The following is a 141,988-nucleotide window of genomic DNA, read 5'->3' on the forward strand; positions in this document are numbered from 1 at the left end:
ATACATTTTAACATTCAGATTATTTTTTGCATAATCAATCTGAAAAAATACGAAAAACAGAGAAGTGATCGGTATGAAAACACAGCCTCCTCGGTGGAGGTGACAAAGATGGAAAACAGTGAAAAGTTTAATAAAAACAGAAAAGCCTAAAACTAAACTAACTTTACTAAAACATAAAACTATCTACGAGCCATATTATTTTCATTGCTCAAGGAGATCTTATTTTATTTTACATTTAAAGCCACGACAGTTTATTCTGCAGGTTATCTGAATATCTCCATCTTAGTCCTGTTTGACATTTGGTCAAAACTATTGAGCCGAACGAGAACTTTGATTGTCTCTTATCTTAGTCATGAATATTCAAAGTTGCAGGAGATCATGGATTTGAGATCAAGTCTTGTCCCTGTTCACAGACTGGTGACATTCAAACCGTCCGACCAGATGTTGCAGCTAATTGTGACCGAAAACAAAAAGATCAAGTGCACTGTTCTATACATGTCCAGTGTCATCTAATTGCACTAATAGGGAGGCACCGCTTCCTCTCACGCTGGTTTCTGCTCTTTTATGCAAACCTGGAAGTCAAAGCACAGGGGGGAAATGTGTCTGTTCGCCCCTTCTACAATGTGCTAAATGCCAAAGACCAATTAGCCTCCCGTGGCCGTCACCGCTGGGTCTTCCACCAACAGAGCCTTGATTCCAATCTAGCTCTGCCCTGCGCAGCCTGACATCCAGCTCAGCTTCCCGGCCTCCACACATCAGCTGCACTAAAGGGACACGGCGCCGCATTAAATCACCAGGAACTGGTCCCTGATCCCTCCTGGTCTTTAGTGTGATCACGACTGAGGTCGCACTGCAGCCTCTAATTAGCTTCTCCCAGTCTGACACGAAACTGGAAGGTTTTCATGAATAATCAAACCACTACAGTTTGAGGTGTTGTTTTTGTAGCTAAAGTTTTACTGCTTTCCATTATTTTCTGTGTCTGTGTACTTTGACTTAGCTTGATCCATGTCCCATTCACTTACATGGAGGAGACAAGGGTTATGTCCTATACAGCAGTAAGCCACCGGAGGGCGATCAAGACCCTATTGCTTATTATTTCGGGAGAATGACTTATTGTTAGGTTATATTATCATTTGCCTTTGTATTTCAGTTCAGAGCAAAACAAATGGAACTTGAAGAAATATGAGGGGGAGAGAGTTTTTGGATCCATGATGTAAAACAGATTATTATTTTTTCACCAGCTTTCTTTGTGGCTGCCATCATCATTTAACACGTTCAAGTTGTAAACCAGGTTAGTCATTAATTTCTCCGAGTCATGTACGCGTCCTGCGGCGTGTCATTCATCTCCTCTGCAAATCTCCATGTTCACACTCAGTGCGTAATGAAGCCGCGAACTACAACCCGATTGGTGGAGGGAGAGTAATAGGCCGGCCTATCATTGCCATGATTGACAGAATAAATCAGACAGTGAGCATGTGTCTGCTTCTCAGACTTTAATGAAGGTAATGAATGGACATGAGCAAATTACCCGGCCCCCTCTCACTGTCATGGCCCCCGTCTCTCGCGCTCCCCTCCCTCGCTCCCCCCTCCATCTCCGTCTACTTCAGGGAAAACGCAGCGCACCTCACCCGCCTCCACCCGGCACCTGATCCATGAGTTAGGCATCACCGCGCGCGGGGGGGGGGGGGGGGGGGGGGTGACACCATAGACAAACTGATATGTTGCTCGTATAAGTGTCAAGGTGTCACAGAGATAGAAAGACACAGGAAGGCGAGAAGGTCTGGCACATCTTAAACACTACAACACACACATGAGTCTTTGCATTATATATTTCTTCACATGACTTTTGTATTTAGTAGGAACGTGTCACAGCCTCAAGAAACGGTTCGACCCCCGTAGTTTATCTCAATTTGCCGACTTCTTCAACTTTAATGACAATAGCACAAAAGTTACCCAATTATCTTCTGCTGCTTTTCCACTGGTCAAAAGGTTACAGCTGATGAAAGACCACTACCATCCGACTTTTGTCTGCAATGGGAATGGATACAATCCTCATTCACTCTGAGTTAATAAGGAGATAATATTAATAAGATCTTAGCCCGGTTGGCTGCATCTGTAATTAAATATCTTGAAAATCAGAGGAAGTCTCCTATTAATGTAATTTAGCCCCGAGAACCACACGGCTGCATAATCGGATGTCACATTCAGACAATTAGTTAAACATCTATTTGCTAAATTCTTTGACCTCCGCTGATTCCGACGAGTTTTTGGACATTAAACAGTTATAACCAGACTAATGAGCGGAGCTGCAGTGTCGGTCCTGAATGCCAGATCTCAGACGTGTCCCCGGTGCCCGTGGGTTAGAATCGCAAAAAATAATATTTCATTTCCCAGCACTGAGTAACCAACCGGCGAAGCTGCCAATCACAGCACAGACACAAGGTTGTAAACAGTTTGTGGCCTTTGCATTTAACCTTCTGGTTTGTTCATCCGGAGCCTTAAAACTAACGGGAGAGGAGAAGTCATGAATATAGTTCCTGCAGTTCCCTTGTTATCGTCTCGGTTTTCCTCGCGCTCCTATAGCGGCGAGGTTATGTGTCACGGAAAAAATAAACACAAACAAGAAACTCCCAAATGTCACGTCTCCGAGCCTCTGCCCCCTAACGAAGCTCTGCTCGGATGCAGCAAGGGCACGAGGTGGGTGACGCTCGGTGGGGAGAGCCTGCCAAACGATGTTCACACTGAGAGAGGGCGCTCGTCATGAGGACCGGCAGCGGCTTTATCGCTAAATCATCCTGACACTTTTATTCAAATCCTACCCCCTGTGCTAAAAATTTGTGAGGCATGTATAACCAGGACATCGCTAGCAGACAGTGAAGGACTTCATTCTGAGCCGAGGCCATCAATACACCATGAGGGCCTGTTTCCTCGGCAGCCGGCTGATTTAGACGGAAACTCAGGCTTTAATACATACATAATAAAAATTCAACAAATCAGTGATATGAGGCTCGGTGTCGGGGCGCTGTGTTTGACTTTTTCCTTTTTTGTGTAAAGTTTTGTGCGAGTCGACGACAAGCTTCAGTTGTCTTCTATCTTGAGTCTTTCCCCTATAAACTCAAAAGCATCCTGTGATATTAACCACTGACATATACTAGAGCAGTGTTTTAAATTCCGTCTTGTTTTGTGATAATTCCTCTTTAAGTGCACAGTAGTAATGGGCTCTGTCTGTTTTTCCCCAGAATTAATGTCTGCAGCACAAATAACAAAAAATTATCTCGGCCTCTCGACTGGGAAACTTGTTTTTTATTAAAAGGGTTTTCAGCGCCAGAGCCTGGGGACATTTTAGAGTTATTTAGTGTAATGTCACTTCAATTTAAAATTATAACGGAATAAGAAAATTAACAATCTCCATTTCACTGACCAGACCAAAGAAAGGTCAAATAAATGAAATTACCCACAATGAAACACATGAGGAAACAATATTTTTAGGAGGTATGATGACATTTTATTTTTGGGTTTCAGATATAAATCCTGTGTGTTCTTGTCTCATCTGTTCTCTCATATCTCATCTTACCTTATCTGTTATACTCGCTCGAAAAAACTGTATTTTTTTAGGTTTCCTAGACCAGATATTTTCGCTCTGAACATGACCATCTATTAGACCAGATGAGAGGTTTCCATCCTCTCCACCGAGGACCGTCGGGCCGCTCAGCTGCAGGGGCTCCGCACTCCTGTTGCCCATAACAGTGCTGAGCCAGACAGCAGCAATTATTCACCATAAAGCTATTGTAGCGCTGGCTGAGAGTAAATTGTGGGGGAGAGCCTCGACCAATTACTTCTTGTAATGGTGAGACAAATCTCATTTGACACCACGACACCCTTGCATTGAATTGACCAATAATGAGCAAGTCCTCGTTGCTAGAAAACAGAACGAGAGTGGAGGAGAGGAGCACACTCATCCCGGTGATGCATCCTCTCAATTAAAAGCTGTATGAAGAAAGGTTTCTGACATAATTACACCCAGCTCACTACTTTTATTACAGGCTCTTAATGGTATTTTTCCATTTATTCCTTTGTGAGGCGTTATAATACTGTGTAATTTGAGCCACAGGTCGAAATGACGGCTAGCTGGTGGAGCCTTGTCTCCTCCAGGTTTGTGGGAGGGGGGGGGGGGGCATCACTGTGCACAAATACAAATATAATTGATAACAATATTTCAATATATAATATAGATCATGCATATGTTCTTCCCACCTGACGTCTTCCCAGCAAATTCAATGATAAATAAATATGATACATATGAAATGATAAAATACTACAGCATGTCCCATGTGATTTTCTCTCTTCTCTGTCGAGCTCTCCCCCGCAAATGTCCAGAGCTACTGACTCAGACCTTTTTACGTTCTCACATTCAGCTGCTCCGGAAATGTCTGAAAGTAAAGTTAATAACATATCCACCTTTTGAATTATGGGTGTTCACATCGTGGTGTGAAAACTCTGTTTCCTCAGCGACTCCAAGTAAAGTGACACTTTCTATCTGTAGCTGGAGTGACGTGAGCTGCAACTCCACCTCGTCTAATAAACATGTCTTTAATAAGGCGGAGTACATTTTCATTGATTTACATTCTTCCTGCTTCCCTGCAATCACAAACAATTCAGCTGCACTTTATTTATATCTTTTATAATATCTTGAGCCAAATGAAAAATGTCTGTGTGTTGTTATTTCAGTATTAGTGTGAAGGGTTTTAATTATGTGATGATGGAGTGCAGCTGAAGAAAGTCTGTTCAATAACCAACAAACATGCAGAGTGTGCATGAAGAGGAATGAGTTTGATTTGCAGCCTCTGCTTATGAAATGTTATTAACAAACAATCATGCTTGTGTGAATTCAAGGTGAATCCATAAAGGAGTGATTGGTTGTAAACATGTTTTCGCAGCTCTGAGGCTTGTGAGTAATATTTATTTCTGCTATGGAGAAGATACGAGAGGAAATGTAAAGGATTGAATTAAAAGTGAAGTTACTAAATTTGTACATATTGTGTATTTCTCAATAAGTAAAATATCCAGTGTGTTCGAGGAACCGTCATGTTCATAAATTGAAGGAAATGTGATTATTTTCTGTGTCCTGGGCACAGACTGTAAATACACAAGTGAAGAAACAACATGTGTCCACTTCCTCCGGTTGAACAAAAATGGATCTAAAGCATCGCAGACACAGGAGCCACCATCTTTCATTGTAACATCATGTGTGCCAGAAGCTGTGTCTCAGTTCAGAGGCCACATCCTGAAGACCGATAATGTCACACGGCTTTGACAAAGGTGTTTTCCATCCCCGAGAAACAAAGGCATCCAACACTTAACTCTGCACATATTCAAAGGGGCATCAAAACTTTCCTGCTAGGCGACAGCAGTAAGGGGCGGGACAAGCTAGGGATGATGACGGAAGTCCTCTGCACGCCACATCCTTATTTTTTGGCCTTTGATGTCCAGGCCACACACAAAGACCACCTCCTTCTTAAGGCTGAACACAATCCGACTTTTTAGTTTTTGTCTGATCCCATTGTCCCTCACTAACGTGGAGGAGACAAGGTTTTTGAACTTGCCAGCCACTAGGGGGCTATCAAGATGAGTTCACTTCCCTTTTGGGAGCTGTCTTGTCGTCCATCTTGATTTACACTCTACTGCCCAAGTAGATATTTCCAGTGCCATGAATGAATCTTTACTAAAGGGTTCCTTTGTTGTGAGGTCACATTTTCATTTCGGCTCTTTACAATTCAGCTAAAGTTTAATTACAACAATAACATTCACTTTTACTACTTCCTTAAACGGCCGCAGCCAATGGACCCATGAGCGGATGTTGTTCACCACATCCTGACATCTGAACCCCAGGACCGGTCTCATAATTACTTTCTTTGCTCTGTAAACTCAAACAAGAGAAAACAAGACGAGGCAGTAGGAACCAATTCTACCTGATTCGTTTTATTATGTTCTTAGAAGATGGAGACAAAAGCCAGAGCACGTAGAACTTTCTCTTCTCACCACATCTTTGACTTTCTGTCCTTTACGATGTGAGAACGGCTCTTTTTGTGGGTCTCTCTAAATCTCCATTGCAGGAATATCTCAGACGTACTTAGAGTGGTTCAAACAGAGCACCAGGACGTAAGTAAGGACAGAAAGTACATTGGATGACACCCGAGAGTGTTGCCCCTCCACATTAAGAAAAAGGCTCCGCTGAATGATTCAGGGCTGTCGGCCGATATGGCCTGCTCAGTCTTTTTTAATAAGCTCGGAGCTTAACAGTATGGCTCGCCGAGACAGTAATGGTGCTGATTCTGACATAAAGGCTTGTTTGTTGCTCTGCAGTGAGTTTGCGGCGCGCGCATTGGGACAAATAAACCGGCATCGTGCATTTTTTCAGGACGCCACACTTCAAGGGAAACTGTAGGTTTTATGAAAGGCGCACAACTTTCTCCTCCATCGTGAAATAACACGTCCTCAAAGCCCCCCCGCTGCCTGAGTTGTTTTGTGTCGGCCCGTTTTCAGGATGTCTTATTTCGTCATTATTTATCAGCTGCAAAATGATAATGTCAACACTTTTTTCAGTGGCTGAAAGTGGCCTGGTTTTTCAGTCATTCTGCTCCCCGCTGCTTCATCAACACTTGCAGCCCTGCAGCGTTACCTCAGGAGGAAGCTGAGAGGAGACAAGAGACCCGTTCTTTTTCTTTTTTTTTTCCAGGAGCAGTCAGTGTCTGCTAAGATGAACTGTGAGGAGCTAAAGATAGAGGCTCTATTTTGGTAACGGGAGATATTAAAGATACATATGAAAGAGAGGAGAGGATGAATGATAGGACACTCATTCAGATCGCAACCGACTACAAAGCATCCAAAGGTTATCTCCAGTCTGTTTAACAGACAAAGGTTAGTTAATTGCTGATTAGTGCTTAATCTGCAAATTAGCCCATCGTCTGAAAAACAAACCTGCATCTGAATCATAGAATAAATCCATTAAACTCAGTATTTGAGGGTCTCCAGACTGTACTCTAAAAATCTGAAATGTAAAACAAAGGCGCAGATAAAAACAAGTGTTAATAAACGATATGTAGAATCCAAAGAATAATGACTGACTCACCAAGAAGATAATTGTCCTAACAAGCTGTCTAATCATGTATGACAGGAAATTAATTTCTCCCACAAATGGTCGTGCAGCCATCGCTCGGCTAGTACATATAGAAATACGTTTCGGCTTCAGTCAAATCTAATTACCTTGCTTATTCATCACCAGTTTATTTTTATGTCATGTCTAAAGCGGTCACTAAAAGGGTTTTATAAGAAGCCATTAAATTGTATTAGGATGCCGCGAACTTTGACAAACAGCGAGACTAATGGACGAAGTCTCCGATGAAGATGAACAGCATGAGATCTGTGTTGTGAAGTGAAGAAAGAACGACGACTATCTTCTCCTTTTAGGATCAGAGCAGATTCGTTGAGTATAATATGATTTTAAACAGTTTTACTTGAGCAGTGCTCATTGTAAACATGTCTATGAGTAATTCTTAAACATAAAATAAATATCAGCCTGACTAAAGATTACTTTCAAAATTAAAGCTATACCCACAAAAAGTATAATCTTAATTTGATTTTTAAATAATCTGATTTCTTCAATAGGCTGCGATAAAACAAAAGAATAAAACAGGGAAATTGTGTGAACATGAATAACTGATACTCTCTTTTTAGGAGATGACTGAATGTTGTACTCTGTTAGTGTTTGATTTATCTCTGCTCGCACTGTTGCCTCCCACAAGAGCAGACCGGTATATCCACGTCAGCAGGAACCAGATAAATCCACTCTACATCCACCTTTTGCAGGATTTAAAAGAGGCAGGTGAAGTGATTTATTACGGCCGTCTCATCGGAGTCAGATGAATGATGGACGTCTAGACACGAAAAACCACCACAACAAGACACTTTATGGCCTTGTTTTTCTTTCTTCTTCTTTTTTTTTATGACCTCCCAACACAGTGGGCAGGAGCGCGCCGCAAATGTGCAGAGAAGTGATTTAACATATCTTCCCCGATCTCCCGGCGTGTCTGTGACCTTCCTCATCCTCGCAAAGTTACAGAGCACAGTGATGATTTCATGAGGTGGTACAGTGTGCTAATGGATGGATCGATACCGTGACGTCAGTAGATGCATATTAATGGCGCTGTTGCCTGTGTGTGTGTGTGTGTGTGTGTGTATGCCTAGTTGAGCCTCGAGACCTACACCACTTCTAATGATGTGGGGAGGATGACATCAGGGGTCAGCTGACAGCCCAATAATGAGTACAGCGTTCAGTCCACATCCAGGAACATGCTCCTCTACCTCCGGCCTCTGAACCCAGACTGCCATGACGTCGGAGCCAGGAGAATGCTAATTGGGCTCTGATGTACTGTACGGTGTCCGCAGAGAGGGAGGGAGGGAACCAAGGTGGGAAGAGGAACTTGAGAACTGGGAGACGTGCAGGTTTAAAAAGAATAATGGAAATAGAGTATTGTGAATTTGTGATCCAAGCACGAACAACATGACGTGCCTTCAGCGTTTTAAGCGTCACTGAGGGAGGCGGGATGAGAAGCAAATATTCCAGCCGCCTAACAAGGTGCTGTCAGCGTTTTGTATTCCCCAAACAACAGACCGAGAGAGACACACACACACAAACATACACAGTCACGGACAGACTCACAGAGTAGCTCAAAGTATTGCCAACATTTCACAGCTTTTTGGCCTTTATCAAAAGCCAGATATTCACTTGTAATAAAGCCCATTATCAATAATGACAAATACTAATACAAATCTGTTAAAGCTACAAACTAATTTGATAAATTTCTTTAAAGGCACAATATGCAACTTTGACTACTAAGGGTCTTTCAATCAAATCAATACCAAACGTTCGTGTCTGATGACATCGTGAAGCAGTGTGGCATCATGGGAGTTGTTGTCAATTGCCAATAAAAAATCGACCTGCCATGACTCAGGCGCACGTAACAAAATAGCCGATTTCTCTGGGTGTGAATGTTGTTTGATATATTTTGGATAACGTAATCACAGAACTCCACAATATATAAATCAATTTTTTTATGTTTTATAGTATAAATGTTACTAATTATATCTTTAATGCTTTTGTAAATGAATGAGATTAATAAGTTGTGTGAGTCTCGAGGCCTAACAGTGTATCTATCTATGTCTACGATAACTAAATAATAAAACGTGGCCCTGTAGTTTTCTACGTTTCATCCTTTGAGATGCTTCCAAGTGTGTTGCACGTCACCTCTATGGAAAAAGTGCAGTTTTATCACATTCCAGCAACGTGCTAACAACTCCCTGTGAATGCAGCTGCATTGTACATATGTTTTGAATGGGTGGGGGGGGGGGATGTGTGAAGCAGTGTGTGCTGCACTTCGCAGTGGCTCAAGTCAGCAGACTGGTTTTGTAATGTCAGTCACACAACAATATGCCTGTGAGGCTGTAGCTGCAGGACCGAATGGAGCAAGGTTTCCTTTTGTTGTTTAGGATTCAGCGTTATATCACAAATGAAATAGTCTCACCTTGAGGAGAAACTTGTGCTTTTCGGCCATGAATACGGATTCAAATTAATAGAAAATTGAAAGTAGTTATTAAGATTCATAGCATCAATACTCTATATACAATATTTCCCCCCAAGTTTAAGCATATACCTTCTTGTCACAACCATGATCTTTCCCTTGTCTGAGCAGAGAGTCTAGAAATAAATTATTTTCAAAAGGCTTTGGACATGAAAATCATTATCCAGCCGCAGAGTTTGATCTTTTTTCTTGGCGGGGATGGGATTAATAATATATAATAACAACAGCAGAAGTCCAGAGAAGTCAAAAGTTAACAAACAGCAGTGTCCACCTCAAGTTTTCCAAGATTAGCCTCAATAAGTTGCTGGTCAAACCTGCAAACCAAACCACAGGGAGCTGCAGCTACAATTCACTTGAGTGTATCAAATTAAGCATGTGTCAGTTTTATCACTGTCGATGTTCCTTTACCAAAAGTTATGTAGGTTGAGATCTCATATTGTTACAAGCAGTACATATCAATACTAAAACTATGAGCAGTATAAGTGGCCTTAACATATAGTCCAACTTTTTTTAATGTTGTAAATTAAGGCTAGCTGATGCTGCCTTTAAATACAATAAGAGATATGTCCGTTTCATACGATGAAACCATAATATGCACAACCACTAGAGGGCAGGAAGTTGTGATAATGTACCTCGTAAGAAAGATGATGTGTTTTTTATAGAGAGCCTGTAATTTCTAACCGACTAGCTAAGGCTCTGCTTAAGAAGTTCTGCCAGTGTTGAAATGGGTTACTTGTGTCCTATGACTTATTAGCCACCTTGAACTATGAGCTACACTGCCCCCTCATGGTAAGTGGTAGTATTGCTCAAGTTTTTCTGTTTTGTCCGTATCCGTATGTGTTCAGAAGTCGAGGAGGCGGTGCTAGTTTCCGTAACTGTATTTAACATGGCTAAAAAATTCAAAACCAAAGAAAACACATGTTTCCTCCCTTGAAGGTGGATGATGGACTGAGGGATGAAGTCCGCTCACATAACAAACGTCTCTCATACATGTCGGACAGTCAAAAAGTAACGCATCTCACCGTTGTGAAAACGGCAGCACAGTGTTCCGTAATGGCTGAACTTTTGCACCGCTCGGCAGTCAGTCAAGAAGGGGCCCAGGGGGCGGTCGTGATGAAAGGGCTGCATGTGGATTCCCCCTCTAGAAAGCTGTCACTCACACAGGCCCCAGAGGAGCAGGGGGGGATCCTGGGTTGACGCTCGGAGTTTGGAGCACGATTTGAACACGTGAGGAAGAAGATCGGAGGGTTTTTCGGCTGCAGTTTGACAACAGCAAAGTAAGAATAGAAACTATGTTGAGGAATGGTTGCACGTCTGAATTTTACAGTTACTAGATTGAAATATCTCGTCCTAGCTTCAGTTGGATTTGATTTAACGTGTTGATAAGTTGTGAAAGTAACGTATTTCTCTGTAGCTATATGTAAACAAGGTGGACTTCTGTATCAAGTAAAAAGGCTCTTAGGTTCAATCAAAATATTATTGGGAATCCACAGTTTCAGAATCAGAATCGGAAGTATTTTATTGCCAAGTAGGTTTACACCTACCAGGAATTTGCTCTGGTTGTTGGTGCATACAACGAACATGAACATAGAAACATACAAAAAAAGTTTTTTTGACATAAACATTTCTGAACAAAAATATATAAAAGATAAAAGATATAAAAAGTGAAGTAAAAAGTGAAAAGTGAAATTCAAAATGCATGGCATCTTCCTACCATTTACATTTTTGTCGTATTATTTTTTCGGCGACTTTTCCAAGCACGTTTTTTCTTCAAACTCAAAATAATCGGATTTGTAGATCTGTACCTCAATGACTTATTAATCTGTTTCCAAAAGCGTCTTTGTGTGATTCATTTCTAAAAGCATTAGTTATACTGTGTGTGTCCGTCTTTGTCTTTCTTTATGTCTCTTCTATGAATCACTGTGCATTACTCAACCTGTGTCTCCATCAGTGAGAGCCTATTCATCAGCCCCTCCCTGCATCCTCCGCCATCGCCGCCAGCAGAACACAACACCGCTGACACGGAAGCCATCTGAGTGAAATATATCCGGCGTGATCTTTTGGTGCCCAGGAAGGCCGCCGCCGCCGCCACGCCCACACCCACTGTGTCCTCCCGGGACCAGTTGCCGGGCAACACTGGCTGATCGGGTTAGGGAGGTTAAGGAAGGGTCTGGCACGGGCCGGAGGAATCAGATCACTCCCATTGATCATCTTCTGTGCGTGCTCCTCTGAGAGCCGGGGCCGCAGAATCAAAGCCCTGCCATCATGTCTGAGAGTGTGTGTGGGGGGGTTATTACGCACACAGGGGAGCAGACAGAGACACGGCCGGCTTTGTGTGGTTGCTCGCTCTGACATCCCATACCACACATCACAGTGTGATACTGCAGCTACTCACAAGCTGAAGTGAGAGTGGCTGAAGCCTTAAAAGAGCCTGGAGGCACTACGGGCAGGTCTGGAGAGCAGACAAGCTGTCACTGTTCAGGAGCAGCTCCAGCTGTGACTTATTTTCACATGTGTGAGATATGAGGATGTATTCAAAGCCGTCACCGGTAGTTCTGGCTAAGTTGTGTGGAAATAGAACAGGGTTGGGGGGCGATAGAGTGTGTAGTGGTGGGACTCCAAATGCCGCCTGCTGCCCCCACAGTGTGGGAGTCCCTGGGGTCTCAACAGGAGCCCAATCAAGCCTCACTCCACCACCGCTGTTTCCCTTTCATATCATTATATAACAGTGATTAGGGCATTATCTCACTTTTAATAATACAACTTAAGTAGGTAAGTTAATACAACTTTTAATGGACTCTGGAGGATAATACTTGAGAAAACAGGTATTGAGCTTTTTTGATAGGACATGTGAAATAGTCTAAAAAGTCTCAATCTGATGTTTTAATGTTTAAATCAGCAAGATGCACACAGCAAGTTTCCCTGAGTCCTTCATCTCATAAGGCTACACAGTATATTGTGTTATATAGCACCCTAGAACCACTTATATAGGCCCGCGAGGGGCATTATTGACCCAAAAGAAACAATTAAGAAAAGGTTGTTTAGTCAAGTCAATTCAAATGGAAACTATCAATACAATGTATTGAAAACCATCACATGGATCAATCCCTAAGAGCTAGCAGGCTAAATATACCAAATAGGCTAAAGTGTAGTTGCTGTTGGTCTTATAGGGTTTTGTTAAAAATGAATTAGAATTGTATCATATCACTTGTTATAATGCAGATAATGAAGTAGGAGCCAAATTAAGATATATACTTAATATAAAAATATGAACTTTATTGTGCTAAGTCACAGCATTGAACTGCACTGGGTTGTATTGTTGTCACTTTATATATATGAAGGGACATCAAAAGGTATGTTTGTGCATGGATGCTTGGAACCAGCCTGCCTCAGCTCTTTCTCTCCGTGCCTCGACATCACTTTTGGCACAAAGTGAACGCACCAGTGTTGAGACCGGCCAACTGTTCCTCCCGTGCTTCAGGCGCTTGGCGGTGGCGGTGACGGCTGAAGTCCTGGAGAGGTGTAAAGTGCAGCGAGGCAGCGTGTGGCCGTGTGGTTGCGCTGGGTGATCCCTCCCACGTCTCTCTACTCATGCTGTCCTCTAGGGGAGTTGGACACCCGGCCAACTGGTGTCACCGCTCCTCCGCCAGAACCCACTGAGTCAGTACGAAAAAGAGCCCGAGACTCGGGTCTGTCCCCTTTTCAGCAGCTCGTCCTTTGTATCACTGGTTTATCTTGCAACATCTTGTAGTTGCCCTCAACTACAACACATGAATTGATACTGCTTGTTTTAAATTCAAAGTGAATTAAATATTTCTTTCAAGCTACTATGTGTCTGTGCTTTGAAACTGATTTGCAGCCTGGTGGTTTGTCCTCTCTGGTCGTGTGTGGTCTACATGAATTCCCTCTCTGATGTCCACCGATGATGATCCACTGATTCAGCTTTTTTGCCTCTTCTCATGTTCATCCTCTTAAATGTGTCGTCATGTCAAAGACTTATTGTGATATCGGCTTCAAAAGATTAGACGAAATATTTGTTGTTTACAAAATTTATTCATACAAATCTTACAACACTTTTTTTGAACATTTATTGACTGGACCTTTGCAGATCGCCATTTGAAGTAGTTATCTAATATTCACTTTCTACACAATAAATATATATATATATATATCTTTGAAGATTATTTCATTTTAGTAAGGCTGTTGGCGCTTTCATTATCATACATGTATGTTTTATGGAGAGGGGGGAACTGATCCTTTCCTCAGTTTTCACAAAAAATCCAATCAAGTGCTCTAAAAACAAAGAGCCAAAGAAAGCAAGCAAGAACGCTTGACGTCTAAGCTGGATGACGCTGAAGGAGCCTAGCAAACGTCTGTGCAACACAAAAACCACAACAGAAAGGGTGAAATGTAAGCCGATGATGTGCAGCATTGTAGGGCCACTAAATAGCCACCTGTGATTCATGGCGATTTTTAAAGTCGATGCAAGGCACCACAGCCGCAAACTGCTTCCTGCGTCACAAAGCCTAGAGGAGAATGCAAAATCAAAGAAAGATTTATACAATAAACACAAATCAAATAACTTTTTACCCTGCTCTTTGAAAACTAAAGATCAACTCTTGTTTTGTTTTTGTTTTTTTTATGCAAAATTTTACCTGATGTATGTAGGAACTGGGACAAAGTGTGAATAATGTCATTTATGAACCTTGACTCGTGTTCTTGTTCCTTTATTTTTCTTTCTCTCAATGTCTCTCTATCTGTGTTTTATTCCTCTCTACTTGCAACTTATACTTTCAATTCCCTCAATTCAATTGTCATTGACGATGGGTGAACTACTTTAATCGCAGTTTATCTTCATATACAATTAAACAGTGGGCTACCAGATGGTTCAGTAACAGAGGATATTGACATTCAGGGTAATTCTTCAACTGACGACAAGCTTCAGTGAGGAGAACAGAACACAAAACAACACCGAGAGAGATGACAGGTAAATAATGAATGTATATATATGTTTGCAGTAGTCAGAAAGCAAAACCATCTAGTTGGAGTCGTCTGCAGAGATGCAGTGGCTAGTGCAATTACTTTAATCATGCATTCTACTGTAGTTTTTTACATTGGTTCACATGACAGAAAAGGGAAGCACAATAGACCCAGAAGGTTCAAACACAAAAGTCCAAACTGCCCCATGTGTCTCTCCCAAAGAAACAAATCAATGGTTTACTCATCATGTAACGAGTATCATTTCTTTGTGTGTGTTTTTTTTTTTTTTTTATGCCTTTTTTGAAATTTGCCTGGTCGTGCTTTAAATGCAGTGATACTTATTATATGGGCAGAGAGACATGAGGAAACCGTCAGCAGAGTAAGAAGTTTCCAAACACACGGTTGAAGGAAACACAAGATTGGCACTTTACAGGAGTCAAAGGTGAAAGTTCACTCGGTAAACACCGCGGAAGAAAAGGACAAGAAAACCTCAAAAGTACTCTGGTCCTCATCTCAGATTTTTTTGTTTTTTTTCCTATCTTGACCTATAAAACTGGAACTTTGAAAGCCAGTAGGGCTCACGTCTGGTTTAAACCAGATCTGATCAAATAGTTATCGTTAATCATCCTTCCATCCAGTGACAGGATGCGGACAGATCTCTACCATTCATATCAATCAGCGGTGATATGTATAACATATCAGTCAGAGCCTCTCCACGTTCAGCATGTACGCTGCGGTGGCTATACAGGCGGGATTCAAGGTGAAATCTGACAGACTCGAGAGAGAGAGAGAGAGAGAGAGACAGGAGCACGAATGAGGTGGAAGAAGATTTGAGTGTTTGGAGCAAGATCACAAGGTTCAGAGTTAAGGGTGAGAGGAAAAAAAAGGGAGGGACGTGAGAGACGCCCCCCTGCAAGGACACGGCCTCGGGAAAGAGCCTGACACTCACCGGAAATTCGGGGGAGAACTGTTTCAGCCAGTCCCCCAAAAAAGCCTCAAACTCATCCCCGTCTGGGAGGGCGTCAAAGTCTATGTCTTGTAGGATACGGTGAAAACCTATGTCTTCAAGGCTGTTGTGAATAAAGACAACTAAACTCTTAATGTCACTTTACAAAAAGCAGCATTCAATACATTGATTGTCTTTTAAACAATTTATTTTCCTCACAATCTCTTATCTTAGCACTGACATGTTTAAAAGACAGGGCTGTTGGAGCGAATCGTCCCGAGAACAACTGTCTCCCCTCAATCAATAGGTCTAAGAAAAATAAATCAATGAATACATAAATAGAGGCTATTTTTTTCTTTCTCATAACGAACAAAAATTTGTCCACAAAGTCGATATATGTGTCCTCAAGTGCTTTAAGTACAAAATAAAAACAATATTATTATCAAAATATTCATTTTAATGGCTTACTTCATACATAAATACATGTTTAAGAACATAAAAGCGATCCACTGATTGTTCAGATGTCAGAATGACTTCATCTGGGGCTGCACACACTTAGGTTTTTTTTCTGGTATAAGTCAGGAGGGGAGGATGCTACAAATATGCCAGCCGGCGTCCTTTGTTTCTAATTTTCTGTCTATACCTTTTCCCCAGGACGGCCGCCAGGTATTTCTTCACTGCCATTTGCTTTCGGTAGCGGCTGTAGCTGTCTGTGAAGATCCCGTCTGAGTGTCGCTTGGACAGGGGCTCTGAGCTGTCCTCCAGCGCTTTCCCCCCGCTGCCAGAGACAAGAGGGAGGTTTTTCAGCATCACACTTACACACACACACACACACAAACACACATGCGACTGCGCAATCACCAAGTGACCTCTGCTTGTGGGGCTTAGGAGTCTGGATGCTGGAATTAGGATCTTAAAGGGCGGGGGAATAATGAGATAATGAGATTTATTTTGGTCGGAACAAATTCCGCCTGCAGGACTGATGTGCCTGCAAATCCGTTTTCCTTTATTTTGGTGTCACATCCTCCGTTTGTTTAACTTCTAGCCCATCCCAGGGCAATTTGGCACATCTCTCCAATAATATCCGATAAGGCCTGCTCATAAGACTGGAGTAAGTGCATGCCTCCCCTTCCATCAGCAGCCACTGGGACTCAAGGCAATAAATTATTCATATGGAAATAAATTCAAGCCTGCATGTGCGGGTTAATTCCCCCCCCCCCCCCCCCCCCCCCCCCCCCCGCGCGCATTAATGACACAGCTCAGATAGTGACACTTCCAAATCAATCAAGTGCCCATTTGCACCCACCCTCCTTTAATATAGCTGATCCAGTGGCAGTTTTTTTAGCAGCACGCATTGGGAGAAAAATGGGATCACAGACATGTATACAACACACGTATAACAGCGTGGATTGAGGGCATTTAAAGGTCCGTCAAAGGAGACAAAGAACACACACACACACACACACACACACACAGGACAGGAACACATCACAAAGAAAAGAAGAGGTGACAACCAAGAAGATGCTCTTACCCTACACGTTTTGCCATCTGAGATTGCAGATATTTCCTTGCTGATATCTGACCCAGCGCTTTCCTGTAGGCTTTATTAAACATGCCGTCTGCGTGCCTTTCCGTTCTGGGATAATAGATATAGCCACAAAGTGAAATCACCACAAACCCAGGGCATTTATAGAGGCAACAATGTCAAGTAGCTGCACTGCAGAATAAATATGTCTATATCCCAACATGTCAAGTGTAATATCTGGTTTTAAACTGCAGTTTTTTAAATGAAAGACTGATTAAAAATGTAGTCGAAATATTTAGATTACTATATTTGCTTCTTCCTACCTTTTTTTTTTTTAAATCTGATGAATCCACTACTTAAGTCAGAATTTCCAATTGGCTATTTTCTTGCAATTTGGAAATGTCCATTAGGTTCTTCTTATACTTTTTAAAGAAATTATGTTTTTCCTCAGGTCAGTTTAAAATAAAAAGACTTCAGAATTTGACACTGACTCACACACGAACACACAACATGGACAGAAATAGGACTACAGCAATGAGATGTTCAAACATGGAAGGTTTCCAACGCAAAACAAGGTTTGGGGTTTAAAAACAACCAGAGGGATGATATATATACAATTTACCTTTTGTCTGGAGGGTAATACAAAGTGTAGACGTCGCCATCGACAGGCGGAGGGTTTCTCATATCCATTTGGTCTCTGTCATAATCCAGGGACGGTAAAGAATTTCCATCCTCATCATAAACCTCACTGTCAAGTCTAGATAAAAAAAATAACAAAGCCTTAAAATAGACACATACAACACAGCTAACTCCCTGAAATCTTTACACTTATTCTCTATACTTCATTTTAAGCTACTTGTTACCACAGTTTAAAGGCAATATCCTTTGGAAAATATATTTTCTTTCAAATAAATCGTACTTTTCCTCAACAAAACGTTTCCTATTAATTATCTAATCACATACATTGGTTCAATGGCTCCAGGACAGATTGAGCCACTGTACTTCACTGCCTAATTCCCCTAAATTACATTAGAGTCGCTCCCTGGTGGATGTTTCTTCGCAATTATTTCTGTGTGAGCAGCCCTATGGATTGTCTGTCATACACTGTTATCCAGTAATCCAATAAAGGCTATTGTGGCTGCAGACATCCCTTACTGTGAGTCAGATATTGTCTTTGCCCTGTGCCCCCTGCAGCTGCTGCAGTGTCCAATCCTCCAGTTCCCTCATGCAACAAGAAGAAAAGAGGATGAACACCTGAAGACCTTAGGGATGAAGTGATGGAGTACATACCTAACAGTGGGGAAGCTAAGCCCCATAGGTGAGCAGTTGACGCTGTAGTGCATTATGATTCCATAGATGAGTAAGGCTAGAGTCGCTTTGCTAGACATTGTCCTGCTGTAAGAGAAAGACACAGTAAGTGAGTGTATAGCAATAACCGTCCATAAGAAGAATCGTGAGGTGATATTCAATAACTTTAACATCACACCCATGAGTTTCTAAGGGGGAAAAAAACACAGCCACACCTGAGTTTCCCCTCACACGCTCCGCGCTTTTACGCAGCGTAAAAAGTGCCTCCTCTTACCAGTTGCGATCCGCTGAGCGATCCGCTGAAGACCTCAACTGGGGAGAGTGAGATAGGATCTCTATCTCAGCCTCTCTCTCTCTTTCTCTCTCTCTATCTCCTCTTCCCTCCTCTTCCTCTGTTCCCTCGATGAAGCGCTTGTCCGGTCTCTTGTTAGCGGAGAGTGCAGCAGCGCTCCGTGCGCCCGCAGCTTACTTCTCGGGGGGTTTTACGCGCAGCTTGTCTGTGATGGAGATCAGCGCCGGCGAACATTTGTCTGCGGAGAACTTCCCTGCGTCCTGTGAACTTAACTCCCCCTTGGTTTTTTATCCATGAATCTGAGCAGGCAGGCCTTTTACACTTGTCGCGTAGGTAAGGGGAGGGTGGGAGTTGGGGTGGAGAGGGGAAGGGGCGGCTGCGTCATCGCCCCCCCCCCCCCCGCCACACCCATCAACACCCCCCCCCCCCCCCTCCGCAGCCATTGGAGAGCCTCCTCTATCCGCGTCAATGAAAGACCCCGAGACAAGTCATAAAAAAAGAGTGGGTGTTGGCGATTCAAACATTATGATTAATTCTACAGTGAATTGATGAGGTCTGACGTCACGCCATAGATAGGATCACGTGGCATGATGGGATGGGAGGGAGGACCCCCCCCCCACACACACACACACACACACACACACACACGCATACCTCACACAAAGTCGTGTCTCCATGACTTCAGGGGACCTTGACTTACATTGAGTTCTTACTTTAACTTTAACCATAGTTACTACTTTGTCCAAACCTAACATTACCATAAACCCAACTGAAATCCGTAACCTATACTTAACTGAAAGTTTTAACCTACACCTCACCTAAACCTAACCCAACCATTAACTTAAACCTAGACTAACCTAAACCTGACCCTAACCTAACCCTAAAACCAACCCTCACCTAAACCCAACTTACATCCCTAACAAAACCTTAACCTTAACCTTAACCTTAACCTTAACCTTAACCTTAACCTTAACCTTAACCTTAACCTTAACCTTAACCTTAACCTTAACCCTAAACTAAACTTAACCATAACCAGTATCCAACCCTAGCCTAAATGTAACCCAACCTTAAAATGTTGTGATTAATGTTAAAGGGACTTGTCTTTCATCCCTATACTGTGACTGTGTAACAGACTTAGTAATAGTTCAGTACAGGTAATTGTGTCGTGGAGGCCCCCCCCCCCCCAAACCATTCCACTCCACTAAGGTCAGAGGTCACACTCCACTGCACAACCTGAGTCATCTCTCTGAATAATTTGGTTTCATGAACATTCAGATGAGGTTGTTTTGATCCTCTTTTCCTTGAATGGACGTCCTGCTGTCGTGTCAGTAATGAACCAGCTTCGTTCTGTGGAAAAGCTGCAAGTGTTTGTCATAACGCTGAGTAATCCATCGCTTTATTACAGCTGTGGAAGAAATGTCCTCAGCCTTACAACAGCTATTGATTTGATCTCACACGGAGACAAGGGTTTTATTGGAAAGTGCTGAAACCTGATATGTTAGTCCGGTGGAGCTGTCCAGTGCTGAAATGTGACTTCTCCCATAGAAAAGTTCTCTCTCTTTGATGCATGTGGCTTCATCGATCAGTCAACACGTCCTTCCTGTTCACACACAGCGTCCCAGAGGTCGGACTCAGTCACAGAACCAGATGCTAAGGACATTTACACAGTTGGAACCTGACTCACCTGGTGGAAGGTGGGGGCTCTTCCCTGTTGCTGAGGTTGAAGTTCTGTGTGACACATGTAATTCAACCCATCAGTAAGATCCCCGTTGGAAAAGCACTGAATATATTATCATATTATTATTATCATCATCATTACAACTACTACGACTACTATTAATTGGTGCTGCTATTGTCAAAAACATAATTGCATCCATGAAAATCACTATGATTACTTCAATCATATCAATCAGTCTGACAGACCTTATCTGTTTCTGGTCTCTCTATCTTTTTTCTCTCCCCTCTTTCCCACCCGCCTCTCCTCGCTCCCCCCATTTGTCTCTGCTCGCCCACACGGAATCTGGTTCTGTTGCAGGTTTCTCCCGTTAAAAGCCTGATTATGTTTCTGTCTCTCCACAGTCACCAAAGTGTTTGCTCGTTGTGGAAGTGTTTCACTATAATATTCATAGGTCTCAATCTGACTATGTAAGTGCTTTGAGATGATGTTGTGCCTAGGCGCTACGCAAATATAATATAATTGAATAAACCAACAATACAACAATGTAAAATTACTCCATTACAGCTATTTCTATATAAGTTGAAGTATTATTTGGTCAAATGCTCCAAAGCTCTGCCTGTTTTGAATCGCTCAGTCTCTGGAACTGCTTACAACTCAAAGACATCTGGAATGTAAGTGTCCCAGCTGTGAGAACCGTTGTGTTTGGGGTCACAAGCCAAACATCACATTCAAGTAAAGCTTCACCTTCGCAAATGAAGTTATGTTTTCATTAATTTCATTATGCAAAAACCACTGAAAAGATTTCTATGAAACTTGTTGGAAGGATGGGACGTGGTCATGAGAGAAAGTCTTGGGATGGATCAACACCTTTTTGTTTAATCACTTTCTGACTGATATATGTGAGTCTTTGTAATCTGGTGACGCTTTTTTATATTTAAAGTGATTATTTATAAAGATATATGTGCTCTACTGAGTGATACACAAATAACAATTCTTTAATCTTAAGCTCATCATACTATATGTTTCTAGTTAAAGCCTTAATTGGTGAATTATCAAGTATCTACAGCTTTCAGATAACTGTAGTAAGGTAAAATACTTCCTTCTAAAATATATGGTAAAATGCAGATAGTTGAGTACATGTTGTTCATAATTGTGTGGTTCTACCATTGTTTGGTAGAACCTTACCTGGTCAACCGACTGGTTCCCATGCCTGGACATTAACAGTCCACTGGTTCTTCTTTGCACACGTTAGGACCATGTGTTGAATCTTTAGTGGGTGATTCAGAGCAGTCGATCCTTTCCTGGCTCTGACGTCAGGCGGCGGTTTGCTTAGCGCAAAGAAACTCTTTGCTCTCAATTCTGAAGATGCTGAGGGAGGAGGGAGAACAAGACTCCGTGATGAGAGTCCTCGTCTTGTTCTGAGGAAACACTGCTTCCATGTGGTCATGAAAAGGAAGTGCACTGAAGTGTAGCAGGAAGCTTTTAAAATACCAAGGAGCCCATGAACACAGAATCAAGATCTGTAACTAAAGGAAACGTTTGGTAAATGCCCCTGGACTTACAATTGAAATGTAAAGTTCACTTAATCATCCTGTTACAGTGTGGTACTGCCAAAACCTATTTGGAAAATCAAGTTCTTCTTCTTCTTCTTCTTCTTCTTCTTCTTCTTCTTCTTCTTCTTCTTCTTCTTCTTCTTCTTCTTCTTCTTCTTCTTCTTCTTCTTATACTGGGGAAAAAGACATTGGCAAAAGTACTTTGGTAATGAAGTGTTTCTTAAATCAAAGTTAGCAATTGTGTTAATATAACGTGTTTACTTGAGCTGAAAGAACTTAATAATTTGTGTGTTAACATATATATAATTGAAGTAATATGAAACATAAAAAATCCACTCAGAGGCACAGGCACCGGACATCATAACTTAAACACCACATGTAAATAAAAGAAAACCAGGCCTGTCATCAAGATAAAGTTACATGATTTGTTATTTTTCTTTTGTGGACAGTGCAAAGTGGGAAATAATTAGGATTAACATAAGATAATCATATAATAATGATGGTCTGTAGAAAATTAAAATGACGATGAGTAATTTGGTTTTGTTCATCTCTTATTGACATTTCAAAGAAATGAGAGCTGATGTTGCTGCGGTATCAGTTTGGTCTAAAGCTAATTAATGAGAGAATATAAAGCAGATACGAATATTTATTCAGTAATCCCCTGTCGCTCGACTCATCATCAAGCTTTTATAATGATTGTGGAATATGAATAATCATGCTTCTATCTAAAAGCATTTTATCGCTTGTATAAAGTTAAATGAAGTGATTATTCGTTTTTTTTTTAAACTGATCATAATCTAATATAATCACTACAACCAGTAAATTTTAAAACTGGCTCTCCTGACCGTAACTGCTCAGTAATCTTGTCAGTATTATAAATGAGAGGTGAGAGATGTGTGAATAGAGTGAAATACAACATGCTCCTGTTTGTTCAGATGATTTCTCACTCAGCAGCTTCCGTAAATCCAAACCCTTTAATATCTTTTGACTGGAAGAGGAATCATAACGGGGATTCCAGTGTCTGGCAGAGCAGACACTGGAAGTCTTTTTACACTGTGATGCGACTGCCTGTTAGGGACAAGCTGTGTTTATGATCGTAAACTATTCACTAAAAACTGATATATCTAGATTTAATAAGCCCATCCCTCTTTATAATCATATTAATAATAATAATCATACATTTTCAGTGTATTTTTCACAGTGTTTAACAAGATACAATGATAAAAGCAGTTAAGAGACTGTTCAAATCAAAAGGAGTTTAAAATAGATATAGTAAAATAGAGAAAAGTGATAAGGAAATCAAGGAAATAATATCAAAAAGAAAGGAGGTTACATGAATGCCATTATATAAATATCTGTGTTAGAAGGTGAGGTAAAAAATATAATTAGGATCAGTGCATCAGACCCTATGTAAGATTAAAAGCACATTTATAGAAATGTGTTTTACAGAGTGATTTAAAAGAGGATGAGGATAAGTCTGATGTCCTCTGGGAGTTTGTTCCATAGAGTTTTTTCCTCTAACAGAAAAAGCCTGGTCACCCTCAGTGCTCAGGTTATTTGGTGCTCATTTATTAATAATCATTTTTAAACCTTAACCAACAAATAATGAAAACTTAATCCTGTTGTTTCTGACTAAAATATCAAAATCAGTGAAATACATATTGTTTTTACAGCAAACTGACGGATAAATAACCGGCGACAGCTTTCGTGACATATCAACAGTTTTTTAATTAAACTCAGAGGATGACAGGAACATTATGATGAGAGTAATTAAAACTAGGTTCATATTGAATAAATAAACATTGCATTAAAAGGTTCGGCTGAAAATTGTTGTTTGCCAAGTTGGGCAAAAATTTCTGATACAGGCGGAACCCTTAAAGCCAGTAAGTGATAAAACCAAGTCCGTAAAAGAGGGGACTTCTTTATAGTAATTGCAGGGAGCACACATGGGGAGGAGGTAATCACCAGAGTTATATACAGTGAGAGGCTGTCAATGTTGACCCTGGGAGTTACACTGATAACACACCAGCCACGGCTCACTGTGACCACACAGATACGTTTCATTAATGAATCACATGAGTGCATTTTATATTGCTATATCTTTACATTTTAATTTCAAACCTTATACAATTATTTATTTGATGTACATTTCATATTCTAAAGGTAAAAGCTATACAGAGAGCATGTGGAATATGACTGGAGCTGTCATTTGAATATTTTGAAGAAAAGGTAATTATACCACATACATGACAGTGTAATACCACTATAGCAATTTAAATTAAATAATTGATGTACTTTAACTATTCATATTATGTATTTTATGTATCATACTTATCTATATGAGTCACTTTACTGCTTTTACATACTGTGTTTAATTATATTGTATTGAAGAACATATTTCTTTGGCTTGTCATTATACAGTTGCTCATTTGTATATTTGTATATTACCTTGGTAAATCTTTATACCAGGCACAGTTAGATTTCTGTTATTTGTATGTATTTACACAATGACAAAAAAGTGCTTAAATCTTGAATCCATTAAATAGTTCACATCAGGTGGTTTAATTATTATAAAGCTTAACTGGTCAGTGAAGGATTGTGGTAGTACAGAAAAATATCAAAACTCTACAAATAAATAGATTTTAATGTTATTATCTTTTTATGTATACGCTGTTTTTAAAATATAACATTATTCATAAATAAAGAGATGTTTAACTGCTGTATAATGTGGATGTAAATGTTGGGGCAGATTTCAGCAGCAACATTTGAGGAAATGTTTTGAACATTCAGATCAACATCCACCACAGTGTAGCTCTGTTGCCAACAATACCCCAAGATACAAGATTAACTTTAGTAGGGCCCGAGCAGCGAACAGCGGGAGACAGTTGATTGAAACATCTATTGAAATTGTAAGGATTTTTTATGTTTTTTTTCAGGAAAATGAATTGGCTTTTCGAGGGCTTTAACATGGAGAAAATTAGAAAGTGCTGAAAGTTGACTTATTCTGGAGTAATTTTCAATTGGCGTGACAGAAGGGCTTAACCCCCCCCCACACACACACACACCCGTCCAAGCCTGAACAGCTCTATGTGTCAATATTTCCTCAGAGTCAAGGCGCCACCCACAAATCAGTGTGAAAATGAAGTTGTTGTAACATTGTCCAATTGACACAAAATTGCTCACGCTTCATCAGAACCCCTACTTGAACAGATCTATTACTGTATGTTATAATACTGATGGCGCCACCTACTGCCAACAATAGGCACCACCTACTGGAATATTACTTTACTGTCTTGGTACTTTTACCTCAGTGAATGATCCGAATTCCTCTTCCACAATTGGTTGAGTTTATCAATTGGCTTATACTTTAGTACTTGTTTGACAAGTACTTGTAACAGAGTATTTCTACTGTGCAGTATTAGTTAGTAGAAATATGATTTGATTTTCGTCCTCCAGTCCAACAGGGGTCGGTGCTGTCTCGGAGCTCGGAGTCTCTGTTTCCGGTAGCTGGCTGTCTTTTTCATAGATATAGTCTTTGTCCCCTCAGAGACTCAGAGTGGCAGAGAGGAGGAACATGTCCGCCGTGCAGCTGCTGCGGGTGTCGGTACATGAGCGGATCAGCGCTGCCGCTGAAGACTTCTTGCTGCAGGTGGAGGACGGAGGAGGAAAGGCTCGAGTCCCGGAGCTGAGAGCGATGCTCACTGAGCGGCTAATGGCGGCGGTGGAGCAGATCCTCGCGGGGCTTGAGGAAACCTTGTTTGAGTACGATGACCGAGTGGAGCGGTCCGAGCGGGAGATCTGCCGCCAGAGGAGGCTGCTCGAGGCCGTGATGCAGCCCAAAGTCTGGCTGCACAGAGCAGGTCAGTCCCTAGAGGAACCGCTAACATGCTAACGGTAGCTAGCATAAGCCCGGGCAGCGGAGTTAACACGTCACTTCCGGTCTCTGTCTGCTGCACAACCTCTCACCTGAATAATGAGGAGGATTTGATGCTGTTGTGAACGAGTCTGTGCGGAAAACCTCCTGCTGTGTTGCTCACGGTGTTGTGCAGGTTCACACCTCATGAACTAGTTCAAAGTTCAGTTCATACAAGTTAACATGAATAGTTCACGTTCATAGTTCACCATTTAAATTCTGAACTAGGACATAGTTCAGTTAATTTCATAGTTTAAAGGTGAAGTGTGAAAATGAAAGACTGTTTTTTAAAGAAAAATGTATCCATCACAGCCCCTTAACTTAAACTGTGATTGATATATTTAAATTCCTAAAAGAAATGTTGTTTTTAATTGTTTATATTATTGCTAATTTTGCCTGCTAATTTATTCATACCCTGCAAACAAAAGGCACAACAAATCATATTGCTATGCCTTGCTATGAAACCAATTATTAGGCTAAACCTTCATTTCTATAATTTAAATGTATAAAATATATGTGTGTATGCGTTGTGTGGGAGCGCGCACACACACAGTCGCCCGCTCCTGGTATTTCATGCTGGGCTGATGCAATCAGGATTTAACAAATCAACGTGATGTTCCCTCACGTCCACTTTCAACATATGAAAACTGATACGTAAAGTTCACTGTTCGAGAAAAATATACGCGACATGCACAACACTGCACAGGCGGGCCGAAGAGCTGCATGCGTTTCCAGAGCCGCGGGTTTTACCCACAGGTCTTCTCTGAAAGTAGCTTAACCAACTAACTAACTTCCCCTCGCCCTGTTCTCCTCTGTAAGTGACCTAATTGGTTTATTTGGCGGCAAAATTATTTTTTATATATACCAGAAACCCTTTTTTTTATGCTGCTTCCTTTACAAGCTGCGTCGTAACACCAACTGTAAAATACCTCAACATCTCTGCATTCTGAATGTGATCCTTCAAAAATCTCAACAGTCGACATTAAATGACACAACACAAGTTTTTCAAATCATTTCAGGAAACTCTTAAATGATAAACGTGTGTATTTTGGTTTCAGTGTGTCCTGCAGACATCAAGCAACTGATGGTGATTATAGAAGAGGTTCCCCCTGAGGAGCAGAAAGATAACAGAGCGGACTGTGGAGGACCAGACCCAGCCAGGAACTCAGGTCCTGATGGACGTTTACAACCAGGTTGTGAGGACGAGACTGAAGACTCTTCTGAGACTGAAGACAGTGAGGATGATTGGATGGAGACCAGGGAACCTCAGACTGGTTTGAATACAAGTAATAACAAACAGCCTTGAAGTGATATGTTGACATTAAATTACACATCACAAGTTTTTCAAAACACTTCAGGAAACTCTGACATGATAAACGTGTGTATTTGTGTTTCAGTGTGTCCTGCAGACTTCCAGCAACTGATGGTGAATAAAGAAGAGGTTCCCCCTGAGGAGCAGCTGTGGAGCCGCCTTGTGGTCCTGGAGGACCCTGAGCCCCACCACATTAAAGAGGAACAGAAGGAACCGTGGACCAATCAGGATGGACAGCAGCTTCAAGGACTGGAGGAGGCTGATATCAAGTTCACATTGACTCCTGTCGCTGTGAAGAGTGAAGAAGATGAAGAGAAACTTAAATCGTCAAAGCTTCATCAGAGTGAGACAAAGAAGAACAGAGTGGACTGTGGAGGACCAGAACCAGCTAGGAACTCAGGTCCTGATGGACGTTTACAACCAGGTCCTGAGGACAAGACTGAAGACTCTTCTGAGACTGAAGAGAGTGAGGATCCTTGGATGGAGACCAGGGAACCTCAGACTGGTTTGAATACGAGAAATAACAAACAGCCTCTAAGTGATATTGGATGTAAGACAGAAAAAAAATCATTAAGTTGCTCTGAGTGTGGTAGAAGATTTAACCAAAGGGGCCATCTAAATATCCATATGAGGATTCATACAGGAGAGAAACCGTTTAGTTGCTCCGAGTGTGGTAAACGATTTAACCAAGTGGGTGTTCTAAATATACATAAGAGGATTCATACAGGAGAGAAACCGTTTAGTTGCTCTGAGTGTGGTAAAAGATTTAGCCGTAGGGACAGTCTAAATATACATATGAGGAGTCATACAGGAGAGAAACCGTTTAGGTGCTCTGAGTGTGATAAAGGATTTAGTCATAGGGGCAATCTAAATACACATAAGAGGATTCATACGGGAGAGGAACCGTTTTGTTGATCTGAGTGTGGTAAAAGATTAAAGATTCAGTCCTATTGTACAAGACATTTGAGGATTCATAAAGGAGAGGCGACACAGTTGCAACTTTTGCAAAAAAAAATACTTATTAGGATTTATCAACAGATATTCATATTATACATAATCATAGTTCACTGTTTTAAATAGACTTAAAAGTGGTTATGTCCCTATAAAATATAAGTCATTGAAAAACACGAAAGATCTGTGTTGATATATCTTGTTTTTACTGATTTCTACATAATTTCTCTATTTTTCATAATGTCCTTCATGTTGTTTTATGGTTAAAGTGTATTCATTGCACAGTATGAATGTGTGTTTTAAACTAGTTCATATGATTAAATAAGTTTGTTTAACACAATGGTTTCTTGGTTCGTGACATTCAATGACATTGTATGTTCTCCTTCATGTATTGAATGTGTTTCCAAGAATAAAAGTCTAATAAAGGATGATGGCGTCGTTGCCCTCCTCCTCTTTGTTTCTGTACGAACGGAGGCTGCACTGGCTCCAGTAGAATTGTCTCATGAGACAAATTAATCAGCTTCTCACAATCAGACAGGTTTGTTCACATTTGACGTGAAGTTGGAACTGGGAATTTTCAGATCAGAATATCTGACATACGCACTCTCGCACACATGGACAGTTGAGCAGCGATGACGGAGGAGCCCTCGTTGACATGACTGACAGTAAATGTCAAATATAAGGATTGTTAACTTCAGAGACAGCTGTGATGTCTCCGATCTATCACATTTAAGAATTATTTTCATATGCTTGTGTTTGTACTGGGATGGTTTGGCTCCGTCAGTCATCTGTGTGATACTGGACTCAGTAGATCACAGATCTATATAAAACAAAATAGATCATAGAATAGAGATCAAAACAAACTAATCTAATGAGCAACATCTGAGGTCAGGAAGTTCGGTTTGGCATTGCTCCGTTTGGAAGAAACTATGCCCGAACAGAAGCTGTTCGGACCAATCAAATTGTCAGGGCGGGCTTTATACGATGATGGACAGATGATCAACCATAGATATCTGATCAGCAGTTACGTAATCAACTACGTCATCAAAGAGCGCTTGGGTAGACTTTGTTTTCCACAAACATGCCTGCCGCTGGAGAGCTGAGATATGTACATGCTGCCATTGAGTCTGTTTTAGAAGACATCGGCAGCGCATTCATTTTGAAAGAGAATCAGAGAAACGCGATCAAGGCATTTGTAGATCGAAAAGATGTTTGTGCTGTCCTTCCTACGGGATTTGGAAAAAGTTTAATTGATCAGCTAGCCCCGATGGTCACGAAGAAGATGGGACACGGGAATGTCGCGTTCCAGCCGTGATATTAAGTTTTTACAGGACCGACAAATGCGATACGATTTGTTATATGTGTTGTGGAGTTGTAATCCTGAACGGAGAACTTGTTCATAGGTGGATTCACCTTTACTGTTTGTCTCAAAATGCTGATCGTGTTGGTAAGTTCTCCGTGTAGCCTTAAATTATTTTTACAACACCGGCAAAAATCGTTTTTACTCATCTTCTTCTTCTACTTCTGCCAGCGTGCGTGCAGTTGAGTTCTGTTGACAACAACTATGCGTCGCTTTACATACGTCAAATCATTTGTTGCTCTGATTGGTTGTAGGTCTATCCAATTGAGCGAAGAGGCATTTTTTTCCCTGGTTCGGTTAAAACACGCCCCCTAATCACAGCTCAATGGAGCAGTATTAGACTCATATTCTGCCTTGAATTATGAATATGACAACGTCAAGCTAACGGGTTGCCGACCCCTGTGTAGAACTGAATTTGTTTGATGTATTAGACGCTTTTGTGTCTTCTGTGACAGCAGTGTCCATCTCTTATAGCCGTCCTCTGGGAACACTTCCATTGTCATTTTGCTTCTATTTGCTGCGCGTTTCTGTAATGTGTTGTGTTGTGAAATTGATGAAGATGCTTTCTGACTTTGCTTGTGTTTTGTCAACTTGCATGTGTTTTCCTAAGTTGCTGTTCGTTTAGCTTTCAGGGCCACCTTAAAGTTGCCACTAAATGCAAAATAGCGGGCTTCCTGTTTTGTTTTTCATAATGCCCATTGAGATTTTTTAGTTTTTCTGGTTTTCCATTTTATTCCATTATAGTTGAAAATTGGTCTCTGGCTCGTACACGTCCACAAGTCCAAAAACGCACAACATATCAATTACCTTAAATATGTGTTAATACAAAACGTGGTACCATATTGTAATATATTGCATTTGTATAACACATATGGATCAAACTGAGAAACTTGAAGAAACAATAATGTGACATTTAGTACATTAATATTATTTATTGCGAATTATTATATTTTGATATCATCTTTTCCCAAACCCTCTAAGTGGAATCCGATTTTGTTTATGGATGTGCTCCCACAGCTGCAGTAGCCCAATTGCAACCACCAGGGGGATGTAGAGCTCTGCATTTGTGACTGTGCAGTAGTGACGTGTCCTCCCGTGTCGAGGCTTCGAAGTGTGTGTCGAGTAATCGAGGAGGATTTTTATGAAGCGCGTATCGAGGCTTGTGTTGATGACGTATGTGATGACGATTTTGTACGTGTATTGCCATCACGAACATCATTAATTAGTTTATTCAATTCAAAGCTTCACACACCAAAGCCATGGTTTCATTATAATTACATTACATTTAATGTCCACTTGATGGCGCAGTAGAGCAAATGAAGCACCATGAAGCTTCGGCCCATAAGCGAACCAATTGGATGGAAAGCTTCAAAGCTTAATGAAGCTTCATCTCGCCATTTCCTCCTATTTTTCTGCATGAAACTATCCTCCTCCTCTTCTTCCTCATCCTTCTCCTCTAACCCCATCCCTCCTTTTCTTATTATCTTCTGCGGTCTTAACATCCAGCCGTGTGTATCCAGCTGTACCCGGATCAGCTGTGACCGGACGGATCCCCAGCTGTGCGGCAGGCAGGGTCGGCCATGTTGTTGTGTGGGGGGTGGATGAAAGTTTAGTAGTAGGAAGTGGAGGCTGCACAGAGGAGGAATACTGCAGGATCTGTTCTCCTTCTTCTTTTTATTAATGTCCCGTGTGGTGGCTGTGATGCATCTGCAGGCCTCCTCTTCCTCCTCTACCTCCTCCCGCTCCTCTTCATCCGTCACCTCTCTGGAACAATGAGTGACTCCTGCATCAGCTCCGACCTCCTCGCACACTGCTTTGATTTAACTTCAGCCCGAAACCCCAGCACGCACACAGCAACCTCTTCCTCCTCCGCCGCCGGATGCACGAAATGGGGATGAAGGCGGCTCCGTCACGGCTGGAATAACTCCGATCTCCGTTATTTCATCGGGATCTGACTCGAGGAGAGAAGGAGGAGAGAAGGACGCGGATCCTGTGAAGGTAAAATATCTCAGATTATTAGGCAGGTCTTTGTCAGATATGGATGGGCCCGTCTGACCTGTCAGCAACAAAGAGAAGAATCTGTCTCACTCTGACATAAACCTCACTCACATTCAAAATCCAGTATGACTAAGGGTTAAAAAGAAATGTGAGAGAGAAGACAACATGTGCTCAGGGTCCCTGTGGAATATGAGTGTAGCCATGATATCATTTAAATACTTAGAAAGAGGACAAGGTCATTGTACCATGAGTACATCACAGTATGGTACTATTACATTAATTAATAAACATTTCTACTGTGCTGTATAAGTTAGTAGAAATATTATTTCCTCTTCGTCCTCCAGTCCAACAGGGTTCGCTGCTGGCTCGAAGCTCGGAGTGTCTGTTTCCTGTCGCTCGCTGTCTTTGTCCCCTCAGAGACTCAGAGTGCAGAGAGGAGGAACATGTCCGCCGTGGAGCTGCTGCGGGTGTCGGTACATGAGCGGATCAGCGCTGCCGCTGAAGACTTTCTTCTACAAGTGGAGGAAGGAGGAGGAAAGGCTCGAGTCCCAGAGCTGAGAGCGAAGCTCAACGAGCGGCTAATGGCGGCGGTGGAGCATATCCTCGCGGGGCTTGAGAAAACCTTGTTAGAGTACGAGGGCCGAGTGGAGCGGGCAGAGCAGTCCGAGCGGGAGATCTGCCGCCAGAGGAGGCTGCTCGATGCCGTGATGCAGCCCAAAGTCTGGCTGCACAGAGCAGGTCAGTCCCTAGAGGAACCGCTAACATGCTAACGGTAGCTAGCATAAGCCCGGGCAGCGGAGTTAATACGTCATTTCCGGTCTCTGTCTGCTGCACCCATAGATATATATAAAGGCTAGATGTCTCGGCCTACGGAGTCGAACGACCGCACATGGCGGCCATCTTGCCACAGCCAGGTCGCTCACCCATAACATTGTGTTGGTAGGGGTACGTACTTTTTAAATAACTATAATTTGCTCAATTTTCAACCGATTTTTAAACGCTTTGGTTTGTTATAAACGTCAGGGACATAGTTATGACACTGCACACTTATGAATACTATTTTCAGACATGGGAGTAAGTCACTCATGTGCAAGTCACAAGCAAGTCTCAAGTCATAACCTTCAAGTCTCAAGCAAGTCCAAGTCACTGTGGTTAGAATCAAGCAAGTCACAAGTCAAGTCATTGCTCAGGTCAAGCAAGTCACAAGTCAAGTCATACAAAAATCATATTGTCTAACCCAGTTTCTACATATAAAAATCAGTCAAGAGAGTGGTTCACAATCACAAGTTGTTTTATTTCAACATTAACAATCATAATGTCTACACATTAACAATAACTCAAACTATTGAGCAGCCTGCTTACAATTGCCCAACTTACTGAACTGCTTGCGTCCACCTTCAGGAGGGTCACGCAATTTCTCAATGGCCTGTTAAGGAATCTGTCTAAGGTGCTTCTCATTAACATTTCTGTGAACAAAAAAGTATTGTATCATCAACTAAATGGAACATAAAATTAAAATAAATATATCAAAATAAATAAATAAATATTGCCTGAAATGTAAACATTACTGAAATGAAAAAACATTACATCAAACCATGAAAACGTATTCACCATTCCTCCCAGGTGTCAGGCTCCAAATAACAGGGACAGCAGTGGTTGTGTAAGTGGCGTTGCATAAATAAGGTTATTTCATTTTGCACACTTAATAATCAATATTTTAATAATAAATCTTAGGTTAAAATGTAGATAGTGTAAATATGAACAGGACGAAATAACAAGAATAGCATGTGGCATACCAAAGCCATTATGTGAATAGTTTGAAAATGTTTTTTTTGATCATTACCTCCAACCTATGAACAGAATCAATTACAACCTCTAGGTGGCTCGCTGTATACGAGAACAGATCAAGTCATCAGTCAATCTCCCTACATGTTGTAGAATATTATTTGCAATACATCGACTTACAAAGCATTGCATTTGCAAAAAATTAAATTTGAGAGTACTTTGTCACTCAGTTGTGAACGATGGGGTCACATTATCACCCCACCATGGCTGAACACACGTTCAACAGGTGCACTTGATGCAGGGACTGCCATGACCCTTACCGCCACCTTGAACAAAGAGGGGAGGGTGTTCCCTGTTCATGGCCCAAAACTGAAGGCAGCTCTGTCCATCACAAATGTCGAGGTAGTGGTTCAACTGAATTTGGGGAGTGGAATTTGAACTCATCTTCATATTTTTGCGGTATGCTGAGAACAGCCCAGTCTGACGCTCTGGCTCTGACGGTGTAATTGGCTCATCGGTGATTGGACTGGTCGTGGTCATGGTCATGCCAGCATCTCTGAGAATCAAGCCTGATAAACAAGCAAAAACAATAGTCACAAAATATTTCTATAACAATTTCAATTTTGTCCACTTCCTTAACATAAATGTGGGAGGGAAAATATTAGGAACACTTTTCAATATATTATTCTCTCCAGTATACCACTATCACCCACTACAACCTCAATAATAACTATAAAGTAGAATTATCACCTTTCTGACAATGTAAACAAAAACTGAAGTGCTCAGTGTGTATATATCAACATACTAAACATTCCTTTTACAGACTATTTCTTCTTAGGTCTGACATTTAAATCGGATTAATACGGAAAAAATAACATACTTTTTATCATCACAGACACATCCTCCTTGACGTTTTCAGGGGCCAAAACATCATGGGCCAACCACATGGTGCCGAATGAACGATCCAGCAAAGCAGCTTTTAGGTATAGAGGGTCAGAGAACGGCAAGGTTGCTCCATCACTCTGGTCATCTGCCATCCTCACATGTACAAAGATCCCTCTGAATCTTCTTTGGAGTGATTCTTGCAGGCTACGGATCAAACCACCCATGTAGTGCACTCTCTCTTTTTGATTTTCCAAGTGATGATTAAGAGAAAGGATGCAGGGTACCACAGCACTTATAGTGACAACTTTTTTCTCCTTGTGTGAGATCCGTGGCTTCTCCAAAGGGTTGAAGAACATCCACCAGTTCCCTTATCTGACTCCACTCTCTAGCTGTGAATACTGTCTCTTTGTGTCCCGCATCTTCAAGAACTGCAGACAGTTTCAGTTGGTCACAGTTAAGCACTGATTTCAGTTGCCTAAGTGTGGAATTCCAGCGTGTGGTTACAGAGGCAGGGATTCCACGCTGTCCAAACTCCATCTCAAATTTGTCTTTGAAAGTGGTGCTCGTGTGGAGCAAAGAGCTCAACCTTGAAGCTTTGGAGAGAGCTGCACTGATTATTTTAGTGTCTTTAAGGCCATCACCTATAGTCAATTGAAGGGTATGTGCAAAACATTGAAGTCTTGTCTGGGACTTTGCACTCAATACATTCTCAAACCTCTCCTGCTCTTCCACTGTCAGGTTGTTCCAAATGTTGAAATCATCATGGTCGTCATCTTCATCTTCCTGTCCAGGAAAACATGTACTGAACGCCTTTTTCATGTTTGCAGCGTTGTCACAGATGATGTGGTCGACCTTTTTCTTCATTTGATATTCTTCACATATTTGCTCAAATTCTTCACAAATTCTTTCCCCTGTATGGGAACCTCTGAAGCGGTTGCATGCGAGCAACTGAGATTTTAACTGAAGACTGTCATCTTCGATGTTGATCCAATGTCCTGTGACTCCAAGAAAGCCTCTCATCCTGCGGTCTGACCATATGTCTACAGTCACTGACACATTATCTGCCTTTGCTAGTTCATTTTTTAGCTTACTTTGTCTATCTCCCACCAGACTGTCAATCTTTGAAGTAATTGTTCTTCGACTGACTGGAGAGTACTTGTTGTCCACTATTGACAAAAACTGATGAAAGCTTTGATGTTCAACGATGGACAATGGCATGTTGCAATTTATTATGAGGTCCGACAGTATTGAGTGTGTAATGGCTTTCTGCTGGGGATGGTTGCAGTTGTATAGTGGCACACTCCTTGATTCGATGAATTGGTTGATTGAAGGCTGTTTAAGATCCAAAGTATCTTTGGTATGGATGTACTCTTCATATCTGTAGACAGTAAAAAGAAAAGAGGAATATATTTACACATTATGATTCATATATTATTCATTGCATAGTAAATCATTAGTTTAGTTCTATGAATGCAAGAATCAAATAAGATTACTGTTTATCCTGGAACTGCTGACCATATAGCTAGGACTCAATCAGTCTGTTCAATTTCTGTGAATTGGCTCTTTTAAAATGCACTGAAATGTTCATACATTTAAACAAAATCTGTTAATATGCAATGTGGGATGCAGTTTTTATAGGGCTTATGACAAGTCAAATTAAAATGTGAGTTAAATTTCCCGAGAGAAATATTGACTTTAGGATAAATGTATAATATTCATATATATATATATATATATATTCTCCACTCCTCTTTCTTTCTTTACACTGTAAGGTAATAATGTGTTAATAACTTCATCTGCTTGTATTACATATTAAAAAATAAATAAATGTAAGAGTGAAAAGGCTTTAAATAAGACAGAAAATAAAATAGAGCCTCAAATCTATCAAACCAAATTCCCTTAAATTCCCTGGCATACAGGATTTTCAATATCAGTGTTACACAACCATCAATCAAACACATAGAAATACACTCTCTTCACTCATAGTTTTTCTCAAACTCTCGCTCTCACTCACTCACTCACTCACTCACTCACTCACTCACTCACTCACTCACTCACTCACTCACTCACTCACACACTCACACACTCACACACTCGCTCTCTCTCTCTCTCTCTCAAAAACTTGAAGTGACACGTTAATCTGCAGTGGCAATCCGCGAGTCGCGGCCGTTAATCAGCGTGCATAAATATGCACTGACTTGCTCGTAATGTTAGCTTAATAAACTACTGTGTTGGAATTCATGTTAGCAACCGTTACCTTTCTAGTTAACGTCTGACCCATTTGACCAGCCAATAAGTTAGCTAAAGACACTTTTACTGCGCATTTTATTGAGAAGACATTAGGTTATAGATAGCCTTCTAGCCACGGTCAATTTAAGATATGTAGGCCTAAGTGTTAGCAAACGTTAGCTTTGTAACAGCCGTACAGCTAGCTAAAAGACACAGTCACGTAGCTTACCTTTTTTTGTGGGTTTTGTAGTGACGGATGAAGTTGGATGTGGTGGCGATCGTGTCACTGATTTTTGAGCTGCAGACCTTGCATACCGCTGTCCTCTTTTTCTTATTCTCATCGACAATGTAATCGTTGAACCCAAATTTAATTATTTTTGGTCTTGCCGCCTCCATGACTGCTGCTCCTGTGTTGACCTGCTCACGCAGCAGCAGTTTGTCCGTGCAGCGCGCGATCACCCGAGATGCGTACATTCATTGCACTGTAAAATCACCCGATCATTTTTCAAAATAAAATAATAAATATATAGTCTAAATATATAAATAAAACATAATTTCTAACTTAATCTAACTTTTAAAAAGTCGAGTCATTTCGAGTCATCTGTCTCAAGTCTAAGTCAAGTCTCAAGTCATGAAGACCAAGTCTAAGTCAAGTCGAGTCTTTTATCAGTGTAATTCAAGCAAGTCTCAAGTCCTCAAATTTGCGACTCGAGTCTGACTCGAGTCAAGTCATGTGACTCGAGTCCCCCATGTTTGACTATTGTTATGTTCTTAAAAATAAAATCGTGTTCTAAAATAGGTACAAAATTTCCTTTTACGAATATACATCAATAATTATTTTATTTTATTTAAAAAGTACATTTTTGGATTAGATTAGATTCAACTTTATTTTCATCGCACAGTACAAGTACTTATACAACGAAATGCAGTTTAGCGGCTAACCAGAAGTGCAAAAAAGGACGTAAAGTGCAGAGTATTGTGCGTATTTAAAATGGAATGTAAATAAACAAGATATGTCAGTAGCAAATATATATGGAATAGTACAGTATTAACAGGTATTGTATTGCGGGGGGAGACGGTGTTCTAGTGGCAGAAACTTGGACTATGGGCAGAGAAGGTCTCTGGTTCGACTCCACGGAGAGACAACAAAAGACGAACCTGGATTGATCTGTCCAAAAATCCAAGAGTCTCCCTACCCTGTCTACTGCCCCTGAGCAAGGCACCTTACTCCCCCAACATCTTCTCCCCGAGCGCCGTACATGGTCGCTCACTGCTCTGTGTGTCCTGCACCAGATGGGTCAAAGGCAGAGATTAAATTTCCCTACTTGCATGAATGTGCATGTGTTTGGGACTAATAAATACATCTTAATCTTAATCTTAATCATATAAGAACTATGAGGAGTAATAAAGGAAATAGTACAGTATTAACAGGTATTGTATGATATAAGAAATATGAGCAGTAAGTAATATATCTGAAGTAGTACAGTATTAACAGGTATTGTATGATATAATAACTTTAAGCAAGATAAATATATATAAATATGAATATACTATAGGCAGGACAATACAGTAGTAAAAAAAGTTGCAGTGTAGTGCAAGTGTTCAAATGTTCAGTGGTAGGAGGAGGGTGTGTGGCCGGGGGGGCTGCTGCTATCACTGCGGTTTAGAGTTCAGCAGGGTGACAGCCCAAGGGATGAAGCTGTTCCTGAACCTGCTAGTCCGGGAACGGAGGACCCTGTAGCGCCTCCCAGAAGGGAGATAGATGGATACTTTATTAATCCGAGGGAAAAAATGGGATGCCCAACGAATGGTGATGAGTTTTAACCACCCTCTGCAGTGACTTCCGTCCGCAACAGAGCAGCTGCCATACCACACTGAGATGCAGTTGGTGAGGATGCTCTCGATGGTGCAGCTGTAGAAATTCACCAGAATCTGAGGAGACAGATGAGCCGTCCTCAGTCTCATCAGGAAGAAGAGACGCTGGTGAGATTTCTTGACCAGGGTTGAGGTGTTGAGGGTCCAAGAGAAGTCCTCAGAGATGTGGACACCCAGGAACTTGAAGCAGGTGACACACTCGACCTCCATCCCGTTGATATGGATGGGGGGGGTGTCCCGCCTTTCTTCCTGAAGTTCGCGATGAGCTCTTTGGTCTTCTTGGTGTTGAGAGCCAGGTTGTTGTCGGCGCACCACGCCGCCAGGTGCTGGACCTCTTCTCTGTAGGCCGACTCATCGTTGTTGCTGATGAGGCCAATCACCGTAGTATCGTCTGCAAACTTGACAAAAGTATTAGTTACATGTACAGGTATGCCGTCATACGTGAATAGTGAGTATAGGAGAGGACTTAGCACACAGCCCTGTGGCACGCCGGTGTTTGGGATGAGGGTTGAGGAGGTGTGGTTCTCTAACATAACAGACTGGGGTCTGTTGGATAGGAAGTCCAGTATCCAGCTGCAGAGGGAAGGGTTGATGCCTAAATCGCTGAGTTTCGTGATCAGTTTTGAGGGGATGATTGTGTTGAAAGCTGAACTGAAGTCTATGAACAGCATTCTTACATAGGAGTTGTTATTGTCCAGGTGAGAAAGTGCGGAGTGAAGTGCCGTGGAGATGGAATCCTCCGTGCTCCTGTTCTGGTGGTAGGCGAATTGGGTGAGGTCCAGTGTTGGTGGAAACAGGTTTTGAGGTGAGCCAGGACCATCCTCTCGAAGCACTTCATAATGGTGGGAGTGAGTGCAACAGGGCGGAAGTCGTTGAGGCTCGCTGCAGTGGAGTGTTTAGGCACTGGCACGATGGAGGTGGTTTTAAAGCACGTGGGGACAGCTGCTTGGGCCAGTGACAGATTGAATATGTCAGTCAAGACCTCAGCTAGCTGCCCAGCACAGGCCCTGAGCACGCGTCCGGGGATGCCATCAGGGCCAGCAGCCTTACGTGCGTTGATCCTGCTCAGTGCAGTACACACGTTGATGGAGGAGAGTGTGAGGGGCTGGTGGTCTGAAGTGGGCACAGCCTTGATGGTCGCCTCCTGGTTTCCCTGTCAAAGCGAGCATAAAAGCTTTTGAGCTCGTCAGGGAAGGAGGCATCACTGTTTTGGGGGGAGGTGTTGGTGGGTTTGTAGTCAGTTAAAGCCTGGATGCCTTGCCGCATACGTCTGGGGTCAGAGTTGTTTTTGAAGTGCTCCTCAATCCTTAGCGTGAGGCAGGGCTGGGCCTTCTTGATGCCCCTCTTCAGGACAGCCCTGGATGAAGTGTAGGCCTGAGCATCACCTGATCTGAAAGCGATGTCTCGTGCCTTCAGCAGTAGACTGACCTCTTTGTTCATCCATGGCTTCTGGTTAGGGAATATAGTGATACGTTTGAGGGTGGTGACACTGTTGATGTTGGTGTTGATGAAGTCCACATGTACCACTACCACCACAATGTTATGGGTGAGCGAGATGACTGTGGCAAGTTGGCAGCCATGTGCGGTCGTTCGACTCTGTTGGCCGGCAACGAGTACGAGACATCTAGCCTTTATATATATATCTATGGCTCCAACTCTCACCTGAATAATGAGGATGAGGAGTTTTATCCACAGGTCTTGTCTGAAAGCAGCTTAACCAACTATCTAACTTCCCCTTGCCCTGTTCTCCTCTGTTAGTGACCTACTTGGTTTATTTGGCCTCAAAATGAAAAACGTTTTTTACCAGAAACCCTTTGTTTTATGCTGCTTCCTTTACGAGCTGAGTCGTAACACCAACTGTTAACAACCTCAACATCTCTGCTTTCTGAATGTTATCCTTCAAAACATCGACATTAAACGACACAACACAAGTTTTTCAAAACACCTAAGACAGTGAGAATGATTGGATGGAGACCAGGGAACCTCAGACAGGTTTGAATACAAGAAATAACAAACAGCCTTGAAGGGATATGTTGACATTGAATGAAACTACACAAGTTTTTCAAAACACTTCAGGAAACTCTGACATGATAAACGTGTGTATTTGTGTTTCAGTGTGTCCTGCAGACTTCCAGCAACTGATGGTGAATAAAGAAGAGGTACCCCCTGAGGAGCAGCAGTGGAGCCGCCTTGTGGACCAGGAGGACCCTGAGCCCCCACACATTAAAGAGGAACAGGAGGAGCCGTGGACCATTCAGGATGGACAGAAGCTTCAAGGACTGGAGGAGGCTGATATCAAGTTCACATTGACTCCTGTCGCTGTGAAGAGTGAAGAAGATGAAGAGAAACTTAAATCGTCAGAGCTTCATCCGAGTGAGACGAAGAAGAACAGAGCGGACTGTGGAGGACCAGAACCAGCCAGGAACTCAGGTCCTGATGGACGTTTACAACCAGGTCCTGAGGACAAGACTGAAGACTCTTCTGAGACTGAAGAGAGTGAGGATCCTTGGATGGAGACCAGGGAACCTCAGACTGGTTTAAATACGAGAAATAACAAACAGCCTCTAAGTGATATTGGATGTAAGACAGAAAAAAAATCGTTCAGTTGCTCTGAGTGTGGTAAAAGATTTCGCCATAGGGGCCATCTAAATAGTCATATGAGGATTCATACAGGAGAGAAACCGTTTAGTTGCTCTGAGTGTGGTAAAAGATTTAGCCATAGGGGAGCTCTAAATAAACATATGAGGAGTCATACAGGAGAGAAACCGTTTAGTTGCTCTGAATGTGGTAAAAGATTTACAGAAAGTGGCAGTCTAAATGCACATATGAGGATTCATACAGGAAAGAAACTGTTTGGGTGCTCAGAGTGTGGTAAAAGATATAGCTATAAGGGAGATCTAAATAAACATGTGAGGAGTCATACTGGAGAGAAACAGTTTAGTTGCTCTGAGTGTGGTAAAAGATTTACAGAAAGTGGCAGTCTAAATACACATATGCGGATTCATACAGGAGAGAAACAGATAAGTTGCTCTGAGTGTGGTAAAAGATTTAACCAACGGGGCCATCTAAATAACCATATGAGGAATCATACAGGAGAGAAACCATTTAGTTGCTCTGACTGTTGTAAAAGATTTAGTCAAAGGTGCGATCTAAATACACATATGAGGAGTCATACAGGAGAGAAACCGTTTAGGTGCTCTGAGTGTGGTAAAGGATTTAGTCAAAGGTGCAATCTAAATTCACACATGAGGACTCATACAGGAGAGAAACCGTTTAGGTGCTCTGAGTGTGGTAAAGGATTTAGTTATAGGTGCAGTCTAAAAACACATATGAGGACTCATACAGGAGAGAAACCATTTAAATGCTCTGAGTGTGGTAAAAGATTTACAGAAAGTGGCAATCTAATTAGACATAAGAGGATTCATACAGGAGAGAAACCGTTTAGTTGATTGAGTGTGGTGAATGATTAAAGATTCAGTCCTATTGTACGAGACATTTGAGGATTCATGAAGGAGAGAATTGACTCAGTTGCAACCTTTGCAACAAAAGACTTATTAGGATTATTCAGCAGATATTCATTTTATACATATTCATAGCTCAGTGTTTTAAATAGACTTAACAGGTTTTATGTCCCCAGAAAATAGAACTAATTGAATAACACGGAAGATTTTTGTTGATATATCTTGTTTCTACTGATTTCTACATAATTTATCTACTTTTCATAAAGTCCTTCATGTCGTTTTGACTGCTTGAGCTATCATGGCCCGAATACGGGCATGTTTTTTCTATCGATCAGCGTCAAACATTTGTATTTAAAGAACTGCGGTTCTAATACAACATATCGTTAGAAAGCTAAGATTCTTCTGATTCCACTGATGTAAACCATTTCAAGATCCGATCTCCACAGCCGGTACAATAAACTTCTCAGTTCAGCGTCAGTCAGACCGGAAATTAGAAAAAAGTTGTCGCCACTTACCGGAGAATCATCATATTAATCCACAGATCGATAAAATTCCAACAAACGCTGTTGGTACATCGCCAACGATTCACCTCGTTGACGGACAGAGCCTGCCCATCTTCTGACATTAAAAGACTGAGCCAATTGCCACCGATTGTTATGATGACTGGCGTATCGTTTAGCCAATGAAATTTCCATCGTAAAAAAGTGATGATCCAGGGGAAAAAAATACTGAGGCGCCATGCAAATCACTGTGCAACAGTGTCCAGCTGGTGCCAGAGCGCTGTGCGCCCGTGTTTCGTCCCCGTCGTGACTGCTACATGTTGCTAAAATATATGAAAGATGTTTATTTGTATAAATTTTACCGGTTTTGTCTCCTTTATATAAAAGTATGTTTTTAAGTGTAAAATTAGACCTTTTAGCCTGGTTGGTTACCATGGTTACAAAGGGTCTGCTAGAGTCTCCAAATGGCCTTTGTGGAAAACGCCTAGACATGGCCTTAGGAAAGAATCTGTCAAATATTAATTTTCTGTGGTATTGTTATCAAATTTTAACTTGGGCTAGTCAAGGCTTCATGCTAGGGCCCCATTGTGTTTTCCAGCTAGAGTCATCAGCAGGCATCTGTTTACCAAGATATTCAGGCGAAAATGAATACCTTCTACTTCACTGTGTGCCAACTGCTATTACTCAATGCCAGTATTACTTATAGTGATTATGACTGTTAAGGGGGAAAGGTCAGAATGTTACCTCTCAAAAGAGACCAAGACCATGCATGTTCTCTAAATGGTGCAAGAACAGCGTTCAATTTAATTTGGGTGTCCTCAAACAGGCGTTTAGGCGAATATCACCCGTTTCTTAAGAGGTTAAGGTTAAAGTGTGATCCTTAATGTGTGTTTTTAACTAGTTCATATGATTTAATACGTTTGTTTAAAACAATGGTTTCGTGGTTCGTGAGATTCAATGACAGTGTGTGTTGTCCTTTATGTATTGAATGTGTTTCCAAGAAGAAAGGTCCAATAAAAAGATGATGGCGTCGTCGCCCTCCTCCTCTTTGTTTCTGTACGAACTGGGGCTGCAGTGGATACAGTTGAATCGTCTCATCACGAGAACTGGGCAATTTCAGGTCAGAATATCTGACATACAGTGCCTTGCATAAGTATTCACCCCCCTTGGACTTTTCCCCCTTTTGACTGTTACTAACTGGAATTCAAATAGACTTAAATAAACTTTTTCCCATTTGATCAACACAACATGCATAGTACTTTGGAGGTGCAAAATATATTTTATTGTGACACAAACAATAATGAGAACAAAAAGTTGTCGTCTGTTAGGTGCGTAAGTATTCACCCCCCTGTGTAGAATCCCCTTTCGCTGCAATTACAGCTGCAAGTCTTTTGGGGTATGTCTCTCCCAGCTTTGCACATCTAGAGATGGAAAGGTTTGTCCATTCTTCTTGGCAAAAAAGATGAAGCTCAGTCAGATTGGATGGAGACAGTCTGTGAACCGCAATCTTCAAGTCTTGCCATAGATTCTCTATTGGATTGAGGTCTGGGCTTTGACTGGGCCATTATTAGACATTAACATTCTTTAATCCAAACCATTCCTTTGTAGCTCTGGCTGTATGTTTAGGGTCATTGTCCTGCTGGAAGATGAACCTCCGCCCCAGTCTCAAGTCTTTTGCAGACTGCATCAGATTTTCTTCAAGGATTTCCCTGTATTTGGCTCCATCCATCTTACCCTCAGTTCTGACCAGTTTGCCTGTAGCTGTTGAAGAGAAGCATCCCCACAGCATGATGCTACCACCACCATGTTTCACTGTTTGGATGGTGTGCTCAGGGCGATGGGCAGTGTTGGGATTCCGCCACACATAGTGTTTTGCATTGACGCCAAAAAGTCCAATTTTGGTCTCATCCGACCAGAGCACCTTCTTCCACAAGCTGGCTGTGAATCCCATGTGGCAAACTCCAAGTGGGATTTATTATGGTTCCCTTTCAACAACGGCTTTCTTCTTGCCACCCTCCTTCCATAAAGGCCAGATTTGTGGAGTATACTACTAATAGTTGTCCTGTAGACAGATTCTCCCACCTCAGCTGTGGATCTCTGCTGCTCCTCGAGAGTAACAATGAGCCTCTTGGTTGCTCCTCTGATATATTTTCTCCTTGTCCGACTCTTCAGTTTGGGTGGACGGCCTCCTCTTGCTAGGTTTGCGGTTGTGCCATATTCTTTCCATTTTCTTATGATGGATTTTATGGTGCTCAGAGAGATGTTCAAAGCTCTGGATATTTTTTTATAACCTAACCCTGCTTCATACTTCTCCACAACTTTATCCCTGACCTGTTTGGTGAGCTACTTGGTCTTCATGATGCTGTTTGTTCAGTAATGATCTCCAACAAACTCTGAGTCCGTCACAGAACAGGTGTATTTATACTGAGATTAAATTGCAGACATGTGGACCCTATTTACTAAGTATGTGACTTGCAAATGTGACTTGTTAAGGCAATTGGTCACACCAGATTGTTTTTAGGGGTTTCACAGTAAAGGGGGTGAATACATATGCACTCAACACTTTTATTTTTATTTGTAAATAAATTTGAAATCCATTTAATATTTTCCCCCACTTCCAAATGATGGACTATTTTGTTTTGGTCCATTACATAAAATCACGATGAAATAAATGTTAATCTGTGGTTATACCATGACAAAATGTAGAAAAGTACACGGGGGTGAATACTTATGCAAGGAACTGTATGAGTCGTCTGGAATGCAGCATTAAACTCACACACAAGGACAGTGAAGCAGCGATGAAACAGCAGGATTGTTCCATTCAGAGACAGCTGTGATGTCCTCAATCTATAAAATTAAGATAAATATTTTGATATGCTTGTGATTTTACTGGGATGATTTGGATCCGTCTGTCAACCTGTGCGATACTGGACTCAGTAGATTACAGATCTATATAAAAAAACAGATCATATGGTAGTGATTCAAAACAAACATTTAATCTAATGAGCCTTTAGCAGGCAAGATCCACATCACTTGACAGATGCAGAGTGCATCTCGCATGCAACGCTTCAAAATGCATGTGCTTGGGCACTTTCAGTGCTGCTTTGCAGTCCTAGCAATAGTAGAAATTGTTTTTGTTTTCATTTTAATATGAAGTTGATCTGAAGTAAGCCCTGGTACAAGTACCTCAAAGTAAAAATGTGGATTATTGCCAAAATGGCCATTAAATGCAAAATGGCGGGCTTCCTGTTGTGTTTTCATAATGCCCTATGAGAAGCTTTTGTTTTTCTGTTTTTCCATTTTATTCCATTATAGATGAAAATTTGTCTCTGGCTCGTACACGTCCACAAATCCCAAAACGCACAACATAACAATTACCTTAAATATGTGTTAATACAAAACGTGGTACCATATTGTGATATATTGCATTTGTATAACACATATGTATCAAACTGAGAAACTTGAAGAAACAATAATGTGACATTTAGTATATTAATATTATTTATTACGAATTACTATATTTTTATATCATCTTTTCCCAAACCCTCTAAGTGGAATCCAATTTTGTTTATGGATGTGCTTCCTCAGCTGCAGTGGCCCGATCGCAACCACCAGGGGGATGTAGAGCTCTGCATTTGTGACGGATGCATTGTGGGTCCTCCTATTTTTCTGAATGAAACTATCCTCCTCCTCCTCCTCCTTCTCCTCTGACCCCATCCCTCCTTTTCAGTGGCGAAACTACCGGGGTGGCAAGGGGTGGCAGCTGCCACCCCCCAAAAAATGCTTGCCACCCCACTTGCCACCCAGGTTGTTAGAAGTGTCTCCAATATACATTTATTGAATGGTATTATATTTTTGCTACTGAAGCTGTTGATCTCATTGGTAACTTGTTTAAGTTTAAGAACTAAAATCTGTATGTCCCCCCTCCCCTGTAAAATGGTTGAGTCCATGAATCCTATTTGCTCTCTTCTCACCGTGCGCATCTGCTGCTTCATTCAAATGAAGACAGAAACGGTTTGAAAGCCAAAGAACTGGAGACAAGCCAACTGTATGCTTGCAGTGATGAAAAAAGGTACAGTACAGCTGAAACTTGAATCAAGAAAATGTGATGGGTGGTCATATGTGATAGACAATTCCGTTGTAATTTCAATCGTTTATTTAATTGCTAGCTTGCAAAAGTCGATAGGACTAGTAGCTAGCTCGCTATACAGCTGCAGTAAAATGTGAGAGGATGACTATATATGCTATAGACCCTATTGTGTATGTGGTATAAAGGCTGGGACGAATTTCGAATTATAAATATGTTAACTGTTTTCATTAGCGATTGGTATAAATAAATACATATAGACACCAGGCATGTGTGTTTCCAACAATAAAAATACTTGACTTGACTTTGTGTGTGTGATTTGCCACCCTTGAATTTAACTTGCCAACCTTCTGCCACCCCATGTAAAATTTTCTAGAATCGCCACTGCTCCTTTTCTTATTATCTTCTGCCGTCTTAACATCCAGCCTTGTGTATCCAGCTGTTCCCGGATCAGCTGTGACCGGACGGATCCCCAGCTGTGCGGCTCCAGTCCCGCAGGCAGAGAGCAGGCAGAGGCAGGCAGGGTCGGCCATGTTGTTGTGTGGGGGGTGGATGCAAGTTTAGTAGTAGGAAGTGGAGGCTGCACAGAGGAGGAATACTGCAGGATCTCTTCTCCTTCTTCTTTTCATTAATGTCCCGTGTGGTGGCTGTGATGCAGCTGCAGGCCTCCTCTTCCTCCTCTACCTCCTCCCGCTCCTGCTCCTCTTCATCCGTCACCTCTCTGTAACAATGAGTGACTCCTGCATCAGCTCCGACCTCCTCGCACATTGCTTTGAATTAACTTCAGCCCGAAACCCCAGCGCGCATACAGCAACCTCCTCCTCCTCCTCATCCTCCTCCACCGCCGGATGGCCGAAGTGGGGATGAAGGTGGCTCCGTCAGGGCTGGAATAACTCAGATCTCCGTGATTTCACCGGGATCTGACTCGAGGAGAGAAGGACGTGGATCCTGTGAAGGTAAAATATCTCAGATTATTAGGCAGGTCTTTGTCAGATATGGATGGGCCCGTCTGACCTGTCAGCAACAAAGAGAAGAATCTGTCTCACTGTGACATAAACCTCACTCACATTCAAAATCCAGTATGACTAAGGGTTAAAAAGAAATGTGAGAGAGAAGACAACATGTGCTCAGGGTCCCTGTGGAATATGAGTGTAGCCATGATATCATTTAAATACTTAGAAAGAGGACAAGGTCATTGTACCATGAGTACATCACAGTATAGTTCTATTACATTAATTAATTAAACATTTCTACTGTGCAGTATAAGTTAGTAGAAATATTATTCCCTCTTCGTCCTCCAGTCCAACAGGGTTCGCTGCTGGCTCGAAGCTCGGAGTCTCTGTTTCCTGTCTCTGGTTGTCTTTGTCCCCTCAGAGACTCAGAGTGCAGAGAGGAGGAACATGTCCGCCGTGGAGCTGCTGCGGGTGTCGGTACATGAGCGGATCAGCGCTGCCGCTGAAGACTTCCTGCTGCAGGTGGAGGAAGGAAGAGGAAAGGCTCGAGTCCCGGAGCTGAGAGCGAAGCTCAACGAGCGGCTAATGGCGGCGGTGGAGCAGATCCTCGCGGGGCTTGAGAAAACCTTGTTAGAGTACGAGGGCCGAGTGGAGCGGGCAGAGCAGTCCGAGCGGGAGATCTGCCGTCAGAGGAGGCTGCTCGAGGCCGTGATGCAGCCCAAAGTCTGGCTGCACAGAGCAGGTCAGTCCCTAGAGGAACCGCTAACATGCTAACGGTAGCTAGCATAAGCCCGGGCAGCGGAGTTAACACGTCACTTCCGGTCTCTGTCTGCTGCGCCAGGCTGCTCAACCTCTCACCTGAATAATGAGGAGGATTTGATGCTGTTGTGAACGAGTCTGTGCGGAAAACCTCCTGCTGTGTTGCTCACGGTGTTGTGCAGGTTCACACCGCATGAACTAGTTCAAAGTTCAGTTCATACAAGTTAACATGAATAGTTCACGTTCATAGTTCACCATTTAAATTCTGAACTAGGACATAGTTCAGTTAATTTCATAGTTTAAAGGTGAAGTGTGAAAATGAAAGACTGTTTTTTAAAGAAAAATGTATCCATCACAGCCCCTTGCCTTAAACTGTGATTGATATATTTAAATTCCTAAAAGAAATGTTGTTTTTAATTGTTTATATTATTGTTAATTTTGTCTGCTAATTTATTCATATCCTGCAAACAAAAGGCACAACAAATCATATTGCTATGCCTTGCTATGAAACCAATTATTAGGCTAGACCTTCATTTCTATAATTTAAATGTATAAAATATATGTGTGTATGCGTTGTGTGGGAGCGCGCACACACACAGTCGCCCGCTCCTGGTATTTCATGCTGGGCTGATGCAATGAGGATTTAACAAATTAACGTGATGTTCCCTCACGTCCACGTTCAACATATGAACTGATACGTAAAGTTCACTGTTCGAGGAAAATATACGCGACATGCTCAACACTGCACAGGCGGGCCGAAGAGCTCAGGCGTTTCCAGAGCCGCGGGTTTTACCCACAGGTCTTCTCTGAAAGTAGCTTAACCAACTAACTAACTTCCCCTCGCCCTGTTCTCCTCTGTAAGTGACCTTATTAGTTTATTTGGCGGCAAAATTATTTTTTATATATACCAGAAACCCTTTTTTTTATGCTGCTTCCTTTACAAGCTGCGTCGTAACACCAACTGTAAAATCCCTCAACATCTCTGCATTCTGAATGTGATCCTTCAAAAATCTCAACAGTCGACATTAAATGACACAACACGTCAACAAGTTTTTCAAATCATTTCAGGAAACTCTTAAATGATAAACGTGTGTATTTTGGTTTCAGTGTGTCCTGCAGACATCAAGCAACTGATGGTGATTATAGAAGAGGTTCCCCCTGAGGAGCAGAAAGATAACAGAGCGGACTGTGGAGGACCAGACCCAGCCAGGAACTCAGATCCTGGTGGACGTTTACAACCAGGTCCTGAGGACGAGACTGAAGACTCTTCTGAGACTGAAGACAGTGAGGATGATTGGATGGAGACCAGGGAACCTCAGACTGGTTTGAATACAAGTAATAACAAACAGCCTCAAAGTGATATGTTGACATTAAAACGACACAACACAAGTTTTTCAAAAGACTTCAGGAAACTCTGAAATGATAAACGAGTGTATTTTTTTTTCATTGTCCTACAGACATTCAGCAACTGATGGTGAATAAAGAAGAGGTTCCCCCTGAGGAGCAGCATTGGAGCCCCCTTGTGGACCAGGAGGACCCTGAGCCCCACCACATTCAAGAGGAACAGGAGGAGCCGTGGACCAATCAGGATGGACAGCAGCTTCAAGGACTGGAGGAGGCTGATATCAAGTTCACATTGACTCCTGTCGCTGTGAAGAGTGAAGAAGATGAAGAGAAACTTAAATCGTCAAAGCTTCATCGGAGTGAGACGAAGAAGAATAGAGCGGACTGTGGAGGACCAGAACCAGCCAGGAACTCAGGTCCTGATGGACGTTTACAACCAGGTCCTGAGGACAAGACTGAAGACTCTTCTGAGACTGAAGAGAGTGAGGATCATTGGATGGAGACCAGGGAACCTCAGACTGGTTTGAATACAAGAAATAACAAACAGCCTCTAAGTGATATTGGATGTAAGACAGAAAAAAAATCGTTATGTTGCTCTGAGTGTGGTAGAAGATTTAACCAAAGGGGCCATCTAAATATCCATATGAGGATTCATACAGGAGAGAAACCGTTTAGTTGCTCCGAGTGTGGTAAACGATTTAACCATAGGGGCCATCTAAATATCCATATGAGGAGTCATACAGGAGAGAAAACGTTTAGTTGTCATGAGTGTGGTAAACGATTTAACCAAAAGGGTGTTCTAAATATACATAAGAGGATTCATACAGGGGAGAAACCGTTTAGTTGCTCTGAGTGTGGTAAAAGATTTAGCCGTAGGGACAGTCTAAATATCCATATGAGGAATCATACAGGAGAGAAACCATTTAGTTGCTCTGACTGTTGTAAAAGATTTAGTCAAAGGTGCGATCTAAATACACATATGAGGAGTCATACAGGAGAGAAACCGTTTAGGTGCTCTGAGTGTGATAAAGGATTTAGTCATAGGGGCAATCTAAATACACATAAGAGGATTCATACGAGAGAGGAACCGTTTTGTTGATCTGAGTGTGGTAAAAGATTAAAGATTCAGTCCTATTGTACAAGACATTTGAGGATTCATAAAGGAGAGAGGCGACACAGTTGCAACCTTTGCAACAAAAGACTTATTAGGATTTATCAACAGATATTCATATTATACATAATCATAGTTCACTGTTTTAAATAGACTTAAAAGTTGTTATGTCCCTATAAAATATAAATCATTGAAAAAAACAAAAGATCTGTGTTGATATATCTTGTTTTTAATGATTTCTACATAATTTCTCTATTTTTCAAAATGTCCTTCATGTTGTTTTATGGTTAAAGTGTGTTCATTGCACAGTATGAATGTGTGTTTTGAACTAGTTCATATCATTAAATAAGTTTGTTTAACACAATGGTTTCTTGGTTCGTGAGATTCAATGACAGTGTATGTTCTCCTTCATGTATTGAATGTGTTTCCAAGAATAAAAGTCTAATAAAAGGATGATGGCGTCGTTGCCCTCCTCCTCTTTGTTTCTGTACGAATGGAGGCTGCACTGGCTCCAGTAGAATTGTCTCATCATGAGACAAATTAATCAGCTTCTCACAATCAGTGAGGTTTGTTCACGTTTGACCTGAAGTCGGAACTGGGAATTTTCAGATCAGAATATCTGACATATGCACTCTCATACACATGGACAGTTGAGCAGCGATGACGGAGGAGCCCTCGTTGACATGAATGACAGTAAATGTCAAATATAAGGATTGTTAACTTCAGAGACAGCTGTGATGTCTCCGATCTATCACATTTAAGAATTATTTTCATATGCTTGTGTTTGTACTGGGATGGTTTGGCTCCGCCGGTCATCTGTGTGATACTGGACTCAGTAGATCACAGATCTATATAAAACAAAATAGATCATAGAATAGAGATCAAAACAAACAAATTTAATCTAATGAGCAACATCTGAGGTCAGGAAGTTCGGTTTGGCATTGCTCCGTTTGGAAGAAACTATGCCCAAACAGAAGCTGTTCGGACCAATCAAATTGTCAGGGCGGGCTTTATACGATGATGGACAGATGATCAACCATAGATATCTGATCAGCAGTTACGTAATCAACTACGTCATCAAAGAGCGCTTGGGTAGACTTTGTTTTCCACAAACATGCCTGCCGCTGGAGAGCTGAGATATGTACATGCTGCCATTGAGTCTGTTTTAGAAGACATCGGCAGCGCATTCATTTTGAAAGAGAATCAGAGAAACGCGATCAAGGCATTTGTAGATCGAAAAGATGTTTGTGCTGTCCTTCCTACGGGATTTGGAAAAAGTTTAATTGATCAGCTAGCCCCGATGGTCACGAAGAAGATGGGACACGGGAATGTCGCGTTCCAGCCGTGATATTAAGTTTTTACAGGACCGACAAATGCGATACGAATTGTTATATGTGTTGTGGAGTTGTAATCCTGAACGGAGAACTTGTTCATAGGTGGATTCACCTTTACTGTTTGTCTCAAAATGCTGATCGTGTTGGTAAGTTCTCCGTGTAGCCTTAAATTATTTTTACAACACCGGCAAAAATCGTTTTTACTCATCTTCTTCTTCTACTTCTGCCAGCGTGCGTGCAGTTGAGTTCTGTTGACAACAACTATGCGCCGCTTTACATACGTCAAATCATTTGTTGCTCTGATTGGTTGTAGGTCTATCCAATTGAGCGAAGAGGCATTTTTTTCCCTGGTTCGGTTAAAACACGCCCCCTAATCACAGCTCAATGGAGCAGTATTAGACTCATATTCTGCCTTGAATTATGAATATGACAACGTCAAGCTAACGGGTTGCCGACCCCTGTGTAGAACTGAATTTGTTTGATGTATTAGACGCTTTTGTGTCTTCTGTGACAGCAGTGTCCATCTCTTATAGCCGTCCTCTGGGAACACTTCCATTGTCATTTTGCTTCTATTTGCTGCGCGTTTCTGTAATGTGTTGTGTTGTGAAATTGATGAAGATGCTTTCTGACTTTGCTTGTGTTTTGTCAACTTGCATGTGTTTTCCTAAGTTGCTGTTCGTTTAGCTTTCAGGGCCACCTTAAAGTTGCCACTAAATGCAAAATAGCGGGCTTCCTGTTTTGTTTTTCATAATGCCCATTGAGATTTTTTAGTTTTTCTGGTTTTCCATTTTATTCCATTATAGTTGAAAATTGGTCTCTGGCTCGTACACGTCCACAAGTCCAAAAACGCACAACATATCAATTACCTTAAATATGTGTTAATACAAAACGTGGTACCATATTGTAATATATTGCATTTGTATAACACATATGGATCAAACTGAGAAACTTGAAGAAACAATAATGTGACATTTAGTACATTAATATTATTTATTGCGAATTATTATATTTTGATATCATCTTTTCCCAAACCCTCTAAGTGGAATCCGATTTTGTTTATGGATGTGCTCCCACAGCTGCAGTAGCCCAATTGCAACCACCAGGGGGATGTAGAGCTCTGCATTTGTGACTGTGCAGTAGTGATGTGTCCTCCCGTGTCGAGGCTTCGAAGTGTGTGTCGAGTAATCGAGGAGGATTTTTATGAAGCGCGTATCGAGGCTTGTGTTGATGACGTATGTGATGACGATTTTGTACGTGTATTGCCATCACGAACATCATTAATTAGTTTATTCAATTCAAAGCTTCACACACCAAAGCCATGGTTTCATTATAATTACATTACATTTAATGTCCACTTGATGGCGCAGTAGAGCAAATGAAGCACCATGAAGCTTCGGCCCATAAGCGAACCAATTGGATGGAAAGCTTCAAAGCTTAATGAAGCTTCATCTCGCCATTTCCTCCTATTTTTCTGCATGAAACTATCCTCCTCCTCTTCTTCCTCATCCTTCTCCTCTAACCCCATCCCTCCTTTTCTTATTATCTTCTGCGGTCTTAACATCCAGCCGTGTGTATCCAGCTGTACCCGGATCAGCTGTGACCGGACGGATCCCCAGCTGTGCGGCAGGCAGGGTCGGCCATGTTGTTGTGTGGGGGGTGGATGAAAGTTTAGTAGTAGGAAGTGGAGGCTGCACAGAGGAGGAATACTGCAGGATCTGTTCTCCTTCTTCTTTTTATTAATGTCCCGTGTGGTGGCTGTGATGCATCTGCAGGCCTCCTCTTCCTCCTCTACCTCCTCCCGCTCCTCTTCATCCGTCACCTCTCTGGAACAATGAGTGACTCCTGCATCAGCTCCGACCTCCTCGCACACTGCTTTGATTTAACTTCAGCCCGAAACCCCAGCACGCACACAGCAACCTCTTCCTCCTCCTCATCCTCCTCCGCCGCCGGATGCACGAAGTGGGGATGAAGGCGGCTCCGTCACGGCTGGAATAACTCCGATCTCCGTTATTTCATCGGGATCTGACTCGAGGAGAGAAGGAGGAGAGAAGGACGCGGATCCTGTGAAGGTAAAATATCTCAGATTATTAGGCAGGTCTTTGTCAGATATGGATGGGCCCGTCTGACCTGTCAGCAACAAAGAGAAGAATCTGTCTCACTCTGACATAAACCTCACTCACATTCAAAATCCAGTATGACTAAGGGTTAAAAAGAAATGTGAGAGAGAAGACAACATGTGCTCAGGGTCCCTGTGGAATATGAGTGTAGCCATGATATCATTTAAATACTTAGAAATAGGACAAGGTCATTGTACCATGAGTACATCACAGTATGGTACTATTACATTAATTAATAAACATTTCTACTGTGCTGTATAAGTTAGTAGAAATATTATTTCCTCTTCGTCCTCCAGTCCAACAGGGTTCGCTGCTGGCTCGAAGCTCGGAGTGTCTGTTTCCTGTCGCTCGCTGTCTTTGTCCCCTCAGAGACTCAGAGTGCAGAGAGGAGGAACATGTCCGCCGTGGAGCTGCTGCGGGTGTCGGTACATGAGCGGATCAGCGCTGCCGCTGAAGACTTTCTTCTACAAGTGGAGGAAGGAGGAGGAAAGGCTCGAGTCCCAGAGCTGAGAGCGAAGCTCAACGAGCGGCTAATGGCGGCGGTGGAGCATATCCTCGCGGGGCTTGAGAAAACCTTGTTAGAGTACGAGGGCCGAGTGGAGCGGGCAGAGCAGTCCGAGCGGGAGATCTGCCGCCAGAGGAGGCTGCTCGATGCCGTGATGCAGCCCAAAGTCTGGCTGCACAGAGCAGGTCAGTCCCTAGAGGAACCGCTAACATGCTAACGGTAGCTAGCATAAGCCCGGGCAGCGGAGTTAATACGTCATTTCCGGTCTCTGTCTGCTGCACCCATAGATATATATAAAGGCTAGATGTCTCGGCCTACGGAGTCGAACGACCGCACATGGCGGCCATCTTGCCACAGCCAGGTCGCTCACCCATAACATTGTGTTGGTAGGGGTACGTACTTTTTAAATAACTATAATTTGCTCAATTTTCAACCGATTTTTAAACGCTTTGGTTTGTTATAAACGTCAGGGACATAGTTATGACACTGCACACTTATGAATACTATTTTCAGACATGGGAGTAAGTCACTCATGTGCAAGTCACAAGCAAGTCTCAAGTCATAACCTTCAAGTCTCAAGCAAGTCCAAGTCACTGTGGTTAGAATCAAGCAAGTCACAAGTCAAGTCATTGCTCAGGTCAAGCAAGTCACAAGTCAAGTCATACAAAAATCATATTGTCTAACCCAGTTTCTACATATAAAAATCAGTCAAGAGAGTGGTTCACAATCACAAGTTGTTTTATTTCAACATTAACAATCATAATGTCTACACATTAACAATAACTCAAACTATTGAGCAGCCTGCTTACAATTGCCCAACTTACTGAACTGCTTGCGTCCACCTTCAGGAGGGTCACGCAATTTCTCAATGTCCTGTTAAGGAATCTGTCTAAGGTGCTTCTCATTAACATTTCTGTGAACAAAAAAGTATTGTATCATCAACTAAATGGAACATAAAATTAAAATAAATATATCAAAATAAATAAATAAATATTGCCTGAAATGTAAACATTACTGAAATGAAAAAACATTACATCAAACCATGAAAACGTATTCACCATTCCTCCCAGGTGTCAGGCTCCAAATAACAGGGACAGCAGTGGTTGTGTAAGTGGCGTTGCATAAATAAGGTTATTTCATTTTGCACACTTAATAATCAATATTTTAATAATAAATCTTAGGTTAAAATGTAGATAGTGTAAATATGAACAGGACGAAATAACAAGAATAGCATGTGGCATACCAAAGCCATTATGTGAATAGTTTGAAAATGTTTTTTTTGATCATTACCTCCAACCTATGAACAGAATCAATTACAACCTCTAGGTGGCTCGCTGTATACGAGAACAGATCAAGTCATCAGTCAATCTCCCTACATGTTGTAGAATATTATTTGCAATACATCGACTTACAAAGCATTGCATTTGCAAAAAATTAAATTTGAGAGTACTTTGTCACTCAGTTGTGAACGATGGGGTCACATTATCACCCCACCATGGCTGAACACACGTTCAACAGGTGCACTTGATGCAGGGACTGCCATGACCCTTACCGCCACCTTGAACAAAGAGGGGAGGGTGTTCCCTGTTCATGGCCCAAAACTGAAGGCAGCTCTGTCCATCACAAATGTCGAGGTAGTGGTTCAACTGAATTTGGGGAGTGGAATTTGAACTCATCTTCATATTTTTGCGGTATGCTGAGAACAGCCCAGTCTGACGCTCTGGCTCTGACGGTGTAATTGGCTCATCGGTGATTGGACTGGTCGTGGTCATGGTCATGCCAGCATCTCTGAGAATCAAGCCTGATAAACAAGCAAAAACAATAGTCACAAAATATTTCTATAACAATTTCAATTTTGTCCACTTCCTTAACATAAATGTGGGAGGGAAAATATTAGGAACACTTTTCAATATATTATTCTCTCCAGTATACCACTATCACCCACTACAACCTCAATAATAACTATAAAGTAGAATTATCACCTTTCTGACAATGTAAACAAAAACTGAAGTGCTCAGTGTGTATATATCAACATACTAAACATTCCTTTTACAGACTATTTCTTCTTAGGTCTGACATTTAAATCGGATTAATACGGAAAAAATAACATACTTTTTATCATCACAGACACATCCTCCTTGACGTTTTCAGGGGCCAAAACATCATGGGCCAACCACATGGTGCCGAATGAACGATCCAGCAAAGCAGCTTTTAGGTATAGAGGGTCAGAGAACGGCAAGGTTGCTCCATCACTCTGGTCATCTGCCATCCTCACATGTACAAAGATCCCTCTGAATCTTCTTTGGAGTGATTCTTGCAGGCTACGGATCAAACCACCCATGTAGTGCACTCTCTCTTTTTGATTTTCCAAGTGATGATTAAGAGAAAGGATGCAGGGTACCACAGCACTTATAGTGACAACTTTTTTCTCCTTGTGTGAGATCCGTGGCTTCTCCAAAGGGTTGAAGAACATCCACCAGTTCCCTTATCTGACTCCACTCTCTAGCTGTGAATACTGTCTCTTTGTGTCCCGCATCTTCAAGAACTGCAGACAGTTTCAGTTGGTCACAGTTAAGCACTGATTTCAGTTGCCTAAGTGTGGAATTCCAGCGTGTGGTTACAGAGGCAGGGATTCCACGCTGTCCAAACTCCATCTCAAATTTGTCTTTGAAAGTGGTGCTCGTGTGGAGCAAAGAGCTCAACCTTGAAGCTTTGGAGAGAGCTGCACTGATTATTTTAGTGTCTTTAAGGCCATCACCTATAGTCAATTGAAGGGTATGTGCAAAACATTGAAGTCTTGTCTGGGACTTTGCACTCAATACATTCTCAAACCTCTCCTGCTCTTCCACTGTCAGGTTGTTCCAAATGTTGAAATCATCATGGTCGTCATCTTCATCTTCCTGTCCAGGAAAACATGTACTGAACGCCTTTTTCATGTTTGCAGCGTTGTCACAGATGATGTGGTCGACCTTTTTCTTCATTTGATATTCTTCACATATTTGCTCAAATTCTTCACAAATTCTTTCCCCTGTATGGGAACCTCTGAAGCGGTTGCATGCGAGCAACTGAGATTTTAACTGAAGACTGTCATCTTCGATGTTGATCCAATGTCCTGTGACTCCAAGAAAGCCTCTCATCCTGCGGTCTGACCATATGTCTACAGTCACTGACACATTATCTGCCTTTGCTAGTTCATTTTTTAGCTTACTTTGTCTATCTCCCACCAGACTGTCAATCTTTGAAGTAATTGTTCTTCGACTGACTGGAGAGTACTTGTTGTCCACTATTGACAAAAACTGATGAAAGCTTTGATGTTCAACGATGGACAATGGCATGTTGCAATTTATTATGAGGTCCGACAGTATTGAGTGTGTAATGGCTTTCTGCTGGGGATGGTTGCAGTTGTATAGTGGCACACTCCTTGATTCGATGAATTGGTTGATTGAAGGCTGTTTAAGATCCAAAGTATCTTTGGTATGGATGTACTCTTCATATCTGTAGACAGTAAAAAGAAAAGAGGAATATATTTACACATTATGATTCATATTTTATTCATTGCATAGTAAATCATTAGTTTAGTTCTATGAATGCAAGAATCAAATAAGATTACTTGTTATCCTGGAACTGCTGACCATATAGCTAGGACTCAATCAGTCTGTTCAATTTCTGTGAATTGGCTCTTTTAAAATGCACTGAAATGTTCATACATTTAAACAAAATCTGTTAATATGCAATGTGGGATGCAGTTTTTATAGGGCTTATGACAAGTCAAATTAAAATGTGAGTTAAATTTCCCGAGAGAAATATTGACTTTAGGATAAATGTATAATATTCATATATATATATATATATATATTCTCCACTCCTCCTTCTTTCTTTACACTGTAAGGTAATAATGTGTTAATAACTTCATCTGCTTGTATTACATATTAAAAAATAAATAAATGTAAGAGTGAAAAGGCTTTAAATAAGACAGAAAATAAAATAGAGCCTCAAATCTATCAAACCAAATTCCCTTAAATTCCCTGGCATACAGGATTTTCAATATCAGTGTTACACAACCATCAATCAAACACATAGAAATACACTCTCTTCACTCATAGTTTTTCTCAAACTCTCGCTCTCACACACACACGCGCACAAACACACACTCACACACTCACTCACTCACTCACTCACACACTCACTCACTCACTCACTCACTCACTCACTCACTCACTCGCTCTCTCTCTCTCTCTCTCAAAAACTTGAAGTGACACGTTAATCTGCAGTGGCAATCCGCGAGTCGCGGCCGTTAATCAGCGTGCATAAATATGCACTGACTTGCTCGTAATGTTAGCTTAATAAACTACTGTGTTGGAATTCATGTTAGCAACCGTTACCTTTCTAGTTAACGTCTGACCCATTTGACCAGCCAATAAGTTAGCTAAAGACACTTTTACTGCGCATTTTATTGAGAAGACATTAGGTTATAGATAGCCTTCTAGCCACGGTCAATTTAAGATATGTAGGCCTAAGTGTTAGCAAACGTTAGCTTTGTAACAGCCGTACAGCTAGCTAAAAGACACAGTCACGTAGCTTACCTTTTTTTGTGGGTTTTGTAGTGACGGATGAAGTTGGATGTGGTGGCGATCGTGTCACTGATTTTTGAGCTGCAGACCTTGCATACCGCTGTCCTCTTTTTCTTATTCTCATCGACAATGTAATCGTTGAACCCAAATTTAATTATTTTTGGTCTTGCCGCCTCCATGACTGCTGCTCCTGTGTTGACCTGCTCACGCAGCAGCAGTTTGTCCGTGCAGCGCGCGATCACCCGAGATGCGTACATTCATTGCACTGTAAAATCACCCGATCATTTTTCAAAATAAAATAATAAATATATAGTCTAAATATATAAATAAAACATAATTTCTAACTTAATCTAACTTTTAAAAAGTCGAGTCATTTCGAGTCATCTGTCTCAAGTCTAAGTCAAGTCTCAAGTCATGAAGACCAAGTCTAAGTCAAGTCGAGTCTTTTATCAGTGTAATTCAAGCAAGTCTCAAGTCCTCAAATTTGCGACTCGAGTCTGACTCGAGTCAAGTCATGTGACTCGAGTCTGACTCGAGTCAAGTCATGTGACTCGAGTCCCCCATGTTTGACTATTGTTATGTTCTTAAAAATAAAATCGTGTTCTAAAATAGGTACAAGATTTCCTTTTACGAATATACATCAATAATTATTTTATTTTATTTAAAAAGTACATTTTTGGATTAGATTAGATTCAACTTTATTTTCATCGCACAGTACAAGTACTTATACAACGAAATGCAGTTTAGCGGCTAACCAGAAGTGCAAAAAAGGACGTAAAGTGCAGAGTATTGTGCGTATTTAAAATGGAATGTAAATAAACAAGATATGTCAGTAGCAAATATATATGGAATAGTACAGTATTAACAGGTATTGTATTGCGGGGGGAGACGGTGTTCTAGTGGCAGAAACTTGGACTATGGGCAGAGAAGGTCTCTGGTTCGACTCCACGGAGAGACAACAAAAGACGAACCTGGATTGATCTGTCCAAAAATCCAAGAGTCTCCCTACCCTGTCTACTGCCCCTGAGCAAGGCACCTTACTCCCCCAACATCTTCTCCCCGAGCGCCGTACATGGTCGCTCACTGCTCTGTGTGTCCTGCACCAGATGGGTCAAAGGCAGAGATTAAATTTCCCTACTTGCATGAATGTGCATGTGTTTGGGACTAATAAATGCATCTTAATCTTAATCTTAATCATATAAGAACTATGAGGAGTAATAAAGGAAATAGTACAGTATTAACAGGTATTGTATGATATAAGAACTATGAGCACTAAGTAATATATCTGAAGTAGTACAGTATTAACAGGTATTGTATGATATAATAACTTTAAGCAAGATAAATATATATAAATATGAATATACTATAGGCAGGACAATACAGTATTAAAAAAAGTTGCAGTGTAGTGCAAGTGTTCAAATGTTCAGTGGTAGGAGGAGGGTGTGTGGCCGGGGGGGCTGCTGCTATCACTGCGGTTTAGAGTTCAGCAGGGTGACAGCCCAAGGGATGAAGCTGTTCCTGAACCTGCTAGTCCGGGAACGGAGGACCCTGTAGCGCCTCCCAGAAGGGAGATAGATGGATACTTTATTAATCCGAGGGAAAAAATGGGATGCCCAACGAATGGTGATGAGTTTTAACCACCCTCTGCAGTGACTTCCGTCCGCAACAGAGCAGCTGCCATACCACACTGAGATGCAGTTGGTGAGGATGCTCTCGATGGTGCAGCTGTAGAAATTCACCAGAATCTGAGGAGACAGATGAGCCGTCCTCAGTCTCCTCAGGAAGAAGAGACGCTGGTGAGATTTCTTGACCAGGGTTGAGGTGTTGAGGGTCCAAGAGAAGTCCTCAGAGATGTGGACACCCAGGAACTTGAAGCAGGTGACACACTCGACCTCCATCCCGTTGATATGGATGGGGGGGGTGTCCCGCCTTTCTTCCTGAAGTTCGCGATGAGCTCTTTGGTCTTCTTGGTGTTGAGAGCCAGGTTGTTGTCGGCGCACCACGCCGCCAGGTGCTGGACCTCTTCTCTGTAGGCCGACTCATCGTTGTTGCTGATGAGGCCAATCACCGTAGTATCGTCTGCAAACTCGACAAAAGTATTAGTTACATGTACAGGTATGCCGTCATACGTGAATAGTGAGTATAGGAGAGGACTTAGCACACAGCCCTGTGGCACGCCGGTGTTTGGGATGAGGGTTGAGGAGGTGTGGTTCTCTAACATAACAGACTGGGGTCTGTTGGATAGGAAGTCCAGTATCCAGTTGCAGAGGGAAGGGTTGATGCCTAAATCGCTGAGTTTCGTGATCAGTTTTGAGGGGATGATTGTGTTGAAAGCTGAACTGAAGTCTATGAACAGCATTCTTACATAGGAGTTGTTATTGTCCAGGTGAGAAAGTGCGGAGTGAAGTGCCGTGGAGATGGAATCCTCCGTGCTCCTGTTCTGGTGGTAGGCGAATTGGGTGAGGTCCAGTGTTGGTGGAAACAGGTTTTGAGGTGAGCCAGGACCATCCTCTCGAAGCACTTCATAATGGTGGGAGTGAGTGCAACAGGGCGGAAGTCGTTGAGGCTCGCTGCAGTGGAGTGTTTAGGCACTGGCACGATGGAGGTGGTTTTAAAGCACGTGGGGACAGCTGCTTGGGCCAGTGACAGATTGAATATGTCAGTCAAGACCTCAGCTAGCTGCCCAGCACAGGCCCTGAGCACGCGTCCGGGGATGCCATCAGGGCCAGCAGCCTTACGTGCGTTGATCCTGCTCAGTGCAGTACACACGTTGATGGAGGAGAGTGTGAGGGGCTGGTGGTCTGAAGTGGGCACAGCCTTGATGGTCGCCTCCTGGTTTCCCTGTCAAAGCGAGCATAAAAGCTTTTGAGCTCGTCAGGGAAGGAGGCATCACTGTTTTGGGGGGAGGTGTTGGTGGGTTTGTAGTCAGTTAAAGCCTGGATGCCTTGCCGCATACGTCTGGGGTCGGAGTTGTTTTTGAAGTGCTCCTCAATCCTTAGCGTGAGGCAGGGCTGGGCCTTCTTGATGCCCCTCTTCAGGACAGCCCTGGATGAAGTGTAGGCCTGAGCATCACCTGATCTGAAAGCGATGTCTCGTGCCTTCAGCAGTAGACGGACCTCTTTGTTCATCCATGGCTTCTGGTTAGGGAATATAGTGATACGTTTGAGGGTGGTGACACTGTTGATGTTGGTGTTGATGAAGTCCACATGTACCACTACCACCACAATGTTATGGGTGAGCGAGATGACTGTGGCAAGTTGGCAGCCATGTGCGGTCGTTCGACTCTGTTGGCCGGCAACGAGGACGAGACATCTAGCCTTTATATATATATCTATGGCTCCAACTCTCACCTGAATAATGAGGATGAGGAGTTTTATCCACAGGTCTTGTCTGAAAGCAGCTTAACCAACTATCTAACTTCCCCTTGCCCTGTTCTCCTCTGTTAGTGACCTACTTGGTTTATTTGGCCTCAAAATGAAAAACGTTTTTTACCAGAAACCCTTTGTTTTATGCTGCTTCCTTTACGAGCTGAGTCGTAACACCAACTGTTAACAACCTCAACATCTCTGCTTTCTGAATGTTATCCTTCAAAACATCGGCATTAAACGACACAATACAAGTTTTTCAAGACACCAAAGACAGTGAGAATGATTGGATGGAGACCAGGGAACCTCAGACAGGTTTGAAAACAAGAAATAACAAACATCCTTGAAGGGATATGTTGACATTGAATGAAACTACACAAGTTTTTCAAAACACTTCAGGAAACTCTGACATGATAAACGTGTGTATTTGTGTTTCAGTGTGTCCTGCAGACTTCCAGCAACTGATGGTGAATAAAGAAGAGGTACCCCCTGAGGAGCAGCAGTGGAGCCGCCTTGTGGACCAGGAGGACCCTGAGCCCCCACACATTAAAGAGGAACAGGAGGAGCCGTGGACCATTCAGGATGGACAGAAGCTTCAAGGACTGGAGGAGGCTGATATCAAGTTCACATTGACTCCTGTCGCTGTGAAGAGTGAAGAAGATGAAGAGAAACTTAAATCGTCAGAGCTTCATCCGAGTGAGACGAAGAAGAACAGAGCGGACTGTGGAGGACCAGAACCAGCCAGGAACTCAGGTCCTGATGGACGTTTACAACCAGGTCCTGAGGACAAGACTGAAGACTCTTCTGAGACTGAAGAGAGTGAGGATCATTGGATGGAGACCAGGGAACCTCAGACTGGTTTAAATACGAGAAATAACAAACAGCCTCTAAGTTATATGGGATGTAAGACAGAAAAAAAATCGTTAAGTTGCTCTGAGTGTGGTAAAAGATTTCGCCATAGGGGCCATCTAAATAGTCATATGAGGATTCATACAGGAGAGAAACCGTTTAGTTGCTCTGAGTGTGGTAAAAGATTTAGCCATAGGGGAGATCTAAATAAACATATGAGGAGTCATACAGGAGAGAAACCGTTTAGTTGCTCTGAATGTGGTAAAAGATTTACAGAAAGTGGCAGTCTAAATGCACATATGAGGATTCATACAGGAAAGAAACCGTTTGGGTGCTCAGAGTGTGGTAAAAGATATAGCTATAAGGGAGATCTAAATAAACATGTGAGGAGTCATACTGGAGAGAAACAGTTTAGTTGCTCTGAGTGTGGTAATAGATTTAGCCAAAAGTGCGATCTAAATAGACATATGAGGAGTCATACAGGAGAGAAACAGTTTAGTTGCTCTGAGTGTGGTAAAAGATTTACAGAAAGTGGCAGTCTAAATACACACATGCGGATTCATACAGGAGAGAAACAGATAAGTTGCTCTGAGTGTGGTAAAAGATTTAACCAACGGGGCCATCTAAATATCCATATGAGGAATCATACAGGAGAGAAACCATTTAGTTGCTCTGACTGTTGTAAAAGATTTAGTCAAAGGTGCGATCTAAATACACATATGAGGAGTCATACAGGAGAGAAACCGTTTAGGTGCTCTGAGTGTGGTAAAGGATTTAGTCAAAGGTGCAATCTCAATACACATATGAGGAGTCATACAGGAGAGAAACCGTTTAGGTGCTCTGAGTGTGGTAAAGGATTTAGTTATAGGTGCAGTCTAAAAACACATATGAGGACTCATACAGGAGAGAAACCATTTAAATGCTCTGAGTGTGGTAAAATATTTACAGAAAGTGGCAATCTAATTAGACATAAGAGGATTCATACAGGAGAGAAACCGTTTAGTTGATTGAGTGTGGTGAATGATTAAAGATTCAGTCCTATTGTACGAGACATTTGAGGATTCATGAAGGAGAGAATTGACTCAGTTGCAACCTTTGCAACAAAAGACTTATTAGGATTATTCAGCAGATATTCATTTTATACATATTCATAGCTCAGTGTTTTAAATAGACTTAACAGGTTTTATGTCCCCAGAAAATAGAACTAATTGAATAACACGGAAGATTTTTGTTGATATATCTTGTTTCTACTGATTTCTACATAATTTATCTACTTTTCATAAAGTCCTTCATGTCGTTTTGACTGCTTGAGCTATCATGGCCCGAATACGGGCATGTTTTTTCTATCGATCAGCGTCAAACATTTGTATTTAAAGAACTGCGGTTCTAATACAACATATCGTTAGAAAGCTAAGATTCTTCTGATTCCACTGATGTAAACCATTTCAAGATCCGATCTCCACAGCCGGTACAATAAACTTCTCAGTTCAGCGTCAGTCAGACCGGAAATTAGAAAAAAGTTGTCGCCACTTACCGGAGAATCATCATATTAATCCACAGATCGATAAAATTCCAACAAACGCTGTTGGTACATCGCCAACGATTCACCTCGTTGACGGACAGAGCCTGCCCATCTTCTGACATTAAAAGACTGAGCCAATTGCCACCGATTGTTATGATGACTGGCGTATCGTTTAGCCAATGAAATTTCCATCGTAAAAAAGTGATGATCCAGGGGAAAAAAATACTGAGGCGCCATACAAATCACTGTGCAACAGTGTCCAGCTGGTGCCAGAGCGCTGTGCGCCCGTGTTTCGTCCCCGTCGTGACTGCTACATGTTGCTAAAATATATGAAAGATGTTTATTTGTATAAATTTTACCGGTTTTGTCTTCTTTATATAAAAGTATGTTTTTAAGTGTAAAATTAGACCTTTTAGCCTGGTTGGTTACCATGGTTACAAAGGGTCTGCTAGAGTCTCCAAATGGCCTTTGTGGAAAACGCCTAGACATGGCCTTAGGAAAGAATCTGTCAAATATTAATTTTCTGTGGTATTGTTATCAAATTTTAACTTGGGCTAGTCAAGGCTTCATGCTAGGGCCCCATTGTGTTTTCCAGCTAGAGTCATCAGCAGGCATCTGTTTACCAAGATATTCAGGCGAAAATGAATACCTTCTACTTCACTGTGTGCCAACTGCTATTACTCAATGCCAGTATTACTTATAGTGATTATGACTGTTAAGGGGGAAAGGTCAGAATGTTACCTCTCAAAAGAGACCAAGACCATGCATGTTCTCTAAATGGTTCAAGAACAGCGTTCAATTTAATTTGGGTGTCCTCAAACAGGCGTTTAGGCGAATATCACCCGTTTCTTAAGAGGTTAAGGTTAAAGTGTGATCCTTAATGTGTGTTTTTAACTAGTTCATATGATTTAATACGTTTGTTTAAAACAATGGTTTCGTGGTTCGTGAGATTCAATGACAGTGTGTGTTGTCCTTTATGTATTGAATGTGTTTCCAAGAAGAAAGGTCCAATAAAAAGATGATGGCGTCGTCGCCCTCCTCCTCTTTGTTTCTGTACGAACGGGGGCTGCAGTGGATACAGTTGAATCGTCTCATCACGAGAACTGGGCAATTTCAGGTCAGAATATCTGACATACAGTGCCTTGCATAAGTATTCACCCCCCTTGGACTTTTCCCCCTTTTGACTGTTACTAACTGGAATTCAAATAGACTTAAATAAACTTTTTCCCATTTGATCAACACAACATGCATAGTACTTTGGAGGTGCAAAATATATTTTATTGTGACACAAACAATAATGAGAACAAAAAGTTGTCGTCTGTTAGGTGCGTAAGTATTCACCCCCCCCTGTGTCAATACTTGGTAGAATCCCCTTTCGCTGCAATTACAGCTGCAAGTCTTTTGGGGTATGTCTCTACCAGCTTTGCACATCTAGAGATGGAAAGGTTTGTCCATTCTTCTTGGCAAAAAAGATGAAGCTCAGTCAGATTGGATGGAGACCGTCTGTGAACCGCAATCTTCAAGTCTTGCCATAGATTCTCTATTGGATTGAGGTCTGGGCTTTAACTGGGCCATTTTTAGACATTAACATGCTTTAATCCAAACCATTCCTTTGTAGCTCTTGCTGTATGTTTAGGGTCATTGTCCTGCTGGAAGATGAACCTCCGCCCCAGTCTCAAGTCTTTTGCAGACTGCATCAGATTTTCTTCAAGGATTTCCCTGTATTTGGCTCCATCCATCTTACCCTCAGTTCTGACCAGTTTGCCTGTAGCTGTTGAAGAGAAGCATCCCCACAGCATGATGCTACCACCACCATGTTTCACTGTTTGGATGGTGTGCTCAGGGCGATGGGCAGTGTTGGGATTCCGCCACACATAGTGTTTTGCATTGACGCCAAAAAGTCCAATTTTGGTCTCATCCGACCAGAGCACCTTCTTCCACAAGCTGGCTGTGAATCCCATGTGGCAAACTCCAAGTGGGATTTATTATGGTTCCCTTTCAACAACGGCTTTCTTCTTGCCACCCTCCTTCCATAAAGGCCAGATTTGTGGAGTATACTACTAATAGTTGTCCTGTTGACAGATTCTCCCACCTCAGCTGTGGATCTCTGCTGCTCCTCGAGAGTAACAATGAGCCTCTTGGTTGCTCCTCTGATATATTTTCTCCTTGTCCGACTCTTCAGTTTGGGTGGACGGCCTCCTCTTGCTAGGTTTGCGGTTGTGCCATATTCTTTCCATTTTCTTATGATGGATTTTATGGTGCTCAGAGAGATGTTCAAAGCTCTGGATATTTTTTTTATAACCTAACCCTGCTTCATACTTCTCCACAACTTTATCCCTGACCTGTTTGGTGAGCTACTTGGTCTTCATGATGCTGTTTGTTCAGTAATGATCTCCAACAAACTCTGAGTCCGTCACAGAACAGGTGTATTTATACTGAGATTAAATTGCAGACATGTGGACCCTATTTACTAAGTATGTGACTTGCAAATGTGACTTGTTAAGGCAATTGGTCACACCAGATTGTTTTTAGGGGTTTCACAGTAAAGGGGGTGAATACATATGCACTCAACACTTTTATTTTTATTTGTAAATAATTTTGAAATCCATTTAATATTTTCCCCCACTTCCAAATGATGGACTATTTTGTTTTGGTCCATTACATAAAATCACGATGAAATAAATGTTAATCTGTGGTTATACCATGACAAAATGTAGAAAAGTACACGGGGGTGAATACTTATGCAAGGAACTGTATGAGTCGTCTGGAATGCAGCATTAAACTCACACACAAGGACAGTGAAGCAGCGATGAAACAGCAGGATTGTTCCATTCAGAGACAGCTGTGATGTCCTCAATCTATAAAATTAAGATAAATATTTTGATATGCTTGTGATTTTACTGGGATGATTTGGATCCGTCTGTCAACCTGTGCGATACTGGACTCAGTAGATTACAGATCTATATAAAAAAACAGATCATATGGTAGTGATTCAAAACAAACATTTAATCTAATGAGCCTTTAGCAGGCAAGATCCACATCACTTGACAGATGCAGAGTGCATCTCGCATGCAACGCTTCAAAATGCATGTGCTTGGGCACTTTCAGTGCTGCTTTGCAGTCCTAGCAATAGTAGAAATTGTTTTTGTTTTCATTTTAATATGAAGTTGATCTGAAGTAAGCCCTGGTACAAGTACCTCAAAGTAAAAATGTGGAATATTGCCAAAATGGCCATTAAATGCAAAATGGCGGGCTTCCTGTTGTGTTTTCATAATGCCCTATGAGAAGCTTTTGTTTTTCTGTTTTTCCATTTTATTCCATTATAGATGAAAATTTGTCTCTGGCTCGTACACGTCCACAAATCCCAAAACGCACAACATAACAATTACCTTAAATATGTGTTAATACAAAACGTGGTACCATATTGTGATATATTGCATTTGTATAACACATATGTATCAAACTGAGAAACTTGAAGAAACAATAATGTGACATTTAGTATATTAATATTATTTATTACGAATTACTATATTTTTATATCATCTTTTCCCAAACCCTCTAAGTGGAATCCAATTTTGTTTATGGATGTGCTTCCTCAGCTGCAGTGGCCCGATCGCAACCACCAGGGGGATGTAGAGCTCTGCATTTGTGACGGATGCATTGTGGGTCCTCCTATTTTTCTGAATGAAACTATCCTCCTCCTCCTCCTCCTTCTCCTCTGACCCCATCCCTCCTTTTCAGTGGCGAAACTACCGGGGACGCAAGGGGTGGCAGCTGCCACCCCCCAAAAAATGCTTGCCACCCCACTTGCCACCCAGGTTGTTAGAAGTGTCTCCAATATACATTTATTGAATGGTATTATATTTTTGCTACTGAAGCTGTTGATCTCATTGGTAACTTGTTTAAGTTTAAGAACTAAAATCTGTATGTCCCCCCTCCCCTGTAAAATGGTTGAGTCCATGAATCCTATTTGCTCTCTTCTCACCGTGCGCATCTGCCGCTTCATTCAAATGAAGACAGAAACGGTTTGAAAGCCAAAGAACTGGAGACAAGCCAACTGTATGCTTGCAGTGATGAAAAAAGGTACAGTACAGCTGAAACTTGAATCAAGAAAATGTGATGGGTGGTCATATGTGATAGACAATTCCGTTGTAATTTCAATCGTTTATTTAATTGCTAGCTTGCAAAAGTCGATAGGACTAGTAGCTAGCTCGCTATACAGCTGCAGTAAAATGTGAGAGGATGACTATATATGCTATAGACCCTATTGTGTATGTGGTATAAAGGCTGGGACGAATTTCGAATTATAAATATGTTAACTGTTTTCATTAGCGATTGGTATAAATAAATACATATAGACACCAGGCATGTGTGTTTCCAACAATAAAAATACTTGACTTGACTTTGTGTGTGTGATTTGCCACCCTTGAATTTAACTTGCCAACCTTCTGCCACCCCATGTAAAATTTTCTAGAATCGCCACTGCTCCTTTTCTTATTATCTTCTGCCGTCTTAACATCCAGCCTTGTGTATCCAGCTGTTCCCGGATCAGCTGTGACCGGACGGATCCCCAGCTGTGCGGCTCCAGTCCCGCAGGCAGAGAGCAGGCAGAGGCAGGCAGGGTCGGCCATGTTGTTGTGTGGGGGGTGGATGCAAGTTTAGTAGTAGGAAGTGGAGGCTGCACAGAGGAGGAATACTGCAGGATCTCTTCTCCTTCTTCTTTTCATTAATGTCCCGTGTGGTGGCTGTGATGCAGCTGCAGGCCTCCTCTTCCTCCTCTACCTCCTCCCGCTCCTGCTCCTCTTCATCCGTCACCTCTCTGTAACAATGAGTGACTCCTGCATCAGCTCCGACCTCCTCGCACATTGCTTTGAATTAACTTCAGCCCGAAACCCCAGCGCGCATACAGCAACCTCCTCCTCCTCCTCATCCTCCTCCACCGCCGGATGGCCGAAGTGGGGATGAAGGTGGCTCCGTCAGGGCTGGAATAACTCAGATCTCCGTGATTTCACCGGGATCTGACTCGAGGAGAGAAGGACGTGGATCCTGTGAAGGTAAAATATCTCAGATTATTAGGCAGGTCTTTGTCAGATATGGATGGGCCCGTCTGACCTGTCAGCAACAAAGAGAAGAATCTGTCTCACTGTGACATAAACCTCACTCACATTCAAAATCCAGTATGACTAAGGGTTAAAAAGAAATGTGAGAGAGAAGACAACATGTGCTCAGGGTCCCTGTGGAATATGAGTGTAGCCATGATATCATTTAAATACTTAGAAAGAGGACAAGGTCATTGTACCATGAGTACATCACAGTATAGTTCTATTACATTAATTAATTAAACATTTCTACTGTGCAGTATAAGTTAGTAGAAATATTATTCCCTCTTCGTCCTCCAGTCCAACAGGGTTCGCTGCTGGCTCGAAGCTCGGAGTCTCTGTTTCCTGTCTCTGGTTGTCTTTGTCCCCTCAGAGACTCAGAGTGCAGAGAGGAGGAACATGTCCGCCGTGGAGCTGCTGCGGGTGTCGGTACATGAGCGGATCAGCGCTGCCGCTGAAGACTTCCTGCTGCAGGTGGAGGAAGGAAGAGGAAAGGCTCGAGTCCCGGAGCTGAGAGCGAAGCTCAACGAGCGGCTAATGGCGGCGGTGGAGCAGATCCTCGCGGGGCTTGAGAAAACCTTGTTAGAGTACGAGGGCCGAGTGGAGCGGGCAGAGCAGTCCGAGCGGGAGATCTGCCGTCAGAGGAGGCTGCTCGATGCCGTGATGCAGCCCAAAGTCTGGCTGCACAGAGCAGGTCAGTCCCTAGAGGAACCGCTAACATGCTAACGGTAGCTAGCATAAGCCCGGGCAGCGGAGTTAACACGTCACTTCCGGTCTCTGTCTGCTGCGCCAGGCTGCTCAACCTCTCACCTGAATAATGAGGAGGATTTGATGCTGTTGTGAACGAGTCTGTGCGGAAAACCTCCTGCTGTGTTGCTCACGGTGTTGTGCAGGTTCACACCGCATGAACTAGTTCAAAGTTCAGTTCATACAAGTTAACATGAATAGTTCACGTTCATAGTTCACCATTTAAATTCTGAACTAGGACATAGTTCAGTTAATTTCATAGTTTAAAGGTGAAGTGTGAAAATGAAAGACTGTTTTTTAAAGAAAAATGTATCCATCACAGCCCCTTGCCTTAAACTGTGATTGATATATTTAAATTCCTAAAAGAAATGTTGTTTTTAATTGTTTATATTATTGTTAATTTTGTCTGCTAATTTATTCATATCCTGCAAACAAAAGGCACAACAAATCATATTGCTATGCCTTGCTATGAAACCAATTATTAGGCTAGACCTTCATTTCTATAATTTAAATGTATAAAATATATGTGTGTATGCGTTGTGTGGGAGCGCGCACACACACAGTCGCCCGCTCCTGGTATTTCATGCTGGGCTGATGCAATGAGGATTTAACAAATTAACGTGATGTTCCCTCACGTCCACGTTCAACATATGAACTGATACGTAAAGTTCACTGTTCGAGGAAAATATACGCGACATGCTCAACACTGCACAGGCGGGCCGAAGAGCTCAGGCGTTTCCAGAGCCGCGGGTTTTACCCACAGGTCTTCTCTGAAAGTAGCTTAACCAACTAACTAACTTCCCCTCGCCCTGTTCTCCTCTGTAAGTGACCTTATTAGTTTATTTGGCGGCAAAATTATTTTTTATATATACCAGAAACCCTTTTTTTTATGCTGCTTCCTTTACAAGCTGCGTCGTAACACCAACTGTAAAATCCCTCAACATCTCTGCATTCTGAATGTGATCCTTCAAAAATCTCAACAGTCGACATTAAATGACACAACACGTCAACAAGTTTTTCAAATCATTTCAGGAAACTCTTAAATGATAAACGTGTGTATTTTGGTTTCAGTGTGTCCTGCAGACATCAAGCAACTGATGGTGATTATAGAAGAGGTTCCCCCTGAGGAGCAGAAAGATAACAGAGCGGACTGTGGAGGACCAGACCCAGCCAGGAACTCAGATCCTGGTGGACGTTTACAACCAGGTCCTGAGGACGAGACTGAAGACTCTTCTGAGACTGAAGACAGTGAGGATGATTGGATGGAGACCAGGGAACCTCAGACTGGTTTGAATACAAGTAATAACAAACAGCCTCAAAGTGATATGTTGACATTAAAACGACACAACACAAGTTTTTCAAAAGACTTCAGGAAACTCTGAAATGATAAACGAGTGTATTTTTTTTTCATTGTCCTACAGACATTCAGCAACTGATGGTGAATAAAGAAGAGGTTCCCCCTGAGGAGCAGCATTGGAGCCCCCTTGTGGACCAGGAGGACCCTGAGCCCCACCACATTCAAGAGGAACAGGAGGAGCCGTGGACCAATCAGGATGGACAGCAGCTTCAAGGACTGGAGGAGGCTGATATCAAGTTCACATTGACTCCTGTCGCTGTGAAGAGTGAAGAAGATGAAGAGAAACTTAAATCGTCAAAGCTTCATCGGAGTGAGACGAAGAAGAATAGAGCGGACTGTGGAGGACCAGAACCAGCCAGGAACTCAGGTCCTGATGGACGTTTACAACCAGGTCCTGAGGACAAGACTGAAGACTCTTCTGAGACTGAAGAGAGTGAGGATCATTGGATGGAGACCAGGGAACCTCAGACTGGTTTGAATACAAGAAATAACAAACAGCCTCTAAGTGATATTGGATGTAAGACAGAAAAAAAATCGTTATGTTGCTCTGAGTGTGGTAGAAGATTTAACCAAAGGGGCCATCTAAATATCCATATGAGGATTCATACAGGAGAGAAACCGTTTAGTTGCTCCGAGTGTGGTAAACGATTTAACCATAGGGGCCATCTAAATATCCATATGAGGAGTCATACAGGAGAGAAAACGTTTAGTTGTCATGAGTGTGGTAAACGATTTAACCAAAAGGGTGTTCTAAATATACATAAGAGGATTCATACAGGGGAGAAACCGTTTAGTTGCTCTGAGTGTGGTAAAAGATTTAGCCGTAGGGACAGTCTAAATATCCATATGAGGAATCATACAGGAGAGAAACCATTTAGTTGCTCTGACTGTTGTAAAAGATTTAGTCAAAGGTGCGATCTAAATACACATATGAGGAGTCATACAGGAGAGAAACCGTTTAGGTGCTCTGAGTGTGATAAAGGATTTAGTCATAGGGGCAATCTAAATACACATAAGAGGATTCATACGAGAGAGGAACCGTTTTGTTGATCTGAGTGTGGTAAAAGATTAAAGATTCAGTCCTATTGTACAAGACATTTGAGGATTCATAAAGGAGAGAGGCGACACAGTTGCAACCTTTGCAACAAAAGACTTATTAGGATTTATCAACAGATATTCATATTATACATAATCATAGTTCACTGTTTTAAATAGACTTAAAAGTTGTTATGTCCCTATAAAATATAAATCATTGAAAAAAACAAAAGATCTGTGTTGATATATCTTGTTTTTAATGATTTCTACATAATTTCTCTATTTTTCAAAATGTCCTTCATGTTGTTTTATGGTTAAAGTGTGTTCATTGCACAGTATGAATGTGTGTTTTGAACTAGTTCATATCATTAAATAAGTTTGTTTAACACAATGGTTTCTTGGTTCGTGACATTCAATGACATTGTATGTTCTCCTTCATGTATTGAATGTGTTTCCAAGAATAAAAGTCTAATAAAGGATGATGGCGTCGTTGCCCTCCTCCTCTTTGTTTCTGTACGAACGGAGGCTGCACTGGCTCCAGTAGAATTGTCTCATGAGACAAATTAATCAGCTTCTCACAATCAGACAGGTTTGTTCACATTTGACGTGAAGTTGGAACTGGGAATTTTCAGATCAGAATATCTGACATACGCACTCTCGCACACATGGACAGTTGAGCAGCGATGACGGAGGAGCCCTCGTTGACATGACTGACAGTAAATGTCAAATATAAGGATTGTTAACTTCAGAGACAGCTGTGATGTCTCCGATCTATCACATTTAAGAATTATTTTCATATGCTTGTGTTTGTACTGGGATGGTTTGGCTCCGTCAGTCATCTGTGTGATACTGGACTCAGTAGATCACAGATCTATATAAAACAAAATAGATCATAGAATAGAGATCAAAACAAACTAATCTAATGAGCAACATCTGAGGTCAGGAAGTTCGGTTTGGCATTGCTCCGTTTGGAAGAAACTATGCCCGAACAGAAGCTGTTCGGACCAATCAAATTGTCAGGGCGGGCTTTATACGATGATGGACAGATGATCAACCATAGATATCTGATCAGCAGTTACGTAATCAACTACGTCATCAAAGAGCGCTTGGGTAGACTTTGTTTTCCACAAACATGCCTGCCGCTGGAGAGCTGAGATATGTACATGCTGCCATTGAGTCTGTTTTAGAAGACATCGGCAGCGCATTCATTTTGAAAGAGAATCAGAGAAACGCGATCAAGGCATTTGTAGATCGAAAAGATGTTTGTGCTGTCCTTCCTACGGGATTTGGAAAAAGTTTAATTGATCAGCTAGCCCCGATGGTCACGAAGAAGATGGGACACGGGAATGTCGCGTTCCAGCCGTGATATTAAGTTTTTACAGGACCGACAAATGCGATACGATTTGTTATATGTGTTGTGGAGTTGTAATCCTGAACGGAGAACTTGTTCATAGGTGGATTCACCTTTACTGTTTGTCTCAAAATGCTGATCGTGTTGGTAAGTTCTCCGTGTAGCCTTAAATTATTTTTACAACACCGGCAAAAATCGTTTTTACTCATCTTCTTCTTCTACTTCTGCCAGCGTGCGTGCAGTTGAGTTCTGTTGACAACAACTATGCGTCGCTTTACATACGTCAAATCATTTGTTGCTCTGATTGGTTGTAGGTCTATCCAATTGAGCGAAGAGGCATTTTTTTCCCTGGTTTGGTTAAAACACGCCCCCTAATCACAGCTCAATGGAGCAGTATTAGACTCATATTCTGCCTTGAATTATGAATATGACAACGTCAAGCTAACGGGTTGCCGACCCCTGTGTAGAACTGAATTTGTTTGATGTATTAGACGCTTTTGTGTCTTCTGTGACAGCAGTGTCCATCTCTTATAGCCGTCCTCTGGGAACACTTCCATTGTCATTTTGCTTCTATTTGCTGCGCGTTTCTGTAATGTGTTGTGTTGTGAAATTGATGAAGATGCTTTCTGACTTTGCTTGTGTTTTGTCAACTTGCATGTGTTTTCCTAAGTTGCTGTTCGTTTAGCTTTCAGGGCCACCTTAAAGTTGCCACTAAATGCAAAATAGCGGGCTTCCTGTTTTGTTTTTCATAATGCCCATTGAGATTTTTTAGTTTTTCTGGTTTTCCATTTTATTCCATTATAGTTGAAAATTGGTCTCTGGCTCGTACACGTCCACAAGTCCAAAAACGCACAACATATCAATTACCTTAAATATGTGTTAATACAAAACGTGGTACCATATTGTAATATATTGCATTTGTATAACACATATGGATCAAACTGAGAAACTTGAAGAAACAATAATGTGACATTTAGTACATTAATATTATTTATTGCGAATTATTATATTTTGATATCATCTTTTCCCAAACCCTCTAAGTGGAATCCGATTTTGTTTATGGATGTGCTCCCACAGCTGCAGTAGCCCAATTGCAACCACCAGGGGGATGTAGAGCTCTGCATTTGTGACTGTGCAGTAGTGACGTGTCCTCCCGTGTCGAGGCTTCGAAGTGTGTGTCGAGTAATCGAGGAGGATTTTTATGAAGCGCGTATCGAGGCTTGTGTTGATGACGTATGTGATGACGATTTTGTACGTGTATTGCCATCACGAACATCATTAATTAGTTTATTCAATTCAAAGCTTCACACACCAAAGCCATGGTTTCATTATAATTACATTACATTTAATGTCCACTTGATGGCGCAGTAGAGCAAATGAAGCACCATGAAGCTTCGGCCCATAAGCGAACCAATTGGATGGAAAGCTTCAAAGCTTAATGAAGCTTCATCTCGCCATTTCCTCCTATTTTTCTGCATGAAACTATCCTCCTCCTCTTCTTCCTCATCCTTCTCCTCTAACCCCATCCCTCCTTTTCTTATTATCTTCTGCGGTCTTAACATCCAGCCGTGTGTATCCAGCTGTACCCGGATCAGCTGTGACCGGACGGATCCCCAGCTGTGCGGCAGGCAGGGTCGGCCATGTTGTTGTGTGGGGGGTGGATGAAAGTTTAGTAGTAGGAAGTGGAGGCTGCACAGAGGAGGAATACTGCAGGATCTGTTCTCCTTCTTCTTTTTATTAATGTCCCGTGTGGTGGCTGTGATGCATCTGCAGGCCTCCTCTTCCTCCTCTACCTCCTCCCGCTCCTCTTCATCCGTCACCTCTCTGGAACAATGAGTGACTCCTGCATCAGCTCCGACCTCCTCGCACACTGCTTTGATTTAACTTCAGCCCGAAACCCCAGCACGCACACAGCAACCTCTTCCTCCTCCTCATCCTCCTCCGCCGCCGGATGCACGAAGTGGGGATGAAGGCGGCTCCGTCACGGCTGGAATAACTCCGATCTCCGTTATTTCATCGGGATCTGACTCGAGGAGAGAAGGAGGAGAGAAGGACGCGGATCCTGTGAAGGTAAAATATCTCAGATTATTAGGCAGGTCTTTGTCAGATATGGATGGGCCCGTCTGACCTGTCAGCAACAAAGAGAAGAATCTGTCTCACTCTGACATAAACCTCACTCACATTCAAAATCCAGTATGACTAAGGGTTAAAAAGAAATGTGAGAGAGAAGACAACATGTGCTCAGGGTCCCTGTGGAATATGAGTGTAGCCATGATATCATTTAAATACTTAGAAAGAGGACAAGGTCATTGTACCATGAGTACATCACAGTATGGTACTATTACATTAATTAATAAACATTTCTACTGTGCTGTATAAGTTAGTAGAAATATTATTTCCTCTTCGTCCTCCAGTCCAACAGGGTTCGCTGCTGGCTCGAAGCTCGGAGTGTCTGTTTCCTGTCGCTCGCTGTCTTTGTCCCCTCAGAGACTCAGAGTGCAGAGAGGAGGAACATGTCCGCCGTGGAGCTGCTGCGGGTGTCGGTACATGAGCGGATCAGCGCTGCCGCTGAAGACTTTCTTCTACAAGTGGAGGAAGGAGGAGGAAAGGCTCGAGTCCCAGAGCTGAGAGCGAAGCTCAACGAGCGGCTAATGGCGGCGGTGGAGCATATCCTCGCGGGGCTTGAGAAAACCTTGTTAGAGTACGAGGGCCGAGTGGAGCGGGCAGAGCAGTCCGAGCGGGAGATCTGCCGCCAGAGGAGGCTGCTCGATGCCGTGATGCAGCCCAAAGTCTGGCTGCACAGAGCAGGTCAGTCCCTAGAGGAACCGCTAACATGCTAACGGTAGCTAGCATAAGCCCGGGCAGCGGAGTTAATACGTCATTTCCGGTCTCTGTCTGCTGCACCCATAGATATATATAAAGGCTAGATGTCTCGGCCTACGGAGTCGAACGACCGCACATGGCGGCCATCTTGCCACAGCCAGGTCGCTCACCCATAACATTGTGTTGGTAGGGGTACGTACTTTTTAAATAACTATAATTTGCTCAATTTTCAACCGATTTTTAAACGCTTTGGTTTGTTATAAACGTCAGGGACATAGTTATGACACTGCACACTTATGAATACTATTTTCAGACATGGGAGTAAGTCACTCATGTGCAAGTCACAAGCAAGTCTCAAGTCATAACCTTCAAGTCTCAAGCAAGTCCAAGTCACTGTGGTTAGAATCAAGCAAGTCACAAGTCAAGTCATACAAAAATCATATTGTCTAACCCAGTTTCTACATTTAAAAATCAGTCAAGAGAGTGGTTCACAATCACAAGTTGTTTTATTTCAACATTAACAATCATAATGTCTACACATTAACAATAACTCAAACTATTGAGCAGCCTGCTTACAATTGCCCAACTTACTGAACTGCTTGCGTCCACCTTCAGGAGGGTCACGCAATTTCTCAATGGCCTGTTAAGGAATCTGTCTAAGGTGCTTCTCATTAACATTTCTGTGAACAAAAAAGTATTGTATCATCAACTAAATGGAACATAAAATTAAAATAAATATATCAAAATAAATAAATAAATATTGCCTGAAATGTAAACATTACTGAAATGAAAAAACATTACATCAAACCATGAAAACGTATTCACCATTCCTCCCAGGTGTCAGGCTCCAAATAACAGGGACAGCAGTGGTTGTGTAAGTGGCGTTGCATAAATAAGGTTATTTCATTTTGCACACTTAATAATCAATATTTTAATAATAAATCTTAGGTTAAAATGTAGATAGTGTAAATATGAACAGGACGAAATAACAAGAATAGCATGTGGCATACCAAAGCCATTATGTGAATAGTTTGAAAATGTTTTTTTTGATCATTACCTCCAACCTATGAACAGAATCAATTACAACCTCTAGGTGGCTCGCTGTATACGAGAACAGATCAAGTCATCAGTCAATCTCCCTACATGTTGTAGAATATTATTTGCAATACATCGACTTACAAAGCATTGCATTTGCAAAAAATTAAATTTGAGAGTACTTTGTCACTCAGTTGTGAACGATGGGGTCACATTATCACCCCACCATGGCTGAACACACGTTCAACAGGTGCACTTGATGCAGGGACTGCCATGACCCTTACCGCCACCTTGAACAAAGAGGGGAGGGTGTTCCCTGTTCATGGCCCAAAACTGAAGGCAGCTCTGTCCATCACAAATGTCGAGGTAGTGGTTCAACTGAATTTGGGGAGTGGAATTTGAACTCATCTTCATATTTTTGCGGTATGCTGAGAACAGCCCAGTCTGACGCTCTGGCTCTGACGGTGTAATTGGCTCATCGGTGATTGGACTGGTCGTGGTCATGGTCATGCCAGCATCTCTGAGAATCAAGCCTGATAAACAAGCAAAAACAATAGTCACAAAATATTTCTATAACAATTTCAATTTTGTCCACTTCCTTAACATAAATGTGGGAGGGAAAATATTAGGAACACTTTTCAATATATTATTCTCTCCAGTATACCACTATCACCCACTACAACCTCAATAATAACTATAAAGTAGAATTATCACCTTTCTGACAATGTAAACAAAAACTGAAGTGCTCAGTGTGTATATATCAACATACTAAACATTCCTTTTACAGACTATTTCTTCTTAGGTCTGACATTTAAATCGGATTAATACGGAAAAAATAACATACTTTTTATCATCACAGACACATCCTCCTTGACGTTTTCAGGGGCCAAAACATCATGGGCCAACCACATGGTGCCGAATGAACGATCCAGCAAAGCAGCTTTTAGGTATAGAGGGTCAGAGAACGGCAAGGTTGCTCCATCACTCTGGTCATCTGCCATCCTCACATGTACAAAGATCCCTCTGAATCTTCTTTGGAGTGATTCTTGCAGGCTACGGATCAAACCACCCATGTAGTGCACTCTCTCTTTTTGATTTTCCAAGTGATGATTAAGAGAAAGGATGCAGGGTACCACAGCACTTATAGTGACAACTTTTTTCTCCTTGTGTGAGATCCGTGGCTTCTCCAAAGGGTTGAAGAACATCCACCAGTTCCCTTATCTGACTCCACTCTCTAGCTGTGAATACTGTCTCTTTGTGTCCCGCATCTTCAAGAACTGCAGACAGTTTCAGTTGGTCACAGTTAAGCACTGATTTCAGTTGCCTAAGTGTGGAATTCCAGCGTGTGGTTACAGAGGCAGGGATTCCACGCTGTCCAAACTCCATCTCAAATTTGTCTTTGAAAGTGGTGCTCGTGTGGAGCAAAGAGCTCAACCTTGAAGCTTTGGAGAGAGCTGCACTGATTATTTTAGTGTCTTTAAGGCCATCACCTATAGTCAATTGAAGGGTATGTGCAAAACATTGAAGTCTTGTCTGGGACTTTGCACTCAATACATTCTCAAACCTCTCCTGCTCTTCCACTGTCAGGTTGTTCCAAATGTTGAAATCATCATGGTCGTCATCTTCATCTTCCTGTCCAGGAAAACATGTACTGAACGCCTTTTTCATGTTTGCAGCGTTGTCACAGATGATGTGGTCGACCTTTTTCTTCATTTGATATTCTTCACATATTTGCTCAAATTCTTCACAAATTCTTTCCCCTGTATGGGAACCTCTGAAGCGGTTGCATGCGAGCAACTGAGATTTTAACTGAAGACTGTCATCTTCGATGTTGATCCAATGTCCTGTGACTCCAAGAAAACCTCTCATCCTGCGGTCTGACCATATGTCTACAGTCACTGACACATTATCTGCCTTTGCTAGTTCATTTTTTAGCTTACTTTGTCTATCTCCCACCAGACTGTCAATCTTTGAAGTAATTGTTCTTCGACTGACTGGAGAGTACTTGTTGTCCACTATTGACAAAAACTGATGAAAGCTTTGATGTTCAACGATGGACAATGGCATGTTGCAATTTATTATGAGGTCCGACAGTATTGAGTGTGTAATGGCTTTCTGCTGGGGATGGTTGCAGTTGTATAGTGGCACACTCCTTGATTCGATGAATTGGTTGATTGAAGGCTGTTTAAGATCCAAAGTATCTTTGGTATGGATGTACTCTTCATATCTGTAGACAGTAAAAAGAAAAGAGGAATATATTTACACATTATGATTCATATATTATTCATTGCATAGTAAATCATTAGTTTAGTTCTATGAATGCAAGAATCAAATAAGATTACTTGTTATCCTGGAACTGCTGACCATATAGCTAGGACTCAATCAGTCTGTTCAATTTCTGTGAATTGGCTCTTTTAAAATGCACTGAAATGTTCATACATTTAAACAAAATCTGTTAATATGCAATGTGGGATGCAGTTTTTATAGGGCTTATGACAAGTCAAATTAAAATGTGAGTTAAATTTCCCGAGAGAAATATTGACTTTAGGATAAATGTATAATATTCATATATATATATATATATATATATTCTCCACTCCTCTTTCTTTCTTTACACTGTAAGGTAATAATGTGTTAATAACTTCATCTGCTTGTATTACATATTAAAAAATAAATAAATGTAAGAGTGAAAAGGCTTTAAATAAGACAGAAAATAAAATAGAGCCTCAAATCTATCAAACCAAATTCCCTTAAATTCCCTGGCATACAGGATTTTCAATATCAGTGTTACACAACCATCAATCAAACACATAGAAATACACTCTCTTCACTCATAGTTTTTCTCAAACTCTCGCTCTCACACACTCACGCGCACAAACACACACTCACTCACTCACTCACTCACTCACTCACACACTCACACACTCACACACTCGCTCTCTCTCTCTCTCTCTCAAAAACTTGAAGTGACACGTTAATCTGCAGTGGCAATCCGCGAGTCGCGGCCGTTAATCAGCGTGCATAAATATGCACTGACTTGCTCGTAATGTTAGCTTAATAAACTACTGTGTTGGAATTCATGTTAGCAACCGTTACCTTTCTAGTTAACGTCTGACCCATTTGACCAGCCAATAAGTTAGCTAAAGACACTTTTACTGCGCATTTTATTGAGAAGACATTAGGTTATAGATAGCCTTCTAGCCACGGTCAATTTAAGATATGTAGGCCTAAGTGTTAGCAAACGTTAGCTTTGTAACAGCCGTACAGCTAGCTAAAAGACACAGTCACGTAGCTTACCTTTTTTTGTGGGTTTTGTAGTGACGGATGAAGTTGGATGTGGTGGCGATCGTGTCACTGATTTTTGAGCTGCAGACCTTGCATACCGCTGTCCTCTTTTTCTTATTCTCATCGACAATGTAATCGTTGAACCCAAATTTAATTATTTTTGGTCTTGCCGCCTCCATGACTGCTGCTCCTGTGTTGACCTGCTCACGCAGCAGCAGTTTGTCCGTGCAGCGCGCGATCACCCGAGATGCGTACATTCATTGCACTGTAAAATCACCCGATCATTTTTCAAAATAAAATAATAAATATATAGTCTAAATATATAAATAAAACATAATTTCTAACTTAATCTAACTTTTAAAAAGTCGAGTCATTTCGAGTCATCTGTCTCAAGTCTAAGTCAAGTCTCAAGTCATGAAGACCAAGTCTAAGTCAAGTCGAGTCTTTTATCAGTGTAATTCAAGCAAGTCTCAAGTCCTCAAATTTGCGACTCGAGTCAAGTCATGTGACTCGAGTCCCCCATGTTTGACTATTGTTATGTTCTTAAAAATAAAATCGTGTTCTAAAATAGGTACAAGATTTCCTTTTACGAATATACATCAATAATTATTTTATTTTATTTAAAAAGTACATTTTTGGATTAGATTAGATTTAACTTTATTTTCATCGCACAGTACAAGTACTTATACAACGAAATGCAGTTTAGCGGCTAACCAGAAGTGCAAAAAAGGACGTAAAGTGCAGAGTATTGTGCGTATTTAAAATGGAATGTAAATAAACAAGATATGTCAGTAGCAAATATATATGGAATAGTACAGTATTAACAGGTATTGTATTGCGGGGGGAGACGGTGTTCTAGTGGCAGAAACTTGGACTATGGGCAGAGAAGGTCTCTGGTTCGACTCCACGGAGAGACAACAAAAGACGAACCTGGATTGATCTGTCCAAAAATCCAAGAGTCTCCCTACCCTGTCTACTGCCCCTGAGCAAGGCACCTTACTCCCCCAACATCTTCTCCCCGAGCGCCGTACATGGTCGCTCACTGCTCTGTGTGTCCTGCACCAGATGGGTCAAAGGCAGAGATTAAATTTCCCTACTTGCATGAATGTGCATGTGTTTGGGACTAATAAATACATCTTAATCTTAATCTTAATCATATAAGAACTATGAGGAGTAATAAAGGAAATAGTACAGTATTAACAGGTATTGTATGATATAAGAACTATGAGCAGTAAGTAATATATCTGAAGTAGTACAGTATTAACAGGTATTGTATGATATAATAACTTTAAGCAAGATAAATATATATAAATATGAATATACTATAGGCAGGACAATACAGTAGTAAAAAAAGTTGCAGTGTAGTGCAAGTGTTCAAATGTTCAGTGGTAGGAGGAGGGTGTGTGGCCGGGGGGGCTGCTGCTATCACTGCGGTTTAGAGTTCAGCAGGGTGACAGCCCAAGGGATGAAGCTGTTCCTGAACCTGCTAGTCCGGGAACGGAGGACCCTGTAGCGCCTCCCAGAAGGGAGATAGATGGATACTTTATTAATCCGAGGGAAAAAATGGGATGCCCAACGAATGGTGATGAGTTTTAACCACCCTCTGCAGTGACTTCCGTCCGCAACAGAGCAGCTGCCATACCACACTGAGATGCAGTTGGTGAGGATGCTCTCGATGGTGCAGCTGTAGAAATTCACCAGAATCTGAGGAGACAGATGAGCCGTCCTCAGTCTCATCAGGAAGAAGAGACGCTGGTGAGATTTCTTGACCAGGGTTGAGGTGTTGAGGGTCCAAGAGAAGTCCTCAGAGATGTGGACACCCAGGAACTTGAAGCAGGTGACACACTCGACCTCCATCCCGTTGATATGGATGGGGGGGGTGTCCCGCCTTTCTTCCTGAAGTTCGCGATGAGCTCTTTGGTCTTCTTGGTGTTGAGAGCCAGGTTGTTGTCGGCGCACCACGCCGCCAGGTGCTGGACCTCTTCTCTGTAGGCCGACTCATCGTTGTTGCTGATGAGGCCATCACCGTAGTATCGTCTGCAAACTTGACAAAAGTATTAGTTACATGTACAGGTATGCCGTCATACGTGAATAGTGAGTATAGGAGAGGACTTAGCACACAGCCCTGTGGCACGCCGGTGTTTGGGATGAGGGTTGAGGAGGTGTGGTTCTCTAACATAACAGACTGGGGTCTGTTGGATAGGAAGTCCAGTATCCAGCTGCAGAGGGAAGGGTTGATGCCTAAATCGCTGAGTTTCGTGATCAGTTTTGAGGGGATGATTGTGTTGAAAGCTGAACTGAAGTCTATGAACAGCATTCTTACATAGGAGTTGTTATTGTCCAGGTGAGAAAGTGCGGAGTGAAGTGCCGTGGAGATGGAATCCTCCGTGCTCCTGTTCTGGTGGTAGGCGAATTGGGTTAGGTCCAGTGTTGGTGGAAACAGGTTTTGAGGTGAGCCAGGACCATCCTCTCGAAGCACTTCATAATGGTGGGAGTGAGTGCAACAGGGCGGAAGTCGTTGAGGCTCGCTGCAGTGGAGTGTTTAGGCACTGGCACGATGGAGGTGGTTTTAAAGCACGTGGGGACAGCTGCTTGGGCCAGTGACAGATTGAATATGTCAGTCAAGACCTCAGCTAGCTGCCCAGCACAGGCCCTGAGCACGCGTCCGGGGATGCCATCAGGGCCAGAAGCCTTACGTGCGTTGATCCTGCTCAGTGCAGTACACACGTTGATGGAGGAGAGTGTGAGGGGCTGGTGGTCTGAAGTGGGCACAGCCTTGATGGTCGCCTCCTGGTTTCCCTGTCAAAGCGAGCATAAAAGCTTTTGAGCTCGTCAGGGAAGGAGGCATCACTGTTTTGGGGGGAGGTGTTGGTGGGTTTGTAGTCAGTTAAAGCCTGGATGCCTTGCCGCATACGTCTGGGGTCAGAGTTGTTTTTGAAGTGCTCCTCAATCCTTAGCGTGAGGCAGGGCTGGGCCTTCTTGATGCCCCTCTTCAGGACAGCCCTGGATGAAGTGTAGGCCTGAGCATCACCTGATCTGAAAGCGATGTCTCGTGCCTTCAGCAGTAGACGGACCTCTTTGTTCATCCATGGCTTCTGGTTAGGGAATATAGTGATACGTTTGAGGGTGGTGACACTGTTGATGTTGGTGTTGATGAAGTCCACATGTACCACTACCACCACAATGTTATGGGTGAGCGAGATGACTGTGGCAAGTTGGCAGCCATGTGCGGTCGTTCGACTCTGTTGGCCGGCAACGAGTACGAGACATCTAGCCTTTATATATATATCTATGGCTCCAACTCTCACCTGAATAATGAGGATGAGGAGTTTTATCCACAGGTCTTGTCTGAAAGCAGCTTAACCAACTATCTAACTTCCCCTTGCCCTGTTCTCCTCTGTTAGTGACCTACTTGGTTTATTTGGCCTCAAAATGAAAAACGTTTTTTACCAGAAACCCTTTGTTTTATGCTGCTTCCTTTACGAGCTGAGTCGTAACACCAACTGTTAACAACCTCAACATCTCTGCTTTCTGAATGTTATCCTTCAAAACATCGACATTAAACGACACAACACAAGTTTTTCAAAACACCTAAGACAGTGAGAATGATTGGATGGAGACCAGGGAACCTCAGACAGGTTTGAATACAAGAAATAACAAACAGCCTTGAAGGGATATGTTGACATTGAATGAAACTACACAAGTTTTTCAAAACACTTCAGGAAACTCTGACATGATAAACGTGTGTATTTGTGTTTCAGTGTGTCCTGCAGACTTCCAGCAACTGATGGTGAATAAAGAAGAGGTACCCCCTGAGGAGCAGCAGTGGAGCCGCCTTGTGGACCAGGAGGACCCTGAGCCCCCACACATTAAAGAGGAACAGGAGGAGCCGTGGACCATTCAGGATGGACAGAAGCTTCAAGGACTGGAGGAGGCTGATATCAAGTTCACATTGACTCCTGTCGCTGTGAAGAGTGAAGAAGATGAAGAGAAACTTAAATCGTCAGAGCTTCATCCGAGTGAGACGAAGAAGAACAGAGCGGACTGTGGAGGACCAGAACCAGCCAGGAACTCAGGTCCTGATGGACGTTTACAACCAGGTCCTGAGGACAAGACTGAAGACTCTTCTGAGACTGAAGAGAGTGAGGATCCTTGGATGGAGACCAGGGAACCTCAGACTGGTTTAAATACGAGAAATAACAAACAGCCTCTAAGTGATATTGGATGTAAGACAGAAAAAAAATCGTTCAGTTGCTCTGAGTGTGGTAAAAGATTTCGCCATAGGGGCCATCTAAATAGTCATATGAGGATTCATACAGGAGAGAAACCGTTTAGTTGCTCTGAGTGTGGTAAAAGATTTAGCCATAGGGGAGCTCTAAATAAACATATGAGGAGTCATACAGGAGAGAAACCGTTTAGTTGCTCTGAATGTGGTAAAAGATTTACAGAAAGTGGCAGTCTAAATGCACATATGAGGATTCATACAGGAAAGAAACTGTTTGGGTGCTCAGAGTGTGGTAAAAGATATAGCTATAAGGGAGATCTAAATAAACATGTGAGGAGTCATACTGGAGAGAAACAGTTTAGTTGCTCTGAGTGTGGTAAAAGATTTACAGAAAGTGGCAGTCTAAATACACATATGCGGATTCATACAGGAGAGAAACAGATAAGTTGCTCTGAGTGTGGTAAAAGATTTAACCAACGGGGCCATCTAAATAACCATATGAGGAATCATACAGGAGAGAAACCATTTAGTTGCTCTGACTGTTGTAAAAGATTTAGTCAAAGGTGCGATCTAAATACACATATGAGGAGTCATACAGGAGAGAAACCGTTTAGGTGCTCTGAGTGTGGTAAAGGATTTAGTCAAAGGTGCAATCTAAATTCACACATGAGGACTCATACAGGAGAGAAACCATTTAAATGCTCTGAGTGTGGTAAAGGATTTAGTTATAGGTGCAGTCTAAAAACACATATGAGGACTCATACAGGAGAGAAACCATTTAAATGCTCTGAGTGTGGTAAAAGATTTACAGAAAGTGGCAATCTAATTAGACATAAGAGGATTCATACAGGAGAGAAACCGTTTAGTTGATTGAGTGTGGTGAATGATTAAAGATTCAGTCCTATTGTACGAGACATTTGAGGATTCATGAAGGAGAGAATTGACTCAGTTGCAACCTTTGCAACAAAAGACTTATTAGGATTATTCAGCAGATATTCATTTTATACATATTCATAGCTCAGTGTTTTAAATAGACTTAACAGGTTTTATGTCCCCAGAAAATAGAACTAATTGAATAACACGGAAGATTTTTGTTGATATATCTTGTTTCTACTGATTTCTACATAATTTATCTACTTTTCATAAAGTCCTTCATGTCGTTTTGACTGCTTGAGCTATCATGGCCCGAATACGGGCATGTTTTTTCTATCGATCAGCGTCAAACATTTGTATTTAAAGAACTGCGGTTCTAATACAACATATCGTTAGAAAGCTAAGATTCTTCTGATTCCACTGATGTAAACCATTTCAAGATCCGATCTCCACAGCCGGTACAATAAACTTCTCAGTTCAGCGTCAGTCAGACCGGAAATTAGAAAAAAGTTGTCGCCACTTACCGGAGAATCATCATATTAATCCACAGATCGATAAAATTCCAACAAACGCTGTTGGTACATCGCCAACGATTCACCTCGTTGACGGACAGAGCCTGCCCATCTTCTGACATTAAAAGACTGAGCCAATTGCCACCGATTGTTATGATGACTGGCGTATCGTTTAGCCAATGAAATTTCCATCGTAAAAAAGTGATGATCCAGGGGAAAAAAATACTGAGGCGCCATGCAAATCACTGTGCAACAGTGTCCAGCTGGTGCCAGAGCGCTGTGCGCCCGTGTTTCGTCCCCGTCGTGACTGCTACATGTTGCTAAAATATATGAAAGATGTTTATTTGTATAAATTTTACCGGTTTTGTCTCCTTTATATAAAAGTATGTTTTTAAGTGTAAAATTAGACCTTTTAGCCTGGTTGGTTACCATGGTTACAAAGGGTCTGCTAGAGTCTCCAAATGGCCTTTGTGGAAAACGCCTAGACATGGCCTTAGGAAAGAATCTGTCAAATATTAATTTTCTGTGGTATTGTTATCAAATTTTAACTTGGGCTAGTCAAGGCTTCATGCTAGGGCCCCATTGTGTTTTCCAGCTAGAGTCATCAGCAGGCATCTGTTTACCAAGATATTCAGGCGAAAATGAATACCTTCTACTTCACTGTGTGCCAACTGCTATTACTCAATGCCAGTATTACTTATAGTGATTATGACTGTTAAGGGGGAAAGGTCAGAATGTTACCTCTCAAAAGAGACCAAGACCATGCATGTTCTCTAAATGGTGCAAGAACAGCGTTCAATTTAATTTGGGTGTCCTCAAACAGGCGTTTAGGCGAATATCACCCGTTTCTTAAGAGGTTAAGGTTAAAGTGTGATCCTTAATGTGTGTTTTTAACTAGTTCATATGATTTAATACGTTTGTTTAAAACAATGGTTTCGTGGTTCGTGAGATTCAATGACAGTGTGTGTTGTCCTTTATGTATTGAATGTGTTTCCAAGAAGAAAGGTCCAATAAAAAGATGATGGCGTCGTCGCCCTCCTCCTCTTTGTTTCTGTACGAACTGGGGCTGCAGTGGATACAGTTGAATCGTCTCATCACGAGAACTGGGCAATTTCAGGTCAGAATATCTGACATACAGTGCCTTGCATAAGTATTCACCCCCCTTGGACTTTTCCCCCTTTTGACTGTTACTAACTGGAATTCAAATAGACTTAAATAAACTTTTTCCCATTTGATCAACACAACATGCATAGTACTTTGGAGGTGCAAAATATATTTTATTGTGACACAAACAATAATGAGAACAAAAAGTTGTCGTCTGTTAGGTGCGTAAGTATTCACCCCCCTGTGTAGAATCCCCTTTCGCTGCAATTACAGCTGCAAGTCTTTTGGGGTATGTCTCTCCCAGCTTTGCACATCTAGAGATGGAAAGGTTTGTCCATTCTTCTTGGCAAAAAAGATGAAGCTCAGTCAGATTGGATGGAGACAGTCTGTGAACCGCAATCTTCAAGTCTTGCCATAGATTCTCTATTGGATTGAGGTCTGGGCTTTGACTGGGCCATTTTTAGACATTAACATTCTTTAATCCAAACCATTCCTTTGTAGCTCTGGCTGTATGTTTAGGGTCATTGTCCTGCTGGAAGATGAACCTCCGCCCCAGTCTCAAGTCTTTTGCAGACTGCATCAGATTTTCTTCAAGGATTTCCCTGTATTTGGCTCCATCCATCTTACCCTCAGTTCTGACCAGTTTGCCTGTAGCTGTTGAAGAGAAGCATCCCCACAGCATGATGCTACCACCACCATGTTTCACTGTTTGGATGGTGTGCTCAGGGCGATGGGCAGTGTTGGGATTCCGCCACACATAGTGTTTTGCATTGACGCCAAAAAGTCCAATTTTGGTCTCATCCGACCAGAGCACCTTCTTCCACAAGCTGGCTGTGAATCCCATGTGGCAAACTCCAAGTGGGATTTATTATGGTTCCCTTTCAACAACGGCTTTCTTCTTGCCACCCTCCTTCCATAAAGGCCAGATTTGTGGAGTATACTACTAATAGTTGTCCTGTAGACAGATTCTCCCACCTCAGCTGTGGATCTCTGCTGCTCCTCGAGAGTAACAATGAGCCTCTTGGTTGCTCCTCTGATATATTTTCTCCTTGTCCGACTCTTCAGTTTGGGTGGACGGCCTCCTCTTGCTAGGTTTGCGGTTGTGCCATATTCTTTCCATTTTCTTATGATGGATTTTATGGTGCTCAGAGAGATGTTCAAAGCTCTGGATATTTTTTTATAACCTAACCCTGCTTCATACTTCTCCACAACTTTATCCCTGACCTGTTTGGTGAGCTACTTGGTCTTCATGATGCTGTTTGTTCAGTAATGATCTCCAACAAACTCTGAGTCCGTCACAGAACAGGTGTATTTATACTGAGATTAAATTGCAGACATGTGGACCCTATTTACTAAGTATGTGACTTGCAAATGTGACTTGTTAAGGCAATTGGTCACACCAGATTGTTTTTAGGGGTTTCACAGTAAAGGGGGTGAATACATATGCACTCAACACTTTTATTTTTATTTGTAAATAAATTTGAAATCCATTTAATATTTTCCCCCACTTCCAAATGATGGACTATTTTGTTTTGGTCCATTACATAAAATCACGATGAAATAAATGTTAATCTGTGGTTATACCATGACAAAATGTAGAAAAGTACACGGGGGTGAATACTTATGCAAGGAACTGTATGAGTCGTCTGGAATGCAGCATTAAACTCACACACAAGGACAGTGAAGCAGCGATGAAACAGCAGGATTGTTCCATTCAGAGACAGCTGTGATGTCCTCAATCTATAAAATTAAGATAAATATTTTGATATGCTTGTGATTTTACTGGGATGATTTGGATCCGTCTGTCAACCTGTGCGATACTGGACTCAGTAGATTACAGATCTATATAAAAAAACAGATCATATGGTAGTGATTCAAAACAAACATTTAATCTAATGAGCCTTTAGCAGGCAAGATCCACATCACTTGACAGATGCAGAGTGCATCTCGCATGCAACGCTTCAAAATGCATGTGCTTGGGCACTTTCAGTGCTGCTTTGCAGTCCTAGCAATAGTAGAAATTGTTTTTGTTTTCATTTTAATATGAAGTTGATCTGAAGTAAGCCCTGGTACAAGTACCTCAAAGTAAAAATGTGGAATATTGCCAAAATGGCCATTAAATGCAAAATGGCGGGCTTCCTGTTGTGTTTTCATAATGCCCTATGAGAAGCTTTTGTTTTTCTGTTTTTCCATTTTATTCCATTATAGATGAAAATTTGTCTCTGGCTCGTACACGTCCACAAATCCCAAAACGCACAACATAACAATTACCTTAAATATGTGTTAATACAAAACGTGGTACCATATTGTGATATATTGCATTTGTATAACACATATGTATCAAACTGAGAAACTTGAAGAAACAATAATGTGACATTTAGTATATTAATATTATTTATTACGAATTACTATATTTTTATATCATCTTTTCCCAAACCCTCTAAGTGGAATCCAATTTTGTTTATGGATGTGCTTCCTCAGCTGCAGTGGCCCGATCGCAACCACCAGGGGGATGTAGAGCTCTGCATTTGTGACGGATGCATTGTGGGTCCTCCTATTTTTCTGAATGAAACTATCCTCCTCCTCCTCCTCCTTCTCCTCTGACCCCATCCCTCCTTTTCAGTGGCGAAACTACCGGGGTGGCAAGGGGTGGCAGCTGCCACCCCCCAAAAAATGCTTGCCACCCCACTTGCCACCCAGGTTGTTAGAAGTGTCTCCAATATACATTTATTGAATGGTATTATATTTTTGCTACTGAAGCTGTTGATCTCATTGGTAACTTGTTTAAGTTTAAGAACTAAAATCTGTATGTCCCCCCTCCCCTGTAAAATGGTTGAGTCCATGAATCCTATTTGCTCTCTTCTCACCGTGCGCATCTGCCGCTTCATTCAAATGAAGACAGAAACGGTTTGAAAGCCAAAGAACTGGAGACAAGCCAACTGTATGCTTGCAGTGATGAAAAAAGGTACAGTACAGCTGAAACTTGAATCAAGAAAATGTGATGGGTGGTCATATGTGATAGACAATTCCGTTGTAATTTCAATCGTTTATTTAATTGCTAGCTTGCAAAAGTCGATAGGACTAGTAGCTAGCTCGCTATACAGCTGCAGTAAAATGTGAGAGGATGACTCGGTTATATGCTATAGACCCTATTGTGTATGTGGTATAAAGGCTGGGACGAATTTCGAATTATAAATATGTTAACTGTTTTCATTAGCGATTGGTATAAATAAATACATATAGACACCAGGCATGTGTGTTTCCAACAATAAAAATACTTGACTTGACTTTGTGTGTGTGATTTGCCACCCTTGAATTTAACTTGCCAACCTTCTGCCACCCCATGTAAAATTTTCTAGAATCGCCACTGCTCCTTTTCTTATTATCTTCTGCCGTCTTAACATCCAGCCTTGTGTATCCAGCTGTTCCCGGATCAGCTGTGACCGGACGGATCCCCAGCTGTGCGGCTCCAGTCCCGCAGGCAGAGAGCAGGCAGAGGCAGGCAGGGTCGGCCATGTTGTTGTGTGGGGGGTGGATGCAAGTTTAGTAGTAGGAAGTGGAGGCTGCACAGAGGAGGAATACTGCAGGATCTCTTCTCCTTCTTCTTTTCATTAATGTCCCGTGTGGTGGCTGTGATGCAGCTGCAGGCCTCCTCTTCCTCCTCTACCTCCTCCCGCTCCTGCTCCTCTTCATCCGTCACCTCTCTGTAACAATGAGTGACTCCTGCATCAGCTCCGACCTCCTCGCACATTGCTTTGATTTAACTTCAGCCCGAAACCCCAGCGCGCATACAGCAACCTCCTCCTCCTCCTCATCCTCCTCCACCGCCGGATGGCCGAAGTGGGGATGAAGGTGGCTCCGTCAGGGCTGGAATAACTCAGATCTCCGTGATTTCACCGGGATCTGACTCGAGGAGAGAAGGAGGAGAGAAGGACGCGGATCCTGTGAAGGTAAAATATCTCAGATTATTAGGCAGGTCTTTGTCAGATATGGATGGGCCCGTCTGACCTGTCAGCAACAAAGAGAAGAATCTGTCTCACTGTGACATAAACCTCACTCACATTCAAAATCCAGTGTGTCTAAAGGTTAAAAAGAAATGTGAGAGAGAAGACAGCATGTGCTCAGGGTCCCGGTGGAATATGAGTGTAGCCATGATATCATTTAAATACTTAGAATTGGACAAGGTCATTATACCACGAGTACAACACAGTATAGTTCTATTACATTAATTAATTAAACATTTCTACTGTGCAGTATAAGTTAGTAGAAATATTATTCCCTCTTCGTCCTCCAGTCCAACAGGGTTCGCTGCTGGCTCGAAGCTCGGAGTCTCTGTTTCCTGTCTCTGGTTGTCTTTGTCCCCTCAGAGACTCAGAGTGCAGAGAGGAGGAACATGTCCGCCGTGGAGCTGCTGCGGGTGTCGGTACATGAGCGGATCAGCGCTGCCGCTGAAGACTTCCTGCTGCAGGTGGAGGAAGGAAGAGGAAAGGCTCGAGTCCCGGAGCTGAGAGCGAAGCTCAACGAGCGGCTAATGGCGGCGGTGGAGCAGATCCTCGCGGGGCTTGAGAAAACCTTGTTAGAGTACGAGGGCCGAGTGGAGCGGGCAGAGCAGTCCGAGCGGGAGATCTGCCGTCAGAGGAGGCTGCTCGATGCCGTGATGCAGCCCAAAGTCTGGCTGCACAGAGCAGGTCAGTCCCTAGAGGAACCGCTAACATGCTAACGGTAGCTAGCATAAGCCCGGGCAGCGGAGTTAACACGTCACTTCCGGTCTCTGTCTGCTGCGCCAGGCTGCTCAACCTCTCACCTGAATAATGAGGAGGATTTGATGCTGTTGTGAACGAGTCTGTGCGGAAAACCTCCTGCTGTGTTGCTCACGGTGTTGTGCAGGTTCACACCGCATGAACTAGTTCAAAGTTCAGTTCATACAAGTTAACATGAATAGTTCACGTTCATAGTTCACCATTTAAATTCTGAACTAGGACATAGTTCAGTTAATTTCATAGTTTAAAGGTGAAGTGTGAAAATGAAAGACTGTTTTTTAAAGAAAAATGTATCCATCACAGCCCCTTGCCTTAAACTGTGATTGATATATTTAAATTCCTAAAAGAAATGTTGTTTTTAATTGTTTATATTATTGTTAATTTTGTCTGCTAATTTATTCATATCCTGCAAACAAAAGGCACAACAAATCATATTGCTATGCCTTGCTATGAAACCAATTATTAGGCTAGACCTTCATTTCTATAATTTAAATGTATAAAATATATGTGTGTATGCGTTGTGTGGGAGCGCGCACACACACAGTCGCCCGCTCCTGGTATTTCATGCTGGGCTGATGCAATGAGGATTTAACAAATTAACGTGATGTTCCCTCACGTCCACGTTCAACATATGAACTGATACGTAAAGTTCACTGTTCGAGGAAAATATACGCGACATGCTCAACACTGCACAGGCGGGCCGAAGAGCTCAGGCGTTTCCAGAGCCGCGGGTTTTACCCACAGGTCTTCTCTGAAAGTAGCTTAACCAACTAACTAACTTCCCCTCGCCCTGTTCTCCTCTGTAAGTGACCTTATTAGTTTATTTGGCGGCAAAATTATTTTTTATATATACCAGAAACCCTTTTTTTTATGCTGCTTCCTTTACAAGCTGCGTCGTAACACCAACTGTAAAATCCCTCAACATCTCTGCATTCTGAATGTGATCCTTCAAAAATCTCAACAGTCGACATTAAATGACACAACACGTCAACAAGTTTTTCAAATCATTTCAGGAAACTCTTAAATGATAAACGTGTGTATTTTGGTTTCAGTGTGTCCTGCAGACATCAAGCAACTGATGGTGATTATAGAAGAGGTTCCCCCTGAGGAGCAGAAAGATAACAGAGCGGACTGTGGAGGACCAGACCCAGCCAGGAACTCAGATCCTGGTGGACGTTTACAACCAGGTCCTGAGGACGAGACTGAAGACTCTTCTGAGACTGAAGACAGTGAGGATGATTGGATGGAGACCAGGGAACCTCAGACTGGTTTGAATACAAGTAATAACAAACAGCCTCAAAGTGATATGTTGACATTAAAACGACACAACACAAGTTTTTCAAAAGACTTCAGGAAACTCTGAAATGATAAACGAGTGTATTTTTTTTTCATTGTCCTACAGACATTCAGCAACTGATGGTGAATAAAGAAGAGGTTCCCCCTGAGGAGCAGCATTGGAGCCCCCTTGTGGACCAGGAGGACCCTGAGCCCCACCACATTCAAGAGGAACAGGAGGAGCCGTGGACCAATCAGGATGGACAGCAGCTTCAAGGACTGGAGGAGGCTGATATCAAGTTCACATTGACTCCTGTCGCTGTGAAGAGTGAAGAAGATGAAGAGAAACTTAAATCGTCAAAGCTTCATCGGAGTGAGACGAAGAAGAATAGAGCGGACTGTGGAGGACCAGACCCAGCCAGGAACTCAGATCCTGGTGGACGTTTACAACCAGGTCCTGAGGACGAGACTGAAGACTCTTCTGAGACTGAAGACAGTGAGGATGATTGGATGGAGACCAGGGAACCTCAGACTGGTTTGAATACAAGTAATAACAAACAGCCTCAAAGTGATATGTTGACATTAAAACGACACAACACAAGTTTTTCAAAAGACTTCAGGAAACTCTGAAATGATAAACGAGTGTATTTTTTTTTCATTGTCCTACAGACATTCAGCAACTGATGGTGAATAAAGAAGAGGTTCCCCCTGAGGAGCAGCATTGGAGCCCCCTTGTGGACCAGGAGGACCCTGAGCCCCACCACATTCAAGAGGAACAGGAGGAGCCGTGGACCAATCAGGATGGACAGCAGCTTCAAGGACTGGAGGAGGCTGATATCAAGTTCACATTGACTCCTGTCGCTGTGAAGAGTGAAGAAGATGAAGAGAAACTTAAATCGTCAAAGCTTCATCGGAGTGAGACGAAGAAGAATAGAGCGGACTGTGGAGGACCAGAACCAGCCAGGAACTCAGGTCCTGATGGACGTTTACAACCAGGTCCTGAGGACAAGACTGAAGACTCTTCTGAGACTGAAGAGAGTGAGGATCATTGGATGGAGACCAGGGAACCTCAGACTGGTTTGAATACAAGAAATAACAAACAGCCTCTAAGTGATATTGGATGTAAGACAGAAAAAAAATCGTTATGTTGCTCTGAGTGTGGTAGAAGATTTAACCAAAGGGGCCATCTAAATATCCATATGAGGATTCATACAGGAGAGAAACCGTTTAGTTGCTCCGAGTGTGGTAAACGATTTAACCATAGGGGCCATCTAAATATCCATATGAGGAGTCATACAGGAGAGAAAACGTTTAGTTGTCATGAGTGTGGTAAACGATTTAACCAAAAGGGTGTTCTAAATATACATAAGAGGATTCATACAGGGGAGAAACCGTTTAGTTGCTCTGAGTGTGGTAAACGATTTAACCAAAAGGGTGTTCTAAATATCCATATGAGGAATCATACAGGAGAGAAACCATTTAGTTGCTCTGACTGTTGTAAAAGATTTAGTCAAAGGTGCGATCTAAATACACATATGAGGAGTCATACAGGAGAGAAACCGTTTAGGTGCTCTGAGTGTGATAAAGGATTTAGTCATAGGGGCAATCTAAATACACATAAGAGGATTCATACGAGAGAGGAACCGTTTTGTTGATCTGAGTGTGGTAAAAGATTAAAGATTCAGTCCTATTGTACAAGACATTTGAGGATTCATAAAGGAGAGAGGCGACACAGTTGCAACCTTTGCAACAAAAGACTTATTAGGATTTATCAACAGATATTCATATTATACATAATCATAGTTCACTGTTTTAAATAGACTTAAAAGTTGTTATGTCCCTATAAAATATAAATCATTGAAAAAAACAAAAGATCTGTGTTGATATATCTTGTTTTTAATGATTTCTACATAATTTCTCTATTTTTCAAAATGTCCTTCATGTTGTTTTATGGTTAAAGTGTGTTCATTGCACAGTATGAATGTGTGTTTTGAACTAGTTTATATCATTAAATAAGTTTGTTTAACACAATGGTTTCTTGGTTCGTGAGATTCAATGACAGTGTATGTTCTCCTTCATGTATTGAATGTGTTTCCAAGAATAAAAGTCTAATAAAAGGATGATGGCGTCGTTGCCCTCCTCCTCTTTGTTTCTGTACGAATGGAGGCTGCACTGGCTCCAGTAGAATTGTCTCATCATGAGACAAATTAATCAGCTTCTCACAATCAGTGAGGTTTGTTCACATTTGACCTGAAGTCGGAACTGGGAATTTTCAGATCAGAATATCTGACATATGCACTCTCATACACATGGACAGTTGAGCAGCGATGACGGAGGAGCCCTCGTTGACATGAATGACAGTAAATGTCAAATATAAGGATTGTTAACTTCAGAGACATCTGTGATGTCTCCGATCTATCACATTTAAGAATTATTTTCATATGCTTGTGTTTGTACTGGGATGGTTTGGCTCCGCCGGTCATCTGTGTGATACTGGACTCAGTAGATCACAGATCTATATAAAACAAAATAGATCATAGAATAGAGATCAAAACAAACAAATTTAATCTAATGAGCAACATCTGAGGTCAGGAAGTTCGGTTTGGCATTGCTCCGCTTGGAAGAAACTATGCCCGAACAGAAGCTGTTCGGACCAATCAGATTGTCAGGGCGGGCTTTATACGATGATGGACAGATGATCAACCATAGATATCTGATCAGCAGTTACGTAATCAACTACGTCATCAAAGAGCGCTTGGGTAGACTTTGTTTTCCACAAACATGCCTGCCGCTGGAGAGCTGAGATATGTACATGCTGCCATTGAGTCTGTTTTAGAAGACATCGGCAGCGCATTCATTTTGAAAGAGAATCAGAGAAACGCGATCAAGGCATTTGTAGATCGAAAAGATGTTTGTGCTGTCCTTCCTACGGGATTTGGAAAAAGTTTAATTGATCAGCTAGCCCCGATGGTCACGAAGAAGATGGGACACGGGAATGTCGCGTTCCAGCCGTGATATTAAGTTCTTACAGGACCAACAAATGCGATACGATTTGTTTGATGTGTTGTGGAGTTGTAATCCTGAACGGAGAACTTGTTCATAGGTGTATTCACCTTAACTGTTTCTCTCAAAATGCTGATCGTGTTGGTAAGTTCTCCGTGTAGCCTTAAATTATTTTTACAACACCGGCAAAAATCGTTTTTACTCATCTTCTTCTTCTAGTTCTGCCAGCGTGCGTGCAGTTGAGTTCTGTTGACAACAACTATGCGTCGCTTTACATACGTCAAATAATTTGTTGCTCTGATTGGTTGTAGGTCTATCCAATTGAGCGAAGAGGCATTTTTTTCCCTGGTTCGATTGAAACACGCCCCCTAATCACAGCCCAATGGAGCAGTATCAGACTCATATTCAGCCTAGAATTATGAATATGACAACGTCAAGCTAACGGGTTGCCGACCCCTGTGTAGAACTGAATTTGTTTGATGTATTGGACACTTTTATGTCTTCTGTGACAGCAGTGTCCATCTCTTATAGCCGTCCTCTGGAAACACTTCCATTGTCATTTTGCCTCCATTTGTCGCACCTTTCTGTAATGTGTTGTGTTGTGAAATTGATGAAGATGTTTTCTAACTTTGTTTGAGTTTTGTCAACTTGCATGTGTTTTCTTAAGTTGCTGTTCTTTGAGCTTTCAGGGCCACCTTAAAGTTGCCACTAAATACAAAATAGCGGGCTTCCTGTTTTGTTTTTCATAATGCCCATTGAGATTTTTTGTTTTTCTGGTTTTCCATTTTATTTCATTATAGTTGAATATTTGTCTCTGGCTCGTACACGTCCACAAGTCCAAAAACGCACAAAATAATAACAGTTACCTTAAATATGTGTTAATACAAAACGTGGTACCATATTGTGATATATTTCATTTGTATGACACTCAATCTTAGAATCTTGAAGAAACAATAATGTGACATTTAGTACATTAATATTATTTAATTCGAATTATTATATTTTGATATCATCTTTTCTGAAACCCTCTAAGTGGAATCCGATTTCCCCCAGCTGCAGTAGCCCGATTGCAACCACCAGGGGGATGTAGAGCTCTGCATTTGTGACTGTGCAGTATGCATTGTGGTTCCTCCTATTTTTCTGCATGAGACCATCCTCCTCCTCCTCTTCCTCTTACTCCTCCTCCTCATCCTTCTCCTCTGACCCCATCCCTCCTTTTCTTCTTATCTTCTGCGGTCTTAACATCAAGCCGTGTGTATCCAGCTGTTCCCGGACCAGCTGTGACCGGACGGATCCCCAGCTGTGCGGCTTCAGTCCCGAAGGCAGAGAGCAGGCAGAGGCAGGCAGGGTCGGCCATGTTGTTGTGTTGGGGGTGGATGCAAGTTTAGTAGTAGGAAGTGGAGGCTGCACAGAGGAGGAATACTGCAGGATCTCTTCTCCTTCTTCTTTTTATTAATGTCCCGTGTGGTGGCTGTGATGCAGCTGCAGGCCTCCTCTTCCTCCTCTACCTCCTCCCGCTCCTGCTCCTCTTCATCCGTCACCTCTCTGGAACAATGAGTGACTCCTGCATCAGCTCCGACCTCCTCGCACACTGCTTTGATTTAACTTCAGCCCGAAACCCCAGCGCGCACACAGCAACCTCCTCCTCCTCTGCCGCCGGATGCACGAAGTGGGGATGAAGGCGGCTCCGTCACGGCTGGAATAACTCCGATCTCCGTTATTTCACCGGGATCTGACTCGAGGAGAGAAGGAGGAGAAAAGGACGCGGATCCTGTGAAGGTAAAAGATTTCAGATTATTAGGCAGGTCTTTGTCAGATAAGGATGGGCCCGTCTGACCTGTCAGCAACAAAGAGAAGAATCTGTCTCACTCTGACATAAACCTCACTCACATTCAAAATCCAGTATGACTAAAGGTTAAAAAGAAATGTGAGAGAGAAGACAGCATGTGCTCAGGGTCCCTGTGGAATATGAGTGTAGCCATGATATCATTTAAATACTTAGAAATAGGACAAGGTCATTATACCATGAGTACATCACAGTACGGTACTATTGCATTGATTAAACATTTTTAATTGCTGATATTAGGTGGTTTGTTGGAAAAGAAATGTTAAAAGTTAAAATTCCTGCAAATAAATAGATATAAATGTTAATATCTGCGTCTTTTTTATATTATAAAATTCTCTGTGTTGTATTTGAAAGTGCAGTTGACTGAAATGAGGCCCAGACAGCAGAGGAGGAATCATGTCAAATATCTAAGTCTGTGTTTGACTCATGCTGATTCAGAGTATATGTGTCAGGAGGAAGAGGATGATGAGGAGGATGATTGTGAGGATGAGGAGGAGGAAACGGAGGAGGAGGTTCAGATCCTTATCTGTGATGCTGTCAGTTTGTCTGAACTCAAACTCATGATGAAACTGATGATTCACAGTTTGTGTGTGTGTGTGTGTGTGTGTGTGTGTGTGTGAGTGTGTGTGATGATTTATTATTATTTTACTGTCGTTTCACTTTGAAGGCAGGACCAGGGACTCGTCTGCCTCACCCACAGGTTTTTTAAGCAGCTCTGCAGTCAGCTCACTGACACTCACAGGAAAACTTATCTATCTATCTATCTATTTATATCTATCTATCTATCTATCTATCTATCTATCTATCTGTCTATCTATCTATCTATCTATCTATCTATCTATCTAACCATATATCTATCTATCTATCTATCTATCTATCTATCTAACCATATATTCATCTATCTATCTATCTATCTATCTATCTATCTATCTGTCTGTCTGTCTGTCTGTCTGTCTGTCTGTCTGTCTGTCTGTCTGTCTGTCTATCCATCAACCTACCTATCCACCTATCCAACTATCCACCTATCCAACTATCCACCTATCCACTTATCTATCTATTCATCCATCTATTCATCCATATAGGTTCTGTTTCATTGACTTGACTCCAGCTCCCACAAACTGCTGCAGAGTCTCCAAATAATCTCACATTTTAGTTGAATTAGATTTCTTGCCACAGAAAACCTCCCAGTCTTTTTACACAGTCACTCTGTTACATGTCGACACTTCAAACACTCGGCCCACTTGACAAATGGCTGATCGCAGACACACTCCGATTCCCAAAATAGCTCACGTTCGGCCATCGCTCAGGTGCCAGTGTTCAGGCTCTCAAAAGAGTCGCTTGCAGCAGAAAACCCTGTGAAGTCTGGCAGCACAATAACTCACAACCAAACGCTGTTCACTGAGGTTCAGTGAAGAGATTTTACTACACACCATCTTGTCAAGTTTAGTAAAAAATGAGTGGAGTCATATTAAGTTGAAAATCCGACAGAGCTTTTCCCTCTGGGCTGGCGCTGGTAAATAGAGCTGAGGGACAAGGCTCCTTTCCTTCCAATAAAAACAGTCAAGAGCTCTCAAGTCTCTGCGTTCATTTCCCAAAGAACACCTCCAGGCTGTGTTTACTATTTCTCAAATCAAACTTTACAAGTCTTGTCTTGCCCTCGTCTACATGGGAGTGCTCTTGCAGCAGGACGCTACACCCGGAGCTGTGTAAATCTCATTTATGGAGGTTTTCTCCTGACACGTTGAGGCTTCACATCCATCTCGTGGAATGACGTTACTCCACACCCCACTTTTTAACTCTTTGGCATCAGAGGAATGCGGTGGATGGTGGAAGGCAGCGTCTGTTGCAGATCTGAAGCCCAGTAAAGCTCCGGAGGCCCTCCCCCGTCCAGCAGCTGTCCAACGAGACGCTGGCCAGGGTTTTCACTTCGACCGCTGGCTGACGGATGGAGCTACTCCTCTGCCGTCGTATCCCTCAGCTCGGCTGTCTGACTCTTAGCCAAATGTCAACTTCATTAGAGTCTAGATCATCTCAACCTCAAGGGAGCGGAGGCTGTTTGATCCAGCAAGATGCTAAAAAGACCGAATATATATTTTAGAATAATTGGCTCAGTTCATTTAAAATGCAGGCTATGCTTTTTTTTTTAAATATGCTTTAAAGCCTCACATCTAAAATAAGGATGATATGAAATACATCAGTCAGATTGCAAATTATGAACGAGATACCAGAGAGTGTATAGTTCTCTAGTTTGCATCTTGCACAGGAACTTTACCTGTTTGATTCCATCATGTTAATAATTCATAAATAATTTGTGTCCAGACGTGCACTCCTGAGGATGTCCATTGAATGGGGTCCGGACTTTCTCTGGTGTTTTCATTTCAAACACCCTTTTTGTCATTTTTGCGTCTGTCGCTTTTAAGAAACGACATCACCCCCGCTCCACTCTGTGAATCCTGCGGAGGATCTCCTGCTGTGTTCTCACATGGGCTCCTCCGGACTCCCTGCGGAGTATTAACCAAGGGACCGGCTGGAGAAAGTCGGTCGACGGTCTGGAGGCCTTCTCACACGCAGCCCCTCCAGAGAAAGTCTTGAGGTTCTATGGAATTCAGTGCACGTCTGAATGCAGCTTTAATGTTTGAGTGTGAGGAGCATATCCCAAGTTGAGGGTTCATGCCAGGTTAGGCTAGACGTGTTTTCTAGAATACTCGTCAGAAAAACCGAAACTCAGTCTCCATGTTTGTTTTCAGCTACCAGGTGGCCTGGCTTTCGTGTTTCAAGCAGGTGACAGGACGTAACTGCCCTGCTGAAGTGTCCTTGAGCAAGGACCTGAACCCCCACCACCTATCAGTTCTACAGTAGCATACAGAGCAGTCTGACCTCACTGGAAGAGGAATACTAAACGAAGATAAAGTCTGTGGCACGGAAAACCAAAGAGAGAGAAATGATTTTCAAGGTCTTTATTTCGGTTTCAATGAATAAATAAGTCCCACACACAGAGAGAATCATTGCAGCTCTTTGTTTTATAGATTTCACAGTCGAGTCAGATGAAAAATGGGAGACGTTTGCCTTCAGCGGATCATTTCAGTCTGCACCAATGTACAAAGCTGTGATTGACAAGTCGCCTTGTCCTCATTTCACCTGTATATCTGCAGACAGCAGCACCGCGTCGACCCAAATTAGATTCAGGACGGAGCTTCTGTATACTGTACGTGTGTGTGTTTGTGATTTGTGTGTCTGTAAACTTCTTCCTCTCATTGTGTCTCCATAGCTCTCGCTCGTGTAGCTGGGAGCTCTCTGGTGTTTCCGTGCCGTTGTAGGTCACGTCGTCTTCCTCGGGGCAGGGGATGGGATGTTGTCAGCCATTACAATAAGTTGCTATAAATAGCAAGCGACGGACGAGTTTTCCTTCTGGTGCCGTGTGTTGTTCAGGAATGATCTTGTGGAGAGACTCTTAAACATCGACACTTCTGCGTCTCATCTGCTCTGTAGACGATGCCCATGGTGTCATTTTGTGATGTCCGACTGAATAAACCAACATGGTGTTGATAGACGGCTAGCCGAGCTGATTCAGAGGCTCAGGACAAAGCCAGTCATCAGTGTCTCATCACTGCCGAGGGTCCTTGACAGCTGATCTAGTGTTTGTGCTTTTCACATGAAGGTCACTTCACGCTGTGTGGCTGGAGTCCGGGGTCGACGACGTTACAGCTCCAGGTCCCGATGGTCGCTCCTTTTTATTTGCTCTCTGTTATTATCCTCTTAAATTCTGTAAATCCTCCCAGTAGTTTAAGCTGGCACGTCTGCCTCATCATCACCGCCACCACCCACCCCCCACCCCCCATTCAACCAACCTGCTGTCTCTTTTTGTTTCTTACTCTCTGTGAAGTCGATCTAAATCTTGTCTTTATGCCTCTGGTGGAGATTTTATCTGATTTATTATTTTTGCTCTGCAGTGAGTCATTTATCACTTTGGATTTATTGGTATAAAAAGTATAGTTTTAATTTAATCAGAGAAAATGTATTTAATTTCCTCGGTGAGTATGGTGAACCAAGTATCATATGTATTTGTACTTTGGGTAGACAGGGAACACCAGCATGTGTCTGCTACAGTAAATGACAAAATAATAATGAAATGTCACTTTTTAACATCTTACACACAGAACAAAATATAACCATCCGTTAGGCCCTTTAATCCTGTGGCAGCGTGGTGGTTCGGGCTAATTGCTAACATCAGTATACTGTAGTGCTCACCCTTGTAGATTTGCGTGTTAGCTCCATAATTTCAAGTCAGTTTTTCTGCATTTATGATCATTTTAGAAGAGTGATGTCACTTTCAAGAGATGCCTGATGTCTCAGTTTTGGACGGGAAAATCGTCTTCAGTCGAAAGTGCAAGTATTCCTGGGACAGCGGCCAGCGTTTTTATGGTGTGGTAAGTTCACTGCTGACCCGACGAGCCAGACTCTCATCTGTCTGATGATGAAACGCGAGCCAGCCATCGCTGACCAGGCTGCCGAGCGAGGCCGTCTTTTTCTCCTCCTTCTTTCCAACATTCTCCAAAAACATTGGCTCCACATCTAACGTCTGACATTGGATTTACTGGCGAGTTCCTTTGGAGCACTTTTTAAAGAAATCGGTTTTATTTTGACACATCTCCAGTGACGGATCACCTCATAAAATGGCTTTGAGTAAACGACCAGTGCCCGGCACGAGCTGCAACCTGCAGTGCGACCGCTTGCACCGCTTTATTTGAGCAAAGTGTTCTGAATCTTTGGAAAGCCTCTGTGGTTTGCCCTCATTCCCTTGATTTCCTTGGCAGTTCCGCGGGAGAACTCGATGAACTCTCGATTACGCCCCCCCCCCCCCCCCCCCTCTCTCCCCTCCCACCTCCAACATCAAGGCCGCTGTTCCAAAATCTGTGAAAGATGTATAACAGCTCCAGCAGCTCGTATATTCTTCGACCGATGTGTGATTGTGACCCTGTAGCGGCTGCCTTTGTCACGCCTGTCACCAGCTGTGCTGCGATGCTGCTCGGTAGCACCGAGTTTGGGCCCGTTTCAACATCTTCTCTCCTCTGAATGAAAAACACACAAGTCTTGTCGTTTTTGTCAGCGGCAATTAACCGAGTCCAACTTCCTGGAGTCGCGGCGGATTTTAATGAATGAGACCATTTGGATCTAGTTGGGCTCAGACGTCTTCAGGAGCGCGTCTGATTGTCTCCACATTTTCCAGACTTTCACCTCGCAGCGGAATGCCTCAGCGACTAACTCGTGTTAGAGGAGAGAAATGAGGACCACGCAGACGGAGCCAAGACTGTGTTTTAAAATTAAGATCTGGATGTGTTATGAGACACTGGGCCCCTGGGTGCAGACACATAAAAGGCCCCTAAGCCGCCTGAAGTACAAACTACAGCAAACAATGGAGCCGTAGTGTTTGTAGTCTTTTTGCGTCTGTTCGTAGTTGTTTTGAGTCTCTTTTTTGGGATCTTTTGGTCAATCTGCATCTGTTTGGCTTTATAGTTGTATTATTTATTACTGCAGTTATGTTAAGTATTTTAACAGTTTTGAGGTAGTTTATGGTTGTTTTTAGTCTTTGCATGATCATTTTAGAACGCCTGTGGCCCAGGGGCCCCCTGACCCCTTTAACCACTGGACCTAAGCCTAGTAGGCCCATGTAGTTGGGCCCAAAAAAGGGATGTTTGATTTACAATGAGGCAAAAGATGTGGTACACATCACTTATACTGGAGCGACTTCCTTTTCTTCTCCATGTCACGGAAGAATAGCCTCGGATTGGCTTTAACCTGTCACTTGTATGTAACAATTAAGAAATCTCTTCATAGAACTATGGTTCAATAGATCGTGACAATTTAAACGCATAATCAGCTTTTTCAGCATACCTCAAAACATGCACACAATTTAATCTACATGGCCACGTTTGACTGGTGAGAGACTGAAAGCGGCTTTAGCCTTTACCCATATGTCCCAGTTAGCACATGGCTTACAGTCTTACCGCTCGCAACAACAACAACAAAGTGATTCACATGATAATATCATTAAATTTTCATTTCATGACTCATGCTCCCGAGCCTTATGTTGCAGTCATTAATCCTGCTCCCTTGGCCTGTCACTTCACTTTGCATCATAAAGGCGAGGGATGAGTGGGATGCTGTTTTTATCTCCTTCAATCTGCTTGCATTAAAATCCAGGGCTTTGTGTTCCCTCTGTCCAGGAAGGGCGAGACGATGGGCTGCGTTAAAAGCAAAGAGGACAAAGGAGCCGCGATGAAGTACCAGCCGGACAATTCTCTGGTGTCGGACCCCAACCTCGCCGCCACCACGCCTCACATAGGTCACTACGGGCCGGATCCCACCCAGCTGCAGCAGAATCAGCCTCCCACAGCCACGTCTGGCTCCGGGGCTGCGAATTTTAACCACACCCTCACGCCGTTTGGTGGATCCTCAGCTGCCATCACTCCCTTCGGGGGGATGTCGTCTTCCTTCACTGGTCCCGTGTCCAATTCCTTCTCTGGTGGTGTTCCCAGTGAGTAGGGTTTTATTTGAATGGAACTGCTTCAGTGAATTTCTTCCAATTTGGCACAGACATGAAATGATTTGGCTGTGGAGGTCAAAGGTCAAGGTCATTGTGACCTCACGTCCAGGCCATTATTCTGAAAGTGATGCATTAGACACACCTTGAGAGAATTTCATTACATCCGGTACAAATGTCCACTTGGACTTAAGGATGAACTGATAACAATGTGGACGTGGATGTAAACTGCAGCTTTACTTAATTCTACCATATTCTTCCCAGTGGAACTAATGGGAATCAATGGCCTCCTGAAGGGCAGGAAATTCACATTAAAAAACGTAAATCACCACAATATGATCAAACAATATTCAGCATTAAGTTAAATGATTTGTGTTTTCTTATCTGACATGTGGACGTCGCGGCTAATGCCACAGTGGTTGTTATTTCCACCGGCGTTGCTTTTGTCGGCTCCAACACAGGAGCTGCTATCAGCGGTGATCAACGTGTCTGAGCAGGTTACAGCGATCCTGATCAGACCCAGATTGAACCCTCCTGTTTAGGTGGGATTTAGGCTGTAATCCTCCTCCACGATGGATTATCTGCTCTCAGGGGGGGGGGGGGGAGGAGTGAAGGTGGCACTGCCATGGTATTTGCTTTCTGCAGGAGATAATTGGATTAGTGTTGACAGCATTGTTGTCAGTGGTGGGTACATGACCGTCATCTGTCCGGGCATGTGGCCGCACAGTCGGCAGAACGGGCCCGGCACAGAAAGATTAGTCGATTTACACTGTGATTTTTATATGTACTGTTTAATTTGAGCTTTTGTGCAAATAAGTCACTTTATACTTAAATTCACCTGAAAGGATTTAGATGAGGAAAGTGAGGGAGACGATGCTGACTTCTCTTTGTCATTGCTCGTCTTTGCAGAGTCTGAGTCAGAGTCGTATTTCCTCGCCGGAGACGCACTCACGTAATAAAACAAGAGCTGGAGAAAATCGATGCACTATCAGCTCTCAGACCTCGGCGAGACAGATTAATGTCCTCAAATTGGTCTTTAAACAGGCACACGGGCAAACAAGCCGGCTGCTCTACCTGCATCATCGTCTGCTAATGCGTGTGTGCGCTTGTTTTTTTCATCATCCGTGTCCTTGTGGTTTTTCAGGTGGCGTCACGTTCTTTGTGGCCCTGTACGACTATGAAGCCAGAACCTCCGATGATCTCACGTTCAAAAAGGGAGATCGCTTCCAGATCATCAACAACACGTAAGAATCTCTCCCGTGGACATTTTTGCAGAATATGAAAGATAAAATAAAAAAGCTGAAAAGACGGTTGGGGTTTGAACATATATATATAACACAGTGACAGCTCGAACCGCTTCCCTGATCCACAAAGGTGTATAAAGTCCGTATCATTTAACACCTGGCTCAACATTGACTGTTAACCACCATTTACCAATGTTCATCCGCTGTATCACCCGTGAAAGTTGTTATGTAAGTACCAGACATCGTTCATCCCTCCTCTGTCGTTGTCCTGCAGGGAGGGAGACTGGTGGGAGGCTCGCTCCATCAACACGGGGAAGAACGGCTACATCCCGAGCAATTACGTGGCCCCCGCCGACTCCATCCAGGCCGAAGAGTAAGGCCTTGATGCTGCTTCTTATAACCTTGTTACTCCATTTACGGCCAGCGCACCGGCAGCCTAATGGCACTAGCATGATCTCATCTCACATGGCTTGCATCAGAGAACACAGGCCCGACGTTAACAGCTTCACAGCCTGGGAGAAGCCTCGTAATGTGATTTCGATGCTCTCCGCCAGGAGAGTTAGTTCATGTGTCACTGATTCTCAACAGAAAGCTCCTCAGTCCACAGCTGCCTTTCTCTGGTGTATTTCTACAGGTGGTATTTTGGCAAAATGGGACGCAAAGATGCAGAGAGGCTGCTGCTGAACACGGGGAACCACAGAGGAACTTTCCTGGTACGAGAAAGTGAAACTACTAAAGGTGACGACTCCTCCTTTTGTTAAGTTGTTTTCTCTCCTCCTGAAGCTTAAGTCCTGACGTTAGCCTGTTAAGAGTCCGAGCTCTGTGAGGCTGAGATGAACACGTCTGTTTCTGCGATTAAAAATCAAAGGTTGCACATTGTGTACTAAACCTAAATGAGGAAGGAGACTACAGTGCCAACCAATCAGTCAAACCAATCAACCATTCAAACAAACTAATTAACCAAATATTGTGTAACAGACGAGGTACACTCATACTTTTCTGTTAAATATACAATATCTTGTAAAAACAAAATGGGAATTGTGTTGCTAGAACAACTACAGCTTCTCTATATTGTACAACTTATATATGCTGACATTGCTATGTTTAAACCAACCAGTCCAAACAACCACACTCACACAGATGAGATACTCCCATGTACCTTAATCAAACACATGATATAAATAAAAGAAACTTGGGAATTTGCTGTTTACTCTAAACGTCCAGGCTTAATGCAGCACAGTTGAATCACTGACACTCGTGTTTAGAGGATAAAGAACATTTCTCTTCCCTCCCTCAGGCGCTTATTCTCTCTCTATACGAGACTGGGACGAAGCCAAAGGAGACAACGTAAAACACTACAAGATCCGCAAGCTCGACAACGGGGGATACTACATCACCACACGGGCACAGTTTGACACGCTGCAGAAGCTTGTCAAACACTACACAGGTACGTGCTCGCCCTCACGCTCGGTTTCCTCTCTTCTCTCATTCATTATTTATCATAGTCTTTCATCGCACCTCCAGGAATTGTCCTGGAAATTACCCACAGTCACACCATGCAGTTTGCTGCGCTTCCAACAATGGCGCCCCAGAGTGTCACCAAGGGAGATGAATTGCTTTTCATTTTAATAACAATTGATGATGCGTTTTACGATTTGCAGCCTCCCACCTCCCGCCTTTGGCCTGGGGAGCTGTGAGGTTAAATCGCTGTGATCCCACTTCATTTCAAAGTGGCTCTGGAGAGGGTTTGGGTGTGTTTAAAACTTAATCTCATTTATTTTTCATCACAGTTAGTGTAAGGGCGTCGAAATGCATCAACATCAAACGGAATGAATCTAACGTGAAAAAGGGACCGGCTTTGAAACGCTGGTTCAGAGGCTCGTGGGTGGGTGTATATGTGTGTGTGTGTGTGTGTGTGTGTGTGTGTGTCGCCGCTGGGTGTAATGTAACGTTCTTCATCTCCGTGTCTCACTTCGTCACAGAGCACGCCGACGGGCTCTGCCACAAGCTGACCACGGTCTGCCCCACGGTCAAGCCTCAGACGCAGGGGCTGGCGAAGGACGCCTGGGAGATTCCCCGGGAGTCCCTGCGGCTGGAGCTCAAGCTGGGCCAGGGCTGCTTCGGAGAGGTCTGGATGGGTAAGAACGACACACATGTTCCCAAAGTGCTTTCCTAACATCATAGATATTTTATTATCCACTGGTGATAAGATGTAGGGCAAACACAGGATCAGACGCCGTGTGCATGAATCAAACAAAACATTTATAGTTTATATTTATCCTGTCTATTTTTGTCCAAACTGGAGAATTGTCCACTTCCTGCAGCGGCTTCCTCTGTTTATCTCCGGCCATCGTCTCAGCTGCAGCCAAATGTATCTGTCCCTCGTTGAACTGACTCATCCCAGGGATGTTTTTTTTTACGAGACGTTCACACATGGCAGCACACGTCTGTGCAATTACAAGAGCTAATTGATGATATTGTCTCGCTCCCAGACCATTACCAGCGCTGATACCCCTGTGATCTGTGGGCTCTGTCCTCTCCCTGCTGCAGGCACGTGGAACGGCACCACCAAGGTGGCCATTAAGACGCTGAAGACGGGAACCATGTCGCCCGAGGCCTTCCTCCAGGAGGCTCAGATCATGAAGAAGCTCCGGCACGACAAGCTGGTGCCTCTCTACGCGGTGGTGTCGGAGGAGCCCATCTACATCGTCACGGAGTACATGGCCAAAGGTGAACACACATGCCTGAAAGAAATCCAATTTAAAAACAGAAGCTGCAGGCTGGTTTATTTGATTAGTTCGTTTCTAAGAATCTCTTTTCCTGGAGAAAATCTAAACTCAGCTGTTTCCTGTTGAGCTGTTTTTAAACGTGAACCAATGAGAGTTTGGTTCTGCACAATTTCCGGAGTTTGTCTTTCGCATTTGAAAAACACGGCAGCATGAAGATTTCTTATTCGGGGGGGGGCACCTTGATGATCTTATCTCGTCTTTCTTTCCACCTCTTTTTCATCCTGGGCTATTTGGATTGTTTTAGTTTCGTGTCTCTCGTATGTTAGAAACGTCATCGACATGGCCCCCTGCACGCTGTGAAACACTCTCTCGCTCTATTCCCACGTGGGGTCACTCTGACATTTCACCAGGGGGCCGACAGGACAAGTTCCCCGGAGAACGTTCGAAGCAACTGACTCGGACATTTGCGTTGTCACATGACAGCCCCTCCGGAAAAAGCAGCTTTACATGAAACTGATGAGGTCTATTTTTAAACAAAAGGCATAACAACATCAAGCAACTGAACCCATGGAACTCTCAGCAGTGATGTCTTATACGTGCGTGCTCATCTCCTTAAGGCAACAAATTTAAATTTGATGGACGTTTTTAATTAATTTGCAGCATGGATTGAAAGTCCCTGAAAGTCCCCTGTGGTTCCTCGAGGCCTGAATCCACGATGGTTAATTGAAAACTGCAGCAGTAGTTTTCATGTGGGAGGAATGTCTTCAGCTGCAATGCGTGCTTTTCTCTTCTTCAGGGTTTTATGGGGAATTAGATTTATGTGTTTGTAAATGTTAACTCTATGACATATGACTCTGCCTGTGTGTGTGTGAGAGAGAAGGCATGTCTAAGTGCGTTCAGTTTGTTGATCCATTCTATGTTTTAAGCTCACAGAGCAACTCCTGCTCTGTTTTCTATGAGAAATATTGATTGAAATATTGATTATGAATCAGAGTCAAGCTCAGTTTAATATTCAGTTCAACTCCCTAAGCAGGTGTGATAAGGATCCAGGGAAATATTGAAATATTTAACATTTCATATCGCAGTAAATTGTTATGCAGCTCACTCACAGTTCACTCCTGATCATGGCTCAATCGCATTTATGACTTCTCTCTTTTCCTGTTTTCACAGGAAGCTTGCTCGACTTCCTCAAAGAGGGTGATGGAAAATTCCTGAAGCTCGTCCTGCTGGTGGACATGGCTGCAAAGGTGAGACGAACAAAACACACCTGCATTCTTATGCTTCCACGCCGGCAACACACGTTGTCCATTAATCCGTCCACTGGATATTGATACGACTCAATATCTCAAGAACACCTTGACCTCAGAAAGCAAATGTTTTGTCTTGTGAACACAAAATCTCAGGAACGCCTTGAGGGAATTTCTTCCAATTTGGTCCAAATGTTCACTTGCACTCAAAGATGAACTGATTCGTATTTGTTGGTTGAAAGTCACGGTCACAGTTGCCCCACTAAATATATTTTTGGCCTTTCGAACATTTACAGTATATCTCAAGTCTGCCTTCAGGGAATTTCTTCACATTTTGTTGTCACTTGATCTCAAAGAGGAAGTAATTAGATTTGAGTGGTCGTGGTTACCTCATATAAGGTCGACTGAAACTGCACTGATTGAGTCATACAACCACAGTTTGGTTTCACAAGTGCACAAATTGCGTGGAGTTCATTCACTCTGTTAAGTTTAGAGTTCTATTTTAAGCCTCAGGTTTTAAAAAAAGAACAATAGCCTGAGGCGAGCATGTGTTCCTCTCCCGGATTTGGCCCAGTTTGTGTTCGTTCTCTGACTTTTACGCTTCTTTTTATGTCTGGAGGGGGAAAAAGGAGGGCTTGATGTATGAGTGTGAGAAGCTAAAAATGATTTGGTGGTGAAACGCTGTCTAACTGTTTGTTCTTAGATCGCTGACGGCATGGCTTTCATCGAGAGAATGAACTACATCCACAGGGACCTGCGCGCCGCCAACATCCTCGTGGGCGACAACCTGGCGTGCAAAATCGCCGACTTCGGCCTGGCCAGGTTGATAGAGGACAACGAGTACACAGCACGGCAAGGTTGGTACTCACACACTCCCACAGAGTCACGGGTGAACGAGGGGTCAAGGTAGAGATGGACCGAGCGGCGACCTCACAGCAAGGACGACTCCCTGTTGTCTCCTATCATGGTGTATTAAGGTTAATGGAGGAAACCAGATGCTCCTGGTTCCTGTCATTAGTTGCACTTTTTACACGCTGGGCGAAGTGTCCGCTTCTTAAAGGGCTGCTTCACCAAACTCTCACTCTGTGTTATCTGCACACAATTTGAGTTTTCTGTGCTCATGCTTTGAAATTTTATATTTTTCTTTTTGATTTTGATTCACATTTAAAAGCACAAAATCACAATCTAGTTTGTCTCAAAGTCAAACATGCCTCCAAAAACTCTTTAAAACACCAATTGAGACGTATTTTTCTGAATCGACTGTAAACACGGCCAAAAACATTCAAAATAAGTCCAGATTTTTAAATATCCAAAGTCTAAATATTGTCATATTCTGAATATGATTATTAATATAAAGTTGAACATGTTTTCCATCTTAGCTTGGCGTGTTCACCTCAGTCACCCAGCAGCTGCTCAGTAATGATTATTTATGATATGATATGATGTTCGGCTGAAACTGACTTCCTGGTGGCAGGAAAACAAATTCTGGTGTTTGAAAAGTTGAATTTGAAAATGTGACCTTAAACGTTTTCCTTTTTTAGAAAAAATTGTCCCTGCGACATAAGTCGGAATCATGAAGAGGTGAACAAAAATCTACTGCTTATATCAGAATAAGAAAGGCTGTGGCAGAAAAGCCTCTTGAAGTTGAGCAGGCTTTTTTGCTCATTAATTAAATCCAAAAGATGTTAGATCCATTAAGACTTTTCTGTGAAGTGTGTATAAACCAGAGTGATGGACTCATCAGGGAAACTCTTCATCATGTAGCTGAGGCTCATGCGGCCTTTGTGGTTTCCTCTAAATTAAACCAGAAGTGAGCACATGCGCCCTCTAGTGGGGGATCACCTGACCTCTTTCCTCTCCACCCCCACACACACAGGAGCCAAATTCCCTATTAAATGGACGGCGCCTGAGGCTGCGCTCTACGGACGCTTCACCATCAAGTCAGATGTCTGGTCCTTCGGCATCTTACTCACCGAGCTTGTCACCAAAGGCAGAGTTCCCTACCCAGGTAAAAACACACACTTACACACACACACACACAAAATGATACTCCTGCCGGGAAATCATGGCATCGGAGGGCGGTGAATCACAGCCGTTGTTATCTGGTTTCACGACGTCAAGCTTGCGTGTTTGTTAATGTCAGAGGATGAAGTAAAGCTCACTGACATTGTCTGTGCTGGTTGTTTATGCCTCTGCAGGGGTAAAACTGACATCCACACACACACACACACACACTAATACCCTCCCTCACACACACACACACACACTTTGAGATTAGATGAGACCATCTGTCGGGGGAACGATCAGGAGATTGAACACCACTCTTTTTTTTTATAACCATCTGCCAGACTGACTCGGCCCCGGGCAGCCGGGCCTGCAGTGTTCTGCACTCCTTCCACTCGACTCCGTATCTGAGACCATTAGTAGATTAGTCCACTGGCAGCAAGTAATGACAACAATTTGTATAATTGATTAAAAGAATATGGTATAAGGAATTGGCATAAGTACATGATGTAAGGAGGGAAACAGATAGACATGGCCCCATTAGCATCTCTAAAGCTCACTCATTTGTACATTATATTTGTTATATTATGTAATATGTTTAGTTTGTTTAATCAAATTAAAACATAACTGTAAAAACTACAATTAACTTAAGGGGACATGTCGTCCATATTAAGTGTGTGGTTTTGTACATTTGGGCTGCACCACTGGAAAGAGCCAGGCTAGCTGTTTCCCTCTGTTTCCATTAATTATGCTGAGCTAGGCTAACATCCCCCTGGTCTATTGCTTCATATTTAGTCTTTGTGGATTGGTGTTAATCTTCTCATCTAACTCTCAGCAGGATAGCAAATAACAATTTAGCCAAACAAAAAACAGCCCTTTACTGGTTTGAGCCTCTTAAATGTGGGAAATCTCCACTTTAATCTTTCTGCACATCATTGAAAACTCAAGTCTTTAGGTTGAGACGACAGAAAGGATTGTGTTTAGGCCTTTGTGTTTGCGATTGTGAGAATTTAAATTGTGCACTCTGGAAAACATATTCTGTCAATTTAAAATACTCCAACGTCCCCCCCCCCTCCCCTCAGGTATGGTGAACCGGGAGGTGCTGGAGCAGGTGGAGCGGGGCTACCGCATGCCCTGCCCCCAGGGGTGCCCCGAGTCGCTGCACGAGCTGATGAAGGTCTGCTGGAAGAAGGACCCGGACGAGAGGCCCACGTTCGAGTACCTGCAGTCGTTCCTGGAGGATTACTTCACCGCCACGGAGCCACAGTATCAGCCGGGGGAGAACCTATAGCCTGGGAGGAGCCGGGAGCACACACTGCTGACTCTGATGGGAAGTCGACTGGAATGATCAGTCACATCAACCACTGCTCCACTGCTCCACCCTCCCCTTCTTTTTAAAATCCTGCACCCAAACAATTTTTCATATTGTTTTGTTTTCAGCCATGGTACTGGAGTCTTGGGGAATTTGTGGATTTTCCATGCAGATTTATTCATTGTGTATAAATTGGACAAACATCTCTATCAGCTTGGTTTTACATATACACGCAGCTCATGAATAGTTTTGTGTCGCTGTGAAATAAGCTGTGATAATGCCTCATAAAAAAACATATTATTGAAAGTAATGCGCTCCAATTTCCTCCAGATTACAGCCCCTGTGGTGGATTAGTTCACGAGGCATTAAGTCGATTAATTATTGACGGGGATCATATGAATGAGAAGCTCTCCGGGGAGTCGATGGTCATTATCACAGACCATTTGACAGCGATTATCTAAGAAGCCAATTCCACACAGCTGAACTTTATCTATATTTCATTCATTACAGTGCAATTTCCTTTTTTTTATTCTTTTTTATTTTAATGCCGAGAGGAAGACGGACTCCTATCCTCTCTGGGCTTCTACTATTTTTATTTTTTAATGTCATGTTCCCTTAAGAGTTGATCCTATCATGTGGACATGTTTTTATAGCTTCATTTGAAGTTTTCCCCTTAAATGTCCATCATCATCATCATCATCATCATCATGATCATCCTCATCATCATCAGCGTGCAGAAACACACTTTGTTGTTGTATAATCTTGCTGTGACGACCACAGGGACCCGCTTACATAAGAACAGTCTGTGAAATGTGTCGCCGGGTTCGGGATTTACCGCAGAAGAACCAGTTGAACAGTAATGAAACTCGTGGACTTTCGCTCACATGTGAAAGCAGCCGAGCACGTTGGAGGATTTCATCGACTACAGACCTGTTTGTCTTTTTCCTGTCGGTGACGAACATGAAAACAAAAGAACAAAACTCCAAATAAGCTGGAAACAGACGTTTGATTTTCTACAATGTGATGCTGAAGAACTTTTCACGTATCCTGCAGAAACGATTTGTACGGCAGTGATGTTTTTTCTTTTCGTATATAGTGATTTCCTCTTTGCATTTTGATCCTGTATTTACTCATCAGGACAGTATTATGATATAACAATGACAACTGAGCTTGTACAAAAGGGCTTTGTATATTACAAAAAGAAAATCCTCATTTTATATTATCTTTATGGTTATTAATATTCATGTTAATACAAAATAAATAAGATTGTGTATTATATCAGGGAGGGAGGGAGGGAGGGAGAGTGATGTGGGGAATTTGTACAATAAAAACGTTGATTTCTCATTTGGCTTGTTAGAAATTAGACTTTGTTTGAACCGATGATGCACCATGTGACAGGGGGAGGTGGGCGGGACAGACCTGCATAAGGAAGTGAACAGTGGTCAGGGCCTGAATCACAAGACAACATGAAACACAGGATCGTGAATGTGACGGTCCGGGATGTTCGATTCCCGACGTCTCTGGAGCAGCATGGCTCCGATGCAATGGTGAGCAGGGTTGTGCACCAACACGTGCGCGCACATACACACAAACACACACAGTGACATGTTGACAGTGTGTGTTCACTGTCCACACCGCAGCACACTGATCCGGACTATTCAACCGCTTATGTGGTCATCGACACGGACTGTGGCCTCCAGGGCTTCGGCATCACGTTCACTTTGGGAAAAGGCACCGACATTGGTGAGACACAAACACACGGAACACACACAAGGTTGCTGCTGCGTTCAGGTCCACCTGATAAACTCGAAATTCCCATATCTAGACTCGCCTTGAATGCAACTTCTTTCAAAACTTCTTAGAAAAAGCCCTGAACATCTCCATTATGATAATATTCAATAATAATCATAGCGCCCCCTAGCTGTTGTGCTCGGGCCTACTGTTTTTGCTAGATTTTTTGTTTGTCATCTTCTGCTAACTAAAATATTTTATATTGGTAAATATTGGACTTCTGTTACTTCTGTGTTACTTCTGATCAATGTTATATTTCAACAATTATTGATAAAGTTGTATAACCCTGCAATGCCAAATTACTACCTCATCATGGAATGTCTTTAATTTGCTTGCCTGTGCACAAAACTGAGCCCTACCCCGCTGCCTGGTGGTCAGGTTCGGTAATGTCCTCCTGCTTGTTGTCCCTGCAGTGGTGTGTGCTGTGCAGGCCCTGTCAGGACTGGTTGTTGGGAAAAGCTTGCAGGAGATTGTGAGCGACTTCCGAGGGTTCTACCGCCTGCTGACCAGTGACGGACAGATGAGATGGGTAAGAGCCTCTTTACATACAGTCTGTGTAGGGTCTGTTCCCAGTCTGGTCCCCATTTCAACCCAGTTTCCTTCAGTGCTGTTTATCCAATGTTGATCGTTTTTAAGGGGAACATCAAATACATCTTTTAAACCTCTTGTGTTGTTGTTGACAGTTGGGACCAGAGAAAGGAGTGATCCACCTCGCCACGGCTGCACTTCTGAACGCCGTGTGGGACCTGTGGGCGAGGGTGGAGGGCAAGGTGGGGCCACGAGATTTACCCATTATTAGTATTTCCTTCACAAATATGACACATGGTGACTCACAGCCTGTCGTTTGTCCCGCAGCCGCTGTGGAAACTCCTCGTTGACATGGTGAGTCCCAGTGAATTGAAATGGAAGATTCATGTTCAGGTTGTGTAGAAGGGAAGTATGATGCATCGTGTGTGTCACTTCAGGCTCCCGAGCAGATCGTGTCCTGCATCGACTTCAGATACATCACTGACGCTCTGACGGAGAAGGAGGCTCTGGGTGAGACTGTAGATGATGAAGATGTGAGTCCAGTAACAGACCTGTGCCTTGTAAACCATTAAATCACAGCAGCACACTCTCTCTCTGCTTCTCTTTCCTGACTCAGAGATACTGGTGAAGGCACAAGAGGGGAAGCAGCAGCGAGGTGAGCACACTAGAGTCTTTAATTACATGGCTGAATGGGATTTTGTGGAACTAAATTGCCTCTTTAGAAACTAACAGGAGTGCTATTAGTCTGCATAATAAGCCCCTGCAGCCCATGATTGCTCCATTAAAACCCACTTCTCCTCGGGTAATTATTAATGTGTGGACTGTTTCTTTCACCTGCCAGAGGATCAGATGCTGAGGGAGGGTTATCCTGCGTACACCACCTCCTGCGCCTGGCTCGGATACTCAGACCAGCAGCTCAAACAGGTCTCTGGGCTATAAAATGCATGATGCACTCATACAGGCCGTAGTTTCTATATTTGTCACTGACAGCTGTTTTTCTCTGAAGCTCTGCACTGACGCACTTAAAAGCGGTTGGACCAAGTTTAAGGTGAAAGTCGGTGCCGATCTCGAGGACGACATCCGCAGGTGTCGACTCATCCGGGAAATGATCGGACCAAACAACACGCTGGTGAGATTTGTTTCACCCGGACCACTCAGGCTACATACACACGACTAGGTTAGAGTTTGAAAAAGGGCATTTTCAAAATGATGTCATGACCGAAAAGACCCAATCAGCAAGTGGTTGTGTCTACGTCATCTTGTTTCTGCACGTCTCAAACTATAACTCTTCTTAACAGGACCAGAAGCATTTCCAGATTTAGAGTTGAGTGTAGCCATTGTTAATTTCACAGAATGAGAAGTGTACTGAGATGTTTTTTGTGTTTGTAGATGATCGATGCCAACCAGAGATGGGACGTGGGTGAGGCCATCATTTGGGTGACCAGCCTCTCCGAGTTCAAACCTCTGTGGATCGAAGAGCCCACGTCTCCGGATGACATCCTGGGTCACGCTACCATCTCTAAGGCAAGAAAGACAAGTTGTATTAAGCTGTTTGGCATTTCATCCAGTGCCATCCAAACCCTTCCTACGCATGAACAAGATGTCTCACTAAGTCTCTCTGGTCATTCTGCATTTCTTTATTGTCCTTTTGTGTCTCTATGGTTGTTTTGTGTCTCTTTATTGTGTTCTAATTTGAGTAACAGTTGAATATTAGGTAATTTTAAAGTTTAACCTGCTCAAGCCCAGAACCCTTCATCCCTCGGGCCTGAGTCCTGTTATGACTCATCAGTTTCATTCTTCCAGGTTCAACTCTGATAGAAGATGTTTGACTTTGTCGTTGCAGGCTTTGGCTCCACTCGGGATCGGAGTGGCAACAGGGGAGCAGGTCAGAGCTCCAGTTTGTTTCTATAGAACACACACACTGACTGAAGAAATGATAATGTTTAATGTGTGTTTCCTCTCCAGTGTCATAACAGGGTGATGTTTAAGCAGTTCCTCCAGGCGTCGGCTCTGCAGTTTGTCCAGATCGACAGCTGTCGGCTCGGCAGCGTCAACGAAAACCTGGCTGTGCTGCTGATGGCCCACAAGTTCCAGGGTAAGAATTCAAGACACAGAGTCCTGAGAAGCAACAGAGTTAAAGTTTTGTCACTTTCTTTTTCTGAAAAAGCAAAAACCGTCGGAAAAAAAGAGGATCAAAGAGGTTTTCAAATATGTATGAATCTTATTTATGCCTTATTTCATGGTTCCAGTATAATCCTATTCAAAGTATACTATGTATTTCAGTATCGTAACAATTAGATATCTTTCCCCCAGTGCCTGTGTGTCCTCACGCCGGAGGAGTCGGCCTGTGTGAGCTCGTCCAGCATCTGATTCTCTTCGACTACGTCAGTGTGTCTGCGAGTCTCGACAACCGGTGAGAGCGGGCTGCCTTTTCACTTCCTGGTCTCGAGCTGTTGATTGTGTCTCATTGGTTCTTGATAAAACCTAATCACGACTTCACCTACAGGATGTGTGAATTCGTGGATCACCTCCACGAACACTTCACCAGCCCTGTGGTGATTCAGGACGCCCACTACATGCCCCCAAAGGTACGGCCGTGGGCAGGGACAGAATATAATTATACATACTTTACATTATTCATACATAACGCATGTATTCTCTGCTCTTCTCAGGATCCAGGCTACTCCTGTGAGATGTTGGACTCGTCCGTGCGGAAACACCAGTTCCCTGAAGGAGACGTGTGGAAGCTGCTCGCGAACAAATGAGGGGTTTTATCTCCAACGCGCCACCAGAGGCTCTTTTAGACGAATAATTAAACTCGCCTTGAGTTGTATTATAGATATTCCGACAGCTGTAATTTTGTCAATCTGCACAATTTCAATTTTACACTCGGTGAGCTGCTTAATTGCTACAAGTTTCCTACAAGATACACGAGGCTGACTCCAAATGTAACGTCTTTATTTACAGAAATACATTAAACACCATATTTAAAATAAGCAAATTGAAACAGTTTAGAAGAATTCAGGAAATTAGAAGTTTAGCAGCAGAAAAAACCCATGTGTAGATTAGTTTTTCACACAACTATTGTAAGAACTTAATAGAGTTTAAAGGTCTAGTTCACACAAACATACAAAAATATCTCTTTTAGCCGCTTAGTGATGTTGATAAACTCCTTAAAATGATCTTGGTAATAAAAATAACTCATGAATACAGCGGAGTGTGATAATTGTTTTCCAATTCATCCCAAATTGTCTTTCCTTTGGGATATCACACAGCCATCTGCATCTTGATGGGAGGATGAGGGTTGTAGTCACAGATCTCAAAGTCCTCCGCCCGGAAATCATCGATTCTCTCCACCTTTCTCAGGATCTTGAGTTTGGGGAACGGGCGAATCTCCCTCTGGAGCTGTGAGATAAAGACAGAAGAGCTCATGTGAGTTTAAAATCCAGAAGAGACCAATAAAGAAAACAGTTTTAACGAACCCACCTGTATTTTGAGAGGTTCGATGTGGTTGACGTAGACGTGAGCGTCTCCCAGCGTGTGAACAAAGTCACCAGGCTGCAGGGAAAGAATTAAAAAAACACACGACAGCTGAAGTAACTGAACAGGATGATCTCAATAACCGTTAGAGGAGGTCAGGTCACTGCTCTTACCTTCAGTCCTGTGATGTGAGCGATCATGTAGGTGAGAAGTGCGTAGCTGGCGATATTGAAAGGCACGCCCAGACCCATATCCCCCGAGCGCTGGTACAGCTGACACGACAGCTCGCCATCGCACACGTAGAACTGGCAGAGGGCGTGGCAGGGGGGCAGAGCCATGAGGGGCAGGTCTGAGAAAACACAAGGAGGCAAAGATTAAATATTTAATCGTCCTCCTTTGACAAAATGAGATTTAACAGGTTTCTAAACCCGGTCTGTACAAAATCAAGTTTAATTTGGGTGTCTGCTGCACCTTTGGGGTTCCATGCACACATGATGATGCGTCTGTCTTCTGGATTCTTCTGGATGGTGTCGATGACGTTCTGCAGCTGGTCGACACCTTGTCCTGTGTAATCTGTTGAGGGGAGGATCAACAATAAGGATTGAGGAATATCTGAAGACCACTAATCTGTCAGGTAGGTTTAGGTTTAATCACAGGCCTACGGTCAGTTTGACTGTAGGTAAAAAACACTTACTGTTATACCACTTGTTTTCCTTATTCTATTGTTTAATGGGTGACAAACCTGCCTCATCTTCCTGCAAATGGTTAAAATGTCTGAACCATCCAAAAAAAGTGTTTTCACATAGCAACCCAACGATTTTCATTTGCATGTACCAACCAAAACACTAAAATATGTCACTGGGCGTGGCTTTGACAAACATTACCTGCGTTCATGGTCGAGTATTCTGCACCAAAGTGCCTCCACTGGAAGCCGTACACAGGTCCCAGGTCGCCCTCTTCTCTGTCCGTGAACCCGAGGTTATCCAGGAACTGTCGAGACCCGTTGGCTTCCCAGATCTTCACCCCTTTCTCCGAGAGCTCCTTGGCATTTGTTGACCCCTGTGACACAAACACAAGAAAAAGATATCAGTGACTAATTCAGTTTAAGGCATTAAGGGTCAGTTCTTTTAAAAGTTTCCAGGTAGAGTTTGATACTCTAGAGGGACATTATTTCTTCGAGTGTGAAAACTGTCAACGTCGTGTGGATGGTACAGGAGAGAGTTTATTTACTAAATATGTCCAAGGACTGTATTGCTACTTACCACTAGAGGAAAGAGAGAAAAGATAATTAGTGTGAATTGACATTTTTAAAAAGTACAAACTCATCATCCTCACCTTAATAAACCACAGCAGCTCTTCAAGGATCCCTTTCCAGAAAACCTTCTTGGTCGTCAGCAAAGGAAACTGATCTACAGCAAAGACTCAACCGGTTATTTTACATTACTTACATAACTATAATTTAACAGATTGAAAATATTATAATCAGCCTTAATTTATTTTATGTGGTTCATAAAAAATGCTGGAAATGTTAGCTGAATAATAAGCCTGACAGTGTCCCCTGGTGGGCAAACTTGTGAATAAAAGTACGGAAAGGAATCCAGGTTATTTTTGTACTGCATTTTCTTCTCAGTTAAAAAAACATAAGGAAACAATAGATGTACTTATGTAAGATTTTAAACGTTACACTCCTACACAACTAAACACTTCTGGTTATCCTATATTCAAGCATCTAGTTGTATTGGCTATTTTACAGACAAACAAAACATGATCATAAATATTGTGCACTCGGTTAAAGTGTCAACCTTGGAAATAGCTTCTTGGTGTTGCTTTAACTTTATGGATGAAATAAAGACCAGTAATCTAACGAATAAAAAAACTCTTGCTTTTCAAAATATTAGTTTTTTTTAACGTTTTTAAATTATGGATCAAGTGTGTACAATAAGTTGATTATCTTGAATCATGTTTGTCTGTAAATGGCTTTTCTGCATAATCGACTGTTTGTAAATACTTTAGTATTTTTCCCTCCGACAATATAAAAGGCAGATATTGTTATTTTGGAGTATTTCCTCTTCAGAAAAGAACCAGAACTTTTCTGTCTGCCCTTCACGCGTATATGAAACCGTTTTGAATCCACACACCCACCTCTCAGACTGTATCTGCCCTGAGCACCGAACACGGACACCACTCCGGTCCCGGTCCGGTCCCCCCTCCTGCGGCCGTGCTGCAGGATGTACTGGGTCTGGTCCAGGTACCCGCGCTCATCGCAGAAACCCCCCGGCGTCCTCTCCTCCGCAGCGGGTCGCTCCTCCGGCCGCTCGCCGGTGTGGATGTCTGAGGTGGCCGGCATGGTGTGGAGGAACGCGGAGGAAAACTTCGCGCTAAAATGCGGCTGCAGGTACGAGATGGTGTAAAGTGTAGTTATGAAACCTTCCCGGGTGTTTTAGATGCGCTCCCGAATACTACTGACAGTGACAACATCCGGTTTGACCTAAATCTCGCGGGAACACAGAAAAAGCCGCGCTCTGCATTTTCTACGGTGGCCGAGAGAACTCAACTCGCTGCAAAAAGTCACTGATTGATATACACATCAGGTAAATCCACATAGTCAACCAATATGTTCAATCTGACACTGGCGTTGATAGATTACTGCATCAGAGCAGATCATTCTTTGGGTTTGTCCCAAAGAGGAGAGGGATCTTTACAGATATGCATACAATCAGAAGATGTTACAAAAGGTTTTTGTCATTCTGTATGGGAGTAAATAATACAATTACATCATATACTTCTGCTGTACTGCTGAAAATACTCGTCAGCTTCTTGTACCTCCCTGAAGACAGCCACCACTGTGGAGCTGAACTCTTGGACCACGTTCCTCCCAAAGTCGTACAATGAGTCCAGGATGTGATCCAGACCCACAGTTCTGAGGAAGCCTGCGGTCAAGCCGCCCTGGAGGCCTGACAGCGGGCTGGGCTGGAGCTCCGTGTCCAAGGCTGCAAGAAAGGAATGACCGAAGACGTGTGGCATCTTCTTCACCAGCCTGATGCCGTGGTTGTAGAAGAGGCTGATGTTGGACAGCAGCCGGCTGAGCGATTCCTCCGCCTGCAGCAGCTCCAGGTCGGATTTATCATCATCATCATCATCATTCTGAGGCGACTTGGTCCGAGCTCCGTTCTCCTATTTTGATAGTCAACATGCTCTGCTGGTTCTAAACTGGGCGGCCATTTTCTTGAAAAACTCCTCCACCTGCAGAAAGATTCACAGCAGGAATGTGTTTGGAACTGGATTCAAACGATTTCGGGACATTTACACTTTCAGAGACATTAGAACTGGAAAAAGGCCTCTGGGTTCTAACCTTGAACGAGAAAGCTGCGAAGCCCCTTCGACATGGTGAGGTGAAGAAGGCCTTGCGCGAGTCTTCGATACACGGTCGGCACTCGTCAAAGGAGGACTTGGTTAAGTCTTCACACTGCCGCTCGGCCTCCTTGAGTTTCTGCTCGGTTTCTCGGGCCAGCTGCTTCGCCCCTTGAAGGAAACCCCAAACATAAAAGATCACTCACTGTTACATCCCCTCCGAATAAGCCACAGTTTATAAGATGTGGTTTTTACTCTAAAATGACAGAAAAAGCAGATTAATCTACAAACAGTTAATTTATCCGGTAAAACTAGACCCCCTCCCCCCCCTCTCTCTTTGTAACCAGCCGTACTCCCACGTTCGTTATTCACTGTCTGCTTTGAGGTTTTCCATGAGGCCCTGTGCGGCTTTGCCTTCGTCTATGAGGCAGAAAATATGCGGTGGCTCTCGGATTAGGTCACACAGACTGGCATGTAACTGTTCGACAGCAACAGTCTTGTTCTGTGAAAAGTTATGATACTTAAATACAGAGTAATCTTGTGGTATTTGGTCGTGGGTTTCTACCATCAGGAACGATTACTGCAAATATAATGCATTTTCAGAGGATCTATATTTGATGGCCCCCGTGGGAACTTGGTTCATCTTCTTCTTGTAGTTAATGTGTCTCAGGGCGTCCATCAGGTGCAAGTGCCTCTCCTCTTTTTTCTCCATCATTTCCTTCACCTGCTTCACTCCGAGTAGAGCTGGCTTTATCTCCTCATTGACATGCCGCTCCCCTGCTGCAGACAGTTCTGCACACAACAGAGATAACATGATGCAGTTCAGTTTAATGGTGGTAAAAAAGTATGTAAAGTGTTTTTTTACTCCAAATCAAAAACATGCTATAGTGATGAATTATCCTTCACTTGTTAAATTGTACTTTAGTTTAGGTTTTAAAAATATTATATGTATAGAATTGACCTCACTTTCCAGCCTGTCTGGGCTCAGTGGAGACAAGTCGGCGGCGCTCCTCAGAGACAGTGATGCAGAGAATGTAAACGAGCAGCGTCCTCATTGTGTCTTCAGCCCTGTGGACGTTATACAGAACACACTCAGTGATCTGCTGTGGAGCCTCACACAGCAGATCCTGCCACGAATTAAAAACTTGCTTGGATTTTACTCATCATCATGTGTTTTTAAAAATGCTTCTCCTAAACTCCTCACTAGGTGGCGCCGTTTCCCAAGCTTATCAAGTTAGATGCTTAAAAAAAAATACATGAATAAAGTAATCAGGGCAAAAAATAAACAGTCGTTCCTTTGAGTGGAACATGACGTCAGTGTGAAGCCAGATAAACATGATTACCTCATTGAGTAAAACCTCAAACGTGAGGATTTCTGCTTTGTCTGTCTCATTAAAATGTTATTCTTTGGGAGTGTTTTTTTTTACTAAAAACAAATGGAGTGAAGATGTTAAATTCATGATTCTCTGGGGATTCATGAAGGACAGTTTCTACTCTTTAAATATTCAAATAATAATCAACCAAATCCTGAACATCATCAGACTATCCCAGTGCTGGAGATTTTGATGGAGTGAAGTTCACAGTGAAGGAGGCGACGTTGTGTCAGCTGACGTTTGTGTGGATGAAGGATCACGTTACATAAAGAGGATAATAACTATAATACATCACAACTGAACTGCTCATTATGAGTAAACAGAATGACAGGAGCTGAAATTACGACTTTAATCTTTTCCTCAGTGAAGTTGTGGCATCTGCACTGACGACACTAAGAGCCTGTACATTAAACAACTGTAGGAACTGTTATTACTGTTCTGTGTACTTTTATATGTAGTCTACTGTGTGTACTGTTGTATGTACTGTTATATGTAGCCTACTGTGGGTACTGTACGTAGTGTTGTATGTACTGTTACATATGTACTGTGCATACTGTTGTATCTACTGTAGGTAGTGTTCCATATGTATTGTGTGTACTGTTGTATGTACAACTATAGGTATTGTATGTACTGTAGACATGACATTTTAATAGTATAATAGAAAGTATTTAACTGTGAGTGAAACTTTTAAACCATCAGCCACTGGAGTACAAGAACAGCAGTTGGAGGGAAGAGTGAGAGAGAAAGAGAGAGAGAGAGAGAGAGAGAGAAGCAGATGTCGGCCTCCTTCAAGGTTTGTTCTATTTTTATGGATCCACTCAGCAGCTCAGATCCTGTTAGAGTGTTTGTATTATTGGTTATTACATCTTACTCGTACAGCTGAACAGCTTGAGACAGGCTTTAATGCCCGGCATACAAAACACGCTCATTTGTTCTCGGGTCCGTCTCACTGAGTCGTCTCCCACATGGCGCAGAGCCCTCCTCGGGTAAAACATTCTGCTCTAATCTCCGTCAGACTGGCAGAGAGCTGGGGCCTCCTGCAGAGACCTGGCAGGGTCTCAGTCCCGGGCTGAAGCTCTGCATCGTCCTCAGGTCACCACGGGAGCAGCATTGATGAATGTGCATCTGCAAAGTTTTGTCTTTAACTGGAAGCAAAGTGTATTTTCAACAACAAAGTTTTAAAATGTTGTGGTGCATCTTGTTGTTTTTCTTGTGCAAACCATTACAGTGTGGAGAACAAAAGATGATATAACTACAAATAAATAAATAAATGCAGATATAATCAAATACATGAATTTTAAAAGTTTAGAAATTTAGAATTGGCCTTTTTCATAATTTATTCTTCTTTTTAATTAATGCATTTAATTATTTTTGCATTCATTTAATAATTTGAACTTGTGTAATTTCTTTATCCCTCCTATTACAAACAATTTCAAGTCTGAATACATTCATCGATTAACATGATAACACTACAACAAAGAGCGAAGCCAAATCGTCTTGATTGCCCCCTGGTGGCTGGCTGCAGTATTAGCCAGATTCTCCAAGATATTTTAGCTTAGTTTTTGTGCAACAGGAGGAACTGGAGATGCGTTATCTATCTTTAATCATCTTTATACAGTTTATATAAAGTTGCTGCTAAAATATTCCAAAATATACTCATAAGTACTATGGGGGACAGAAAGGTTGCTCACTTCTACCCCCCTTTAAATGTTTAATTTAGTTAACAGAAGAGTAAGTCCTGATAAATATCAGACGTTCTTAGCCAACATAATCAAAAACATCCCTCACATTATATTAGCATTATATGAAAAATGTCCTCCGCTGCTTCCCATGTTTCTGGCCTCCACCTTTGGACGATCTGAGTTTCCATTGTTCTTATCTCGTGATATCCAAACATGGCAGCAGAAGCAGCAGCAGCAGCAGCAGCAGAGGCAGCAGCAGCAGCAGCGTAGTAAATGTGGAATTCCTGTGTGCTTTCTCAATCCATGGTTAATCTGAGCCCACTGCTGAAAAGCCTTGACCCAGCAAATGAGGTCCCAACCTCTGAATGAGGACCAGCAGGAGCCTGTTAGATACCTGACCCTCAGCTGCTTTCTATCAGCCCGCCACCATCCCCGGCCGAGCCCTTACACCAGCCCGCTGCCCCAATTATAGCCGACAGTAAAATAACAGTTTTGAAGCCTTTAGGAAAACAAGTAATTAGTCGCTCTATCATCTCTGGCTGCTCTGGAATCTAATATGCGGTGGACTGGGTCAATCTCGAGCTATTAGAGTCTGAGGGACTGTGTTATCCAAAGAGAGAAGAAAAACAGATCTGAGCTTCATGTCTTTGTTGAAGGTTTTTTTTAAAGCTCAGAGGAATTTAGAGCTGAGACGGTTATCTGTGTCTTTTCCTGTAAATCAATTGGTTTGAAGCGAGCGAGTGTGAAGAGATTAACATCGGGGCCAGATCATGTAGCCCGGTGACACTAACCTGTGCCATGGAGACATGACGGTGGGTGCATGGTCCTCATTAGTCTGAAGGATGCAGATGTTTTCTCAGCTTTGATCAGTGATCTGCATCTGCAGGCCGCAGAGATTATGGAGACAGGAAGCGCTGGAATCATCACAGCACCTGGAAGAGCTGCAGGGGAAGTGGTCGCTGCTGAACCTCAAAGTCTGATGTCAAAGAGTCCTGGCCGCCATTTTTAACAACAGGAAAAATTCTAATGGCAAATGTAAACAAAGGAAAATATATATATATATTAGATCACGTTACAAATATTGAGGTGTTTCTCAAGGCAAACAACCAGTTTTAAACATAGATTAAAAACATTTGAAACCTTTACACATGACAATATATAGAAATATAGGGAAAAGACTATGTATAGCATTCAAAGATATCCATTAGATCAATTTAATTCCGTACATAATGAATCGTAAAACTTTATTTTCCTAAAAACGATTGAGAAATGTGAACCAATGTGGTCTACATATATCAGAGTATCACAGCAAAGTTCAGAATTGACAAAACATCGTAAAAATTACTTTAAAAGATGAACATTTTCAAACTGTATCAGAGTAATGTTATTGTGATGAATCTACGTCTTAATCTTGATGCCCTTTAGAAATGTCACATAAGTAGAAATGTCCCTGTAGCTCTCCTCCACCTCCACAAAGCTTTGAAATGATCTGTAATGAGAACCAGGTTTTCACCCGGGGACACGATTTCCATCAACCCCCAGTAACTTAATCTCATCTCCTGCTGGATCAGTGCAGCACCGCACGACGTCCCGGGCTTGTCCTGCTCCCGATCCCTGAAGTGACTCCAGGAGAGTCAGGGGGAGCAGAGGAGACATGAAGAGACCTCAGGAGACTCAGAGGGATCAGAGGGGACATGAAGGGACTTCAGGAGACTCAGGGGGAGCAGAGGAGACATGAAGTGACTCCAGGAGACTCAGAGGGAGCAAAGGGGACATGAAGGGACTCAGGAGACTCAGAGGGATCAGAGGGGACATGAAGGGACTTCAGGAGACTCAGGGGGAGCAGAGGAGACATGAAGTGACTCCAGGAGACTCAGAGGGAGCAAAGGGGACATGAAGGGACTCAGGAGACTCAGGGGGAGCAAAGGGGACAAGAAGTGACTTCAGGAGACTCAGGGGGGGCAGAGGGGACATTAAGGGACTTCAGGAGACTGAATCCAGTAACGAGGATGAACTGTCTCTGCTGACTGAGTCAAGATGCTCAGAATAGCACAGGGAGAAAGATGGGAGGGTACCAGAAGGCAAGGGTCTGAGCCTTCAAAATAAAAGTGTGGGCCTTCTACTCCACAGGGCAGAAATTACCTGAGTGGACATCAGCCCAGAGAGATACAACAGTAGGGATTATGTAACAAATGGGACAGTTAGTAAACAATAATAAAGTCACCAGGTTAAAATTGTAAAAGTTGGTAGCAGAATAACAAAGGAGGCTTTACCTTTAAGTACTGCGATGAAATACAATGAATGTAATTTAAAATGATTTATGATAATCATTTAACAATGTTCTATCTTTCATTCTAGTTTTTTATACTTACTATATTGGAGATTTGGACTATTGTTTGGAAAAAAAGCTTTAGTGAAGTGTCTGTGAGAAACTCAATCACAATTTTTACTGCAAAAATGTATTTAAACTTTAAAAGCTACTGGTTTCCCCTTGTCTTACATTATTTAAAGTGAACCATAGTCTACATTACATTATGCATAATATGCATAATATAATACATTTGCATTATATTATGCATCAAATGGGTGTTTAATTGTGAAAGGGCCACCAGAAGCTGACCGTGCCTCCCCGTGTAACTTCACAGTGGTGGAGTCAGCTCAGTTTCTCCTCCTCTCTGCAGGACGAGCCTCTCCTCATCACTCCTTTCTCCTCTGAGCCTCGGACACGGAGAACATGGGATTCTAACCTGACCACGCGACATGAAGACACATTACTAGCTTTTTTTTGTTTTATATCTCTTCTCTCATCGGCGCCTGGAACCAGTTCACACCTTCGCACTGGATGCTGAGATGCGCAGAAAGTGAAAGCTCCTCATCTCTTCTCCAGACCTCACCCAGTTATAAAACGCCATGAAAGGTTCGTGTCCTGCAGCTCACACCAACATGCGTGTTTTTATTTTTCTTAATCCACATGTTCTGACTCGATCTCGCTCTGTGCGTAATTCCCGGTGCGCGCTGCACATCTGGATGACATTACGGTGCCGCGGTGCAGATGTTGTGAAATACTTCGGAGTTTTTTTTGTTTTCCCATCTGAAGGAATTTAAAAAAGCGAGATGTTGTTTTTACAATTTAGGCTGCGTAACCGGAAATGTCCCGGTGCACGAGATGAAAAAGATAAAACACGTTAAAGTGTCAAGAAAAAAGATGCGTTCAGGGGCAAAGGGATGACTTTAATGTGGCAGGGAACATATGATGGGCAGTGAACGTCACCTGTAGAGTACGGTGGCCATGAAGTGTAAAAACACAGCAACAGATCACTAATACACTTTAGTGTCTTCTTGTCTGTTGTTGTTTTTGTTGTTGTTTTCGCTGTTGTGTTCTGTCATTTGTTGTTGTGTTTGCTGTTGTGTCTTGCTCTTATGTTCTTTGTCTTGTTGTTGTGTTATGGTGATTTGTTGTTGTTTTGTGCTTTCTAATCAGCTGTTTAGTTTCCCTGCTTTGCTTAAGTCTTTTTTTTTTCTTTTTTTTCTGTTGTGTTTTCTTATTTGTCGTTGTGCGTTGCACTTCAGGGCCCAACGTAGTAGGGCATGTGGTTTGCACACTGGTATATTTGTGTTACACTCAGCACCTGTATCATAAATAACTGAAATGTGTTTAGTTTCCAAAGAGAAATCTAAATGAAACAACAGCTCTGATTCACTTTACATCACTGACTCTACTCCATCGAACCGCCTCTGACCGCCCCCCCAACAAACACACACTCAACCCTCCCTCTCTCCCCCCTGTGTGTGTGTGTGTGTCTGTGTGTGTCCCACAGCCTCCCCCACCCCCCCACCCCCTCAGTCCAGTCCCCATCTGTTTAACATTAGCAGTGATGTTCTCTGAGCTCTGCAGCAGAGTGTAGCGGAGTGTAATTAGGGTTTACTGTCAACAACCCAGAGAAACCGCAGCCTGTGGCTTTTACAGCTCTGTGCACACACACACATGCACAAACACACACACCCAAACACACACACACACACACACAAAGAGGGGGGGGGCAGAGATGATACTCCACCATCTCCCACCTTAACCCTTGTTCCCTCATCAGAAATCATTGTGTTCAAGGTGAACCTTATAAATCTGTGTTCAGCCGCCCTGTAGAGTTTGTTTGCAGACCTGTATCCACTGCTTTAAACACAATGCACCCCCCCCCCCTCCTCCTCCAGTTGCGTGCGTTTGACCTATTTCTGTCATATGTTTCTGATTATGTCACACAGACGACTTTGCAGACGAGGAGGAAGTACAGTCTTTTGGATACAAGCGGTTCGGTGAGTGAAACCCTTTTTTTTTCCTAGCAGGAGAGAGAGAGAGAGAGAGAGAGAGAGAGAGAGAGAGAGAAAGGCCAGCACACTTGGAGCTCAAATAATAAAAACTTTTACTGCTTTGGTAAATTAAAGGTGCTAAGTGTGTGGGCTCAACTCTTTTTTCTCTCGTTACCTGGAGTCACCTCTGTGTTCAAGTCGATGAGAAACCTCAGGTCAGACCTCACCTGTCCTCGAGTTGTGCTGCGTTGAGCGTAAACGCGGCCGACAGCCTGTGAGGTCCAGCTCACCACAGGCCCGGCCACCGCTGACAGAGCTCAGCAGATCAAGAAGATTCAAAGCCCCTCGTCTCCCTCTCATCCACTTACACTGAGCCACTTAAAACGTGCTGACTCACACAGGGACCCCCCACCCCCCAAAAACATGGAATTCCTCCAACTCCAAATTGCGCTCGACTCGCCGCGTATCTGATTGTTGTGGAGCGACACATGCAAACAAGAGTTCACATGCATATTGCTGTGTGTACTCATGCGTGAAGCTGGAGGGAACTCGGGCCATCTGGAGTTTTTCGGTGAGTTTTCCCAGCAGACTTGTACGTTGAACTTGTTAGTGAACCAAACGAGAGCGGAATGATAGGGATTAAAAAGCTTAAAGGGTCAGTTCGAAGACAAACATACAGTATTCATCACTTACAGTATGCAGTGTCTATTCATGGGGATGGTTTGGACTCTATTTTCCCATTCCCACGTTTTAGCTTGGTTTTCCCTGAAAGCTGCTTTCAGACACGCACTCAACTGATATGTTCCTGTGAGAACGCACGAGTCAGTTGCAGCGGAGATTCTCTGGAGGTTTATCTTCCAGCCTCCCGAGTGAGCCACTGTAAGAATGTGAATGATGCAGAAGAAGCCAAATTGGAATGACAACGAGATTCGAGAGCTTTTGGTGATAAAAGGGCCGACGCTGGTTTTAATCTGCTGCTGATTTAAACATCAGAATTCATATGTCATGCTTCCTTTATGCTCAACTCATGTTCCTGACACTTCCTGTAGGTGTAAACATGTCGAACCTGGACAATCTCCTGCTGCGATCTTCAAATGCGAGAAACAGACATTTATAGTGATGTGTCACAATTCTGCCTCAGTTAAAATGTTATCAGCTTTTGTTTTTGTTGACTTTTGCTTCGTCGTGTATCTAAGACTCCTTAGTTAGCTTTTGTTATCCTTTACCGCTCACTTCCTGTTTTATTTTGACTCTCACTTCCTGTCTCGCCTGCTTCTAATCGTTATCTTCCTCTTGTTTCCCACTTCCTCCTGTTTCCCACTTCCTCAATCACCTGCTTCCTATTGTATCACACCTGTGTTTCCTTCACTGATAACGGTTTGTCTTTTAGTTCCAGCTGTTTCCTTTGTTTTTATTCCCACAGAGTTTATTTTTTCAAGTTTAGTTTTCTTACCTCTTCTTTGGGTTTCTTTCTTGGACGCCTTCATCTGTTTCTCCTGGAAACTTCTTTACCTTCTCTGTAAATCTGATCTGCCCTTGTGTGCATCTGCGTTCAGCTTCTCTCCTGGTTTCTGGATGCAACAATAAAACTTGTATCTCCACTTTGCTCCTTCACTGGTCATTCAATTACGTTTCCTATGCATGTATTTTGAGAGCTCGATCTTTGAGTAATCAGCCTCAAAAGTTAATAATCTGGAGATTTCCCTCCAAAGTAATATTATCAGCACATTTGGTGAAAATCCGTTCATGCAACTTGAGTTATCTTATACACACATACGAAACCAATACACTGCATCCCTGGTCAGTAGTGCAAAATGTGTTTTTATAATTAGCTTGAACTGAGCCCTTCAAATTTAGCATTTTCTACCATTGGCCCCTCTTTTCTTCTCCTCATCTTCTGCAGTGTTTTCACGTGTTTATTATTAAATCTTCCTTTTTAATGATGCACGATCCCTCCATTGCCAGTAGCTTTTTGCAGAGAAGGTGAAGTCAGTTTGTTCCACAGTTGCTGCTCTTTCAGTCCTGTTCAGCCGTGTGTGTTCTTAGTCATCTTAGTGCTTCGTGCTTTTTTGGAGGAAAATGGAGAAAAGTCCAAGAGAAAAGTGACCACAAAAGTCCAACGCTGTCCCACACAAACACATCATTATTATTCTCCTTGGAGATGGAGCTCTTGCTCCATCGCTGCTCTGTTGATCCAACGTTGATCAGGAACCCGTGTGTCTCTTTATCCAGGGTGTTGCTGCAGTATGACTCACACACACACACACACACACACACACAGGCAGTTGACAACGCTGTTTGACCCGACAACGGCGGAGCCGAATTCAAACTGTGTAAAAACAACATCTCTTTCATCCCAGTGGCCTAAGTCGAGGCATCCTGTTTGTGTTTCTCTGCGAGCGTGTGCGAGTCCCGCTCATGGATTAGATTAGAGAGCTGTTTGGGGGGGGGGGGGCGAAATCCAGTTTCACTTTTAACTTTATTCAAATGAACTCTTGACATTAGGAGAAGTTGGAAGGGAGAGCGGCTGAACTCTGAGTGTTGTTGCTGCTCTCAGGGACACGGCAGCTGTTTGAAGGGGTCGGCTCCACGGTTCTGCCCCCCCCCCCCCCCCCAGAGGCTTCATTGTGCAACCGAGCTGCGTTCTTGAAAACCATCGCAAAACCTTCACTCTCCCTCTATTAGAGCTATAATCTCAGTCCTCGGGGCGAAACAAACAGTTATTTCCTCTCTGAATATTTTTGCTTTAATCCAGTGCCTATTCTCCCCCCCAGGACAAATAGTGCAAATCTGTGTCTAGTATATAAAGTCACCGCTGAGCTCAAAGGAGGGCGACTTAACACAGAGGAACAGAGAACATGGGTCAGAAATTACACAGACAGAACCAGTGTTCTTTTATTTATCTTGGAACAATCACATTTATATGTCATTTACTTTGCTTTGCAGGGGTTTCTTTTTCCCCTAGGAAGCCTGTAGTTGTTTAACCCGATGACTAGAATGTCACTCGGAGAGCTCAACCCTCCGCCACGGCCCAACAGTCCCCTCATGAAACCACATCTAAAGTCACTAGATCCAGGTCTTTATTTGAAGATGAATACGTCTTACCTCTGACAGATCTATAGGATGTTGGTGTGGTCCTCTGCCTCCTCACATGAGATGCTACTGTCATGGCATGCTTATTTGAAATGGGCTGTTTGCCTGGCCTGTGTTGATGCTGGTTGCAGATCTCTTTCTGAAACTGTACAGACCGGCAGTAACTGAGCTGCAGTAAGTCAAGACTCAATCCCCAGAACCCAAACTCAAGAATCTGTTGTAGTGGCTGATGTCATGAACCCACTCTTTTCATGAACGTGCTGTTGTCATGATCGAAAACTTCACTTATGTTAATGAACCCCAGCCTCGGCTGCTACAGCCTGTTTATTCAAATTCAACATTACATAAACTTAACGTTCCTTTAGTTCCCTGAATTCCATCATTAGATGCACTGACCTCTGATGTCAAATGCTTTAATTAAGTTGTAATAAAATCTACCACGTTGTTCATTGAGGTTGTCTTGGGCTGTAACTCACCCTCGCCTGCGCCTGCAGCTGTTCTGTGAGGAGTGAGGTTTGAATTAAAAAGTAAAATATCTTTTTAATGCACCTTTGGGGATGTTTGTACATTCACGAGTCCGTTTTCTGAAGGTCACAAAGAGCCAGAGGGGAACACACACACGCAAACACACACACACACACACACACACACACACACACACACACACACATTTTAAACAGATTGAAATGTTTCTAATTCTGTATGTTTCACAGACGTCATTCAGAAGGCATGCATACATCTTGTTTATTTACATAAATACACACACACACTTTTTCCACTCACTTGTATACAAGTGGAAATGAAACACCACACACACACACACACACACACACACACACACACAAACAGACAGACACACACACACACACACATACACACACACACACACACACACACACACACACACACACACACACACATACTCTAGTACGGACACTGAGTGAATTCATATGGTAATCCCATCTCCCTCCCTGCCAAGTTGAAGCCGAGCCGGAATCGCTTCCACAGTGCTCAAGTATTAAACCTATTTATTTTTCTGTGGGGGGGTTGACATTAGAGGGCCATCAGAATAAAAACAAAACCTACCTGAGCTTTGGCTGAACTCCTCCAGAGCCGGTTTAATAATCGCTCACCAGCAATCAGCCGAGGCCCTCGACTCAATCAAACCATGAACCCAAGAGTCACAAAATCCCTGTAAATATAAAGGTCGAGTCAAATCTCTTTCTAAAGAAAACAAAAGTAGAGTTGGCGAGGGTCGTTGTTTGTTCCTCGACCGAACCTCCCTGGGATAGAGTGCGTACAGAGATGAATAAACAATAGAGGAATGTCCACACACTGCAGTCACATGAGTTTAATGAAAACAAGTTCGGACGAAATGTCACTAAAATAGAAATAATAAACTTTTTAAAAACGGTCGACTTCACCAAACAAATACATCAATCGCTAACAAGTGAAGGAATGAACGTCCATAAGAGAAATTTAAACTTTAAATAAAATCAAATGAGTCGTTTCTGTGAGTGGAATCACTGCCGACTCTGATCGAGTAGTGAATTACTTTATTTTATATATCACTGGTGTGGATTTGTTTGAGCAACAAGTTTTGACTAAAACCAACTGAGAGCAGCATCACCATCACTACCATCTGACATCAGATGCCTCAACATAGAGCAGCAGTTTTGCATTAGAGAGATTAGTGTGATATATGTGTTTAGTAATTTAGTGTGGCCCTGGAAGGAAGTTATGAAACTTGAAATGGCAATCGATAGGAAAGGGTTCTCACCCCTGCTGTGAAGGAGGGGAAACATAGACTAAATGAAATGTTGCATGTTGGTCTCCAGGTATGATTCCAGGTCAAGTAGATGTGATTGCTCAGTGCAGCAGGTCCTCCTGGGATCCACCCTGATCTGTGGGTGGGGGTCTCGCTCCCTCCACTGCTGTGTCTGCTGTTCCCACACATGTGGGCTTCGAGAGGCCGGGGCTCGGGAGGTTTGTGGCCAGTGTGGAACCCAGAGTGCACTAATCTATTTCCTGCATTTGTTATGGTTTCTCCAGCAAGACCTGGAACACTCCCGGAGCCAAGCACGGAGTCGGTGTGTGTGTGTGTGTGTGTGTGTGTTGTGTGTGTGTAACCAGCTGTGTCCGCACAGCCTGGGCTCGGTTCAGTCCGGTGGGTTTGGCAGAAGAACATTCCCCCGTTTTCACAAACTTCACAAGCACCTTAAGCTTTGGTCATACTGACACCTCGACCCGGCACCTCATCCATCCTGGTTAACATGACTACCCAGTGTTTGTCAGGCACTGACACGTGAAACACACACTGTCATGTGAGACTGTGGTGTGTTTGTGTGTCTGATGAGGAGTTTTATGGGCTTTGTTGTGGGTTTTCTGTCTTTTCTTCAGTCTTGTGTTGTGGCCGTCTCGAGTTCTCCCTCTCGGTGCTTTCTCAAAAATTGCGTGGTAATTTTTGTTCATTTAATACATTTGTAAAGTGCACACAAATTTCCTCCCTGTCTGCCATACCACTGTCAGAAGATTTCCTTTGGCCCTGAGACTTCACAGCATGAAAACATGTCCATGATGTTTGTGGGTGCACAGGCGTCTCTTTTACTTTTCTTTTCTGGTTTTCTCTGGTGTTTATCTAATAGTCAATCAGTTTTCATATCTAATTCGTATTCACAGTTAGTCATCGAAGCTGCTTTAATATTTAAATTTGTCATTAAATGGCTCTGCAGCTCTCCCTCAATAGCAATTCATATAATTGGCGTGAAAAAGTGAATAATTCGCAAATCAAAGCTGCTTCACAACGTTTTTCAGGATCTCCAACATTTTAAGGAACTGCTGCAAATTGTCAAAGTTTTTTCTCGAGTTTCTCATTGATGATTTTCTGGTTTGTTTATAAACAGTCGTAGCTGAGCAAGTCTTGGTTCATTCAAATGTTTGCGAGAGGATGTGTCGCCTGTTGCTTGAAATCCGCTCCATCATCTCACCCGGCTCTAAACAGCAGACAAACGACTATGAGGTGGTGAAGCTTCATCTGGAGTTGATGGAGAACAACAATGAGCCAAAAGGAGACCCTAACCCTTACTTACACTCATCATGTGTACACAGACATGATTCTAAACAAATGCTAATGTTACTCCTTACCTGCTGGAAAACTATTTGACAGCAACTTCACCTCATATTGACTTAAGCTGTTTGTTGTCTGTTCCTGCTGCAGCCGAGTGGCTAAAACTCGGCGGCAGCAGGTTTGAGGTTTGGTGCTTCACAGTGACCTCTTGTTAAATGAGCACCTGTAGACTCTCCAGACACAGACCCACTTCAATGTAAACCTGACCTGAGCATGAGGCAGGTCAGCCACCTGTTGTGGAGAGCAGACGGAGACGGTGAAGCACTTACTGGAGTCATCTGCTAAAACGAGACACGGCTGCAGTAAAACAGGGTTTTCTCTTTTTTGACTTTCAGGGGCTCGTCTGGTAAAAATCCGGGAACTCAAATTTGGCTCGTGTTTAAAGAGGAGCTGTCATATTGCCAGGTTTTCCAGCCAGGTGTAACAGATGTGGAGAGGAGGCATTCATTTCTGAATTTCCCACGGGATTAATAAAGTATCCATCTATCTATCATCTATTCTGATTTTATGGGGTTCAAAGCAATTTTAATGATAGACATTAACTTTCTCATCACATCCAAATATCTCATACCTCATTGTGCTGATTATTTGTGATTTGCCGTATCTGCTTTTACACTGAATAGAACGAAAATATTAGATGCACTTCTTCTTGCACTTTAAGCACCTATTTCAATTCAAGGCTTTTATGTTTGGCTTCTTTAAGCGTCATCCATCTTTCAGTTTTCCTCCACTTATCTGAGGTTGGTTTGCGGTGGCAGTTGAGTTTTCCAGACATCCCTCTCTCTCGAGCAGTGCTTTCCAGCTCCTCCTGGGGGATCCCGAGGCGTTCCCAGGCCAGATGAAATAAATCCTCCAGCAGGTTCTGGGTCTACCCCGGGATGTCCTCCCAGATGGAAGGCGCCCGGGCAGGATCCTGATTAGATACCGGCACAAATAGAAGCAGGAGCATGACTCCAGGCTACACCTGTGTATCCAAAGTTCTCACTATAGCTCTAAAACTTCTATAGAAAACTAATTTCTGCGGATTGTATCTCCAGGCATTTCTTTATTCACAACCCAAAAACCCACGACAGTTGGTGAGGATCATAGGGGAGATGCGCCAGGAAAGCTTCACATGAGGCTGGGATCCCTCTTCACCCCAAAAGTCCCACACCCGTCCGCCTGTCCATCTCTGGCTGCATCATCCCATCACTCGTGAACAAGACCCTGAGATAAACTGCTCCATGAGGTTCAGTCATCTCTAGTGCATCTCATGTTACGTTAAATCCAATTGTCAGGTTAGATTATTGTGTTAATTTGTCTAAACCAGTATTTTAAAAGCCACAGGGACACTGAAAAACTCGTATCACTCATGAGACATAAACTTGCACCAAAAAGACAAAGAGGAGGATTAAGTGTTTGTGTTTTCTGTGGTCGAGAGCAAGCAAACTTTACTTCCCAAGGAAACAATGGAGTTTAATGTGATTAAATAAAAGTCGGCGGTCTACAGAAACGTCTGGGTTTAAGTGTCTTATGTTCTCTGAGGAGAGTTCACCAAGGGAATCCGAAGCAGGCTGTTGAGGCCTCGGGGGTGTAAACAAAAAGACGATGTGCAGAGCAGGGCCGAGGGATTTACTCATATCTGGGGGGTTTTTTGGTGGGGGGAGAGAAACGCACGGCAAAGGGCAGACGGGAGGAGACTGAGATATCACCGAGCTGCTGGAAGAGCGGGAAGAGCGGGGGGCACAGAGCGAGACCGTATTTTATCCCAGGAGGTGGGAAGGGAGTGAGAAGGAAGCGGGAGAAGGTGGAGGAGACGCAGCCGGTCGTAAGAGACGAGCAGGGAGTAGATGGATGGGTTAGGAGGAGCATGACAGGAGTTCTTCATGAGGAGATAAGGATGTGTGTGTGCGTGAGTGTGTGTGTGTGTGGTGGTCGTAGATTAATGAGGAGGGAGTTGCACCAGTATGAGATCCAGCTGGAAGTGTTTATCCGAAACACAAACTACACACCTCGTGACATAAGAGCGCACACACTTGCATATACACAGTCAGAAAAATCATTAGTCTAGTGCTGCAGCCATTCCTCTCAGACTCTCAGACTCTCAGACTCTCAGACTCTCAGACTCTCAGACTCTCAGACTCTCAGACTGGCGCCTTATCGCTGATATAATTCAGTGCTTTCAACCTGGAATCCGAACGATCTGTGCGAGTGTAAGGAAACGCAGCCAACACGGGAAATGGCAGCAGATCACACAGGAATTTAATTCACAATGTCATTTTTCCTTTTCCTTGCCTTTCCATCACAGGGCGAGAGCAGCGTTGATGGAAATCAAACTTCCACACACACACACACACACACACACACACACACACACACGTACTCAAGTGCAACTTTGAGGTGATTTTACTCCACTTCATACTTAAGTTCACAATATCTTTGGAGAGCTAAAGCAGATTTTAAAAAGAATTTCGCATCGATTAATCAGAGTGGATGGATGGTGTGATGGATATTTTAATGATCCAGGGGTAAATTTGTTTAATGCTCCTTTGTGAGACGTCTATGCTTCCATAGAGATGAGACTGGCGAGAGTTTTCACATCACAGAGAAACTTGTGTTGGGCGTTGACAGGATAGAACTATATCTGGCCGATATTGAGTCTTTTATCACGACTAAATCATGAAGTAAAGTTGGATGTATCAACGTTTTCAGAAGGTTCTGACTCCTAGTTGTAAATCGTACTTGTTGACGTGAACACAATTAACAACTCTGGATATGACGTGAATGTGGCAGTAAACTGCTTCTCACTCGTTAATCTCCCAAACGCAGAGCCCCCCCCCCCCCCCCCCGCCCCCCCATTTGTTGCACAGATTTTTCTGGTAGTACACAAATTACGTCGCTTGAGCAATTTTTATCCTTTTTAAACCCAACATAACAACTCCCAGGGCCACAAAGGAGTTTACACAACTCCTGTCACAGGCAGAGCAGCTCTCAAGGCTCAAGGTAATCTACTCTGACGTGTTGGAAGTGCAATCATCTTTCACCACTGAGCAGCAGGTAGAAGAACTCCAGCAAGATAAATGGATTCAACATCACGCAGGACCCCCCCCCTGGTCCATTACACTTTTGCTTGGCAGAGAACAAAACGACGGTAACGCAACTGGAAGGAGCCGCCGTCGATCGGTGATGTCTCTGCCAGAACACATGTGCTGGTAGTTAGCTGCTACTTTCAATCTGGCCTGTGGTCGTCAGAGTGTCAGTGATTGTTCTGACTCACCTTTTAAAAGAGGGAAGAAAGGCAGCGAACCCCCCCCCCCCTCGTCTCCCTCCGAGCTCTCGTACACTGTAATAACCTCGGTGTCCTTGACGTGACCCACATGCAGATGTCAGGAGAGGGTTCAGCACCTCCTCCTTTTAACAGCCTATCAGGGAGGACCTTCAACCGTTGGGGGGTCTGACGCATCGGTTTAATAATTAAATAAAAGAAAAGCCGAGTGGACAGAAGACGATCCAGGACACCTGCGTTCTTTCAGCGTCTCCCGTGAAAAATGCACGTTTGATTTTTTCTTGGCGAGCTGCAGCTCTTTGTTCCTGCTCGTGCGCTCCCTCCAGCGTGTGCATGTGTGTGCTCAGCCCCTGGAATAACACACAGCGTCGCACTTTTGCAATGCAAACTTTCATAGATGTGTGAGTCTCCTGTGTGCACAAACACTAAAAGTGTCTCCAGCCCCATCCGGCAGCGGAACTCACAGGCGCACTTTAACAATGAATTTGGGGATTTTCTTAATTCCTCCTCTCTTGCTCGACGTTCTAAAAGCCAGTAAATGTGTTCCTCACAGTCCGAGATGTTAATGAGAGGGAGGGAGAGAGAGAAAAAAACAGACTGTGTGGTTTGCCAAGATCAACCTCCAGCTTCCTGGTGAGCAGAAGGGAGTTGAAGTGTGGAGGAATAGTGTCGGGCTCCAGAACGCTGTCAGATGCTTAATGACTATCACATTTTCCATGTGTAGCTCGAACTGCAGACATTCGCTCCATTCACCTTGCACTATGTTTACTGCACATGCACATGGTCCTTTTGAATATTGATAAAGGGATATATTGTACATGAATTTTGGGGGTGGGGGGGTTCATTAGGAGAACAAAGAGACTGTGTAATGGGCGACTGGTATCTTTGTGTTGTATATGGATTGAACGCAATATTCTTGAGACAGATTAATACAATAATTAATCACTGGGGAACCGAAAACTGGGTCGAACCGTGAGAACAAGTTTTTATTTGTAAAATACTACTGTTGATAGACTTTTAATGAAAAATGGAATAATGTGTCACAGTTTCATTGTTTGAAATGGACAGATCTCTTTTAATACCTAAAGGAAGTATATTTGATCCTCTAGTTGACTTTTCAGTTTAATCCCTGTCCCATCCGTTGACATGATGCAACCTCAAGGAGCTTTGGCATCCCTCTTGTGGATCTGTCACGTCAGTAGTTCTTCAGAGAGGAGTTTTCTCTCCAGCTCCTCCTTTTTTAAATGAATCAGAACAAACGGTTGTGTGCAGTAATTTAAAGTCGTCTGTGGTGGATGCTGTTGATTGGCACCTTCAGTGTATTTGCCGCGGCTGCTCCGTGGCAGCAGAGCGTCGCCACCCTCACGTCTGGAGCGTGTGTGTCTGAACAGGATCTGGCAGAAGCAACGTCCTCCTCTTCCTGACCGGGATGGTTTGTTGTCATTCTGGCCGACGTGCCACGCCTGCGCATCCGACCGCAGATGCGGCGGGCCACCCAGAAGGAACTCCAACACCCATGATGCTGCAGGCAACAGCAGGCATTTCCATTGTTGCCACCTCGGAGAGCATTGGTCTTCCAACCTGCGCCACGTTGGATCCTGTCTTGTTGACTTTGGAGGTTTCTTAGCATTTGGGGGGGAAGAGTGAATCATTTTGAAACCCAACATTCTGCTTGTGGTTTGCCGTCACTATTAAATATGAATTATTGTGCTGAGCAAGGAGCACGAGTGATTAGGATTTCTTTGTTTCCATTTGTGAAGTTTTCCACTTTGTGCATGATGTTCCTTCTGAACCGCACTGATGCCGTGTGTGAGTTCACCTTTATATAACCTGGTTAAACCTTGTCCTGTGAAATAGTTTAAAAACATACTCACGGAATA

The 141,988-nt window shown here is 42.8% G+C and overlaps 11 protein-coding genes and 2 pseudogenes across 14 annotated transcripts in view; 10 read left to right on the forward strand and 3 right to left on the reverse strand.

Annotated features, from left to right (window-relative positions):
• Positions 1-13,941: 13,941 nt before the first annotated feature.
• adcyap1a (adenylate cyclase activating polypeptide 1a) lies at positions 13,942-18,962 on the reverse strand. 4 transcript variants are annotated; one of them, XM_062379019.1, is made up of 7 exons: positions 18,672-18,962; positions 18,380-18,484; positions 17,712-17,846; positions 17,096-17,200; positions 16,208-16,342; positions 15,568-15,688; positions 13,942-14,164 (listed from the first exon to the last, which is right to left on the reverse strand). In XM_062379019.1, exons 2-7 carry the CDS (start codon positions 18,475-18,477, stop codon positions 14,156-14,158), a joined length of 603 nt encoding a protein of 200 aa, XP_062235003.1. In that variant the 5' UTR covers positions 18,478-18,484; positions 18,672-18,962; the 3' UTR covers positions 13,942-14,155. The 4 variants fall into 4 exon arrangements, with proteins under 4 accessions (XP_062235003.1, XP_062235001.1, XP_062235002.1 ...); XM_062379017.1 differs by having other exon boundaries at positions 13,942-15,688; XM_062379018.1 differs by lacking the exon at positions 17,096-17,200 and having other exon boundaries at positions 13,942-15,688.
• A 6,494-nt stretch (positions 18,963-25,456) lies between these two features.
• On the forward strand, positions 25,457-28,545 carry LOC133932726 (zinc finger and SCAN domain-containing protein 21-like). Its single transcript, XM_062379535.1, has 3 exons — positions 25,457-25,780; positions 26,892-27,119; positions 27,231-28,545. Exons 1-3 carry the CDS (start codon positions 25,495-25,497, stop codon positions 28,058-28,060), a joined length of 1,344 nt encoding a protein of 447 aa, XP_062235519.1. The 5' UTR covers positions 25,457-25,494; the 3' UTR covers positions 28,061-28,545.
• A 3,293-nt stretch (positions 28,546-31,838) lies between these two features.
• LOC133932723 (zinc finger protein OZF-like) lies at positions 31,839-43,224 on the forward strand. Its single transcript, XM_062379532.1, has 2 exons — positions 31,839-32,192; positions 40,344-43,224. The coding sequence occupies exons 1-2, from the start codon at positions 31,898-31,900 to the stop codon at positions 41,675-41,677; spliced, it is 1,629 nt and encodes a 542-aa protein (XP_062235516.1). The 5' UTR covers positions 31,839-31,897; the 3' UTR covers positions 41,678-43,224.
• Positions 43,225-47,532: 4,308 nt separating this feature from the next.
• On the forward strand, positions 47,533-50,888 carry LOC133932725 (zinc finger protein 2-like). The gene is made up of 3 exons (XM_062379534.1): positions 47,533-47,971; positions 49,096-49,323; positions 49,446-50,888. Exons 1-3 carry the CDS (start codon positions 47,677-47,679, stop codon positions 50,429-50,431), a joined length of 1,509 nt encoding a protein of 502 aa, XP_062235518.1. The 5' UTR covers positions 47,533-47,676; the 3' UTR covers positions 50,432-50,888.
• Positions 50,889-54,230: 3,342 nt separating this feature from the next.
• Positions 54,231-69,108, forward strand: LOC133932721 (gastrula zinc finger protein XlCGF57.1-like; annotated as a pseudogene).
• Positions 69,109-70,063: 955 nt separating this feature from the next.
• Positions 70,064-73,366, forward strand: LOC133932724 (zinc finger protein 2-like). The gene is made up of 3 exons (XM_062379533.1): positions 70,064-70,499; positions 71,624-71,851; positions 71,974-73,366. Exons 1-3 carry the CDS (start codon positions 70,205-70,207, stop codon positions 72,957-72,959), a joined length of 1,509 nt encoding a protein of 502 aa, XP_062235517.1. The 5' UTR covers positions 70,064-70,204; the 3' UTR covers positions 72,960-73,366.
• Positions 73,367-76,749: 3,383 nt separating this feature from the next.
• LOC133932722 (zinc finger protein OZF-like) lies at positions 76,750-88,080 on the forward strand (annotated as a pseudogene).
• A 4,316-nt stretch (positions 88,081-92,396) lies between these two features.
• On the forward strand, positions 92,397-96,274 carry LOC133932720 (zinc finger protein 397-like). The gene is made up of 4 exons (XM_062379530.1): positions 92,397-92,840; positions 93,965-94,192; positions 94,315-94,734; positions 94,857-96,274. The coding sequence occupies exons 1-4, from the start codon at positions 92,546-92,548 to the stop codon at positions 95,840-95,842; spliced, it is 1,929 nt and encodes a 642-aa protein (XP_062235514.1). The 5' UTR covers positions 92,397-92,545; the 3' UTR covers positions 95,843-96,274.
• Positions 96,275-98,226: 1,952 nt separating this feature from the next.
• Positions 98,227-115,391, forward strand: LOC133932975 (tyrosine-protein kinase yes-like). Its single transcript, XM_062379900.1, has 12 exons — positions 98,227-98,969; positions 105,261-105,571; positions 106,722-106,821; positions 107,096-107,194; positions 107,456-107,559; positions 108,119-108,268; positions 108,804-108,959; positions 109,372-109,551; positions 110,721-110,797; positions 111,501-111,654; positions 112,674-112,805; positions 113,884-115,391. Exons 2-12 carry the CDS (start codon positions 105,274-105,276, stop codon positions 114,090-114,092), a joined length of 1,659 nt encoding a protein of 552 aa, XP_062235884.1. The 5' UTR covers positions 98,227-98,969; positions 105,261-105,273; the 3' UTR covers positions 114,093-115,391.
• A 144-nt stretch (positions 115,392-115,535) lies between these two features.
• enosf1 (enolase superfamily member 1) lies at positions 115,536-119,644 on the forward strand. Its single transcript, XM_062379708.1, has 15 exons — positions 115,536-115,660; positions 115,754-115,856; positions 116,318-116,433; positions 116,588-116,674; positions 116,760-116,786; positions 116,870-116,942; positions 117,049-117,087; positions 117,274-117,356; positions 117,439-117,561; positions 117,822-117,956; positions 118,276-118,317; positions 118,398-118,527; positions 118,746-118,845; positions 118,939-119,020; positions 119,105-119,644. Exons 1-15 carry the CDS (start codon positions 115,580-115,582, stop codon positions 119,195-119,197), a joined length of 1,314 nt encoding a protein of 437 aa, XP_062235692.1. The 5' UTR covers positions 115,536-115,579; the 3' UTR covers positions 119,198-119,644.
• On the reverse strand, positions 119,374-122,394 carry tyms (thymidylate synthetase). Its single transcript, XM_062379709.1, has 7 exons — positions 122,055-122,394; positions 121,248-121,321; positions 120,797-120,971; positions 120,384-120,485; positions 120,086-120,261; positions 119,919-119,990; positions 119,374-119,837 (listed from the first exon to the last, which is right to left on the reverse strand). The coding sequence occupies exons 1-7, from the start codon at positions 122,257-122,259 to the stop codon at positions 119,700-119,702; spliced, it is 942 nt and encodes a 313-aa protein (XP_062235693.1). The 5' UTR covers positions 122,260-122,394; the 3' UTR covers positions 119,374-119,699.
• Positions 122,395-122,687: 293 nt separating this feature from the next.
• On the reverse strand, positions 122,688-127,140 carry LOC133933045 (clusterin-like protein 1). Its single transcript, XM_062379999.1, is given in 4 exon segments — positions 122,688-123,155; positions 123,265-123,426; positions 123,898-124,055; positions 127,110-127,140. Coding segments are annotated over 4 exon segments (819 nt in total).
• A 1,869-nt stretch (positions 127,141-129,009) lies between these two features.
• Positions 129,010-141,988, forward strand: part of LOC133932760 (collectin-12-like) — a 30,165-nt gene continuing 17,186 nt past the window's right edge. Inside the window, exons 1-2 of the mRNA XM_062379592.1 lie at positions 129,010-129,235; positions 130,579-130,629. Coding sequence (XP_062235576.1) covers positions 129,229-129,235; positions 130,579-130,629 — 58 coding nt within the window. The 5' untranslated portion in view covers positions 129,010-129,228. The remainder of the gene's footprint in view (positions 129,236-130,578; positions 130,630-141,988) is intronic.

Source organism: Platichthys flesus, chromosome 21 (assembly GCF_949316205.1).
Source record: "Platichthys flesus chromosome 21, fPlaFle2.1, whole genome shotgun sequence".
Classification (NCBI taxonomy): Eukaryota; Metazoa; Chordata; class Actinopteri; order Pleuronectiformes; family Pleuronectidae; genus Platichthys; species Platichthys flesus.

Excerpts from the sequence above, each read along its gene's own strand:
- LOC133932725 (XM_062379534.1), top strand. The coding sequence starts at position 47,677 with ATGTCCGCCGTGGAGCTGCTGCGGGTGTCGGTACATGAGCGGATCAGC. Across the intron at positions 47,972-49,095 it reads AGTCTGGCTGCACAGAGCAG|TGTGTCCTGCAGACATCAAG; the intron begins GTCAGTCCCTAG and ends TTTTGGTTTCAG. Across the intron at positions 49,324-49,445 it reads TCAGACTGGTTTGAATACAA|ACATTCAGCAACTGATGGTG; the intron begins GTAATAACAAAC and ends ATTGTCCTACAG.
- LOC133932720 (XM_062379530.1), top strand. The coding sequence starts at position 92,546 with ATGTCCGCCGTGGAGCTGCTGCGGGTGTCGGTACATGAGCGGATCAGC. Across the intron at positions 94,193-94,314 it reads TCAGACTGGTTTGAATACAA|ACATTCAGCAACTGATGGTG; the intron begins GTAATAACAAAC and ends ATTGTCCTACAG. Across the intron at positions 94,735-94,856 it reads TCAGACTGGTTTGAATACAA|ACATTCAGCAACTGATGGTG; the intron begins GTAATAACAAAC and ends ATTGTCCTACAG.
- LOC133932724 (XM_062379533.1), top strand. The coding sequence starts at position 70,205 with ATGTCCGCCGTGGAGCTGCTGCGGGTGTCGGTACATGAGCGGATCAGC. Across the intron at positions 70,500-71,623 it reads AGTCTGGCTGCACAGAGCAG|TGTGTCCTGCAGACATCAAG; the intron begins GTCAGTCCCTAG and ends TTTTGGTTTCAG. Across the intron at positions 71,852-71,973 it reads TCAGACTGGTTTGAATACAA|ACATTCAGCAACTGATGGTG; the intron begins GTAATAACAAAC and ends ATTGTCCTACAG.
- tyms (XM_062379709.1), bottom strand. The coding sequence starts at position 122,259 with ATGCCGGCCACCTCAGACATCCACACCGGCGAGCGGCCGGAGGAGCGA. Across the intron at positions 121,322-122,054 it reads GGGCAGATACAGTCTGAGAG|ATCAGTTTCCTTTGCTGACG; the intron begins GTGGGTGTGTGG and ends TCTTTGCTGTAG. Across the intron at positions 119,838-119,918 it reads TCGAACCTCTCAAAATACAG|CTCCAGAGGGAGATTCGCCC; the intron begins GTGGGTTCGTTA and ends TTTATCTCACAG.
- LOC133932975 (XM_062379900.1), top strand. The coding sequence starts at position 105,274 with ATGGGCTGCGTTAAAAGCAAAGAGGACAAAGGAGCCGCGATGAAGTAC. Across the intron at positions 106,822-107,095 it reads TTCCAGATCATCAACAACAC|GGAGGGAGACTGGTGGGAGG; the intron begins GTAAGAATCTCT and ends GTTGTCCTGCAG. Across the intron at positions 107,560-108,118 it reads AGAAAGTGAAACTACTAAAG|GCGCTTATTCTCTCTCTATA; the intron begins GTGACGACTCCT and ends TCCCTCCCTCAG.
- LOC133932726 (XM_062379535.1), top strand. The coding sequence starts at position 25,495 with ATGTCCGCCGTGCAGCTGCTGCGGGTGTCGGTACATGAGCGGATCAGC. Across the intron at positions 25,781-26,891 it reads AGTCTGGCTGCACAGAGCAG|TGTGTCCTGCAGACATCAAG; the intron begins GTCAGTCCCTAG and ends TTTTGGTTTCAG. Across the intron at positions 27,120-27,230 it reads TCAGACTGGTTTGAATACAA|TGTGTCCTGCAGACTTCCAG; the intron begins GTAATAACAAAC and ends TTTGTGTTTCAG.
- LOC133932723 (XM_062379532.1), top strand. The coding sequence starts at position 31,898 with ATGTCCGCCGTGGAGCTGCTGCGGGTGTCGGTACATGAGCGGATCAGC. Across the intron at positions 32,193-40,343 it reads AGTCTGGCTGCACAGAGCAG|TGTGTCCTGCAGACTTCCAG; the intron begins GTCAGTCCCTAG and ends TTTGTGTTTCAG.
- adcyap1a (XM_062379017.1), bottom strand. The coding sequence starts at position 18,477 with ATGTCTAGCAAAGCGACTCTAGCCTTACTCATCTATGGAATCATAATG. Across the intron at positions 16,343-17,095 it reads CAGATGGCAAAACGTGTAGG|CGGGGGGAAAGCGCTGGAGG; the intron begins GTAAGAGCATCT and ends TGTCTCTGGCAG. Across the intron at positions 15,689-16,207 it reads GCGGCCGTCCTGGGGAAAAG|CCTTGAAGACATAGGTTTTC; the intron begins GTATAGACAGAA and ends TATTCACAACAG.
- enosf1 (XM_062379708.1), top strand. The coding sequence starts at position 115,580 with ATGAAACACAGGATCGTGAATGTGACGGTCCGGGATGTTCGATTCCCG. Across the intron at positions 116,675-116,759 it reads GGGCGAGGGTGGAGGGCAAG|CCGCTGTGGAAACTCCTCGT; the intron begins GTGGGGCCACGA and ends TTTGTCCCGCAG. Across the intron at positions 117,088-117,273 it reads AGAGGGGAAGCAGCAGCGAG|AGGATCAGATGCTGAGGGAG; the intron begins GTGAGCACACTA and ends TTCACCTGCCAG.